The sequence below is a fragment of the Podarcis filfolensis genome, assembly GCF_964270895.1.
Source record: "Podarcis filfolensis genome assembly, chromosome: 4".
NCBI lineage: Eukaryota > Metazoa > Chordata > Lepidosauria > Squamata > Lacertidae > Podarcis > Podarcis filfolensis.
This window is the reverse complement of record NC_139607.1, coordinates 92,790,247-92,934,425: the sequence shown is the minus strand read 5'-3', so window position 1 is coordinate 92,934,425 and position 144,179 is coordinate 92,790,247. Positions and strand designations below refer to the sequence as shown.

Here is a 144,179-nt window from a genome sequence, read left to right as displayed (position 1 = left end):
TTATGGGAAAAAAAAACCAGGATTTATTAACCAGTGAAGTGAAGAAATTGTGGAAGAGGAAAAGGAGGGGGGAAGAAGAGGAACAGTAGGATTTATTGACCCATTGACCTCATGTTCAATAGTAATGATTTAAACCTAACCAAGCATTATATCCAGCTCTTCCACCTCTATTACGTATGAATATATAAGAGAACAGATGTTGTGTTTATCACTGATGAGTGCAGCATCAGGTGATGGTGGGGGAATATATGAATGAGTTGCGGCAGATCAAACAAACACCAGAAGCTAGATATGAACCTGTTCCCCCCATTCTGTCTTCTCTGTACTCTTCCATGGATTCACCATGGACTGTGCTTTCATAGAATCATAGAGCTAGTAGGGACCATGAGGGTCATCTAGTCCAACCCCCCTGCAATGCAGGAATCTTTTGCCCAATGTGGGGCTCAGTCCCATGACCCTTGTGCTCTACTGACTGAGATATCCAGCCTTAACTGGGTAGCTTTGTTCCTCCTGAATTCCTACCAATGGCCTTCACTGGATGTCCTGCATGAACGCAGGAGGCACCAAGATTCAGGACCACGGCTAGCGCTCTTGCAGTATCCAAAATGTCTCAGCAAGGTTCTAGCAGGGGTCAGCAAACTTTTTCAGCAGGGGGCCGGTCCACTGTCCCTCAGACCTTGTAGGGGGCCGGACTATATTTTTTTGGGGGGAAGGAACAAATTTCTATGCCCCACAAACAACCCAGAGATGCATTTTAAATAAAAACACATTTTCTCCTCATGTAAAAACACCAGACAGGCCCCACAAATAACACAGAGATGCATTTTAAATAAAAGGACACATTCTACTCATGGAAAAACATGCTGATTCCCAGACTGTCCACGAGCCGGATTTAGAAGGCAATTGGGCTGGATCCGGCCCCCGGGCCTTAGTTTGCCTACCCATGGTTTAAGGAGCTGGCTGCATGTTGCAATGGCTTGGGTCTCTCCCACAAACGCGAGAGGACTCCGACAGTCAATTACAGTATTTCAGATTTATTGTTCAAACAAACAAACAAACCGATTACCTTCCCGCCACAGCGGTACCTATTTATCTACTTGCACTGGCATGCTTTCAAACTGCCAGGTTGGCAGAAGATGGGACAGAGCAAAGGGAGCTCACTCCGTTGTGGGGATTTGAACCACCGACCTTCCAATCAGCAAGCCCAAGAGGCTCAGTGATCTAGACCACAGCACCACCTGCTTCTCTTTTTGTTTCATAGTAATTGCATAAGGTCCCTTCGGGGATCACTGCCTTGTTGTGGCGAAGGGGCTTGAATAACTCGAAGAAGCTATGAGCTATGCCGTGCAGGACCACCCAAGATGGACAGGTCATAGCCGAGAGTTTAGACTAAATGTGATCCATATGGAGAAGGAACTGGCAAACCACTCCAGTATTTGGCCAAGAAAACTCCATGGACATAAAAAAGGAGAAGCTTTGAGAAGAAAGTGAGTTTCCAAGGCATGCTCTGGTTCATGGGGTCACAGAGAGTCGAAGACAACTAAACAACAACAACAAATTACATAAGGAGCAAAAGTGATGCAAAATACACTTATCGAGTTCATATACATGTCAGCATGTAGGTGCCACTGTAATTCTTAAGGCAGCACAATACTACAGGGCAGCAATCTTGGATGCACTTACTTGGGAGTAAGCCCCATTGAAATTAGTTAGTTTGATCTCTGTGTAAACATATATTGCATCTGGATGCAACTAGTTTAATCAATACTGGAAATGTGGACCATACAAGAACTGGATATAATGTAAAGGAAAACCAGTGGCTCCACTCTTTTATATTTCTCTTCACATACAGTACAAAAGTGTCATTTCCATACAACCTTTACTGACCTTTAGGCTTTCCCAGGCATTGATTCTGAACTTTGAAACAAGACACTTTGGAAAGGTAGGAAAAAAATAAGAAAAGCATTTGTTTATTGGCTTCCATTTTCTATTTCTTTGGGCAGGGTGGCGTAGGGAGAGTTGTTCCAAAAAGTAAAGCAATTACTATCCCTCATTTGTGCATCCTGCCCTTCCTCAAGTTATCATATATTTGGATGATCCAATATTACTTTCACTGCAACCCTGTGAGGTAGGTTAGGCTAAGATTTAAAATGTCATTTTATTTTATATTTACTTTGGGCAATGGAAGAAACAACCGGACTTTGAACAAATTAGCGCCATAAAAATGCATCATAAAATGTTGGGCTCTGAATACCTGTACAGTGAGCAAGAATTCCTTGCAATATCCATTAAAAAAAAACAACCAACAGTAAGGTTACCAAGCCAGCTGCTCCTACCCCTGATTTTATGTTTGTTGTTCAATATGACCAGCTCCCTTGAAAGGTTCTTTCAAAGCCAGTTTTAAAATGCTTAATAGCACACTTCAGACAAACTCGACACCGTCCACAAAATATACAAAGGAACATCAGGCAGGCCATTCCTGAGGGAGGACGTGTAATTATCTGGAATGAAAGAAGGCAGATAGGAAGATATTGACAGAGGAGGGCTTATTGAGTTTCAGCAGCTGTAACTGGACACGGGTGATGAAATTGACTCTCAATAAAGTTTTCATTCAAGGCAAGATTTAATCTGGGATCAAAAAGTGAGAGGAGAGAGAGAGAAATCTAAATTGTCAGGTTCTACAGTTTCACTGTTGACCCAACAGAGCAGCCTTCACAAACAAGAAATGGAATGGAACACCTCAAGCAGAATACATGCAGGAGCCAGATTTTCACATCCTGAGCTGTAGTGTTGTTGGGACTCTGTAGGTAGCAGGTGGACTGGCAAACCCTACTAATGGGAGGTGGGGAAAATGGCTACTGTACTTTTCCGTGTATAAGATTATGGTTTTTTTCTTTAAAAATCATGCTAAAAAGTGGGGGTCATCTTATACATGGGTACTGCATAGGGTGGACATTTGATTGGTTGCTGCCGAGGCCGTCAGCGGCTATTGTGCGTGTTATTGGTTGCTGCATCAATGGGTGGTGTTGATTGGCTGATGTTCTGGCAGCTAGGTGGGCGATTGGCAGCTTCTGGGACAGACGGTAGGCGGATTCAGCAACGTGCCCAGGTGAGCGATTTTCGGCAATCCCCTCTTTGAAAAGCTCAAAAACTATGGGCAATACTCCACAAAAAAAGCTCACCAACTGTGTGCCATCTCCCCCCCTCCTGTTTTCTTAAATTTGAGTCTCCAAAATTAGCGGGTGTCTTATACATGGAGGTATCTTATAGATGGGAAAGTATGGTAATTATCCTTTGGGGGACTTCGAAATAGAAAGTCTCCCAGGTCAAAAGAATTCTCATCCTAGTTTGAGCTAAGCTTATACTCCTATGAATTCATGTTGGGATCAAAATGGGATTTGCCATCACTGCTATCCAGTTCTTCCCACAACTACTGAAAGCCAGTTAGGAAATTATGGCAAGGACTGCCTGCCCCTTCCTTCCGCTGCAGTTCACTGGGCAGGGAGGAAGAGAGGAGAGAAACAGAGAAGGGGTTGTTGGAGAGAGAGAGTGAGAGACCCATCCTGCTCACCCCTCTGGCTTCTTCCAACAAATTGCCCCAAGGGACTCCCCAACTGAATGACAGGTCCCCCTCCATCCTTGCAATAGGCTAATGTATAAATCAGACTGTTGTGTGTCTAAAGCAAGGAGTGGACAGTTAAGCATACCTAGGGAAGACTGTCCCATCATCTAAGAAGCACCATTTTATATAATCCATAAGCTTAACGGTGCCCTTCAGAATATGGCAGCCGCTTTCAATATGGGCAAAACCTGGAGGAAAATGGGATGATTTATGTCCCCCCTCCAGTGTCAGAAAGCTGCGAAGCAACTTTTAGTGGCAACAATAAAAATATCAAAGAGAAGATGGTCTGCTGTAAATTGAGAAGCTTGAAATTTATGAGAGCAATAGCTTCCTGGTAGGGGAGAAGGGAGAGGAGAAAAATCCCATCCATTTATTATATGTTCACATCTGGTTTTAAGGTTCAAGCAATGGGATTCACATGGGATGTTGCCTGATGCTTTTATGGCCATGGAGATATACTGCCTGTAGCTTCTCATGCTAAGAATGAGAGAAATAAAAGGACAGATTTCAGGTCCGCAAACTCCAGGAACGCCAAGCATGGAATGAGAATGCTGTCACATTGTGTTGAGGGAAGAGTGAGCCATCAGAAGAACACAGTAAGAACCTAATGGATCAAGCCTATCTAGTCTAGAATCCCTTCTTCTTCTTCTTTGGCAATCACTCGTAACCGAGTAAGATTGTCTTCCATGAATATGGTCTTTACAGTGTGTCCATAAGTGACGGTGGAGGCCAATTCTGGACCCACACGTCCTTCCACAGTGGGGACATTGGTTTCCGGGCGGGAGTTGATCACGGTGTGGATTTGCCAAATGTGCCTTCCTCTTAACTCATTCCTCCCTTTCGTCTTGAGTTTGAGCGTCTTCAAAGTCCATGACACCTTTGGTAAAGGCTGTTCTCCAACTGGAACGCTTGCAGGCCAGTGTTTCCCAGTTGTTGGTGTTTATACTACATTTTTTAAAGATTTGCCTTGAGAGCGTATGTGTTGGGGAATGGTGGCAGTCACCGGGAACATCACTTCCAAAATTCCCCATGAGGGAGCCCACCCCACCCATAGAAATCCATCTAATAGTCCCCATGCTTTTTGATCCCTGAATTTGAGGGGGTCTTGGCCATTCATTTCAAGAATGCTATACAAAGTCCATAACTGGACCAAACAACTTTTATATTTGATTATTATTATTATTTGATCCTGGCAGGTCAGAACACCTATTATTATCTGGATGGTAGACCAGACAGCTTCAGGTAAAAATTATTATTCGCCCCTCAGTGAAATCTAGTTTTAGGTCTAGATCTAGACTCTAATACATTACCTCCGTTAAGCCTTCAGGATGGAGCAGGCAGCAATCCATTTAAATAATAAAAATAATAATAATAATTCTGCCATTTCTCATATCCTGCAAGTTGCATTCTCTCTTTTGAATTCTCTATCAGCATTTTCAATCTAATTCCAAAAATCATTTGCATGCCTTTGTCATGGAAATGTGGCCCTTAACAAGGAGAAAGGAGCTTTGATATTTCCCCCCAAATAATAATAGTCGAAAGCTTACCTACATCATCAAGCTTGCTTATCAGAACTTCCATACCAGGGCTATAGAATGAGATTCTTCAGCAATCTGAATCATCCAGGAAATGGCTGGCAGAAAATCAGGAAGGGATAAGTGGCCTTTCCATTGTAATGACGATTAATAACAAGCTACCTCTAAGCTCAGTTAATGTGGATAAGCTTTTAAAGGATTAGGATCCAGCCTCACTGAAATCATTATCCTAATTAGCATAAGATTAGTTTGCACAAACTTTGCAGGAGCGGCTGAATAAAGCTAGCATAAATGCTTGGTCACAGAGACAATCTACCTCCCTACATAATGAAGTGTTGAATAATTGGCTGGGGAGCCAATTTTTCAATAGTTTCCCAAGGAAAGGGAAGTGCTAGTGTCCCTACTGAAAGGGATCAGTCATTGGACCCAATTAACCATTGTCAAAACTATTTGCTTTTTCCAATGTTGAGATGAGCCACCAAGGGGGAACCCCAGTAACAAGAAGAGCTAAGCCTACTAAGGGAGCTAAGGGCTAAGGGAGCTGGGCATGTTTAGCCTGGAGAAGAGGAGGTTAAGGGGTGATATGATAGCCATGTTCAAATATATTAAAGGTTGTCACATAGAGGAGGGAGAAAGGTTGTTTTCTGCTGCTCCAGAGAAGCGGACACGGAGCAATGGATCCAAACTACAAGAAAGAAGATTCCACCTAAACATTAGGAAGAACTTCCTAACACTAAGAGCTGTTCGACAGTGGAATTTGCTGCCAAGGAGTGTGGTGGAGTCTCCTTCTTTGGAGGTCTTTAAGCAGAGGCTTGACAACCATATGTCAGGAGTGCTCTGATGGTGTTTCCTGCTTGGCAGGGGGTTGGACTCGATGGCCCTTGTGGTCTCTTCCAACTCTATGATTCTATGATTCTATGATTCTACTGACAGACAAATCAATCTGGTCCACATCACTTTTGCATAGGACTCTCCAATCCAGTTTCTAAATCAATATGCCCTTCAAAACAACAACAAGCAAAAAACCAAAAAGCTTTGCACAAAAATTCACATTTAAATACAGAACAGTGGTACCTTGTGTTAAGAACTTAAGAACTGTGGGTCTGTTCTTAACCAGAAACTGTTCTTAACCTGAAGCACCACTTTAGTTAATGAGGCCTCCCGCTGCAACCGCTGCACGATTTCTGTTCTCACCCTGAAGCAAAGTTCTTAACCCGAGGTACTATTTCTGGGTTAGCGGAGTCTGTAACCTGAATCATCTGTAACCCGAGGTACCACTGTACTGGGATGGAAGAATATTCAGAATCCAGTTACTAGCTTTACAGATCTCAAGTGTGAGATTTAATAATAGGGTGGGTGGGTTTTAAAGGATCCATACACACTCTCTACACTGTAATTTACTTTTGGAAGGCTAACTTTGGTTTCATCTAGGACATGGTTGCCAACCTCCCCAACAAGAGATGTCTAGTGACTTCCAGAACAATCCAAATCCTAAAGCCAGTGGCAGAGCTTCATGCTCCGGCACCGGGGGTGTAGAGCAGGTGAGGGCATGGCTGGCATGTGTCCCAGGGGCGTGGCACGTGTATTGGGGGTGTGGCACACCACCCACAGGGGTGTGGTGTGCATCCTGGGGGCATGACGCGCCCAGGGGTGGTGTGCTCCCCCGCCCCCTCTTCCTCTGCCAGTGCCTAAATCTACCTAATAATAATAATAATAATAATAATAATAATAATAATAATATTTATACCCCGCCCATCTGGCTGGGTTTCCCCAGCCACTCTGGGCGGCTTCCAACAGAACACTAAAATACAATAACTGGAGAGGGTTTCTTTGATGCAGAGAGCCATCCATCCATCTTTGCCTAGCTGCACCAGGCTGTGCTAAAAGGGTGGCTCCATTTACTGAAAGTATCTCCACATATAGTAGACAGGGGGGAAAGCCACCCTAGGGGGCATTTGGGAGGTGGGGTTAGAGCAGCAAGGAGATGAAGCTAAGGCAGTTCAGGATCCTCTGAATTAGGGAAGCAGCCCTGTTTAGGGAAGCTTTTAATGTTTGATGCATTACTGTATTTTAATATTTTGTTGGAAGACGCCCTAAGTGGCTGGGGAAGCCCAGCCAGATGGGTGGGGTATAAATAAATTATTATTATTATTATTATTATTATTATTATTATTATTATTATTATTATTATTAGCTGGCTCAGCAAATTACACCAGGAGACCTGAGCAGGGTCCATTTGCTGCATTAGCCTTGGAGATGGTATAGCAAAACAGCCTGTTCCCGGATGGATGTGAATGATGTGGATGCAGATTTAGGAGTGGCTCTGCCACTTCTTTGAGCCCCACTGTTGTCAGGCTGGGCTCAGGATTGCACCCTGGGGTGCTACAATTACCTACATGGGTCACGTGGCCCTCAAGGTCTTGTTGGTCCCTAACTCCCATAAGCCTCAGCCAGCATGGCCTTGGGTCTGGGATGACAGGGGATGTAGCCCAGTAACCACAGGAAGGTCCCAGGTTCTCCACCCAATAAAGTAATTCACCCATGTAATTCAGGAACAAATGTGTACCAATATGGATCTGTGCCTCTGCAACTAATGCACTCTCTGCATCCAAATCACCTTGCACAGTAGTTCTCTGCCTGTCTGCCTCTTCGTTTTTTAATGGATTGCTGGGTTGTTGTTTTCTGTTAACCAAATCCCACAAAGGACCTTACAGAGATCAATAAAATAGTTTAAAGAACTTAAGAAGCCGAGCCATGCAAAAACAGTCTATTGGCAGATTAAAAACTGTTTAAAATTATGGGGAAAGAACAGCAGCAATGTATCTCCTGTTAAGGCACACTCTTGTTCGTTATAACAAGCGAATGGGGTAGTGGTTTCATAGAATAGCTTCAACAGAGCCCTAATAGTTGGAGGCCACTGCAAAGCAAGTCATGCTCTGCATTTCAGCCAGTCTTTCATCCCAGAAAGCGAAGACTAGGGTCCAAGCCCCACTTCCTGACTGAAGTGTATGGGGAGGCACGGAATCAGAGGAAGTTATTCTGAGTTCCCTTATACTGGGAAATGATATATAATGAAATGAAAAGGATGCTTAAAATAACCTTTGTAAAAACAAACAAACAAAAACAAACAATCCCAGAAGCTTTTCTTTTGGAAATTATAGGGCAGAACTACCTAAAATGTATAGAAACTTATTCATGTATGCTACTACAGCAGGTGGAATGTTACTTGCCCAAAAATGGAAAGAAGCAGAAGTCACAGCAAAAGAAGAATGGCTACAAAAACTTATGGAATATGCAGAAATGGAGAAACTTACCGGAAGAATAAGAAATCATTGGCAGGATTATTGTAATAACCGGCAGTTTTATAAGGGTATATATTTAAAGGAGATGAATAAATGAGCAAATTAAGTTAATTTCGATATGCAGAAGATATTAAAGACAAATTTAAGGAACCGCGGAAAGAGGGGGAAGGAAGTCAAGTTTTGAAATGTCGAAATGATTGTAAAATTAGTGAAATGTATAGAATTAGTGAAATGTAAAAACTTGAAAAGTATAAATAAATAAATAAATAAATTGATATAAAAAGAAGGAAAAAGGGAATTCTCTCTCTCTCTCTCCCTTTCTATATATATACTGTCAGATCATCAGACTATCTAATGCAGTATGGGCAATGACCGATTTATGTGCTTCCATTTATTTTATTTTATTTTTTATTTTCAAAAAAAAATTCTTTATTTAATTTTTATTGGGTTTTATAAACAGGAAAAAAGTTATACAAATAAGTATACCAAGTTTTCTCATGCCATTTGTATATCACAAAAAATAGCATAATAAATGTGAAAAAAGTATCTACAACATACGTTTCATTATTAGCGGTCAATGTATAAGTTCTTGGTTTATGAATTGATTTAAACAATTAGGAAGAAGAGGAAGAGAGGAAGAAGAAGAAGAAGAAGAAGAAGAAGAAGAAGAAGAAGAAGAAGAAGAAGAAGAATGGGGGAGGGGAGTGGAGGATGGGGTGGGGACACATGGCTGTGCATGCACACATCATGGTGACACAGAAGTGACTGGAAAGGGTTGGGCAGAATGGGGTGGAATGGGGGAGGAGTGAAACAGGGCAGACCGGTCTTATGTGTGCTCTGCTATTGCACACAATGACCCAGAACGCAATGACCGAACAATGGGGGTTGCCTGTAGTGGCAGCAGTTCTCCAGGGTGAGGAACATAGGAAGCATAGCTATCAACTTTTCCCTTTTTTTAAGGGAAATTCCCTTATTCTGAATAGGATTTCTCACAAGAAAAGGTAAAAGCTGACAGCTAAGATAGGAAGCTTCCTTAAGAAGAAGAGTTTGGATTTGATATCCTGCCTTTCACTCCCCTTAAGGAGTCTCATAGCGGCTAACAATCTCCTCTCCCTTCCTCCCCCACAACGAACACTCTGTGAGGTGAGTGGGGCTGAGAGACTTCAGAGAAGCGTGACTAGCCCAAGGTCACCCAGCAGCTGCATGTGGAGGAGCGGAGACGCGAACCCGGTTCACCAGATTACGAGTCCACCGCTCTTAACCACTACACCACGCTGGCTCCCTTAAACTGAGATGGGGTCACTTCTCCATCTAAGATCAATATTTTCCACATTGCCTGGCAGCATCTCTCCAGGGTTTCAAACACAGGTCTCTCCCACTCCTACTTTGACATTGAACCCAGGACCTTTTGCATGAAAGCAGGTGCTCTACCAGAGAGCTACAACCCTTCTCCCAGAGAGCTTCATGGCCAAGGGGGGATTTGAACCCTGGTCTCCCAGGTCCTAGTCTGACACTCAAATGACTACACCACACTGGCTCCACCACAGAGATCACTGTTCATGAAGAATAGCTAAGCCTAGAATACAGTGGTACCTCAGGTTAAGTACTTAATTCGTTCCGGAGGTCCGTACTTAACCTGAAACCGTTCTTAACCTGAAGCACCACTTTAGCTAATGGGGCCTCCTGCTGCTGCTGTTTCGCCAGAGCACGATTTCTGTTCTCAACCTGAAGCAAAGTTCTTAACCTGAAGCACTATTTCTGGGTTAGCAGAGTGTGTAACCTGAAGCGTATGTAACCTGAGGTACCACTGTAGTTTGAAAGGGAAAACTCAGTGGATGAACAGATTTATCATTGCCAGAGATGCCAAAGTGAGTTTCAGCAATAAAACTGTGTGAATGTGGGTTAGTGGGAGAGAAATGAACACCCGAAGAGATGTTAACGTTAATATGGCCAGTATCTAGTTCGCTTGGGCTCCTCTCCTGATAACGCGGAGAATCTCTCCAATGATTTATTTTCCATCTTTTCACCAACTAAATGCCCATTTTTCTAAATGGGAGATTTAGAGCGCATTTAAACAGATAAACTCCATAAACCCCACAACGATTAGTTCAGGATTCAGCGAGTGGAAATGGATTGTTTAACAAGGTCTGGAGAAGGAGCCCGTCAGAACAGGAAACCGTTTCTATCACTTTCAACGCCAATCTCTCCCGCACTTAGGTGCAAATTGAAGCTGCTGCTTCACAAGACTCACTCATTATCTTTTGCTAATTTTACCCTCAAGTCTACCTGATAATTTATTAGGCTGCTAAAAACATTTTACAGCCAAGCAAAGTACTTTTTTTTATTGCATTGATTTAATCTTTATGCAAATGTGGATTTCCTGTTAAAATAGGCAAGGTTTCATTCACGGTTATGGGGCATCAGTTTTCTGTTCTTTGTTGAAACTGATTAACATGATGAATAATTTATGGGTTGTTTGCGACGGTTGTGTGAGTGGGTGGCATCTTGTACAACCATAAGGGCCCAGAAAGAGCCCTGGTGCATCACAGCAAGGTCCTCTAGTCTACCATCCTGTCTAGTGGTTGAATTATTGCAATGCACTCTATGTGGGGCTACCCTTGGGGACGCGGGTGGGGCTGTGGTCTAAACCACCGAGCGTCTTGGGCTTGCCGATCAGAAGGTTGGTAGTTCGAATCCCCACAACGGGTTGAGTGGGTGCCACTACCGAGAAGGTCCTCTGCCTGGTTCCCTGTAACCTCTTTTCTCACGGTGAGGGAACCACCAGAAGGCCCTCGGCGCTGGACCTCAGTGTCCAGGCTGAACGATGGGGGTGGAGATGCTCCTTCAGGTATACAGGGCCAAGGCCATTTAGGGCTTTAAAGGTCAGCACCAACACTTTGAATTCTGCTCAGAAACTTACTGGGAGCCAATGTAGGTCTTTCGGGACCAGTGTTATATGGTCTCGGCAGCCACTCCCAGTCACCAGTCTAGCTGCCGCATTCTGGATTAGTTGTAGTTTCCAGGTCACCTTCAAAGGTAGCCCCACATAGAGCGCATTGCAGTAGTCCAAGCAGGAGATATCTAGAGCATGCACCACTCTGGCAAGACAGTCTGTGGGCAGGTAGGGTCTCAGCCTGCATACCAGATGGAGCTGGTAGGCAGCTGCCCTGGACACAGAACTGACCTGTGCCTCCATGGACAGCTATGAGTCCAAAATGACTCCCAGGCTGCACAGCTGGTCCTTCAGGGGCACAGTTGCTCCATTCAGGACCACATTCAGGAGTCCCCCACACCCGTCCACCCCCTGTTCCCCCCAAAACAGTACTTGTGTCTTGTCAGGATTCAACCTACTTCCCCCAACAAAACCAGCAGTCCTTAAAATTCTTAACTTTGGTTGAATTATGTCCTTGGAGTTTATAGCGATCACATCTTCATAGTCCCGGGAAGCATGTACTTGACAAAACATGACAAGTTAATGTGGCAAGTGCAGAACAGCATATCTAATTGAAACTTCAGGGGGTGGGAATGGCTGGCATAATACAATTATCCTTTCTGGCCTTTCTCCAGGACACCTGGGTAAGCTCTTGCTGTTACAAGTAGCAGAGTGAGATTGTCCATGACCACATTGGCTCAGGAAGGACATCACCTTACATCCTTTCTGATTATGTTAACTCCATCTGACACAGTGGTCCTTCACCCTATGAGTGGGACACTGAGTTGCTACACTATTTTAGCGGGCTTATTTTATGGTACATTTTTATGGATTATTTTTTTTAAAGTTTTCATGAAACTGTCTTATTGTGCAATTTAATTATGTACATTTTCAAAAATATATATAATTGGTTTTACAATTCTAAACCTGCAATTGGACAAGTAAGCAGTATATAAATTGTATAACACTAATAATAATAGCGTCTACACCCAGAATAAAGAGAAGAGTCCCTTGTCATTGGGTTAATTGGGGCCGCAATTGTATTAAACTTCAGCATAGCAGAGATCTACATTGTATCTTATGACTAGTCTGCAATCTGGATGGGCAAATCTGTTAATTTCAGTCTCTCATTTTTCAAATCTTAAATTCAATTCATCATAGTTCTGCATCAGTTTGCAGAGGCAGTGTGGTGCAGTGGTTAGAGTGTCTTACAAGGGCATGGAAGACCAGGGTTTCAATTTCACTAAGTTCTGAAGTTTGCTGGGTGATCTTGGCTCAGCCACCAACTCTCAGCCTAACCTACATCACATTTTGAGGACATTATGGACAGAGAGGGAATCAGGTATACAACCTAGAGCTCCTCAGAGGAAGGATGGTATATATTGATACAACAATAAAATCAATAAAATTAAAATTAACATCAACATTGTCCTCATTGACAACAGCTCACTATCAATGGCAGAAGGTCAACTACACTGTTGTAAATTTGCAATAAATATTTGGCAGTTAGTTGAGAATTGAGATGCTATCTAGGGACTGGAATCAACATTCTCAGAAGACAATTTTGAGGGGGGCTATTGAGATCAAATTTATTTCACCTCCAGTGGAGATGCCATTTTCACAATCGGCACATGCCATAACTGTTGCTACCCGTCTCCAGGCCCAATTTGCTGTTGCTCATTACACTCACAATTGGCTTAATTGCACATCATGTTCTCCATTCAACAGCTCAGCCAGCAGCATTATACAGCATTGTTGAGCACTGTATGCATAAATTGGCCTTAACTGTGCAATAGCTCGTTCATTCACTTGCCACCGACTCTCCCCCTCACTGCTGATCTGAAAACGCTATTTGCAAACCTGCTCTTTCTCTGACACCTTTATTTGCAAAAATGAATTGTGTGAGCTTTCCTTTGAAATCTTCTCCTTTGATACCTGGGTGGAAGCCTACAGATATTTGTGGAATCCCCAGGCCTCTGTTGCTTGGTGAATACAAGGTGGAAGGTGCGTATTCTACGCATTCTGAATAGGAATCTGTGGCCAGATATTACTGGACTCCAATTCCCATCATCCCTGACCATTGACCATGCTGGCTGATGGGAGTTGTAGTCCAGCAACATCTAGAGGGCCACAGGTCCCCTGCCCGTGTTGAAAAGAGGATTGCCAGACCTCCAGGTCTGAGATGAAGTATCTAGGTTTGCCTGGCCCCTTCCAATGAGGGAGACAGGCACATCACACTAGGGAGGGCATTCCACACATGAGGAACTGACACCAAGAAAGGTCCTGTTACACGTCAGCACCAACCAAGCAGCGTCCAGTGGCGCCACCACCAACAAGGCCTCCCCGGCTGCTCAAAATAGTTGATATTGGGAGATGTGCTCTTTTAGGTACTTGGGTCCCAAGCCATTTAGGACTTGGGGGGGTCCGACTTTCCCTTTCCCCAATTAACCTCCATCTTCAGGACCTGCCCCATGAAATCACTGGGGAATGACTCCATGACATCATCAGGGGCTTTCCTCCCAGTGACATCACCAGGGGCTACCTCTAGGTCTCAATTTTGGACCCTGAAAACTTGAGTCTGGGATGCTCCTGACCTGGGAATCTTAGCTGCAACAACTGTTCCTGTTCACCCAATCACTTGATGGCTGAACAATACTGCAACCTTGAAATTGTAGGCCATGATGTGATGTGACTGTTTTGACTGTGCTTGTTTTATTTCTAATTATATTGTTTTGCTATATTCCTGTTTGCTGTCCTAAGCTCCTTTGGGTGGAAGGGCGAGATAGAAAATTGATACACCATAATAATTAAGATTCAGCTGCCAGTCCAGTCAGCATCAGCCCATGGAATGCTGAGGGGGCGCCATTTTGTCCTTCACCTCATGCTGCAAAACATCTTGGGTTGGCCCTGAGCTTCCCAGAAGCATCTTGGCTGGTCTCTGTTGGATGTTGGCTATCAGACTAGATGGACCTTTGGTCTGATCCAGCAGGGTTCTCCTCCTGCTCTCCTCTTTTAGAAAGGGAAAGATGAGCAGTAGTTCTCAAGATATTCCCTTTGAATTAAACTCACTGACCTATGAAGTGTTTACTGTTTTACTGTAAGCAAACAGCCATCTGGTCTGAGTTAATGATGAACAAGGGAGTTCGAGCAAAGCAATATTTCATGCAAAGGTATTTTATAGCAGGCATATCATAAACATTACACAGTTGGGAAAACAGTTGATGCTTCAACCATTGAGTGGAACAACAGCGAAACGAAAGCGTCCCATTACTGGGAGGTACCACTGGCATGCATTTCTCAACATACTCGGTGGAGTCCAGGTTGTCTATTCTTCGGGGTGCCAAAAGAGGAAAATCTGGGCAGGATCCAAGGAACTGCAGATGGAGCATCTGCTTGTGGAAGAGAACTTCTCCCCTATCCTCTTGGACCTCCCCTCCCATTACAAGCTCTCCAAAAAACTACTCTTAACTGGGATACTTTTACTCTTCAAGTCTCGGTGAGCCGTGGCACAGTTTCAGCAGAGTTGAAACAAGAAATCCCAACGACTGGACGTCAATCTATCTTTGTAAACCACGTGATTGTTTTTATGTATTTTAAACATTTTTATATTGTTTTGCTGTTTTATTGTTCGCCCTTCTGGGCTCCTTCGGGAGGAAGAGCAGGATAGTGATGGAATAAATACTGCTGATAACAGGATTACTGGTGAACTCTGAAAGAAATTAAGACCGCAGCCACTTTAAAGGAGGCTATCCTTTATGCTCTCATTAGATAGTAAAATTCATATTAAACTGCTGTTTTAGGGGTTGTTTGTAAAAGTCTGGAATGGATTGATCCATTTTGCATTACTCTCTATGGGAAAGCGCGCTCTGGTTTGGGAATGCTTTGGTTTTGGAACGGACTTCTGGAATGGACTATGTTTGAGAACCAAGGTACCACTGTACTAGTTGCCGGGAATCACAAGTGGGAAAACGCTGCTGAGCTCAGGTCCTGCTTATGGGCTTCCACTGGGCATCAAGAGGACCATGGTGAGAACAGGATGGCTCTTCTTGTGTTCTCCTGAGCTATGTTCTTACATAGCTGGCAGTCTAGATTGAGCCTGGCGCTATTCTAAAATCAAATCACCTATTCCAAAATTTATTCTAAAATCAAAATAAAGTCAGGCCTATTCTAAAAATCAAATGGGACCTTTGTTATCTACATTTGCTCTCTCTATGCATTCTGCGGTTTTCGTGTTGGTTCCATTTTACATTTCCAATTTTGAGTCTCCTGGCAACTCTCTAAAACAGCTCTTCCGTATCATATTGCATTTTTGTTGGCTTTAAACCCACCGACGGGAAGAGAGGTGGGTACATTCTAAAGGAGTCACTCATCTACCTAATGACATTCTAATTTTGCCCAAATTGGAGTGCAATATAAAATTTGGAAGTGAGAGTCATTTGGGCAAGCCTCACAAATTCATCATTCTTCTTCTTCTCTGCTTGTTTAATGGCAACAGCTTGTGTGCAAGGGAAGGAGAGAACTAATGACTTAGCAATGGCATGCAGACCACAGCGAAAATAGAAAGTTGGATGAAATCTTAAAGGGACCCCTGACCATTAGGTCCAGTCGTGACCAACTCTGGGGTTGCGGCGCTCATCTCGCTTTACTGGCCGAGGGAGCCAGCGTACAGCTTCCGGGTCATGTGGCCAGCATGACTAAGCCACTTCTGGCGAACCAGAGCAGCACATGGAAACACCATTTACCTTCCCGCCGGAGCGGTACCTATTTATCTACTTGCACTTTGATGTGCTTTCGAACTGCTAGGCTGGCAGGAGCAAGGACCGAGCAATGGGAGCTCACCCTGTCACGGGGATTCGAACCGCCAACCTTCTGATCAGCAAGTCCTAGGCTCTGTGGTTTAACCCACAGCGCCCCCCGCATCCCTAGCCACATCTTAGCCAGGGTTAAAATCAACAGGTACCTGCCAATATTAATGCAAGGAGCTTCATCATCTGCCATTCTTTCACCTGGATATGGGCCTCAGATGTGCATATTAGATGCGCTGGTGGACTCAACTGCTCTCGCAGACAGGAGATGTTGGGGTATTTTTATATCTTGTGTGTGAGTTTTACAGAGACATGTGGTTCCTTGCTTTGGGGAACAGGATGCTTAATTAGAAGGAGTAGGAACCATCTGACGAGATGGGTCATTGGTTTGATCCAGTAGGACTATCCTTATGTTCTCAAGACTGGATCAAGCCTAAATAAAGGGAACCCACATTGTTCAGCAGAGCTGATGACATATGTAACTGTTATGAGGTTTGAATTTAGATGGAGGAAAAAGGGGGACAGGAGGAACATGTTGGTCTTCCATCATATCTTCCCTCATGCCTCTTTCAACACCAAACACTCCGCTGTTTCAACCCCAAGTGCTTTTGCCTGGTTGGAATGTGTCCTTGAATTCTGCTAATGCCTTTTGCTTGTCTGAATGGAGGATAGATAACACCGGTCCTGAAAGATCATCATTGGCTCCCAGTATGTTTCCGAGCACAATTCAAAGTGTTGGTGCTGGCCTTTAAAGCCCTAAATGGCCTCGGCCCAGTAGACCTGAAGGAGCAACTCCACCCCGATCGTTCAGCCTGGACACAGAGGTCCAGCTCTGAGGGCCTTCTGGCGGTTCCCTCATTGCGAAAAGCGAGGTTACAGAGAACCAGGCAAAGGGCCTTCTTGGTACTGGCGCCCGCCCTGTGGAACGCCCTCCCATCAGATGTCAAGGAAATAAACAATTACAGTGGTACCTCAGGTTACATACACTTCAGGTTACATACACTTCAGGTTACAGACTCTGCTAACCCAGAAATAGTGCTTCAGGTTAAGAACTTTGCTTCAGGATAAGAACAGAAATTGTGCTCCGGCGGCGCGGAAGTTAGCAGTCTACAAAATGATGAAATTTACCTTGGTTGTTCAGCCCTGTTTTACCTCTGGCACCACCCACCACTTGACATGTGGCCTTCAGGAGGGAAGGTGTCCCTCAGATTCCCCACCTCTGATCTACCTGCTCCTCATCCTCCGCCACCACCACCTGCTCCTCAAATCAACTCTTTTCCTAAACTGAAATGTAAAGATTTTCACATTGTGCTCGGGGAGCGTTCCTTGATTGTAGCTAATTGTGAGCATTTTCTTTGGCTTTTTAAAAGGAAAAGGAAAATACTCATCTGCACAGTGGTGGAGGAAAATCCTCTGAACACACATTCAAAAAGCAAGCGAGAAATGCTGAACGTGAAATAAATCCCACACGGTTGGGTTTTATAGCAGTTGACCTAATAGACTGTTTAGACTCTGCAAAATGCTTGTACTTTTTCATGTAAATCTACGGTAACATGGATTATTGGCCAAAGGGACTCGGTGAAATCCTCTGGGTATTGCTAAGATCTATCATGTCCTTGAGTATTTAGGAACTCTTTCCCACACAGATCAATGCATAATTGCCTGCAAGCGCTTCAGCCGAGCTATTGCTATATATTGTGTTATCGTGTGTGTCATTTTGCCCCATAGGCTACTACATTATCACATTTCTTGTGCATTTTTGAAGCAAGAGGATTAGCTTGCTGAATTTTGCTTGGCTAAAGAATATATGTAGTTTTGATTTATTTCTTGGCAATTGTTTGCAGGGCACAAGGGTTTTTTTTTGGGGGGGGAGACCCTTTTTTGCAGATGTGGGAGGCATCTCAGCTTCAGGTTAGTTAGCGAGGTGAATCCTCATGAGATTTGCACTTCTGCAATACTTCCAACTTCTGCATAAAACCATTCTGCGTTCTCACAAGTAGCTCAAATATCTTGATGCCAAACTAACTATATTTGAGGTGTTGTTTCTTAGCAATAATAAAACCCCAAATGGCTTTATCTGCTGCTACCACCACCACCACTAATAATAATTTATTATTTATACCCCTCCAATCTGGCTGAGTTTTCCCAGCCACTCTGGGCGACTCCCAATCGAGTGTTAAAAACAATACAGCATCAAATATTAAAAACTTCCCTAAACAGGGCTGCCTTCAGATGTCTTTTAAAGATAAGATACGTAGCTGCTTATTTCCTTGACATCTGATGGGAGGGCGTTTCACAGGGTGGGCGCCACTACCGAGAAGGCCCTCTGTCTGGTTCCCTGTAACCTCATTTCTCACAATGAGGGAACAGCCAGAAGGCCCTTGAAGCTGGATCTCAGGGTCCGGGCTGAACGATGGGGGTGGAGACGCTCCTTCAGGTATACTGGACCGAGGCCGTTTAGGGCTTTAAAGGCCAGCACCAACACTTTGAATTGTGCTCGGAAATGTACTGGGAGCCAATGAAGATCTTTCAGGACCGGTGTTATGTGGTCCCGGTGGCCACTCCCGGTCACCAGTCTAGCTGCCGCATTCTGGATAAATTACAGTTTCTGAGTCACCTTCAAAGGTAGCCCCACAAAGAGCGCATTGCAGTAGTCCAAGAGGGAGATAACTAGAGCATGCACCACTCTGGCAAGACAGTCCGCAAACATGTCTATCAATTACAGTAATCAGAAATCCTACTGTGTGTTCCACCACCAAAAGAGGTGAAGATAGCAATAGCCTCAGACAGAGTCTTCTCAGTAACAGCACCCTATTTGTGGAGCTCCAGAATATAAGAAGAGCTATATTCTGCAGATGTTTTTTTCTTCAGCAACTACTATCAACCTCAGCCAGAAAGGGCAGTGGTTAGGGATTATGGGAATCCAAAATATCTGGAGGGCAGCACAGTGAGCCTGGGGTAGAGAAAGAGAGACTTGAGAAAACCAATGTGAAGCCTGGCTTACACATGCAGAAATGGAAACTGAAATAGTTCCCATGTGCTCAAATGGACTATGTTCTTTAACTTTGGGTCCCCAGATGTTGTTGGACTACAACTCCCATCATCCCCAGCCAACTTAGTCAATGGTTGGAGATGATTAGGAACAACATCTGGGGACCCAAGGTTGAAGAACACTGGGCCATTCATTCAATGGAACTGTTCATTCAATGGAACTGTTGGCTAAAGTCTGGTGGACATTGAAGCTATGGGGTCACATCACAGTGGCCATTCTCTCCCCATAGAAATCTCCTAGTTGCTCAAAATTGAACTGTACCAGTACTAGACAGGGTATGCTGTAATATAAGGCCTAATGGAAGGGGCAGAAGGCGCCAAAGGCAAGGGTTTGTTTAATGTTTTGATGCCTAGGACAGCCTTTCCTAACCTAGTATCATCCAGATGTTTAGGACCCAGCCAGCATGGCCAAGGATCAGGGATTATGAAAGTTGTAGTCCAACAACATCTGGAATACGCCAGATTGGATAAGACTTGAGTTTCTCACTATTTAATTGTATATTAAAATTGAAAACAACTGAATTCCATATTTTATAGTATTTGACGATTGGCATGAGAGTGGATAGCATTTTACAGATAACACATGGTGATATATTAGTATCTAAAACTGACAGCTTATTGGATTCTTGTTGTCAAGACTGCCAAACTGAAAAGCATTTGAATTCTGAATTTTGGGGGCAGACGTTCTCACATTTTCAACCTTCAAAATGGGTATTCCAGATTTTTCAATGAAGATATGAAAACTGAATTGTTCTGTTTCACTGAATTGTTAATGTTTCATTTCATCTCTGCTCCTATCTCTGCCCAGCTGTGGAGACAATTTGGAAAGTACAGACCTGGAGGAAAAAACATGACTCCAAAAAACCATATTGCACTGTGACCGCAAACTTGTAATGCCATGCATGATTTGTAGATTACAATAGTCTACACAAGAGTATTCTTAGGAGGATGCAAGGAGATAACAGTTAGTAGAGAATGTGCAAATATGGGACAAATATGAGACAGTAATAAGAATAAAAAACCATGATTCCATGTGATTGTGTACTAGAAATGGCCTGCACAATTTGTAGTAAACAATAGCCTATACATTATGAATATTTTTGGGGAGCATTCAAGAAGTCAATAGTCTTTAGATATAGACTGACAGGAATGCGCCTGTCATATCAAAAGCCAGGTGGTTTAGCTAGCTTCAAGGGTCAAGAAAAAGAAGAAGTCGTGCTGGTTTCATTTAGAAGATGAAGTCATACCATGCAATGAGAATTCGATTCAGCAGGTTGGAGTATTGCTCTCCAAAACCTCCTTGGCAATCAGCTTTTATTCACAGACTTTTAACCTGCAATGATTCGGGTCAGCTTCTCCTTTACAACATAAGAGACTCCCCTACTTGTTCTTTAGACACCGCTCGGCTATTAACTAAGTGTTTCCAGCATCTCTCCACTGACCTTCAGTTCATCCTAAAAGCCTGAACTAGCAGGAGATGCTGTTGCGGCTGTTTCAGAGGAGAAGGCTCTCTTTCGATGGCAGATCTTGTGATGCTGCATTATGGGATGGGTCATAAGCGCTCCTCCTTGGTATTTTTAAGGTCTCTGGTTTGTTCTTTGGCATTTAAAGCCACAAGGTATCTAAAACAGAAGGGCTAATAAGAATGTCTAGATGGACAGAAGAGAGAATACTGAACTAAATTATTCTGGATCCAAATAGGGGTTTTTTCCTGGCATCCTTATGCAGTTTTTAGAATCCAACCTGGAAAAGTACAGTGGTACCTCAGGTTAAATACTTAATTCGTTCCGGAGGTCCGTACTTAACCTGAAACTGTTCTTAACCTGAAGCACCACTTTAGCTAATGGGGCCTCCTGCTGCCACCGCGCCGCTGGAGTACGATTTCTGTTCTCATCCTGAAGCAAAGTTCTTAACCTGAAGCACTATTTCTGGGTTAGCGGAGTCTGTAACCTGAAGCGTATGTAACCTGAAGCGTATGTAACCTGAGGTACCACTGTATCTGTAAGGAACACTGGGAAAATTACAGTTCCCATTGCTCCTGGTACCTGCCTTGCCAAGGGACAGGGACAGGGAGATCTTAATCTCTTCCAACCATAGAGGCAGAGCAGAGCCATTGTGACTAATAATAATAATAATAATAATTTTTATTTATACCCCGCCCTCCCTGGCCAAAACCAGGCTCAGAGCGACTGACATCAAATATATAACATATTAACATAAAATCAGGCAATCAATTAAAATACATCCTAAAATCAAATCAGAATCAAAGTGAAATCCAATCAGATGGCAACCCACAGATTAGGGTTGGGGACCTTAAATGCTCACCGGCCTAACTGTTTGTACTGATCTTATTTGAGCCTGTGAGAAAAGTTGGGGGGCCACTTTCAGACAAGTTCTTATAAGGAGAGAAGGGGAGCCAGACTGGACCCCGACCAAAGGCCTGGCGGAACAGCTTTGTCTTGCAGGCCCTGCAGAAGGATGTCAGATCCCGCAGGACCCTGGTCTCTTGTGGCAGAGCATTCACCAGGTCGGGGCCATGGCCAAAAAGGCCTTGGCTCTGGTCAAGGCCAGTCTAATCTCCTTGAGGCCCGGGCTCTCCAAGATGTTATTATTTGCGGACCGTAGCCATTGATAGCCCTCTTCTCCAAGAATTTGTCCCACCCTATTTTAAAACCCTCTAGGTTGTCTACCACCATCTCCTGTGGAATGAAATTCAAAACATTGTGTGAATAAGTAGTTTCTTTCTTCTGTCCTGAATCTTCCAACATTCAGCTTCAGATCTTTATTTTCTTTCTCTGGCTATAATGCCCTATCTCTGGAAAGAGTTATTTAGTACCACTGCAACTTGTACTGGCAGATCTTTTTTTGTATAACAGTGCAAAACCTTTCCTTAACAGCATACCATCTTTTCTTTTAAAAAAACACACCAGAAGTCCCTCTTTTGTCAATTTCCCTCCATTTTTTAATTGGCTTGGAAGTTAATTGCAGGCAGGATGAGATCTTCAGGTTTATCACAGTTTAATTTAGAATTGCACATGCAGCTGTTGCAAGTGGCAAAGGGAAGCTGAGATCCTCATGGCCCAGAAAAAGGAGAGAAAACCCAACTTGATTGAGAAGCAGCATCACCAAAAGTAACAATAATGCACAGTGAGGAGGAAAAGCCATATGTCAGAGTTGCAGAGACTCCAGGATATGTGAGCGAACATAGTGAAAGGATGACTTCATTGGCAAGGAATTACTTAGCAGAGTCGACAACAAATCCAAGAAACAAAAAATTATCCCCTAAGAGAGCCAACATAGTTAGAAGAAGAAGAAGAAGAAGAAGAAGAAGAAGAAGAAGAGGAGGAGGAGGAGGAGGAGGAGGAGGAGGAGGAGGAGTTTGGATTTGATATCCCGCTTTATCACTACCCGAAGGAGTCTCAAAGCGGCTAACAATCTCCTTTCCATTCCTCCCCCATAACAAACACTCTGTGAGGTGAGTGGGGCTGATAGACTTCAAAGTAGTGTGACTAGCCCAAGGTCACCCAGCAGCTGCATGTGGAGGAGGGGAGACACGACCCAGTTCACCAGACTACGAGTCCACTGCTCTTAACCACCACACCACACTGGCTCCAGAGTGCTGGACTAGGACCTCCTCCTCCTCCTCCTCCTTCTTCTTCTTCTCCTTCTCCTTCTCCTTCTCCTTCTCCTTCTTCTTCTTCTTCTTCTTCTTCTTCTTCTTCTCTATGCCGTCCATCAGAATCGGTTGCCCCAGCCACTCTGGGCGACTCCCAACAGAATGTTAAAAACACAATGAAACATCGAACATTAAAAATTTTCCCTAAACAGGGTGACCTGAGGCCAGTCTTAGTTTCTCGGCCTACATTTAAAGACTATTTACAGAAACATTGTAAAATTAATGAATGTTAGAAGGATGTTGGAATTAAGTTACGTGGTTTTAGCAGAAATGTTATAAAGGATTAAGTAAAAATAGATTGTTAATTGGTGAGAATGTAAAGTTACATTATATTAAGATAAATTATTAGGATAAAAACAAAGATGGTAAGGATTTGCTGAAATAGCTAATTGAACTAGAATACAAAAAAGGGAGGTGTGAGGAGGTCAAGGAAACAAGCAAATGAAAGATAAGTTATGGAAGGATTGATTTGTTTTTGGTTTTTTTAAAAAAATGTTTCTATTCTTCTGGTTTTTTTTGTTCTTTTTTCCCTTCATTTTTGTAATCTTTCAAAACCTCAATAAATATTATTCTAAAAAAAAAAGAAAGAAAGTTTCTCGGCCTACATCGTGGGGTTGTTGTGAGGATCAAATGGGGAGGAACAGAACCATGAATGTCACCTTGAACTGGGCACAAGAGTTTCTAAGGTGGGGGGTGGCAGTCTTGGTCACTGTTTGGATGCCAAGTGCCATTTTGAATCAGGGTGGTGCACCGAAACATGACTTCGGCATAACTTCACCTGTTTTTTGTCGCAGATTTGATTGCCATTCAAGGTTTGACCTCCACCAAATGTGGCATGAGAGTTCCCAAGGTGGGGGTCTTCATTGATGTTTGGATACTAGGCACCATATTATTGAATCTAGATGGAGGACTGAAATGTGACTTGGGCATGATTTCTCCCATTTTTTATTTATTTTTTGGCACAATAGGCCCAAACTCACAAATTACACTATCCATTTTTTTTAAAATAAGCCAATACGTTTTGATTTCTTAAAAATCCTGGGCAGCACCGGGAACACCCTGCTACGGAATTATATCCTAAACCTCTCGCTATGTGAAAACGGTTTTGGATGGCACCAATGGATTCAGTGTACACTTTACAATATGTGTGTTAATTAAATGTTTCCAGCTGACTGAATGGTTTTGTTATAATCTCTACAGACATTTCAGCTCTGCCTTCTTAATTGCCGTGTCTCGGGTCAAGTAGATAATAATGCATTTTCTCTAGTGGAAGCAAAGTAAAAGGAAAAGCTGGGGGAGAAAAATGCACCCCTTGATTCTCACTGCTGAGCACAGTGCATGTAGAAGCAGAGAAACCCCTGCAATATGATGTCAATATAATGAGCTAATTGTTCCATTCAGGGCTATTTGCCTCAAATTAAATACACTCTTAAATTATTTTAATTTCTGCCTCTTCTAATTAGCACAATTTGGTATCTGTTTCATTCGAGCACAGTGGTTGCAGAGACTCACTGCTTTCACCTTCAAGTGTGTTTGTTGCAGATGAGATCTTAAGGGACTTCTTGCAATTACAATGGAATTGATTTGATGGCATAATTCTTTGCCAAAGAACACCCCCTCCCCACCCAAAATTGACTGAGTTTTCAAAGTATTTCTGGCTCTCAGAAATATTCCAGAAAATGACTTTCCTCCATCTTTCATGGGTAAACTAATGGAAGCCTATAGTACGCTCACCTTCCCACACCTAACCACCGTAAGGACCAATTTAACCTATTTACACATCGTGAATGAATAGGTCAAAAATTCCTACTTGGCCCCCAAGCAACCAAATGAATCACACTGTGAATCAGGGAGGGAGGGTGGCTGCCGCCACAAAGAAGAGAGAGTAAGGAGCAGACAGTTGTTGTTGTTTAGTCGTTTAGTCGTGTCCGACTCTTCGTGACCCCCTGGACCAGAGCACGCCAGGCATTCCTGTCTTCCACTGCCTCCCACAGTTTGGTCAAACTCATGCTGGTAGCTTCGAGAACACTATCCAACCATCTCGTCCTCTGTCGTCCCCTTCTCCTTGTGCCCTCCATCTTTCCCAACATCAGGGTCTTTTCCAGGGAGTCTTCTCTTCTCATGAGGTAGCCAAAGTATTGGAGCCTCAGCTTCATGATCTGTATTTTGAGTGAGCACTCAGGGCTGATTTCCTTCAGAATGGATAAGTTTGATCTTCTTGCAGTCCATGGGACTCTCAAGAGTCTCCTCCAGCACCATAATTCAAAAGCACAAATTCTTCAGCGATCAGCCTTCTTTATGGTCCAGCTCTCACTTCCATACATCACTACTGGGAAAACCATAGCTTTAACTATACGGACCTTTGTTGGCAAGGTGATGTCTCTGCTTTTTAAGATGCTGTCTACAGACTGCCCCTTAAATAGGATGCTAGAACCGGTCGGCCCCCATGCTATCACAACACAGCGTCAGAGGGCGCTGACTCTTTCAGCCAGGCAGGCCATAAATATGTTTCCCCACTCAATGCTGGATGGATCAGGGTGGTAGAATGGGGCATCTCAAAGTCCCATTATTTGTGATCAGTTCCTTTTCAAGCAGGGGTGGAGGAAAGAGTTCATATTTTGAGGCCCCCCCCAAAAAAAGCCCAGTTTTAAGTCTCACACCATCTTTAATCTTGACCGGGGTTTAAGACGGGGATTTCAACTTAACAGAGATGGATCCATTTTGAGGGTTTTCTCCACACCAACATTCAGCAGCTGCGGAATGGGAAATCCCACTGTGATCCTCTGTTTGCAGCAGCCATCTGCTTCAGGCTCCCCTTCCACCCACACAAAAACAGAAGTTGGCACAAAAGAAGCCGCGGAGAAAATCTGATATGGTGGAAAGTGGTTCAGAACCATAAGGCTGTTTATGAAATGTTCCAGTAAGGTAAACACGCAGATAGTTCATGTGATGGAACCATGCAAACAATTTCAAGCAGCTTGCAAATCTCGTTTAGCAAACAGCTATGATTGTCTCTGAGTACTGGTAGGAAAGAGCCAAGCGGTGAAGGCCAATCCATCGGAATGCAAGAGGTATTGCCCCATCAACCTCATTCTGCCCTCAGCAGGGGAAAGGAATTAGAGAGAATGAAGGTTTGGTCAGCTGCCAAATGTGGGTTTGAGAGCCAGTGTGGTGTAGTGGTTAAGAGCGGTAGTCTCGTAATCTGGGGAACCAGGTTCGCGTCTCCGCTCCTCCACATGCAGCTGCTGGATGACCTTGGGCCAGTCACACTTCTTTGAAATCTCTCAGCCCCACTCACCTCACAGAGTGTTTGTTGTGGGGGAGGAAGGGAAAGGAGAATGTTAGCCTCTTTGAGACTCCTTAAAGGGAGTGAAAGGCGGGATATCATATCCAAACTTTTCTTCTTCTTCTTCTTCTTCTTCTTCTTCTTCTTCTTCTTCTTCTTCTTCTTCTTCTTCTTCTTCTTCTTTTGCCATGTGTGTGAGATAGTTTAATACTTTTCCTTATCAATAGTTATGATGGCTATGCTGTGTCTCCACAGCCAGAGGAAACAGCAGGAGGGAAAAGCAGACTTGTGCTCAGGTCCTGCTTGTGGATTTCCCAGAAGAGGTATCTTATTGGTCACTGTGAGAAGAAGATGCTGGACTAGATGGGCCAATGGCTTGATCCGGATATGTTCTTAATCTGTGAAGCTGGGGTTTGGTGTTATGGGACAAAGGTGAGAGCACCTCTTCACCAGCAGAAAGTAATATATCAGTGGTACCTTGGGTTAAGAACTTAATTCGTTTTGGAGGTCCGTTCTTAACCTGAAACTGTTCTTAACCTGAGGTACCACTTTAGCTAATGAGGCCTCCCATTGCCGCCACGTGATTTCTGTTCTCATCCTGAAGCAAAGTTCTTAACCCGAGGTACTATTTCTGGGTTAGCGGAGTTTGTAACCTGAAGCATCTGTAACCTGACGTGTCTGTAACCCGAGGTACCACTGTAGAAGGAAAAGGGGGAAGGAAGGGGGTGTCAACAGATTGCCCTGTGCATGGAGATGAGTTGCTTTCAATGTCCAAAAGATTTCTAAGTAGTCAGGTGAAAAGAATCATCTCCTGTGCTTGAGATGGACTCGGAAATAAACATAGAAACAAAGGCTGTAGATCCCATCTTCCTCATAGTGAATGGGTGTTTAAAAAATATTTCCCAATATACCCCCCCCAAAAAACTGTGAACAACAATAGCTGGGTTAAGTAACACAATCTCCACCCCACCAAAATAATTTTAAAAAATGCATTGAGCATGAGTAGTTGGTGGGATAGAATTATTATCTTCTTCTCTAACATATGAAAAGAAAGAAGACCAGGCTTCAGCAAAAGTACCATATTTTTTGCTCTATAAGACTCACTTTTTCCCTCCTAAAAAGTAAGGGAAAATGTGTGTGGGTCTTATGGAGCGAATGCAGGCTGCGCAGCTATCCCAGAAGCCAAAACAGCAAGAGGGATCGCTGCTTTCGCTGCGCAGCGATTCCTCTTGCTGTTCTGGTTTCTGAGATTCAGAATATTTTTTTTTCTTGTTTTCCTCCTCCAAAACTAGGTGAGTCTTGTGGTCTGGTGCGTCTTATAGAGCGAAAAATACGGTATCTCTCTGTGTAACACCTACTGCTACGCTTCTAAGGCAGATTAAAAAAGTTTTAAGATGGTGCCAGAAAGAGTTTATCTTTTTTTAAAAAAAAGTTAGCAAAGTGGCTTGTGGGGGGGGGGGAATTTTTCTGTGGTTCAGGTGAAATGGGGGGGGGAGAGATTAACATATCTTTTGGGCTCTGCTGGGAAGAGCCTCTGGCTATTGAAACTTCTTGATTTGTAACTGTGGGGGAGAGACATGTTGGTGGCCATATCTTGGTTGAAGGAGTCTGATGCTCTTTTGTTTTCTTAAATCTACAAATGGAACACGAGGGATGGCAGAGATTTATAGTGAAAGAAGACAATGAATTTACCAGGTGTTCTTGCAACCTGGAACATCTGAGCCTGGCTTTCTGTAACAGTGTCTTGCCTGAGACCTCTCCAGACAGGTTTGAAACTTCCTTCCGAGGTGCAAGCTGTTATAGCAAGAGCTGAACATATTTTAGGAGTGCTTCATAACAACCCCCAGAAGGCTGATATATTACAACCCAGCAAGAACTTTGATTAGGTTGATTTTGTAAGTCGGTCTGAAAACAGTTAGTGCTTAGAAGAAGGGGGAGGATTTTTCAGTTGATAGGACAGTGATAAGTAGGATGAGTAGGTTTTAAAGTCTAGATGTGTTTAAGGGGGACAACAATTTTGATGTCTGTTGGTAGAAACAAGTCAGAACTCCAATCAATGACTTTTATAATTGTATCTTTAGACTAGTTAACAGTCTCGGGCTATGAAGTTTTCCCCATGCAAACTTCAGGTAATGTAATGTAATACAGACACTGCTCCTTGATGTCTGCAAGTTTAATCAAGGAGAATTGGGCCAAAAGTTATTTACCCAGAGATTATTCTTAAGATGCAAAAAAAATTTTTTCCTTCCAGTAGCACCTTAAAGACCAACTAAGTTAGTTCTTGGTATGAGCTTTCGTGTGCATGCACACTTCTTCAGATACGAAGATTCTTCTGCAAGTTAAGATGCATCTTAAGATGCAGTTTCAGTACCGTGGACAGTTCAGTCTGATATGAATCCAAATGTACTATTTGCATCCTCTACATGAAGATCAAAGTTGCTTGTCATGTGTGCAGTCAGGGGTGCTCCTAAAGTGCACATGTGAAGTCAGACATTATTTATACAGCATTTTGCGGAACCAGGAAAATAGCAGGAGCATCGGGATATATAACAGTGTGCTCCAGATTTGGCTGAATTCTGAACCAAATTGGGCGGAGTACAAAATATTTCTGCATGTATGTCTTGGCCTACATTTCCTTAATCATTTAGTCAGAAAACCATCAGCCAACAATTACTCCCATCTTACAAGTTGAGGCTTGGTATTTGGAGGTGCAACAATCACACCCATGCCCCACTGTGCAGGGCTCACCTAGATGATTTAGAAGACTGATGCTCTGCAGGACCTCTATGTATCCTGCCTTGCAGAAACCAAAGGTTATGTGAAGGCCCTTTAACCAGCCAGTCAGCTCCTCTAGGGGGGTGTAGCCTAACACACTACAGGTCTAGTCAGTCAATATTGAACTTCAACTGGGCTCTAGCTTACAGAGAAAGCTGCTCCTGTAGCAACAAGGTTCCTCGGACCAGTCCCAAGTCCTGAATGTTCCCTGCTTGACATGGACACTGCAGGTGATATGAAAGACATCTGTCCCTTAGAAAGCTGTTACCAGACAGAGTAGACAATACTGAACATGTGCAAAAAAACTAGGAAGCTACCTTATATCAGATAAATCTAGGTGTTTAAGAAGAACCGTGCTTGGAAGACGTTTAGTAGGGCCAATTCTGGGGTGATTTCTAATACTTGCTTAGTTATTTTACATATTCTCATATGGCTGTTGTCCAGAATAGTTGGATTTTGGGGCACTCCCACCACATGTGGAGGTATGTGCCTGTGGAAGTGCACCCTCTCCAGCATTTTGGTGAGGTTCCTGGGAGTATTAGCGCTAGCTTTCTTGGTGTTAGGTACCACCTGTAGGTGAGTTTCAGAGTGAGTTCTTTTCTTTTCATTGATATGGATTTAAAGGGGGGTTTAGACCACATTAAGGGATGTGGGTGGTGCTGTGGGTTAAACCACAGAGCCTAGGACTTGCTGATTAAAAGGTCTGCGGTTTGAATCCCCGCGACGGGGTGAGCTCCTGTTGCTCAGTCCCTACTCCTGCCAACCTAGCCGTTCGAAAGCGCGTCAAAGTGCAAGTAGATAAATAGGTACCACTCCGGCGGGAAGGTAAACGGAGTTTCCGTGCACTGCTCTGGTTCACCAGAAGCGGCTTAGTCATGCTGGCCACATGACCCGGAAGCTGTACGCCGGCTCCCTTGGCCAATAAAGCGAGATGAGCGCCACAACCCCAGAGTCGGCCACGACTGGACTTAATGGTCAGGGGTCCATTTACCTTTACCTTAGACCACATTCTGGTCCATTGAGTGGGGTTAATAGAAACATCACCACCAGACCGCACCCCCACTCATCTTTTTCCCCCTCCACCTCTTTCCCCCTCATCTTCCTAATGTCTCAACAAATCAAACTGATCTGTAAAAAATGTTACTTGGGGGGAAAAGAGAGAGAGATAGACATTGCACATACTTTTGTAAACCAAGAAAATCTTTAATAAAAATACAGAAGAAGAAGAAGAATGTTGCTAGATCAGACCAAAGGCCCATCTTGTCCAGAGCATTTCTTACTGTGGCCAACCAGATCTCTCCAATAAGTCCATGAGCAAGGCTTGAAAAAAATAACCATCTCCTATAGCTGTTCCTTAGGGAAGGCTTTTCAGGGGAAGATTTCCTCTGCACATGGACCTTCTAAATCTCAGCTGGAAGGCCTGGCCTCTATACAACTGCCTCCATGTCCTGCTTCTGCACAGTTAGGTCCTTTAACCTCAACAGGTTGCATACCACCCAATATGGCTCTGAATACCAGTTGCTGGGAGGGCATCACTGCACACAGGTGATGGAGGCTTTCCACAATGGTTAGCCATTGTGACAACATAGTGATAGATCAGATGTGCCTTTGACCTTATCCGGCGAAATGCTTCCTTTGCTCTTCTGAGATTGCCTTCCGTATCAAAAGGAGGTTTCTGTAAAAAGATTACAAACCTAAGACTTCTTAGAAAAGCAAAAGTAGTTGCAGTTCTTTGGATCCCAGCCAATATTTTGGAGACTCACAAATCATTCTTGAAAGCACCTGTAGGATTCCCCGCCTTTCCTGAGGAAGAGAAAAGTAAAAAGTACCTTTGTTTCCTATTGTGTAGTCTACAAAGGACTGTCAGTTAACAGATTGTTCTTTCCCCTCTTTTGTTCCTACCTGATTATTCAGAAAGACCAGCATGATAAGGAGTTGCCCACTTTGTCATTCTCTTTTATTCCCTGCAGCAAGATTTGGGTAGCTACCATTTCTCTCCCCCTCCCCAGTTCTCCTTTCATTTTACAGCTTATCATTCAACAATCGTACCCCACCCTCCTCTCTCTCTCTCTCTCTCCCTTGCTCTATTTTCCCTTCTTTCGGATGTAGTAACTTGATTTGGCTAAAAGCAGGTTTAAAATGTCATTATTTCCCTCTGTCTACATTGGCTGACATGCACTTTGCTGGAGCATGCAAAGGGGGGCATCAACGGGGTGTCAATCAGAATTTCCTTCCTAAGTCATGGCACCCGTATTTCATGCTCAGCAGAAAGTTGCAGCAGTGCAGGTCTTCATTAAGGAGTTTCAGATCAGCTTTTATGTCAGAGGAGAGAAAGAGCCCTCCACCTCTTCTCTCATAGCCCCTCCAGCTGCTAAACACATGGATTTTTCTGCCTGGAGGTGGGAGAGAGGAATCGCCTGGCCATAGCAATTGTTTTGGCTTGGGATTGGCTGAGCAGTGCAAAGAGCCAATTGGACAGAGAATGGATAGAGATATCTCCAGGAATCTCTATGTTGGAAAAACTAAGGAGTGTGTGGGAAACAGAGCGGTAGACTCGTAATCTGGTGAACTGGGTTCGCTTCCCCACTCCTCCACATGTAGCTGCTGGGTGACCTTGGGCTAGTCACACTTCTTTGAAGTCTCTCAGCCCTACTCACCTCACAGAGTGTTTGTTGTGGGGGAGGAAGGGAAAGGAGAATGTTAGCCGCTTGGAGACTCCTTTGGGTAGTGACAAAGCGGGATATCAAATCCAAACTCTTCTTCTTCTTTGTATTTTTATTTTTATTTTTTAGACACACACATATTTCTTAAACTGGTATGACAGTGCATCAGTTACTCTAATGGACCAGCCTCCAGTGCCTTCTTATGAGTCAAATGGTTGTTTGAACTTATTTTTGCAAACTGCTGACCCAGTTATTGCTGTCACTATCACATCCCTGGCCCTGGATGATGACTCAGACTCTGATCGTCAAGATGTGGGGTCAAAGTTCATGTAGTTCCAGAGCACCCAAACTTCTTTCTAGATGAAAGCAGAGGGGCTTCAGTGCAACCATCAGTTGAGGGGAAACCCATTATGGTGGTTCACACAGTCCATGGGCATTCCAAGCCCTGTGAGCTGCCTCACCCATTGATCAAAATCTCATATACACCTCTTTGTTTCAGCTGAATGTTGAGCGCAAGTTTCTTTTGATTCTATATTAAAGGAGAACTCTTTTCAGGCAGTGAAATGGAAGTTGACAAAAAAGAGCTTGGGATCCTTGTCAACGGTTGAATTGGTCATGTGATAGCTTTACTGTGCATCAAAGTCTTGCTGAACTCAGGTTCAACATTCTGTTGTGGCCAGCTGGATGTTGTCGCAAGCCCTTCTCATAGTTACCTGGTACATGGTGGTATTAACAAGGTTCCTAATGCACATTAGCAACAAAAGGTTCCTTTGCTCTTTAATATCTAGCACTACTGGAAATCTGGCCCTTTTCCTTTTGCTCTCTTAAATATAGAATCTCCCACCCATCTGCCATTGGACAATTGAATTGGTTGCTGCAGACAAATGTTCAAGCCACAACAGCAGGTGGACACACTATAAACGTTCAAAACCAGGCTTTGCAGTTTTCCAAATGCGCTTCAAAGATGTTCCATTGAAACTGTGCCTTCCTATTATTATTTTGACAGACAGAAGAGGGGAACAGAAGATTGAAAGGATTGTAGGAAGCTGCCGCTTTTTTAGAAAGCAGCTTTAATAAAAGGAGTTTATTTCTCTGGAGTTTCTTATTTTCTGGGTTTGGTGGGCATTTAAGAATGCTTCTTTATTGCTCTCACCTTCCCTATTCGGAGAGATTGGGGCATCAATTGAGGCGAGACAGTCATGGATCACTATAGGTCGGGTTGGATAGCTCCTAGTGATCAGGGGCTGTCAGAGAGTAGAGCATCAGGTGGGGAAACCCTTGAGAAGGCTGAGACCTAACTCAACAATGGCTATATCTTTCCAGGCAAAGGTAGGGTGCTGCCTGATATTCCTTCCTGCCTGACACCCTGACACCCAGGATTGCTGCCTCCAGTCAACAGCTGTTAAGCAGAGGCATCAATTCTGCAGAATTTAGGATGCTCACATGCAGCTTGTGAAGTGCACCCAAAATAATTGAAGCCCATCCCCATTCTCCATCCCCCACCCCCTCCTGGACATGTGTTTAATCAGGGTCCGTCTGTCCCCCCCGGCCACCATAATTAAAGTTTAGCCCTGACCCCTAACTAATTTGGGACTGGATCTGAGATGGGGCAGGGAGGTCCCTGAGTTGGACAAGGGCAGGTTGTGCTGATTGGGGACCCCCCCCCCCAGACTGGAGCCATGCCGAAAAGCAGGGTGGGGATCTTTGTGCAGCTCTGATTTTTGCGCACCTAAACTGCATCGCAAACTCTAGAGAAGTGTGTGATCCAGCTAGGAGCTGCATTTTGATCTTCAAGCAAATTCAGGAATGGCACATTGGGTAATCCACAGCAAAATGGACTGAACAATTTTCTCCTCCATCCCTATTTATCAAAATAGGCCTTCAGCTGATCTAGAGGGTAGGGACTATTCCTGTTTAATGGGGTCAGGGTATGTTAGATATGCTTCTTAGGAAAATATTTCCATGTCTGCCACGCGTGGAGATAAATCGGTGTTCAATAGCACAAATCTCCATGTCTTAGCTGTGCGGATTCCTTGAAGCCAGTTGAAATAGATTGGGGGCGGAGAACACAGGTTTCCAAAGTGTGTGTCTTCAGTCAAACATCCAGTTCATAGACCTACCCGGGACATTGATTGCAAGAGAGGAGAGCCCTCTTCAGGCCAACCCTTTAAAAGCAGCCAACAAGCACCCTTCACATCAATGATCTCAAATCTCACAGTAACTGAAATTTGAACCCAATTTGCAGGTTCCACTTCAGGCAAATCTCAGCCTGATATACAAAGCTAACTTGCTGCAAGTCTCTTTGCACATGAGCAGAGGCCTCCATGGATAGAGCTTTCCATGCATGTGTGGCGAGACTTAGTCACTTTTCCAAAATCAGTAGAAACCCTTCAAGACTCATGTAAGTTGGGGTTCCTTGTTGTTTGGGGCTTTATCCTTAACCCAACCCAGATCATTAGACCAGGCCTTGTCCCGTGTGATATTTTTCAGGTACATCCTGCATTTGGGGGTCTCTTGAGGGCAACAGTGAATTCTCACATGAATTCAGATATGGATGGACCCTCTTGAACTAACACGCAGAGCAGAATGTTATCAACTCGTTTTCACACTTGCAGAATGTTGTGACACAGTTCTCAGATAGGAAAAGCAAACCGAAGTACATTTAAACATGCATGTATGGAGAGGAAATGCATTTTGAAAGGTTCGTTTGATGAGAAAATGCTTTAGAATGCATATTTCAATGACATTAAATTGTGAATTTTCACACAGTTTGAAACCCCAATGCTCTCAAAGAATAATCATGAGACCAAAGTTTGGGGAAATTGTTATATTTGTTACAAATTATGTTCCTGTGTTTCCAGTTTTGATAATTTGGGCTAGAGAGGAGCTATAAGGTTGATCAGTCCATATCTGGCAAGAGAGAATCAGCCTTTGCCATCACCAGGGCTTACATTCCATCCCTACTTACCTGTTCCATTCTGACAAACAAGCCCATTATGACTCTAGAAAGACAGATTATGCCAAATGCATACTTTTCACCAACAGCTTTACTCCACACAAATGATAACTTCCCAGTAGTTCTGACTAGTCATGTTACTTAGGATGCCTGCCAAGGCAACTGTGTCTTTGTTTGGGTACCATCTGCCACTTCCATCTAATGTCCCAGAAATGAACTTGCTTAGCATCTTCTGTTGAATCGTTCCGAATACTTTAAGGTTTCATAAGAATTATACATTTTTTTGTTCAACTTTGAGACATTGCCAAGTAAATTGTTGTATCCCATCCTGACAAAGTATAGACCATTTGAAAATCATTTTATCAACAACACCCTTAGCTCACCTAGCACAGTCAGAGGTTTGTATTTATGGGCTCTCCCAACACATGAATCGGGCTGCCCTGACTGGTTACATCTGCTGGCATCCATACATGAAGCATGGGCATCTGTAAGGATGGAGCCTTTCCACAAACAACTGTACCTGTAAAAGATTCCATGCAGCATGCAGCCCTAAATTATCAGTGTTCCAGATCACAGGGAAATTTTTGCAGGGATAGTGTGACATCAGGATGGCAGCAGCTAGTGGAGAGAACATGTTGGGAGAACACAGAATTAAGCCTTTGAATAAGGTCTCTTGTAATATACAAAAGTTATAGTGCATTTTCCTGAAATGGGGCAGCCGAGTTCATTCACTCAGGACTGCTTTGTTAAGTAAGTAAGAACGCTGGAGAGAGAGAGAGAGAGTTTACAACAAAAATGAGGCTAACCTGTTGGCCAGAGGGCAGTTGTCTTTCGACAAGGGCCAACATTGATGCCGAAATCCAGCATCTCCTGAGCTCTGCGAGTGCAGCTTTCTCCCGATTGAAGTGCAGAGTGTTTGAGGACTGGGACATTCACAGGGAAACCAAAATGCCTGTTTACAAAGCTATTGTACTATCAACCTTATTGTATGCTTGTGAAACATGGACCACTTATGAACGCCATCTCCAACTCTTCGAAAGATTCCATCAATGGTGTCTCCGAAAAAAATTACACATCACTTGGGAAGACAGGCAAACTATTTCCAGTGTACTGGAAGAAGCAAAGATCACCAGTGTCAAAATAATGACACTTTAACATCAACTTTCTTGGACTGGTCATGTTGTGCGGATGCCTGATGATTGTCTTCCAAAGCAACTACTCTATTCCGAACTTAATAATGGAAAGCGTAATGCTGGTGGTCAACAAAAGAGGTTTAAAGACTGTCTCAAGGCAAATTTTAAATTATGTAGTATAAACACCAACAATTGGGAAACACTGGCCTGTGAGCGCTCCGACTGGAGAACAGCCTTTACCAAAGGTGTCATGGGCTTTGAAGACATTTGAACTCAGGATGAAAAGGAGAAATGTGCTAAGAGGTACACTTGGCACGCTTGGCAAATCCACACCGGGATCAACTCTCACCCAGAAACCAATGTCCCCATTGTGGAAGGATGTGTGGATCCAGAATTGGCCTCCACATTCACTTACAGACTCATTGTTAAAACCCTGCTTATGGAAGACAATCTTACTCAACTATGAGTGATCACCAAAGAAAGTAGAAGACAGACAGAACACCTCCCAGGCAATAATGTAGGACAGAGTGCAGCAGAAATAAGACCATAAAAACCAGAATAAATTAGTGTCCAAACTCCAATGGTTCATTGAGGTACTGCATGAAACTTTGGGGAGAGCTTAATGATAGAAATGTTGAGAAATATCAAACTGCAGTTAAAGGCATTAGAGCAATTCACAGGGGAGGCTTTTCATGGTCAGCTGGCAATCCTAGCTTAAAGAGTATAAGCATGCAGCAAATGATGGCGTAATAGAAATTGACTGTTTAAGCGAAGCAAAATGTTAAGACTCATAGCCCAGTTTCTTATACTGGGAATCTCTCTAATTTTTGTAATTCTCATACCAAATGCCCACAACACACTATGAAATATTGAGGAATCCCCTTTTTTCTCAAATCAAAAAGCTCAAAAGTTGCCCTTGCAGGAAAAGCATTTCTGCTATTCTTCTGAAAATTGACAGGATTCAACCCCTCAGAAGGAGAACCTAACCTGCAAATTTAATCCAATTCTGCCCCCAAAATAAAACAGTTAAGGACTTTTCTTTTCTCTCTTGGGGGGGTCACTTTAGAAGTAACCAGCACATAATCCCCAAACAAATGCTTTATACATTCTGGAAGAGCTAGTATGTCTGTGAATTTTATTCACTCTTATAAAAAGAGAGAGGTTATCACCTTTTTTTCTTTGTTGTTTCCAAATAGATGAAGGGGGAGGGCTAAGTAGACTTGGACAGCCAACAAAGTGCCTAGGAACTGAAGCAGGCTGTTTTCCAATGTGCTAAACTGAAGTTCAAACAAAATCTCATAGTCAAGGCACACCGCTAGCATGTACACACCAGGAAGTCAATGGTTCAAAGACAGGTACACAGGAAAGCTGAAGAGAATTGGTGGTTGTGGGATAGGTTGAACCATACCAAAGTGATCACACAGCCACTTTGCCATGCACGCATATCTACACAACTCACTCTCAAAAGACGTGTGTGTGTGTGTGTGTGTGTACGTATGTGTGTAAACTAGGTGTATAACCTTTCAATTGCGGGTGTGTGGATATTTCCACTGTCCCCACCCTGGCACTGCATCATTGATTTTTTTTATAGAACCTGGATATCCCTAGTACTATTCTTAACACTCTAACCACTATGCCACACTAGCTTACAAATCCCTTGTTGAAAATAACCAACCAGAGTTGATGACATTGATATATTTGTTTGGAGAGTTCAAATCTCTTTTGGAATATATAAGTTTGCTCTTAGCAATAAAGTTCCCAGCTGCTACATTTTGAAACTGCTCCTGTAATCAAAGCCAATCCACAACACACACACACACACACACACACACACACACACACACACCCATGGATTCAAGGGTGCAAAATGAGAAGTTAACCTTTCATGACCAAGCATCTTGTTTTCGGACAATGTCCAAGAGCCATGGGGACATGAATGCCCTTTGAATTCTCACCACTTGCCTTGGCTTATCAGTTGGAATGCGGAGGATAATGGGAGAGCAATCAAAGCTTCTGCTAAAGCAGACAAACTATTCTAATCTCTACATTGTCATGGAATTACTGGGGTGATATGGAAGAGAGGGTATATATATATATAAAATATATCCCAAAACAACTCAGAACAAAGAAAAATTAAAGCTAAAGAACAGCAGGCAGGAGAGCCCTAAACTTAATCCAGTGTGTTGCTATATAAAGACTTGCCATCTGGAACCTAATTTTCAACTTTACTGCTGGTATGTATCATGCTGTTCCTTTTTTTATAAGAAAAAAGCCATATATATATATCACTCATTAGCGTGATGGGTACCCAAAATGCCACTGCTACTGATTATTTTTAATCTTCAGCTATTTTGGAAAAAATCTGATGCAGTCTATAAATAGGGGCTGTCTAGAAACGGTGCACCTGTTTGGATTTTGCAATGCTTTTCTTTCCTCCCAACCTCTCAATTTTTCTGACAAGATGTGTCCATGTAGCACTACTACCATTAATGTAATACTCAGCCTAACATCTGTTGCAGGTAATTTGGTAGGAAACATTATTAAAGAGAGGATTATTAAGTGTACCGAAGAACAAGCCTTCCTGGGGAAGGATTAGCATGGCTTCTGCAACGGGAAGCCCTGCTTCAGCAGCCTTTTAGACTTCCCTGAATGTGCCAATAAACACGTCAATAAATGTGGTCTGACATACATTATGGGAGAAATTCAACGTTGCTCTAAGTTACAAGTCTGTTAGTGGTGCACTTGTTGAGCTAGCAGAATAGCTTGTGCAAGAGAAGGGCAGGATGCCAGCATGGTTCTTGTGCCCGGTTGTGCAACAGATTGCAGTAGCCCCAGCGCTTCCTGTTGCACAACCAGTTACACAACAAGCATCTGCTAATATAGTTGTTTCATGGGATTTCATATCGTGCAAATGTTATTCTTACACTTATGCTAGTGCAACAGTCCTTATGCTAGCAGTCAGAGAAAGCTAAATCTGAGCCTGTAGTTTGTACCCAAAGTACTACTAGGTAATGCATCCGATCAGAAGAAAGATTTCTGCTTGCACAATGGGACTTGCTGCCTCTCCTCCCCCATGTACCCCTTAAATCCATTCTAGAGTTTCTCTGAACACTCAGGAACTGATTTAGGAAGGGCAGGGGGCACATGTGGGGGCAGAAGAATAGGGAAGTTCCATTGCATAATACTAATACTAATACTAATACTAATTTATACCCCATCCACCTGGCTGGGCTTCCCCAGCCACTCTGGGCTGCTCCCAACAGAATATTAAAACCACAATAAAACACCAAACATTAAAAACTTCCCTAAACAGGGCTGCCTTTAGATGTCTTCTAAAAAGGAGAAATCCTTGCACTAATGGGATGTATTAGTTGGATACCACTCAGTATTCTTGGGCTTTGAAAAAGCTTTTGACAAAGTAAAAGGACAGGTCCCCAGCTGAGATAGCAATGTCAAGAAAGAGGATGGAGAAGGGACTATAGCTCTGTGGAAGAGCATCTGTTTTGCATGTACAAGGTTCCAGGTTCAATCCCCATCATCTTGAGTTAAACTGGGACAGACTCCAATCTTAAATCCTAGAGTCACTGCCAGTCAGTATGGACAGTAATGAGCTATCCTAAGCTGCATCAACAGAAGTATACTGTCTAGATCAAGTGAAGTAATAGTTTCACCCTATTCAGCCTTGGTCAGACCACACCGGGAATACTGTGTGTGCAGAGGAACGCGACAAAAATGATCAAGGCTCTGGAAACCAAGTCTTATGAGGAATGGTTGAAGGAGCTGGGTATGTTTAGCCTGGAAAAGAGGAAACTGTAGGCCTACAAGGACAGTTCTTGTTTGGGAGTCAGTAAATCACCCAAAGATCTGTACTGGGACCTGTCGGATCATTCCAAATAATCTGGAATTACTGGTGAGCAGTGAAGTGGTCAAGCTTGCAGATGATGCCAAATCACTCAGAGTAGTGAAAACCCAACTAGACTGCAAAGATCATCCAGAAGATGTCTCCAAACTCTGCTTATGGGCAAAATAAAATGGCAAATGGGTGTCAGTGTAAATGATGTAACCAAGCCCTTAACTCCATATGTATACTAATGAGATCTGAACTGTTGGAGACTAACCAGGAAAGACAGTGTGGAGTCATGGTGGATAGTTCCATGACAACATCAACCCAGTATGGAATGGGAATAAAGTAGCTTGTAATATGATGCCTTAATCAATTGACTCAGATTTAGATCTGGCCTTTCTGCACTAAGTGCTAAATATGAATAGGAACAATAGGTGATAAAATACAAATAGAATTATTGTATAAACTATATATACATATTTAAAAGCCCAGGCGAAGGCAAAGCAGCATTCATGCAAGGAGAGAGTTGTGTCCTGGTTCTTACAATATCCGTTCATCTATACAAACTGAAGAAAGGGGTTGCATAAGCACTATCCCTTTCCCCAAAGATATCAGCAATGTCCCAGGATGCCATCATTGACCAGCCTACTTTGTACACTAAGACAATTATATCAGTTGCCATCCAGATGTTGTTGCACGCCAACTCACATCAGCTCGGTCAGCAGTTTTGTATGATGGAAGTTGTAGACCAGCAATAGGGATCAGTTAAGGTAATCAATTAACAGTATACCCCCAACAAATGATTGTTACAGAGGAAACTTTCCCAAGTCAACTGCCTCCTTCCTATGGGGAGGGGAAAAACAACACCTTACATAATAAACAGTGTTGGTGGTTAAGTCCAGGAAAGGCTGCAGTGTGCATCAGCAATTTTGGGAATTCTGAAGCAAAACCAATATTCCTTCAACAAAAGTGTAGCTTTATATAATATAAAGCCAATATAAAGTAGCCTCACTGGTGTTGGAGACACTATTTCAGCATAAACCATTTGGAAAGATTAGGTGATATTTCCCCACTCAGGACACTGTAAAAGTTCCCTTTGACTTGCTAACCAGGATTACTTCAACTTGCCGGTAGCATTTCAAAGAATCGTAGCGCGAATCAACAAGTGTCTCGAGTTATTTGCAAAAAGTTGAAGCGACAGAGAAATCCACACTGCAAACTCATGCACTTTTGGAAAATTTAGCACGCCTAATCCAACAAACTTCAGTGTACTCAAGAACACTGAGGTTAATATCTTAAGTGCACTCCACTGTGGACTGAATTCTCACTACCAGCAAGACATATCTAAAGACACCGTATATAATCAGCAAAGTCACATGACCAATATTTTTTCTGGGATCACATACCATATCAAGCTAGAGTCAGAAAACCTCAAGCCCAGTCGCTCTTTCTCCATGACATGACATTTTTCTAGTTTGTATTCTGTGGGAGAGCATTCAGACATACTTTGCTGCCCCACCACCATCTAAAGTGGTACAATCAGGTGCTACTTTGGCACTTAATAGTTCTGGTTGTATAACACAAGCCTAACTTTGGGGGAGGGCAGAAGTCGTCCTACTGAATTCAGTGGAGTTTTCTTAAACATTGCAAGAGCATGATTCCTTGAGTACTCACTTTAATGGGACCACAGCAGCATAAGCCAACAATTACTTCACACTGATTGGATACTCTGCCCTGTGTCCAGTAGCATCCCTGAAACCACCTGTGTTTTGGAAAGAGCCACATCAAAGCAACTTCACTGCCTTTGATAGCACATTGCTCGAGTTGCCTCCCCCCCCCCCCCCGCCATAGCCTTCAAGGGGGCCACATGAATGCTAAGCCTTTGATGACTTCTTATTGGTTGCATTTTACAGAAAGTCCACCCTCTCAAAGCTTTGCCTGAAAACTTTTTCGCATCCTGACTTGTGATTCTTAAAAGCAGGCACCACCTAAGATTAACTGCTCTCACCACTCCCCCTCCCTGTTAGAAACAGCAAAGCATGTTGCAAGCTCTTAACAAGATCAAAGTTAATTGAAAAGTCTGCTGATGACAGCCAGATCTTGCTGCAAGGTGTAACAACCCCAGTGCATGGGAAGGGTTTGAAACAAAAAACAAATGAACCAGCTGATAAAACCCTTGTACACAGCTACATCTAAGCAGTCAATTGGAAAATGCTTTGCTTTCAAAGTATGATTTTCAACCCAGTGGTTAGCTTGCCCTGGTGCACAGACCGAACCATCAGTTTGTGCTGAATGTCAACACACCGGTCGCTCAGTCCAGTCGTTTAGCATCAGGGTCTGTGGCTACTCAGGGGGAGACCCTTGGCAATTCCTTCCTACCGCGGTGACTTGCTAAATCCAACAGCTTGCGACAGGGAGTTGTGCACAGCGAGATCGCTCCCCACTACTGAGAAGCAGGCAGCCACAGGCATTTGACAAGAGAATTACAGGCAAAGAGGATGGCAAACATACCTTGAGCCGTGGACTTCCCCCACCTATCAAGGCAGCCAATGTTCTATGCCGGCGTATGCCCTTGATGTGCCTGGAATGCTGCTGCAAGTGCGCTCGGCATCAGTGGCACTTTTTCTGCTATTGACAGGAGGCGCGGAGAGGTCCTTTTGAAACTTGCCTCCAGGGTGCTTGCCGTCTCCTTCCTCCCAGCAGGATCAGACAGTGGCTTCTCGCCCTCAAGCCAGGGAGGCTGGAGTCCTTTTCCCAACTGCAGTTGCTAATGCTCCACTCTCTGGGAAAGCGGCGAAGTATGTGTGTGCCGGCAGTAGCAGCGCACGCTCATCAGCCAGCCACGAGCAGAGAGATGTGAGATGCATGCCGAAAAAGCCACAGCAAGGAGAAGCAGGCTCCTGGAGCGCAGCCTCTCTTTTTAATCCCGCTGCTAATTACACCCTATTGACCTTCCCGCGATAGATCACCAAGGACTTGATCAGTCAAGAAAGAGAGAGAGGTTTCGTACAAGCAGATTCCACCTCCTTTATTGTTACAGACACCTGTCAGAGAGGGGAAAGTTTCAGGGTTGGGTTCTCTTCCCCCCCACCCCCCTTGCTGGGGTTGTGGCATTTCTTATTCATCAAGCCTTTCCTTCTTGGAGTGAATCCCCACAGTGCTCACCGCTGATCTAGCTCAGTTGGTCTGAACAATGGCAGGGAGGAAACAGCCTCTTAGCTTTATAGAAGAAGATTCCTTGAAATCTACCAGGGCAATAACTGAGAGGCACTACAACACATTGTTTGTCCTGGCTGGGAAATCTCGAGGGAAGCTGACTCGCTTGCCTGCAGTGAAACAGCAACTAAATCTTCAACCATGACTGGAAAGGAAATGATCTGGGCTACACTTTTCTCTCTCTGCTTTTTCTCTTCTCTTTCCCCTGACAATGTTGATCAAATCCAGAACTGTTCTGGGCATTTTCCAACCCTCTCTCTGTTCCTGAAACTTGAGACGGAAGTGCAACAGATAGCATTCTGCTCACTAATTTATGGCATTCACTGCCACAAGAGACACAATGATGGTCATCATGGCCACCAAGCTGGAAGACTTCAAAGAGGGATTAGACACTTTCATGGCACAGAAGGGTACCAATAGTTACCCTCGTGCCTAAGGGACCACCTCTCCTGGTATATCCCACAGAGGAACTTAAGATCTTCAAACAAAAACATCTGGGAGGTCCCAGGCCACAGAGAGGTTAGGCTGGCCTCAACCAGAGCCAGGGCTTTTTCGGCTGTGGCTCCGAACTGGTGGAACGCTCTGCCACAGGAGACTAGGGCCCTGCAGGACTTGACATCTTTCCACAGGGCCTGCAAGACAGAGCTGTTCCGCCAAGCCTTTGGCCAGGGCACAGCCTGACTCCCTCCATTGGCAATCTTCACTGAACTCTAGCCCATTGGTTGTCATCAATTTGATTTGAATTAATTTTAGAATGAAATGATTTTAGAATGTTGTATTATTTTATTGTTGTTAGCCACCCTGAGCCTGGCTTCGGCTGGGGAGGGCGGGATATAAATAAAAAATTTTTATTTTTATTATTATTATTATTATTATTATTATTATTATTATTATTAATTATTATTATTATAGCTATGTTCACCAATGAAAACATTGGATAACAGTTGCTGGGAATCACAAGTGGGGAGAGAGCTGTTGCACATGACTTGTGTCTGGGGTTTTCCCATGAGTAGGCCACTGTGAGAACAGGAAGCTGCGTTGGATGGGCATTTGACTTGATCCAGTAGGGTTCTTAAAAGGCCAGGGTCCTGGAATTTAATTTATACCAGGGCTATCCAACCCAGAGGCTTCATATTGAAGGGAAGTCCACAACCTCCCAATCCACAACCTCCCATTCCACTGTTGAACATCTCTTACAGTCAGAAAGTTCTTCCTGATGTTTCTTACAAAGAAATTTGTCCAACTAGTTCAGAATTCTCCTGTCTTAGATTATAACCCTCATGGGGTATAGGACCCCAAGAATTGGAAGGGACTTAAGGAATCAAACAGACTGACCCTCCTACATACACACAAACACACACACACACACACACACACACACACACACACACACACACCAAAGAAACCCCCCACGGTATCAGGAAATAGGCCCTGTCCCCATCACAAGGCATCAGGAACAACCACCCATTTCCCAGGTGGTGCCAGCCCTGTGGAACGCCCTCCCAACAGATGTCAAAGAGAAGAACAACTACCAGACTTTTAGAAGACATCTGAAGGCAGCCCTGTTTAGGGAAGCTTTTAATGTTTGATGTATGACAGTATTTAATATATATTTTTGGAAGCCGCCCAGATGGGCGGGGTATAAATAAATTATTATTATTATTATTATTATTATTATTATTATTATTATTATTATTTAAAAAACCCAGCTGCCCCAAGGAACTCATTGGGCTAAAGAGAACCTAAGAGAGACAGAATCACCTTGCTTTGAGTGGTGGTGGAGGGCAGAGCTGCAATGCTAGGTTCCCATCAGGTGTGTCGCTGCTGCTAACATGGAAGGGAGAAGCCACAGGGAGACTGATACAATGTGGGGGCACCTGCAGAACAAATATGGTACCCCCATTGTTGTGCTCATGCTGCACCAACCTCCCTAACACCTCTCTCCTCCTCCTCTCCTTCACGATAAGTCGCCGTGACACAGGTGTTGGGATGCGTCCGGGGAGACGGTGGGCAATTGGCAGTCCCCCAGCTGGCTCCAGCCCACCGGCCAGCAGCCGAGCAAACTCCGGTTCTCAGAACAGCATCAAGACTGCGACTCAAGCCTCAGAAGCCTTCAGAAGCTTAGCACGCAAGCCAGCAGAGATAAGAACTCTTTGCAACAGAAGTAGTGGACAGAGGCATATGTACGCATATTTACAAGCATTTATTCAGCAGCAGGACAAAGGAAAAACATGTCTGTTTCCCTTCGTGTCCAAGCAAACAGCATAGGCAAAAGCTATATACAACAGAAGTTCCCAGCAGACTGTGCTGGAAGTAAACAGACATGTGACATACAGCAACTCCACATGCCAGTACTAAAGGTGGAATGGAACTATATCCTAACAACAGCTGCTAGGAAGCTAGCATTGCAGCTATGACTCACTGGACTAGCCTCTCATGCAGGCAGCCATTGCTCCATTCCATCCAGTGTTCCTCTCACCAGACGATGAGATGAAAGAGATGATCAGCAGCCCCTTCTATAGCTGTCGGGCCCTCTGGAGTCAAAGGGAGCATCCTTGGAGTGGGGCGTGGCTACCTTTTCACCCCTGCTGCCAGACTCTTGTGGCGAGTTTCCCCTGTTGTTAGTCCTTACCATCTGGTATGGATAAGGGGGGAGGTCCAAATTCCATAAGAGTCATTTGGTATACCTACCCTCCATAGAATGGCCACTACTGGTTTCTGTGTCTTCTCCACCATCCCCCTAGTACAGAGCGTGATGGATTGTCTCATTGAACTGGTTATGGGATTAGAAGGATATTATTAAATAACACAGAATGGTGGGTTTTAATGATCCCATTAATATTTTAGGCCATGTCAGTACTCCCCCCCCCCACACACACACACACAGTGTCATACCGACAGTTCTTGGAATGAAGTTTCACTCTCCAGAGAATCTCCGTCCATGCACTTTCAACAGTGCCATCCTAATCATTGTCCTCATTATCCCCATCTGTGGCTTGAGCTGATTATGCTTGGATGTCAGACTGGGGACTGCTTGAAATGCTCAGCGGAATCATGCGACAGAATCCTAAGGTGGTAGAGTGGACCGTACCATTTCGTTCTGCAGGCCGGGGGGTGCCACTTTGAATATTTCACCATGCAAAAGCTCCCTGGAAGCAAAGCAAGCAGGCATACAGAATGCAGCAGGGGGAAAGGTCAGCTTCCACAACCTGCTGTGCTGGTCTCTTTTATTGTTTTTTAACAAACAAGCAAAAAGAGAGCCGTTAAAAATATCTTTCCCCATGTGCATTATGAAGTGGTACAAATCTATGGTATTTTTCTAGGGAGGAAAGGTGCCGGAACTCACCATGAACTCACCCTTGTTTTCTTCTAACATCAGTGGTGCCCACTTAGCAGGTGCCGGAACTGAGTTCCGGCTGGAAAAAAAAAACCCATTTCCGGCTGGAAAAAAACCCATTTGGAACACTCTGTACTGTTCTGGTTGCCCCACTTCAAAAATGATATGGTAAACTGGAAAAGGTTCAGAGGAAATCAGCTGAAATCAAGGGCATGGAGTTATTCCTCTATGAGGAGCAGAATTTGGGACTTCGTAGTTTGAGAAACTACGGGACGCGGGTGGCGCTGTGGTCTAAACCACAGAGCCTAGGGCTTGCCGATCAGAAGATCAGCAGTTCGAATCCCCGCGACGGGGTGAGCTCCCATTGCTCAGTCCCTGCTCCTGCCAACCTAGCAGTTCGAAAGCACGTCAAAGTGCAAGTAGATAAATAGGTACCGCTCTGGCGGGAAGGTAAACGGTGTTTCCGTGCACTGCTCTGGTTCGCCAGAAGCGGCTTAGTCATTCTGGCTACATGACCTGGAAGCTGTCTATGGACAAATGCCAGCTCCCTCGGCCTATAGAGTGAGATGAGCGCCACAACCCCAGAGTTGTCTGCGACTGGACTTATCTGTCAGGGGACCCTTTACTATTTGAGAAAAGGAGAGTAAGAGGTGATGTGATCGACAGTTATAAAATCATCATGGAATGGAGAAAGTGGATAGAGGACAAATCTTTTCCAGGAACGCTGGAACTTATGGAAATCCAATGAAACAGAATGCTGGAAGATTCGGGACAGATATAAGAACGTCTTCATGCAGCACACAGTTAAACTATGGGTCTTGCTCCCATGGGAGGCAATGATGGATACCAATGTGGATGGCTTCAAAAGAGGACCAGGCAAATTCAAGGATGGTACAGCTATCAATGCCTACTAGCCATAATGTCTATGAGTTATCTCCATGGTTGAAGGCAGTAATGCTTCTGAAAACCAGTTGCTAGAAGCCTCAGGAGAGGACAATGCTATTGTGCTCTGCTTAACAGTTTCCCGCAAGCATCTGGTTGGCCACTTTGTCTCAATGGCTTTATCCAGCAGGCTTTTTCTTAAGTTCTTGTGTACAATTCATACAACCACTTCAGGAGTCTACCTTTTCATTTCCACCTCATTCTACCCAATGTGTAGATCAGGCCTTAGGAAATGACTGTTGTTGTGTTTTCTCGGGCCAGAGAGAACTTTCCAGGCACAGAAGAACCTACCATGAACACCAACATTTGGATGTTCAGGTTGTCAGTGTTGCCCCTCCATTCAGACACCTGCATTCTATGTGTAGACAATAGGTGGAGAGACTACATAGCATGACCCCACTGCCTGCTCTCATGCGGTTGTCAGCCATGAGTAGGACACTTGAATATGGCTGAAGAGCTGCCTAGATGAACCTCTGGAATCTTCCCAATATTATCCTTGGATCGCCTTTGTCCAATAATTGATTGGACCCTGGTTTACTTATAAAATGTGACAAAATCATGGTTCAAGTTGCTTTGGCTGATGGCCACACTGATAAACAGTAGGAAGCAAGCATTAAGGGAATAGCTTCTGAGCAGGAGAAGGAATTCCTTACCCTAGAGATCTAAACTGTTGTTTGATAAAGCCTTTATACTCCTTGCTGGATATGAGGCATACTATGTACCATATTATAAAACAGTATTGTTCTCCTAAAAAGACATCACACAGGGCTGTTCCAGAATTCCCCTCCTCATCCAAAGTTTACCCTGGATTTGTGTGGTTCTGAATTGCCTGGCATGTTTTTACGAAGTGAAACCAACGTAGAAGAACTTCTCCATCATTCTGCTTTTTGATTCATATTCTCAGTTATTCCTTAATCCTGACTCCTGATTTGTTTTGTGATTCTGAATTACTCTTTGGTTTTGATTGCTGGCTGCTCCTATGACTCTTCATCTCCATGTCTCACCTTAGACTGCTGTCCATGGGAAAAAAATTAATTAATTATCCACAGTGTTTACAATCTAGGGTGCACTTTCAAGTACAGTCGTACCTTGGTCGTCGAACGGAATGCATTCCAGAAGTCCGTTCGACTTCCAAAAATGTTCAACAGCCAAGGCATGGCTTCCGATTGGCTGCAGGAGCTTCCTACACCCAATCAGAAGCCATGGAAGCTGTGCCAGATGTTCAGGTTCCAAAGAATGTTCACAAACTGGAACACTCACTTCCAGGTTTGCGGCGTTCGGAAGCCAAAACGTTTGACTCTCAAAGCATTTGGGATCTAAGGTACAACTGTATATGGAAAGAATTGGAGAAACCCAACAGACTTGGTGAATGCTGTTGGACCACAACTCCCATCATCCCCAGCCAGTGTAGCCAGTGATCCAGGATGATGGGATTTGTAGTCCAACAATATCATTAGACCCAAGGTTGAAGAAGGTTGCTTCTAAAACACACCCCAGAACCTTCTCCAAGAGAAGAGATCTTTGGCAGATGAGTCCTAAACTGAAAACTTACAACTGCACTAAGAAGAGATTATGATAAGTGAGGTGAATCTTTCATTCAGCTGCCGAGTTTCCCTTAGCATTCCACACTTGACTTTCTAAAGATACTGTTGACTTTACTTTCTCTTTAACTTTCAAAGCAAGGGTACCTGAATGTCATTCAAGACAGGTTGTGTGTTTAACCTAGTAGACGGCATTTTTCCTCTTTCCCAGGGAACATTAATAATTTACCTTCCAAGATATTAGAATGGCATTAAATTCCCCTCATATTTTTACAAGATTTGTATATGACAGCTACGCCTTCCGAGTCTCTTTCATGAACAAGGCTCTTTTGAAAATGTGTGTTTCTCCTACCGGCTCTGAATAACGAGGAGGCCTAATCTGGAGTAAAGCCCCAATTTGCATTTGTGACAGTTGTTGCCAGCTGGTGAAGAATGGTGGATTAGGAGCCACACCTAAAAGAAAACTTTAAAAAAAATGTTGGAGAAAGTGTAAGTGACTTGTGAGCTGACTGGCTGATGACTTTGTGCTCCTCTGTTGGGATGCTGACCCCAACAATTGATGCCCATGGGCATCTGCAAGGGCCCAAACACTCATCTAGGGTCCATAGAATCATAGAATTGTAGAGCTGGAAGGGACCCCAAGGGTCATCTAGTCCAACCCCCTGTAATGCAGGAATTCTGCCCACAGCCATCTCTGGGTGGGCTTAAACCACCAACCTTCTGGTTAACAGCCAGATGCATCGGGCCCCTGTGCCACGTTCATCAATACTGATGCTTCTTTTCATCTTAATAATAATAATAATTTATTATTTATACCCCACCCACCCATCTGGCTGGGCTTCCCTAGCCACTCTGGGTGGCTTCCAACAAAATATTAAAATACCGTAATACATCAAACATTAAAAGCTTCCCTAAACAGGGCTGCCTTCAGATGTCTTCTAAAAGTCTGGTAGTTGTTGTTCTCTTTGACACTACCGAGAAGGCCCTCTGCCTGGTTCCCTGTAACTTGGCTTCTCGCAGTGAGGGAACCGCCAGAAGGCCCTCGGTGCTGGACCTCAGTGTCCGGGTAGAATGATGGGGGTGGAGACGCTCCTTCAGGTCTACTGGACTGAGGCCGTTTAGGGCTTTAAAGGTCAGCACCAACACTTTGAATTGTGCTCAGAAACATACTGTGAGCCAGTGTAGGTCTTTCAAGACTGGTGTTATATGGTCTCGGCGGCTGCTCCCAGTCACCAGTCTAGCTGCCACATTCTGGATTAGTTGTAGTTATCTTCAGCTAATCTACGTGGGGAAGATTAACTAACTATCTAAACTAACTATCTACACGGGATTACCTTCAAAGGTAGCCCCACATAGAGCGCATTGCAGTAGTCCAAGGTGCTCCCTTGGTTGGTCATGGGCTCATTTGGCAGTGGTGGCTGGGTGCGAGGAGCCAGTCTCACCCTTGAGTTTTCTACACTGCTCCAGATTACCAGACATAGAGTCACTCCAGGGCACTGTGGGAAATTCAAATGGTGGGTGGCTTTCCAGACTATGGAGTCAAAATAAGCTTGCGAATGGGAACTGGGCACCTTACAGGGTCCCCCTGAGAAGATATACAGAGGTACCTTCGTTCTCAAACTTAATCTGTTCTGGAAGTCCATTCCAAAACCAAAGCGTTCCAAAACCAAGGCGCGCTTTCCCATAGAAAGTAATGCAAAATGGATTAATCCATTCCAGACTTTTAAAAACAACCCCTAAAACAGCAATTTAACAATTTACCTCTATTGTTAATGGTTCTCTTGGCTTTGCAGCTTTTATCCATTTCCGCAGTCACACAATCAATCAGTCAGTAGCTGAACTGGGTTCCACACAGTCACAAAAAACAGAACAGAAAGCCACAAAAACAAAAATGCAAAATAAATAGCAAAATAAATAAATAAACAGACAGACTTCAGTGTAGCACTCTGAATGGAAGCGTTGCACACAAAACAGAAGTGTGGCACTCAAATCGGAAGCATAACGCTAAAAATGGCGCATGTTTAGCTTCCAAAAAAAGTTTGCAAACCAGAACACTTACTTCTGGGTTTGCAGCATTTGGGTTCCAAGTTGTTCGAGAACTAAGCTGTTCAAAAACCAAGGTACCACTGTATAGAACCCTAAAAAATTTAGGCCCAAATATCAGGTGGCACTGTGGTCTAAACCACAGAGCCTAGGGCTTGCCGATCAGAAGGTCAGCGGTTTGAATCCCTGTGACGGGGTGAGCTCCCATTGCTCGGTCCCTTCTCCTGCCAACCTAGCAGTTCCAAAGCATGCCAAAGTGCAAGTAGATAAAAAGGTACCGCTCTGGTGGGAAGGTAAACGGTGTTTCTGTGTGCTGCTCTGGTTTCGCCAGAAGCGGCTTAGTCATGCTGGCCACATGACCCGGAAGCTGTACACTGGCTCCCTCGGCCAGTAAAGCGAGACGAGCGCCGCAACCCCAGAGTCATCCGCAACTGGACCTATGGTCAGGGGTCCCTTTATCTTTTCATCTGAAGGAGCACATACTCCCATTCTGAAGATCAACAGGAAAGGCCGTTGGAGTGGTGGCCTTTAAGTTGTAGAGCTCCCTTCCTTCTCAGGTGTGTTATCTCCCTTTCACCAACAAGTTCAGAGGCAACTCTTGGGGAATAGATGAGTGATGCACATATTTTGCTGCTGCCTTGATCAGTATTGTCTACCCTGACCTGCAGCGGCCCTCCAGGGTTTCGGGCAGGAGTCTCTCCCAGCTGTACCAAGCAATTGAACATGGGACCTTCTTCAATCAAAGGTCCTTCCCTAAAGCTAACTCTGTCTACTGCAAGAATCCCTCTAAATCACATGCTCTAAGCTAGTGGACTTTTTCTTTTTCTCTTTTTGCAAGCTTACTGGTCTCTACTGATGATCAGGACTGCTGGTTTCCATGGCTTCCCCTCCAAACAGACTCCTTGACCATCAGCCTGTGAGCACCAAGATCACTGTTAGTATAGAAGCTTAATTGGGTCTATTTGGGAAACAGTCATTGTTTGCTTCATCTATCACAGGCAACCGCAGCACCTTCCTTTATATCACAAAAAAGTGAATTGCTGGCTGGGTGCTCGGGAGAAGCGGAGTAGCTTTATTAATACCCTTGATCTTTTCATCCTTTCAGCCTTGTGTGTAATAAACCCAAAGAAGATCTCATTAACTGGAAACTTTTTTTTTCCAGGGGAACGTCAGGGAATATAACGGAATAAAGATCCCTTCTAGGCACCATCAACATCATTATGAGCAAATGTGGCATCTGTTGTAAGATTTAACAAGGCCGTTTTGGAGCACTAATGGGCATTCCAGAAGGATGAGATGATGTTTCTTCCACCACCTGAGAATGGGTCAGTGTTATCATTACTCCTGGACAAAACCCAACCAGTCCCAGGCACTGGAGAGAGTGTAGACTACAGGTGTCAGGAAAATATCTTTTATTTTTAAGTAGGTCTGGAACAAAGGCTTCCTTATGGAGACGCCTTAGAAACTTATCTTTAGTGGTTAAGCCAGGCTGAATCCTTCAATGAACTCAAATGAAAAGTGTGAGTCTATTCTCTAAATCATCTGAAAGCTGTATATATTGAAGGGTTTGTGTGAGAAGGAGAAGCCTTATGCATGTCCTGGAAACATAATCTGTCTGTCTTCTTATACGAGCTGGAAACCTCAAACAAAAAATATACTTTATATGAAGCTCAAAATCCCTTTTTTTTCCAGCCTCCTTGCTTTCTAAGGTCCCTAGCTTACAATATTTCTGGTATTCTGGATCCTGCCCTTTCCCAGCATCAGCAAAAAATATACAATCTAAATATGTCCTTGCAGAACAGAAGAGTGGTATGAATGGAAAGAGAAGAAGAAGAGGAGGAGGAGGAGGAGGAGGAGGAGGAGTTTGGGTTTGATATCCTGCTTTATCACTACTTTATCACTACCCGAAGGAATCTCAAAGCAGCTAACAATCTCCTTTCCCTTCCTCCCCCACAACAAACACTCTGTGAGGTGAGTGAGGCTGAGAGACTTCAGAGAAGTGTGACTAGCCCAAGGTCACCCAGCAGCTGCATGTGGAGGAGCAGGGAAGCGAACCCAGTTCACCAGATTACAAGTTCACCGCTCTTAACCACTACACCACACTGGCTGGGGTTTCTGTGTTAATTGTGCACAGTAGCAAGCCTTGGAGAAAGAAGGGGAAGGAAAAAAGGTAAAGGTCAAGGAACCCTGGATGGTTAAGTTCAGTCAAAGGCGACTATGGGATGCAGCGCTCATCTCGCTTCAGGCTGAGGGAGCCAACGTTTGTCCAAAGACAGCTTTCCAGGTCATGTGGTCAGCATGAATAAACTGCTTCTGGCACAACGGGACACCGTGATGAGTGCCAGAGCACACAGAAATGCTGTTTACCTTCCTGCCACAGCAGTACCTAATTATCTACTTGCACTGGCATGCTTTCGAGCTGCTAGGTTGGCAAGGTTGATCGGCAAGCCCAAGAGGCTCAGTGGTTTAGACCACAGCGCCACCCACTCCCGCAGGAGAAGCAACCTCAGCACAAGGAGATAGGAGAAGCCCAAAGGACGGTCCTGTGTTAAACAAGCCTCCCAAGGTCTGAGAACAAAGGACACCCCCCCCACACACACACCAGTTCTGCTCGGTAAACAAGAGTGGCTTGGTGTTCTTAGAAACCTAAAGGGTGAGGGTGAGAGGAGATTAAAAACACCCCCTAAAACAGCAATTTAGCATGGATTTTACTGTCTAACGAGTCCATAGGTCCATAAAATGAAGGCAATAATCAATGTCAAGGTAAAGGTAAAGGGACCCCTGACCATTAGGTCCAGTCGTGGCCGACTCTGGGGTTGCGGCGCTCATCTCGCTTTATTGGCCAAGGGAGCCGGCGTACAGCTTCCAGGTCATGTGGCCAGCATGACTAAGCCGCTTCTGGCGAACCAGAGCAGCACACGGAAATGCCGTTTACCTTCCCGCCGGAGCGGTACCTATTTATCTACTTGCACTTTGAGGTGCTTTCGAACTGCTAGGTTGGCAGGAGCAGGGACCAAGCAATGGGAGCTCACGCTGTTGCGGGGATTCAAACCACCGACCTTCTGATCGTCAAGCCCTAGGCTCTGTGGTTTAACCCAAAGCGCCACCCGCATCCCAATAATCAATGTACTATGCTATAAAATAAATAAGACAGTATTGTAGATGAAAAAAATTAACATTTCTTCCCCTTATGTGCACTAAGGGAGGGTGGGCTTTCCTGGCTACAAGCTGGGGTTGGGGCAAGGGTCAGTAAAGAGCTGATTCACTTCGGCCAGGGTCACTTTTTTTTTCTTGCCAGGCCAGGTTCTTCTCTGGACTTCCTCAGGTGAGTTCCTCAGCAGGGTTTGGGGCTGCAGTGCACCCTGCTGTGTTTCTTGCAGGCGGCACCTCTTCCACAGCTTCGGGGGTGGGATGGGGAGCCCTCTCCCCAGCAGCGGAGGCCCCAGCGCTGCCCCGCAGCTGGCTGGGCAAGCTCCAGGCTGCTGGCAAGGCCTCTGTTCATATCTAGAGGAAAGTTCATAAGTCAAAGCACCTACTGAAGGTCGTAACTGGAATCGTACGTAAGTAGAGCCGTACGTAAGTTGAGGTTCCACTGCACTGTCCTCCTGCTCCTAGGAAGATTCAGGATCTGGATCAGGAGCAGGGGGCGGGGGTGGCTCCCACTATTCCTCCTCAGTGCAGCCCTCCACAGCATGGTACCTGACAATGGGGTGGAAGAGGCCAAGCACAGAGGTGAGTGTGATGTGCCTTCAGTGGCTGGCTCCACCTGAGCCTGAGAGAGGAGGACCCGCTGGCCATTGAAGCTGCACCACACTGGGCTCCATGCTTGGTCTCTTGTACCTACAGTGGTACCTCAGGTTACATACGCTTCAGGTTACATACGCTTCAGGTTACAGACTCCGCTAACCCAGAAATAGTGCTTCAGGTTAAGAACTTTGCTTCAGGATGAGAACAGAAATTGGGCTCCGGCAGCGCGGCGGCAGCAGGAGGCCCCATTAGCTAAAGTGGTGCTTCAGGTTAAGAACAGTTTCAGGGTAAGTACGGACCTCTGGAACAAATTAAGTACTTAACCTAAGGTACCACCGTATTTCAAATCCCAAGAGATCCTCTTAACAATGACCAATGCCCGGTCGTTTCTAATAATAATAATAATTATTATTATTATTTATATCCTGCCCTCCCCAGCCGAAGCTGGGCTCAGGGCGGCTAACAACAATAAAATAGTACATTCTAAAATCATTTCATTATAAAATTAATTCAACTCAAATTGATGGCAACCATTAGGCTAAAGTTCTGTGAAGATTGCCAAAGGAGGGAGTCAGGCTGTGCCCTGACCAAAGGCCTGGTGGAACAGCTCTGTCTTGCAGGCCCTGCGGAAAGATGTCAAGTCCCGCAGGGCCCTAGTCTCTTGTGACAAAGCGTTCCACCAGATTGGAGCCACAGCCGAAAAAGCCCTGGCTCTAGTTGAGGCCAGCCTAACCTCTCTGTGGCCTGGGACCTTCAAGATGTTCTAAGGGGAGAATTGTAGGCTCAGTGGAACAGCATCTGCTTTGCATGAAAAATGCAAATGTTCCATTCCACACCATATTCAGAAATGACTTGGACATCTGAAAGCCTGGAGAGCCACTGCTAGTCAGTGTTGACTGGACTGAGCTACAAGGTCTCATTTGGGATTAGGCAGCTTCCTATGAAATATGTTGTCACCAAACTACCCTCATATGGTCAGCAGACCTTAGGGGATAAGCAAGGTCCAACAGTCCTTGGGCACTGGGAGGTTCAGTCCTTTGGACAGCTCAGTGATAGATCATCTGTTTCAATTCCCAGTATCTCCAGGTGGCTGGAAAAGACTCCTGCCTGGAATTCTGGAGGACCACCGCCAGTCATTTTAGACTATATTTAGCTAGATGACCCAAAGATCCAACTCAATACAAGGCAACTCCCTGTGTTCCAACCTAAGCAGTCAACCATTTTCTCATGCAGATGTCCCCAAAGAGATTGAGCTTTTATGGGTAGCAGCCACTGGGTTTCTCTGCAAGTTGCTCCCATGGAGACAGCTTTCTTTCAACAGAGCTTGTACCCAATAAGCTGTGTTAGTATCACAGCTCCAAAGTGCTGTATCAAAGATTGATAAAGACGCCTCCTGCTAGCCCAACGCAATGATTGCCGAACCCTATATCCCCTGAGTAAATAATTTAATTCATGTTTATTGAACTCAAATGCCAAGGCATGTGAATTAGTTTAAACTGCTTTAAGGTGGGTGGAGAATTAAAATAAAATCAATGGCAGGAGCGTTAGGCTTTACTGTTCCTCGAGGTGTGTGCGCACATACAAACACACAAAAGCACTGGAAGTTTTGGAAATTAAATGCTCCATCATTACCTAAATAGGCAGAGGTAACTGTCTGGGTGATTAATATCGGAATCGGCTTGCTCCGTGGAGAGGCCATTCCATGCGGCAAAGTGCCCCTTTTTATCAGATCTTTCCCAGACTCCGCAAGAGTCTCTGGGAAACCAACCAAGCAATAAATACATCAGAGAGCAGCAGTAAACAAAATCATAAAACACCTGATGTGACAAGTAAGACACCCACGAATACATAAATATGTATGAACCAATGGACACTTCCGGAACACCCCGGTAGATTTTGACTGGAGGCCTACTGTTTCGACTGTCCAATCAAATCATTGTGTATCCATAGGCTCAGGTGCATGGAATTGATGTGGCTTTAAAAAGGAGATAATAGAGAACTGGACATGTTGTATATTTCTGGTAGCTTTGTTTGGTTTTAGATTGCCCTCAGTACCCTGGAGAGAAGAGGAGAGAGGGATATATATATATATATATATATATATATATATATATATATAATCTGCCTCAAATATTCTTGTTATCAGAATGAGATTGTTTTAAGAAGGCTTTAAGTGACCTGCAACAAATAATATATTAAAAATTAAATGCAAAACACACGCATGAGGCTATTTTAATTACATTTATGAGATAAATGCCCACCGTTAAGGTTGGGAATCTGGCATAGCATCTCCCACCTACGCACCCAAAAATCCCTGTCCATGAAGGATAGGCTATGCAGAGTGAACAATGATGAAAGTTTGTCCTTTCCCCCATTTCCCCCCCAAAAGCATTGAAGTGTGTTTTTAACCTCTTAACGTCTAAGGGTCATGGGTTTCAGGTCCACGCCAGGCAAAAGATTCCTGCACTGCAGGGGGTTGGACTAGATGACCTCCATGATCCCCTCCAATGCTACAATTCTATGATTCTATGAAAACAGTGACCTTATGCTTATAAGACATTCTTGGACATTGTTGCCTTGGGAACTCAACTTGCTGTTTGCCCTGGCCCGATCCCAGATTTGCCCATTCTCAAGAGGCTTGCTTGTTTTAATTAGAGGCGGTGAATAGTGTTCAGCTAAGTTTTTTTCAGGGACTCGGGTGGTGCTGTGGCTTAAACCACAGAGCCTAGGGCTTGCCAATCAGAAGGTTGGCGGTTCAAATCCCCGCAAAGGGGTGAGCTCCCATTATTCAGTCCCTGCTCCTGCCAACCTAGCAGTTTCAAAGCACATCAAAGTGCAAGTAGATAAATAGGTACCACTGTGGCGGGAAGGTAAACGGTGTTTCTTTGCACTGCTCTGGTTCGCCAGAAGTGGCTTAGTCAGGCTGGCCACATGACCCAGAAGCTGTACGCCGGCTTCCTCAGCCTATAGAGCAAGATGAGAGCCACAACCCCAGAGTCGTCCGCAACTGGACCTAATTGTCAAGGGTCCCTTTACCTTTACTAAGTTTTGTAGACCTATTGGAATTCATGAACCCGACTAGGTTAGAACAGTTCTTCCTGATGAAGAATCAGAATCAGAACCAGAATTCCTGATCAGAATCTCATTTCCAGTAATTGGAATTGATTGGTTTGGTTCTACAGGCTTGCTCCATCTTTGGCTCCATATTTGAAGATGGCTATCCTATCTCTTCTCAGTCTCCCCTTTTGCAACTCCCTCAATCGTTCCTCATAAGTCTTGGTTTCCAGACCCTTGATCACCTTGGTTGCCATCCTCTGCACACGTTCCAGCTGGTCAATATCCACCTTCAGTTGTGGTGCCCAGAACTGGACACATTACACCAATGTCCAGCAGAATACAGTGCTACTATTATCTCCCTTGATCTGGACACTGTACTTACGTTGATGTAGCCTAAAACTGTATTAGTTTCATTAGCTGCTGCATCACAGCATATTCGTCTGCTATTATGTTCAGTACTCAACTGAGAATTGGGTGGCTGAGTCTTTTGTTGTTGTTTAGTCGTTCAGTCATGTCCAACTCTTCGTTACTCCATGGACCAGAGCATGCCAGGCACTCCTGTCTTCCACTGCCTCCCACAGTTTGGTCAAACTCATGTTAGTCGCTTCAAGAACACTGTCCAACCATCTCGTCCACTGTTGTCCCCTTCTCCTTGTGCCCTCAATCTTTCCCAACATCAGGGTAGGAGCCACCTTTTAAATTTCCCACAGTGCCTCCAATGCAACAGGGAGTATTGTGGGAAATTAAAATGGTGGACCCTGGGCATAGCTGCCTGATGCTGATTGGAGCCCTGCCACACTCCTTATGCCTCCTGTTTTGCAGAATGTGCCACGGTCAGACTTTTCTACAAATCCAAAGACACCCTGGTGAGCGTGCACCAAATTTCAGCTTCCTGTCTTGTGAGGAGTTTCTCCAACAATGTTGATATCTCCATGAGTCTTGTTAAGCATTATAGGACAAGACTTGCCCAAAGAGCAGAAGACGTTATTTACGTATGCGACAACAGTGGCTAGGATATTAAAGGTACCCCTGCCCGTACGGGCCAGTCATGTCTGACTCTAGGGTTGTGCGCCCATCTCACTTAGGAGGCCGGGGGCCAGCGCTGGGTCACTTCCGGGTCACGTGGCCAGCGTGACAAAGCTGCTCTGGCGAGCCAGCACCAGCGCAGCACACGGAAACGCCATTTACCTTCCCGCTATAAAGCGGTACCTATTTATCAGGACTTCCGGATCAGCGCCATCAACGAATGGCGGAGTTCCTCCGACCGGAGGAACGGGCTCCGTGGAAATTGGGTCTTCCCGCCGCAGCGAAGGCGGAGGCCCGTTAGAAATCCCAGGCGGAGAAGCCTGGGAACGTGGGGTTCGGCAGAGCACCAAGAGCGCCTCCCCTACTCACGAGGAAACCCCTTTTCGGGGCTCCGGAGTGAAGTTGGGTGAGCAGCGCGGTGCTGCGAACCGATCGCTATTTCCATGGAGGGAAGCCGCGCAGCCATCGCCGGAGAGCGCTGACTTTTTCCTGATGACATTTGGACTCTAAATCAAGTACCCGTGAGTAAAAACGGAGAATTGGATTAAGAAATTTTCAAAATTTATGAATTAGGCACGAAGCGGGAAGGTTTAAACAGGAAGTCTGCCTTCCGCTTTTTGTATATAGACTGAAGCAAAGACCTTGCAACCTAATAGCCTGGAAAACTGCTTTAAAATTGGAAATTTCCTGCATCCACAACTAATAAAACCCCCTTGGAAGCAGGAGAAAAGGGGGGGGGGATTTGACTGTTCAATCCTGCAGGAGGAGAGTAAAGGAATTAAAGTTTCCATCGTCCCAAACCTGGGGACGGGGTGTCGGGACAGAAATTGTTTGAGACGTCCATTGATTGAAAGCGGAGTACTTTTGACAGATAGCTAAAGAGAAACAAATTAACTTCAACGCTACTTTCTGCATTTTTGCATTTTAAAGAAACAAAGTATCTGAAAATCGAAAGGATTTGAAATCGAAAGTAATCTTCTTTGTTGGATACATTTTAAAAATGGATACAAATAGAAATTGTGTCCCCCTAGAGGGAGCCTGTCAGTTTGTTGTCGCAGTTTATTTGTAGACTCTACAGCTGCGAGATTTGGATCGTGGGACCAGCCGTTTGACCTTGACAGAAATGTGTTGGAAGGAAGATTTGGTGTCTGCCCTTAGCATGACAAATGTTCTGCTGGAGCAGCTGCATGAGAAAATGAACTTGATGCATGAAAAATTGGACTTGATGAGTGCTGTGGCCAGTGAATATGATTTAACAGAGAATAAGGATAAAGAAGTTATACAGCGATCAATTCAGGAATCTGGCTTAACAAGGCAAGTCCAAGGGCAGATGAAGAAGGAAGAGGTAGTGATTATTCCTCAAACAACACAAATGGAGAGATCCAAAGTCCTGCAGGAACAAAAGCCACTGCGTTGGAAGATGGAACTTGGAGAGTGCTGGGAAGTGTTTGAAATCAAGGAAGCTTTTAACTCTAGTGGGACCATGAAACAGGTGAATAACTATCTTTTGGATAAAGTTTCTTTGGATTACAAAGATGACGATGGGGAGTGGGACTGGGGGGAAGGGGCCAGTCTGACGAAGGAAAATGGAAATTACTACCGGATGGAACCCTCCGGAGACCCACTCCCCAAGAAACTAACAATAGACAATGAAGTGCGTAAGCACAAACAAGAACAAGAAAATTTGCAGAAGGGGCCTAGAAGAGATTTAAGGGCCTTGGACATTAGAACACCAGATTGATGGACTGGATGTAATGGACAGAAAGGACTGACACAATCCGAAACCAGGAAGAAGGGACTGTTGGATAAAAATTAGAGATATAAAGGGAAATTCTTTTGTTAATTTTGGAATTAGTGCAACATTAATGAAATATCAGGGAATATGCTGGAAAGGAACTAAATTGGCTTTAGCAGAAATGATTTAACGAGATATGTATGAATATGATGTAAACTTTGAAATTTTAAGATTTTTAAGATAAGATAAGGTTAAAGAGATTAAGGTAAATTGAATAACAGATTATATTAAAAGATGGAAAGGTTATGTCGAATCAACAAATAAGATAGATTGTGAAGATTAATTTTTTAAATTAAAATTGAGAAACATGGGAAGAATTTGCTGGAATAACAATTTAAACTAGAATACAAAAAGGGAGGTGTGAGGAGGTTCAAGAAATAAGCAAATGAAAAGCTGTAATTTGAGATTTGTATTTTTTTTTCTTTTTTGGCTTTTTCTTTTTGTCTTACTTTTTGCTGTATTTTTCTGTTTCTTTTTTGTTTATTTTTTCGTGTTTATGTATTGATGAAATTGTGAATAAATATCATTTTTAAAAAAAAATAAACGGTACCTATTTATCTACTTGCACTTAGGGGTGCTTTCGAACTGCTAGGTAGGCAGGAGCTGGGACCAAAAGACGGGAGCTCACCCCGCTGCGGGGATTCGAACCGCCGACCATGCAATCGGCAAGTCCTAGGCACTGAGGTTTTACCCACAGCGCCACCCGCGTCCCGGCTAGGATATTACTAGCCCCAAAATGGAAAGATGACAAGATACCAACTAAAGAAGAATGGCAAGAAAAACTGATGGAGTGTGCTGAAATGGCAAAGTTCACGGGGAAACTCAGAGATAAGGACAATAGAGACTCTTTAAAAAGTCTGGGAACCATTTATGTTGTTTTTTGAGAAACATTGTAAAGAAGTGGACTCACTAGCAGGGTTTGAGTAAATACAATTGACAAAATAAATATAGAAATTAAGATGTAAAAACTGGAAAATAACAAAGTATAAGAGGGAACTTGATAATAAGTATGGTATAAAAATGTTAAGACTATAACAACAGTTAAGTTAAAGACTGCAATATTAAGGTAGAATAAAACAAGAAGGGGAAGCAAATATCCAAAGAACCAGAAGAGGAAGTTGAAGGAAGTCATTGGAGGGTGGGGAATAAAATTCTTTGTTTCTATGTTGATTGTGATGATTATAAAACTGTACAACTTAATAAAAAATTATTTTTTAAAAAAGTATGGCTCCATGAGTCAGCCAGCCAATCACATGCCGTACTTGAAACATAAACACAAACCCAGACTGGGATTCGCTGGAAGATAAACCAAAGCAATAAAGTGAGACCTCGAGATTAAGGCGAGACCTTAAGAATATTTCCCCTGCACTCAGTAGGACTCTTGACCTAAGGATGCTTCATTTTGCAGAGCACTGCTTTCTGTGTCACTATGGGGTTGCGTAATAACTGTTTTTACCCCTATTGATCACTTAAAGCGGCAGGAGTCCCTCCCAGGGATTGTCGAACATGGTACTCTTAACATTTCAAAAAGCACTTCAAGGAGAATCACAAAGACAAACAAAGCCGTGCGGGGAGATTTGAAATGAATGAAATAAAACAAAAAGCTACTTCAGTAATTGGAGGGGGGGGGGCGTGCCTGTTTCTGAGACATGACGAGGGAAACAGGAAGACATCTCAGTTCTTTCAAGGAAAACGCCAGCATCGCAGAAACCAATGAGCAAGCAGGGGTGAGGATAAGTGTTATGTACTAAGCTTGGATCCTAGAACAATAGGCAGGTAGGATCCTAGAATGCAACAACTGATTGGCTTGCAGGAAAAGACCAATCAGGCTCCAGGAGGGAAGCAGAATCAGCCAATCAGATGGGACTCATTGTGCAAATAATGTATATAAAGGACTGAGGTTTAGAGGGAAATTCAATCACACTTTTACAAGCTGCAATAAAGGGCATGAAATCACTGCAGGATGCTGAGTATATTTCAATACGCTACTTATTTCATAACAGGGGTGATGATGTCATCTCCTGGAGTTCCATTTACCAATCATTTACATGCCGAATAGATAAGTTCTTTTCTTTTTCTCAGAGAGAAACACAACAAATAAGTGAAGCAGAGAAGAGGCAGGTTACTGTCTTGCTTTTACTATCTGTATTTTAATATATTTGCTTTTTATATATTATTTTAAACCTATTAGAGTTTAACTATTATTTAATGATTACCTTGTGTATATTTTGTTTTGTATTGTTTTATTGGGTTTCTTTGTTTGTTTAAGGTGTTATTTTGTTGTTAGGGGGAGGGGTCAGGGCTGCCGGGGAGTGGGCCCCAGCCCACAAAATGGCTGGGGCATGTCCCACAGGAGGGGATGCACTGGGGCAACCGATCTCAGTGATCACGGGTAGGAGGAGGAGTTACGCTAAGACTAGACCATGTCATTACAGAGGGGGCAGGTTTAGTCGTTGTCTGAGGACTATTCCTGCCTCCGGGTCTGGTCTTGACCGGATGGATACTAGAATCAGCAAGGGATACCCACATGACCTGAAGGTGCTGCTGTGCAATGCCAGGTCAATGATTCATAAGACCACTGCCATCCATGACTTGATCATGGATGGAGGACTTGACCTGGCATGTGTAACAGAGACTTGGTTGGATGAAGCAGATGGGCCTGTCCTTGCCGCTGCTTGTCCACCAGGTTTCTCTTACGCACAGCAACCCAGGTCATGTGGGCGGGGAGGGGGGGTTGCAGTGATTTTTAGGAAGTCATTAGTTTGCACCAGGCGTCCTATTGGGAAGACCCAGTTTTCCGAGTGCATATTCTGGAAGTTGGGCAATAGGGGCAGTACAGGATTCCTTTTGGTGTACCGACCTCCCCGCTGCACCAAGGATTCCCTGCCTGAGCTGCTTCAGGTCGTGGCGGATGTTCTCCTGGAGACACCTAGCTTGGTCGTCCTAGGGGATTTTAACATCCATGCCGACACGACCTTACAAGGGGCCGCTCGGGACTTCGTGGAAAGCATGGCCTCCATGGGGCTGTCCCTGAATAAGTCTGGCCCAACCCATAGCCGCGGACATGCCTTGGACCTGGTGTTTACCTCTATGGATGTTGGTGATCTGACACTAAGTAAAAGCGAAACGAAAGAAGTGCCATGGTCAGATCACTTCCTGGTGCAACTGGACTTCTCTGCGACCCATCCCCTCTGCAGGGAGGTGGGACCAATTCGGATGGTCCGCCCCCGCCACTTAATGGATCCAAATGGTTTCCAGAGAGTGGTAGGGGATGCTTTATCCCATGTTGATGGCCTTTCAGCTGATTCCCTGGTGGCCCGCTGGAATGTGGAGCTAACCAGGGCTATTGACTGTTTGGCTCCGAAGCGCCCTCTCCGATTGCATGGAGCCCGGACAGCCCCGTGGTTTTCCACGGATCTGAGGGCAATGAAACAATCGTTGAGACGGCTAGAGCGCCGGTGGCGGATAACTCATTCCGAATCTGACCGGACACAGGTTAGAGCTCAACATCAAGCCTACCAAGTGGCGATAGCGACGGCGAAGAAGAATTTCTTCGCCGCCTCTATTGCATCTGCAGAAAACAGCAGCAGGAGACTTTTTCAGGTGGTTCACAATTTAGCGGAACCACCTGCAACATCGGGGCCCAGTACGGGCCACATGTTCTCCTGCAATGATTTTGCAAAGTTTTTTGCAGATAAAATCGCTCAGATTCGGGAAGAAGTAGACTCCACCGTGGGAGCAGGGCCGGGGCGGGAGAGTGCTAGAGTTCTGTCTAGTCAAGTTGAGTGGGATCAATTCCAATCTGTTACCTCCGAGGATGTGGACAGGCTGCTTGGACGAGTGAAACCAACCATCTGTCTCCTGGATCCTTGCCCATCCTGGCTTATAAAAGCTAGCCGGGAAGGACTGGGCGATGGGCTTCGTGGGGTGGTGAATGCTTCCCTCCATGAGGGAGCCTTCCCAGACCCGCTGAAAGAGGTGGTTATTAAACCGCTTCTTAAAAAACCATCTTTAGATGCGGCCACGATGGCCAACTATCGCCCAGTCTCAAATCTTCCATTCTTGGGCAAGGTGATTGAGCGAGCGGTTGCCGAACAACTCCAGGCACGCCTGGAAGAAGCGGACCATTTGGATCCCTTCCAGTCGGGATTCAGGCCTCATCATGGGACTGAAACTGCCTTGGTCGCACTGGTTGATGATCTCCGGCGGGCTAGGGACAAAGGTGAGAGCTGTTTCCTAGTTCTGCTGGATCTCTCAGCGGCGTTTGATACCATTGACCATAACATCCTTCTGGACCGTCTTCAGGGGCTGGGAGCTGGAGGCACTGTCATACAGTGGTTCCGCTCCTTCCTCCTGGGCCGTGTTCAGAAAGTGGTGGTGGGGGGTGAGTGTTCAGACCCCTGGGCTCTCACTTGTGGGGTGCCTCAGGGTTCTGTCCTCTCCCCCATGCTTTTCAACATTTACATGCAGCCGCTGGGAGAGATCATCAGGAGGTTTGGGCTGGGTGTTCATCAGTATGCGGATGATACCCAGCTCTACCTCTCTTTTAAATCAGAACCAGTGAGGGCGGTGAAGGTCCTGTGTGAGTGTCTGGAAGCGGTTGGAGGATGGATGGCGGCTAACGGATTGAGGTTGAATCCTGACAAGACAGAAGTACTGTTTTTGGGGGACAGGAGGCGGGCAGGTGTGGAGGATTCCCTGGTCCTGAATGGGGTAACTGTGCCCCTGAAGGACCAGGTGCGCAGCCTGGGAGTCATTTTGGACTCACAGCTGTCCATGGAGGCACAGGTCAAATCTGTGTCCAGGGCAGCTGTTTACCAGCTCCATCTGGTACGTAGGCTGAGACCCTATCTGCCTGCGGACTGTCTCGCCAGAGTGGTGCATGCTCTGGTTATCTCCCGCTTGGACTACTGCAATGCACTCTACGTGGGGCTACCTTTGAAGGTGACTCGAAAACTACAACTAATCCAGAATGCGGCAGCTAGACTGGTGACTGGGGGCGGCCGCCGAGACCATATAACACCGGTCTTGAAAGACCTACATTGGCTCCCAGTACGTTTCCGAGCACAATTCAAAGTGTTGGTGCTGACCTTTAAAGCCCTAAACGGCCTCGGTCCAGTATACCTGAAGGAGCGTCTCCACCCCCATCATTCTGCCCGGACGCTGAGGTCCAGCGCCGAGGGCCTTCTGGAGGTTCCCTCATTGCGAGAAGCAAAGCTACAGGGAACCAGGCAGAGGGCCTTCTCGGTAGTGGCGCCCGCCCTGTGGAACGCCCTTCCAGCAGATGTCAAAGCGATAAACAACTACCTGACATTCAGAAGACATCTTAAGGCAGCCCTGTTCAGGGAAGTTTTTAACGTGTGATATTTTATTGTATTTTTGGTTTTTATGGAAGCCGCCCAGAGTGGCTGGGGAGGCCCAGCCAGATGGGCGGGGTATAAATAATAAATTATTATTATTATTATTATTATTATTATTATTATTATTATTAGCTTTTTGTATTTTATCTGTGTTGTTTTAGTTTTTGAGTCCCGGTCTGGGCGAAAGGCAGGTTACAAATAAATTTAACTGCAGCAACAACAACAAGAACAATTGCATTAGCATGCAGGCCACTTTTGTTGCAAAATCTTCCAAAATCCCTTCATTATGGCCAACCAAAATGTCAGATAAATAGCCATTTTACCCAGGAAAAAAATACAATTTTTACACATTTGATCACAGTATAGACATTTTGCTATTCATTTTAACCAAAGTAAGCAAGTGCATTTTGGAACATTCCAAGTCAAACAAGCGGCTACCTTTCTCAGTGCTGTCTGCATTGGCAAGCAGTGTGGCTTTCCAGAATTTTTGGCAGGGTTCTATCCTAACCCTAAATGGAGATATTGCGGATTGAACCTATGGCTCTTCCTCACAGTTATTCTCACAGGTGGACAGTGGCGTAGTGTGGGGGGTGCAGGGGGGGCCGGCCACACCGGGCACAACATCTGGGGGTTAGGGTTAGGGGGCGCAAATCCACGGGTTAGGGGGTGCAAATTACTTGCCTTGCCCTGGGTGGTTACAACCCACGCTACGCCACTGCAGGTGGAGAGTTTCTCTGAATGGCCTTATACATCTCTAATGCAGTCTTCCACCAAGTGAACATTGCCTATGCTCCACCACAGAACGGAATTCAAAATAAGAAAGGAATAAATAAAATCATGATACATTACTCTCCCTATTTGATCACAGCAAGCTTCATTTGAGCCCATTAGCCCAATTACTTCCTTTCCGTTACACTTGTTGGTTTCTGTTTGCTGCGCTTTAGTGTGTAAAAATAGAACCAGTGCGAACAGGTTTTCTCTTCATGTACCAATTTGGCTCCAACATGGATTAAGCCAGCAGCTGTTTAGATAACCTTTGGCTCAAAAGCCATTGGCTGAAACTGTCCTGTCTTAACAGGCCCAACAGTGCTTCTCGCTCTGTATACGTGATGCTAGAACGAGGTAATCATTTATGCCAGGCTTCCTCAACCTTGGCCCTCCAGATGTTTTGAGACTCCAATTCCCATCATCCCTGACCACTGGTCCTGCTAGCTAGGGATCATGGGAGTTGTAGACCAAAAACATCTAGAGGGCCGGGGTTGAGGAAGCCTGATTTATGCGATTGGAAGTAAATTTTATAATTGTGGAAGTCCTCTTCCCACCTAGCATTACCAAAGGAAATATCCTTGTTTAAGAATACTGACAAGTATGTGTGTTTATACAAATATAAATTTCTAACAGATGGAATAAGTTAATTAGGTATGTGTCAGATGCTGTTGCGGTTGCTCGAGAGTAACCAGGCAGGACTCCAACCTGTCTTTTACAGGCTTTATTTTGGTGCAAACTATTTACAGTGAAAAGCGTCATAAGTTCATGTCTGGCTCAATCGCTAGCAGAATCCGGGAGTGGTCTGTTTTTGTACCTCCCCCAACATAAAAGTTTCATCACCCCCAGCCTTTCCCGCCCCTCCCTGCGCCTCAAACTACTGTGCATGATGGGCGATGGCAGGAGTGTACTTCCCTTCTCTCCGGCTTGCTCAGGCGCGGTGTTGAGGCTCTTACTAGCATCCTCTGGCTCTTGCACCTCTTCTCCACTGGAGGTGGGGCTTTCCTCCTCGCCAGAAAAGGAACTGCTTCGCAAGATTTTCGGAGGCTCCTTGTAACACAACTGCCCCTCTATCTCTCGCCTCTGATCCAATGGCAGTTCCCTGACAGTATGTATTCATGTCTAATGAATTGTATTCTTTTTCTCCCCATTTCATTATTTAGGCACCCTTTCTTGAAAAAAAGCAATGCTGAAACAGTTCTAAGATGTCCGAACCACATGACAATATACAGTGGTATCTTGGGTTAAGTACTTAATTCATTCTGAAGGTCCATTCTTAACCTGAAACTGTTCTTAACCTGAAGCACCACTTTTGCTAATGGGGCCTCCTGCTGCTGCCGCACCGCCGGAGTATGATTTCTGTTCTCATCCTGAAGCAAAGTTCTTAACCTGAGGTACTATTTCTGGGTTAGCGGAGTCTGTAACCTGAAGCGTATGTAACCTGAAGCGTATGTAACCCGAGACACCACTGTAGAAGTTGGGATGTGTGCAGAGGAGGGTGGACAAGAGGATAAAATGCCTTATGAGGAATGGTTGAGAGAGTTGGGGATGTTCAGCATGGAGAAGAGAAGACTGAGAGGTGATAAGATAGCCATCTTCAAATATCTGTTGGACTGTCACATGGAAGATGGAGCAAGCTTGTATTCTGCTGCCCCAGAGGGTAGGACCCAGTGCTGTTTTTCTGGGGGGACGCAGGGGGACGCATACCCCTAAACATTTTGTGAATCTAAGTTTGGCCTCATTGAGGGGCAGTATTTCAATATGAGTAGGAAAATGAGAGTACAGTGGTTGTTGTTGTTTAGTCGTTTAGTCGTGTCCGACTCTTTGTGACCCCATGGACCAGAGCATGCCAGGCACTCCTGTCTTCCACTGCCTCCCACAGTAAAAGGCACATCCTCAGCATTTGCAAGTTCACAGCTTAGGGGGCTACCACAGAGAAGGCCATCTCCCAACCCCACTGAGCCTCTGAGGTTAGAGGAACAGTCAAGAGGACCCCCCTCTGCTGATTGCTGTTGTTGTTTAGTCATTTCGTCGTGTCTGACTCTTCGTGACCCCATGGACCAGAGCACGCCAGGCACTCCTGTCTTCCACTGCCTCCCACAGTTTGGTCAAACTCATGTTTGTAGCATCAAGAACACTTTCCAACCATCTCATCCTCTGTCGTCCCCTTCTCCTTGTGCCCTCCATCTTTCCCAACATCAGGGTCTTTTGCAGGGAGTCTTCTCTTCTCATGAGGTGGCCAAAGTATTGGAGCCTCAGCTTCACGATCTGTATTTTGAGTGAGCACTCAGGGCTGATTTCCTTCAGAATGGATCGGTTTGATCTTCTTGCAGTCCATGGGACTCTCAAGAGTCTCCTCCAGCACCATAATTCAAAACAAGAATTCTTCAGCAATCAGCCTTCTTTATGGTCCAGCTCTCACTTCCATACATCACTACTGGGAAAACCATAGCTTTAACTATATGGACCTTTGTTGGCAAAGTGATGTCTCTGCTTTTTAAGATGCTGTCTAGGTTTGTCATTACTTTTCTCCCAAGAAGTACAGTGGTACCTCAGGTTAATTGCTGCCAGAGTTGTCTCACTTCTATGGGAGAGACCCAACCATTACAGTAAGGCTCTTACAGGGTTGTGAGTTTGAGCCCCACGTTAGGCAAAAGAATCCTGCATTGCAGGGCACTGAACTAGATGACCCTCATGGTCCCTTTCAACTCTACAGTTCTATGATTCTCACCCATGTACTAAGTTCCCAGGTGTCAGTGGTTGTGGCCACAGCCGAACACATGAGCTATTCTGGAGAAAGGGACTTCTGTCCTCTTCTCAAGGAGAGTCACATGGCAGGGCATAGCTGAGTGACACTATCCACCAGGGAATAAGGATGCTAAAAAATAAAAAGCCTGCAGTAAATTTTAACCTAGCCCCCCCCAAAAAAAAACCTCTCCAGGTTTGTTTTTTGGATGCTTTTTACACTACACTATAAGTTTAGCAATCGCTTTCTTGCACTCATGTTGCATTTGGGAAACAGATGGAGTTCTGAGCATAAGAGGGGCCATAAAATTTGTTGATCACCAGGACAAAACACATTTGTTACAACATGTCAAAGGAATACAGAGCTTGGAAAGTCAGCGCTCACATCATTTCCTAAACATAGATACTTGATTTATTTCAATGAGGAAATGGAACAGTGCAAGGTGTAATTCTGGCAGAGCTTTTCTGAGCGAGAAAACTGGCCAGCAAAGCCCAGCTTACACAGGGTACTGTTCAGAAATGCCACCTGCACATACACTGGCAGCCCAAAGTGGCTCAATCCATTCATCTTCATCATTCTCATCAAGTTTGTCTTTTAAGGAGAATCAATACATCTTTCAAACCAAGTTCCTTGTTCTCTCCGCACTGTGACAGCACCTTTTATGAATAGGATATTTTAAAAGTTTGAACTCTTTCTGTTTTAGTTTATTTATTTATTTCGACGCTGCAGGATTGCTATCAAAGACAAGAGCGCAGCATCTTAGCTATTCTTTTCCGTGAGAAATTGATTGCTTATGAAGTCCTCCTTTTGGGTCTTCACATGAATATTTTCATTCTGAGCAGAATTAGAGCAACCCGGAGCATTTTAATGTATGAAAATGGTATTCCGGATTCATATATATTCCACTGTTCCTGTTTTCAGCCACAGACAATGTTTGTCCCCAGCATCCCACTGGCAAATAGATTTCCTTTGATCATTGTAGCATTAGTGATTTGAGTGATAAATATTACATCAACCAATACTTCTTCCTTTTGTCTGCTCAGTTTGAGGCTTTCAGGCAGATGCCTCCTTTGAGCCCAAACAAATTTATCTTACTATTAGTTTGGTTTGGCTTTATGCGGTGATATTTGCATTGCTAAATACACCTAGAGAAAAACGCCAAGGCCCTCTTCTCGCTGAAACTGTAAATCCATGTCAGGGCTGCAAATGGGGTTCACCAGTGGCGTAGCATGGGGGTGCAGGGGGGCCGGCCGCACCGGGCGCAACATCTGGGGGGCGCGCTCGCCGCCTCCGGAGTCGCCGAAGAGCCTCGGGCGCAGGCTGTAGTAGAGCCCCATGTCTCGCGGAACCGACGAGCTGTGCGCGCGTCGGGGCTGAAGGCGTCCGGCAGGCAGCGGCTCTCAGCGCTCGCCACGGCCCCCGCGCGTCAGGGCTGCAGAGGGCGCGCCAGGCAGCCCCTCCTCACAGCCCCTCCGCCGCTTCTGCTGCAGCTGCTGGGCCATGTTGCATTTTTCTTGCCTCTCTGCCCTCCTCCTCCGGGCAAGCGACGTCGTTTGGGCGGCAGCGCCAGCGGCAACTCGCCTCAGATCACCTGACACGGACCCGCCACCGCTGCCGTGGCTACCTTACTGTAAATACCCCAGCCCAGGCAGCAGCAAGAAGAAGCTGGCAGCGGCGGCAGGTTAGGGGTTAGGGGGCGCAAATTACTTGCCTTGCCCCGGGTTAGGGGGCACAAATTACTTGCCTTGCCCCGGGTTAGGGGGCGCAAATTACTTGCCTTGCCCCGGGTGCTGACAACCCACGCTACGCCGCTGGGGTTCACATTTGTGTGCAAAATTCCCCACAAATATGCACACACAATAATACACACAGAAAGAGAAAACCAGATGAGTCCTAGCTTGGCCCTTTGCCTTGCATGCCACTTTTCAATATGCAGGGATTCTGAGAGAAAGAGAGAGCTCGTCCACACTTCTCCTTGTCTTATGCCTAGAAAGCATGGGTCCAAACGGTTTTCCCACTTGCCCCCAGTCTTTTTCCCAGGGAAAACCTGCCTCTTAGCTTTTAATCAGAACAAACAGCAATACAGTGGTACCTCGGGTTAAGTACTTAATTCGTTCCGGAGGTCCATTCTTAACCTGAAACTGTTCTTAGCCTGAAGCACCACTTTAGCTAATGGGGCCTCCTGCTGCTGCTGTGCCACTGTTGCACGATTTCTGTTCTCATCCTGAAGCAAAGTTCTTAACCCAAGGTACTATTTCTGGGTTAGCGGAGTCTGTAACCTGAAGCGTCTGTAACCCAAGGTACCACTGTACAAGGAAAACTTAACTGCCGTTTATGCTAGAGAGCAGCCCCCCCCCGAGGGGGGGGAGCAAGGGGCAGTGGCAGAACAAGCCAATAGGGTGCCTGGGGCGGTGAGCGTGCCCTGGGCCCAGGGGCAGGGCCAGCCACCTGCGGGGCGGGGCCAACCGGGGCAGAAGACTCTGCAGGGCCTCTGAGCATAGCTGTCAACGTTTCCCTTTTTTAAAGGGAAATTCCCTTATTCCGAATAGGATTCCTCACAAGAAAAGAGAAAAGTTGACAGCTATGCCTCTGAGGAGTCTGCCTACCTCCTCCCACTCAGCCGCCCTACAGCTGAGGGGAAGGTGGTGGGCGGACTGTTTGAGGCAGTGCAGAACCTACGGGCGCCCAAGCCACTGTATCACCCCCAGGAGAAACGCGTGGCTTGGGCGTGCTGCAGGTCCCATGGCGTGCAGCATTTTGTCACCTCCCCCTTAGTGGTGACATCCGGGGTGGCCCGCCCCTGCTGCACCCCCCTTTCTCTGCCCCTGGCAAGGGTGTGTGTGTGTGTGTGTGTGTGAAAGAGAGAGAGAGAGAGAGAGAGAGAATTATAGTTTGTTAAGGGTGCTGGGAGTTCTTCCCTTCACACAGCTACAATTCCCAGAGTCCCCCCGGGAAGCGAGATTGATTGTTAAACCCCTCTGCAAATTGTAGCTCTGTGGGGGCAATAGTGCGGGGGGGGGGGTCCCAGCACTCTTAACAAGTTACATTTCCCAGGACTCTTTGGAGAAAGTCACGACGGTTTAAAGTGGCATGGTAGTTCTTTAAAGGTATAGTGCAGATGGGACCATTTCAAAGATGCTGTCCTTTGTGCTGCTATCCCGCAGCAAATGGTGAGAGACAGCCAAGTAACATTTCAGCATATGAAGGAAAGAAAGAAACCAAAGGAAGTTGGTGGCTGTATCGGGGGGGGGGGGGGGCGGGGAGCAAAAAAAAACAAAACACAATAAGCAGGGCCGGATTTAGGTGTGATGAGGCCCCAGGCTACTGAAGGTAATGGGGCCCTTTATATGTCCAGCTGCCCTTTCTTAACAACAATTTGTCGCTGTTTTTTTGTGTTGAATATATGCTATGTGGTAATTTATGGACCTAATAGGTATCTAAAGCCATTTGCACATGTTGCCATGCAACCCGTCCATGCAGAATGTAGGCACCTTATATATAGAAATGAGTAAACCAGTGATATTTTAGGGAGCAGATGAGCAGGCGGGGCCCATGACTTACATCATAGGAGCCCACACAACACAAAACACTGTATGTAGGTTTTATTTTATTTGTTTTTATCTTATATTTTGGAAATGTACATCCAGGTTTTTTCCCCTTTAATTTTTTGGGGGGGCCCCAAGAGAGTGGGAGCCTAAGCTATAGCTTGTTTAGCTTATATGTACCGTATTTTTCGCTCCATAGGGCGCACCGGCCCATAGGACGCACCTAGTTTTTTTGGGGGGGAATAAAGGGGAAAAAAATTATTCCCCCTCCAGGCACGCGGCTGGGGCGGGGGATGCTCGAGCTTCCCCCGACCCCAGCCCCCAGAACAGGCTGCCATCTGCAAGCCTAGGGAGCCCGGCGGGAAGTCGTGCCGGTCTCCCCAGGCTTACGGATATCTGTCCCCCGAGCTTGTGGGGCTGGCAGCCTCCAAACCAGGTCAGGGAACAGCGGGATGGCAGCGCTCTGCCTCCCCGCTGTCCCCCGAGCTTGTGGGGCTGCCCGATATCTGCACGAAGCCTGGGGCGCGCTGTGCAGCACGCCCCAGGCTTCAGGATGCAGGCTGCTATCCGCAAGCCTTGGGATCCTGACGGGAACTCCCACAGAGATCCCAAGGCTTGCCGATAGCTTCCTGAAGCCTGGAGAGCGAGAGGGGTCAGTGCGCACCGACCCCTCTCGCTCTCCAGGCTTCAGCGAAAGCCTGCATTCGCCCCATAGGACGCACACACATTTCCCCTTCATTTTTGGAGTGGAAAAAGTGTGTCCTATAGGGCAAAAAATACGGTAAGTCCAGCACTGATGGTAACATCCAACCGGTGTTTGGTGTGGCACGCCACACTGGTGTGTCAGGAGAGGGTGGCAAGTGTGGCAGGAAGATTCAAGGACAATCAGTATTATATTTTCAGAATGATTTGTGCTCTTATGTAGCTGCATTGCTTTATACTTTCTGGATGTCCCCTGATCATGTTCTAAAGTAGCTGTATCCCATGTTATGAATCAAGGACTGCGAGCAAATTTTTAATCTGAAAAGTGTGACCCAGAGATAAATGTTTTGAGAACCACTGCTCCAAACCAATATAGGCTGAGATCCCTTTGCATTCTAAGAGGCCCTTCAAATGCTAGACACAAACTCGATATTTGTGAACACTAGATACACATGCTAATGATACAATTAGGGATGTTTCTCTCCCCCCCTCCCCTCCCCCCAAAAAAGCAGGGGGAAAGCATTCCAATAGTGTGATAATTCTTATCAATTGCCGCCTGACAGAATTTGTCCGAAAGCTTTCCAGGAGTCATTATATTCTTCTCGTATTCACTCCCCCAACACCCTGCATGCCATCTCTTCTGTTTTTCTGCCCGCTGCAATTATTTCTGAATTAATTATGGACCATTTGTTCCTCTTTTTCCTTTCCCATCGCTCATGGCTATCAGTTGGTTATTTACATTGGATTTTACTTCTGTAATGCTTTTAACTGTTAGATGTGGACTCACTTTAACGGCACGACGGATGGAGCACAGCTCTCTGCAGGATCCAGGATGTTTTTTGCGGGCCCTCTGCCTGGTTCCCTGTAACCTCACTTCTTGCAGTGAGTGAACCACCAGAAGGCCCTTGGAGCTGGACCTCAATGTCTGGGCTGAACAATGTGGATGGAGATGCTCCTTTGAGTATACAGGACCGAAGCCGTTTAGGGCTTTAAAAGTCAGCACCAACACATTGAGTTGTGCTCGGAAACATACTGGGAGCCAGTGAAGATCCTTTAGGACAAGTGTTATATGGTCCCTGCGGCCACTCCCAGTCACCAGTTTTGCTGCCGCATTCTGGATTAGTTGTAGTTTCCGAGTCACCTTCAAAGGTAGCCCCACGTAGAGCACATTGCAGTAGTCCAAGTGGGAGATAACTAGGGCATGTACCACTCTGGTGAGACAGTCTGTGAACAAGTAGTCTCAGCTGGTGTACCAGTTGAAGCTGGTAGACAGCTGTCCTGGAAACAGACTTGACCTGCACCTCCATGGACAGCTGTGAATCCAAAATGACTCCCAGGGGCACAATTACCCTATTCAGGACCAGGGAATCCCCACTTTCCCACCTTCTGTCCCCCAGAAACAGTACTTCTGTCTTGTTGGGGTTTAACGTTAACCAGTTGACTGCCACGGAAGGTGCAAAATGTAGCTTGGCAACATCTGAAGGGGGCTCACTACCCGTGAGCTTGTGAAATCCTTTTCAAAGCTACTGCTATTCAAACTCTGACAGCATCTCTAAGCTCTAGCCAAAACAGCTTTGCCCCTATTATCTTCTATTCCTTGTTAGAATACAAAGGCATGTCTTGTTAACAGCGGTACGACCGTTATATAACTCTGCACATCAGGGTCTACTTAACTTTGAAAAGGATCTTGTGAATAATAATATAGGCATTATAAATATCACAGTGGCAGATCTTGATTGACAGGATGAGACAGCTCTACCCATTAAGACGAGCCACAAAAGCTAGCGGGGACTTCAGAGGTAATCAGACTGCAAAGCAGAACTTCTGGCCTTTTTCCATTATAGAGATGATAAAATCCAGCTACTGTTGTTCCCCCGCCCCTCCTTTTTAATATTTCAGTCTTGAAACACTTTAATTTAATTAAATGCTCTCTCTGAAAAAGGAACTGATTTGCCATCTGTATTAAATGGTCTCTTACCCAAAGGAGCAGATGATTAGCTTCGTTCCATTTTCGGTGTCAAGGAGATCCAGAACTGGGCAGCAGAAGGGGCAGGGGAGATGATGAAGGACGACGAAACACATCCTGCAGCTGTAAAGCAATGCCACATCCCACCTCCAGGCAAACCTGGAGGGAAAACAGTGGTGCACTCTGTTTTAGAGCAGGTAAGAGAAGGTAAATGGGATGCGGGTGGCGCTGTGGGTTAAACCACAGAGCCTAGGACTTGCCGATCAGAAGGTCGGTGGTTCGAATCCCCGTGACGGGGTGAGCTCCCATTGCTCGGTCCCTGCTCCTGCCAACCTAGCAGTTCGAAAGCACATCAAAGTGCAAGTAGATAAATAGGTACCACTCCGGCAGGAAGGTAAACAGCGTTTCCGTGCGCTGCTCTGGTTCGCCAGAAGCGGCTTAGTCATGCTGGGCACATGACCTGGAAGCTGTACGTCGGCTCCCTCGGGCAATAAAGTGAGATGAGTGCCACAACCCCAGAGTCAGCCACGACTGGACCTAACGGTCAGGGGTTCCTTTACCTTTTACCTTTAAGAACACTTTAAAATAGAGATAGATGATTCCAGTGAAATCTTCTCTATTAGGGCAATCAGGGCACTACCCGACCAACTTCATGCCACAATCACACCATACACTTAAAGCGCTATGATGACACTTGAAGCAGTCAGGTTCCCCCCCCCCAAAAAAAAGAATTCTGGGAACAGCTGTGTGTTAAGGGGTGCTGAGACTTGTCATGAGGCCCCTATTATCTTCGCAGAGCTCCAATTCTCAGAGTTCCCTATGAAGGAGAATTGAATGTCAAACCATTCTGATTATTGCAGCTCTGTGAGGGGGAATAGGGGCCTCCTAACAACTCTCCAGAAATATTTTGGGGAAGCCATGACTGTTTAAAGCGCCATCATATTGCTATAAATGTATGGTGTTGATGTCATTAATGAGCCAGCTCCCAGGCAAGGGTTGCAGCCAACTGAAGAAAGCAGCCAGGAACAGAGAGGGTTAACTGCCATGCAGGATGGGCATTGACTAGTGCCAATGCCCCCAGCCCTTAGAATGCCGGCTGATAAGGAAATGGCGGGGAGCAAGCTAGAACGCAGTCAAAGCTCACCAGAAGCACAAACAGGCAGGAAAGAGTTAAGAGACAGCATCTCAGAGAATGGGGAAGAGGAGGGAGCTGACCCACTCAGTCCGAGGTCTTGACAAATGGGAGGGCTGAAAGACAGGAAGCAAAACAAAAGGCGTATGAAGCGAAAGTTCAGTTGCTTCTGGTCACACTGGAAGCAGTCTTCAGATGGGTCATCTTGACTGGTGCTGCCGGAGGCTTTGTTACACCCATCCGGAGCTATCTGTTGTTTTTGCAATAAATCCTCCTTTTTAATTAACGATGCTTGCAGTATTATCAAGCTGGAAACTTGGATGCATTACAGTAGATATGGTCTCAGTCTTTCCTCAGTCAGCTCCCACCTTCCTGCCTTCTTACTTAAAACCAGCCCAAGCCATGAGGCTAGCTGTCAGTTTCCTCCTCTTAGGTCTCAGTGTTGCCCTTGTAGAACTCTGTTTGGGCTCCTTGCCTTCTGCCCTTCCAGTCCCAATGGGCACCAGCCACAACTGCATGTTTCCAGCATGCTTTGGAAACCACACTGTGCGGTTGGGGAAGCTACCCTGGAGATTGTGGCTGAGGAACGGGACATGTGTCAGGCCTGGTCTATGGGCAGTAGTTTGACCAGAGTGAGGGGACAGCTCAGGCCAGAAAGCAACCAAGGGCTACTGAAGACTGTTTTAAAACTAGAGATATCTGTCCCCCTACACCTAGATCCTAAAAGTATTCTAGATGCTGTCCATGGTACCAAGTAGGGTTTCCAAACAGCCTTCAAAGGAAGCCCCACATACAGCCCATTCCACAATCCAAGTGGGATGTTATGAGAGCATGGATAACTGGCCAACTGGTGTGTGCAACCCTCTGATGGCAAGACATCCTTCATGCTACAGGGACCATTTCGACCTTCAAAGTTAAAAATGGATCAGGTAGTCTCCCCAGGCTGGGATGGCCCTGACCTGTTAGGGAAGGGCCATCTCATCCAGAAGAAGACTCAGTTAAGATACAATATTTAAGGTGCAAATTGATAAATAGGACTGCAAGGCTATGAATCTCAAACCTTCCTCATTTTCTGTCCTTACCTGGTATCCCTGGCAAAGGAGGAGTTAAGTACCCAAGACTCCACAGACCTACAAACTGTGGATTTCGATGTTATGAGCAAATCACATTAAGTTCTTTTTTTATTAGTACAAGCCAGAGCAATTCTAAACGAATGGTTGACGTTAACACGTTCTTCTTTACCTTGATCTCTCCTAGGATATTCTTGTAAACAAAGCATTTTATAGGAATGAGGTTTTACCTATAAAACCTTTGCTAAATAAGTTTCTTCTGACTGCCTTGTTAAAAACTCCCTTGGTCAAGGTAAATTAAGGTTTGCCAGACAAAATAAGGGAAGAATAGACTATTTCAAAGAAGGGAATTTTTTTTTTAAGGTCCCTAAAGTGAAAGCAAACTTTCCATCCACCATTTTGAAACTGAACAGCTCTTTTCTTGGCACTGTCATCAGTTGTCAAACCATCAGTTCCAACGAATGATATTTGACAGCAGTTTATTTATATTACTTACTAGTTATCTGCATGACTATATTTTATGCTAGGTATTTGTATACAAGTGCCCAAAGGAACAAAGAAAAAATTAAAACGTAAAAACAATTTGACACACAGACATATACAGTACAGTCAAACCTCTATTTTCGAACGTCTCAGCTGCCAAACGTTTCAGAAGCCGAATGCCAAAAACCCAGAAGTGAATGCTTCGGTTTTCAAATGCACCTTGGAAGTCAAACGACTTCCGAGGTACATTTTTCATTTTTTCCCCTGTAAGGATACCAAGGGGTTGCTCGAGAGCAAGCAGGCAAATGCCTCCCTGCTCGGATGTGAAGCCTTGCTTTTGATGCCAAAATAAACTTATCTGTCCGGAGCGCCACTCTCCCGTGGCTGGCTCATTCACTGGCAGAATCTGAGAGTGGGCGGTCCTTAAACCTTCCCCAGCAAAGTAGTTTCTTGACACCCAGTCTGCGCCTCCCCTCTCGGCGCAAAAGCTTACTGCGCAAGGAGGGTGTGGGTGACGGAGGACCTCTCTCCTCCCCGCTTTGCCCAGGCAAGGTGTCCTGGCACCGCCTCGCCTCCTCCGAGCCCTGAAGCCTCTCTCCCCTGGAGGCATGGTTACTCTCCTCTGCTGAGGAGGAGCTGCTTCCCACGATCTTTGGGGGCTCTCTGTAATCCATCCTGCTTTCCCCCTCTCACCCCTGAGCCGATGGCAGTTCCCTGACACCCCCCATTGACTTTGCAGCCAGCCCTTTGATCCTCGGTTTTTGAACATTTCAGAAGTTGAACGGACTTCCAGAATGATTATGTTCGAAAACCAAGGTTCCACTGTAATTGCATTTGATAAATGGGGGGCAGGGTGAAATTTTAATATTTATTAAAATTATTATTTACAATTTTGATAGCCCACCAAATCACCAAAGATTTCTGAGATGTCTTACAAGATGCAGCCACAACTACAAGAAGAGAAAAAACAGATTTTTATTTTTTTTAAAGAAGGGTTGGAAGGGATCCCAAAACATCTCTAGTCCAAGCCCCTGCAATGCAGGATCAAATCAGTTTATTTAGATGAAATGCCCATGTAAGCCAGAAGTATTTTATCTTATAATCAAAACTTATCAGAGCAGGATTATAGTAGTAACCAGGAGAAGGATGACCAGAGATGGCGGGGTGCCCACAAACAGTGGCGTAGCGTGGGGGTGCAGGGGGGGCTGGCCGCACCGGGCGCAACATCTGGGGGTTAGGGTTAGGGGGCGCAAATCCACGGGTTAGGGGGCGCAAATCCATGGGTTAGGGGGCGCAAATTACTTGCCTTGCCCCGGGTGCTGACAACCCACGCTACGCTCCTGCGCACAAAGGAGGCAAATGGGAAGGTGGAGGTATTTGGGTTAGTATCTGAGTTTGTCATTCCATGGCAGACTTTGTGAAATGAAACTTCCTCCTCTTCTCTCTCCTGCAAGCTACCCATGTTCAACCTCAAAATTTGAGGAGGGGAAGGAGAAGTCCCACTGTGTGACTAAATCTCCATACATGCAGCCTTGGGATACAACTCTCAGATCTTAAACTGGACAGGTTTATATGAAAGAAAGTGGTCCTTCAGGTATCCCAGCACCAGGCAATTTAGAGCTTTGGGGGACAAAACAAAATTGTGTTTTGAATTTAAATTGTGCCCAGAAAAAAAATTAAAAAGTGGATAGCCAGGGAAGTTATCATTCCTCTGATTTTTATCAGCCACCTTGCAGGTATAATCTGAGCTGATTGAAACTTTCCAAGCAATCTCCCTAGGCAGTCCCATGCATCACCAAAATGTAACCATTGTATAATCTTAGGGATACTTTGGGATGCAGCGACTCTGAGAAGAGCACAATGCCAAATCTGATAGGATCTGGTTGTCCGGCTCTGTAGCACAATCTGTCAAATTAATTTATTCTGATTCTTTCTCTCTTTTTTTGGCATTTTATTGAAATCCTTACATTCTGTATGAAGATATGCTTTCAGCAGTGATATGCAATACTGTATCTTTGGAATGAACACCCTGCTGGGTGTGATTTAGGCACTAGTCCATCCAATTTGCAACACCTGATGAAAGATCCTATCTGATGCCTTGCAGGAGACAAGAGCTAAGATATACAAAGCAGGAACCGGGGAGAGATTTGGTTCAACATGCCAGTGATTATTGGAAACTCGGATTTTTCTCCCTGAAGCCACATCACATGAAACGAGAGAGAGAGAGAAGGAAACGGAGAGCAATTATTTCCAAAAACCTGAAACGTCTTTTCCTAATGTTTGCCGAACTGTGTTTAGGTACTGCTTTAACTCATAGGAGAGATAGCCATAAGAAACATTTGCTGTAAGTGGATCTGACTCGGGGAGCAATCTTAAACTGGCATAAAAGAAAGCAAGTGCGAAGTTACACTGAATCCAAACTCTGTTGAGCAGCATGGCTGCTATTGCTGCTCAGCCTAAGATGGGGGAGGGAGGCTATGCCAGGTTCCCAGATCATGTGACTCAGCTGAATGGGCTTAGGATCCAGCCTAAGTCCCCCCTCTCTGGTCCCAACCCCCCTGTATCCTCTTTTTGGGACTGGTTGGTTCCTGGCTGAATGGTTAAATGAGAGAGCAGGAGAACTATGCATGCCACATCGAGGTCCTTGGGGAGAAAGGGGTTGTATAAGTGCAGTGAATAAATAAATACAATTTAAATACGCATTTTGCGAGAATGGGGGTGGAAATAGAGGATTAATAGGAGCTGATTAATAGATCCCCTCGGGGGATCCCTTCCAACTCTACTATTCTATGATTCTATATGGAAACAGAATGGAAAGGAATTTTGAGTATAATATGACATGGCTGGAGGAGACTCTTGAGAGTCCCATGGACTGCAAGAAGATCAAACCTATCCGTTCTTAAGGAAATCAGCCCTGAGTGCTCACTGGAAGGACAGATCCTGAAGCTGAGGCTCCCATACTTTGGCCACCTCATGAGAAGAGAAGACTCCCTGGAAAAGACCCTGATGTTGGGAAAGAAGAAGAGCACATGGAGAAGGGGACGACAGAGGACAAGATGGTTGGACAGTGTTCTTGAAGCTACTAACATGAGTCTCACCAAACTGTGGGAGGCAGTGGAAGACAGGAGTGCCTGGCGTGCTCTGGTCCAGGGGGTCACAAAGAGTCGGATGCGACTAAATGACTAAACAACAACATGACATGGAGTACAGTGGTACCTTGAGTTACAGACGCTTCAGGTTACAGACGCTTCAGGTTACAGACTCCTCTAACCCAGAAATAGTACCTCGGGTTAAGAACTTTGCTTCAGCATGAGAACAGAAATCGTGCTCCGGTGGCACAGCGGGAGGCCCCATTAGCTAAAGTGGTACCTCATGTTAAGAACAGTTCCAGGTTAAGAATGGACCTCCAGAAAAAAATCTTAAGTTCTTAACCTGAGGTACCACTGTACAAACAGATGCCTTCCCATGATATGTCGGCTGGATGTTGTATTTACGTGACTTCCCCACCCCACACCCCTTTGCCAGAGACACTCGTTTTCCTCCTTTCAAATTCGGCTGACCTTCCAGAGATTGCAAGAACAGTGTTTTACCAGGACGCACGAACCCCAGAAAGAGATTGTTTGTCCTCTCTGTTTAGTTCAGTCAAGCAGTATCAAGCAACCTCCCAATGCTGGCCTGTCATTAATCACCACAAAAAGGGTATGAGGACAAGAAAAGAAAAGAAGAAAAGAATTGCAATCAGATAGAAGGTTCTGGAAATTGAAGGAGAGAAAGAGAGAGGGGGAAAGAGCCCGTGCCTGATAGAGGAAGAAGTAAACCAAGCTTGGCAGGCTGTTTGGATCTGGAGAGTCCCCTTTGTCTCGCGCGATGCTTTTAGCCTCCCTCAAAGTGATCGATATAAAAATCAAATGCATGATCTTTGTTTACATCCCAGGCGCAGCGGTGTGAAAATCTTTGCTTGGCTAAGGAGCCTGGCGTCATGTGATGGATGCCCTGTTTAAATGACGACTTTGAAAGCTTTCGCAAAACGCTCTGACAGAGGACTCGCTGGAGAATAAATGACTTCCCCTTAAATTACAAGTGCCTGGGTTTTAGCAGACATGCAGTGTGAATGTCGCCCTATAAATTCAATATATTCCACCGCTGCTGGGGGCGAAGGAGCCATTCTCAGTAGAGGGGAAAGACATCTGAAATTGTCTCCTGACCCAAGGTGATTGTCAGTGACAAGGATACAGAGGGGAAAGAAGGGCAGAACTTTTTCTTTTCTTTCTTTTCACCCTCCCATCTTACACAACTTGTTTGTGACAAACAACCCAAATTGTGCTTCAAGCTTCATTTTGCCATGCCGGCTCTCGGCGCAGAGGGAATACATTAAAAATCCATTCAATGCATTCAAGTGTGTACGGTGTGTTATGCTTAAGAATAACTCCATTGCATTCCAATGTCGCTGTTTGCCATGTGAAGTCTTTCGAGGAAGTTTAAGCCTTAAGGTGATGCAACTGAAGTCACTGGGATGTCTGTACTCCTTGAAGAAGCCCACTTCCTGTCCTACTAGCTGTATATCTCTCTTTCTTTCTCTCTTTCTTGTTTCCTCTTAAAGTCACCTATGCTCCAGGCTGTGTTATAGATGTAATAATGGTTGCTGTTTTGCTCCTTGGTGCATCTGCCTGAACATGCACCTCAAGGACAGCATTTCTGATAATTTCTAGTTGCTGAGTACTTCTGCCCTCTGAACCCATATATAAACAAGAATTCTTGCCGACACGTATATATGAAGCCAATGGTTATGTTCTTCCACTACTGTCAAAAGCAGTATGCCTCTGAATACCAGTTGCTGGGAAGAATCATAGAATTGTAGAGTTGGAAGGGACCCCAATGCAGGAATCTCACTAAAGTCTTCATGGCAGATGGCTATTTGACCTCTGCTTAAAAACCTCCAAGGAAGGAGAGTCCACAACCTCTTGAGGGAGACCGTTCCACTGTCTAACAGCTCTTACCCTCAGAAAGCTCTTCCTGATGTTTAGCCAGAATCTCCTTTCTTCTAACTTGAAGTCGTTGGTTGAGGTCTTACCCTTCGGAACAAGAGAAAATAAGATCTTTTGGAGTGTTCATGCTATGGGCCCCTCCATCACATACTCAGGTTGCATATATGTGTAAATAAAACCAATGGCAATGAAACTTGTCCAACTAGTTCAGCAAACTCCTCTGGTCAGTTCCAACCTTTCTACCCTTCAGAGCAGGAGAAAGCAAACTTGTTCCATCTTCCATGTGACAGCCCTTCAGATATTTGAAGATGGCTATCATATCTCCTCTTTATTGTTGTTTAGTCGTTTAGGCGTGTCCAACTCTTCATGATCCCACGGACCAGAGCACGCCAGGCACTCCTGTCTTCCACTGCCTCCCGCAGTTTGGTCAAACTCATGTTAGTAGCTTGGAGAACGCTGTCCAACCATCTTGTCCTCTGTCGTCCTCTGTCGTCCCCTTCTCCTTGTGCCCTCAATTTTTCCCAACACCAGGGTCTTTTCCAGGGAGCCTCAGCTTCAGGGTCTGTCCTTCCAGTGAGCACTCAGGGCTGGTTTCCTACAGAATGGATAGGTTTGATCTTCTTGCAGTCCATGGGACTCTCAAGTCTCCTCCAGCACCATAATTCAAAAGCATCAATTCTTCAGCGGTCAGCCTTCTTTATGGTCCATCTCTCACTTCCATACATCACTACTGGGAAAACCATAGCTTTAACTATATGGACCTTTGTCGGCAAGGTGATGTCTCTGCTTTTTAAGATGCTATCTAGGATCTCCTCTTAGTCTCCCCTTATACAGGCTAAACATATCCAGCTCCCTCAACTGATCCTCATAAGACTTGGTTTCCAGACCTTTGGTCATCTTGGTTGCCTTCCTCTGCACAGAGTGCAGTATTGTTGCACTAAGGTTTTGTTTGTAGGCTTCTCATGAGCATCAGTTTGGCTGCTGTAAGAACATGATGCTGGAAAAAAGGGGGCATTGATCTGATCCAGCAGAGTTAGAGAATCATAGAGTCATAGAATTGTAGAGGTGGATGGGACCCTGAAGATCATCCAATCCAAACCCCTGCAATGCAGAAATATGCAGCTGTCCCATATTCTTCTTATGTTCTTTGATTTGAGTCAAATCATCATCATCATTATCACGAAACCTTTTATTGGCACCACATACAATCTTCCATAGCAAATCAATACAGAATTACCGCCTTCCCGGTGACACAAAACATTTGTCAAATGAAAGAGGCAGAGCAGTCTAACATTACATCTCTAGGTCTCCAGGGAGATCAGACATCTGCAATGTGTTTTGACGACAAAAAACCAGATAAAGATATTTAGCCACTAACTTGGTGAGCTCCTGATTATTCCACAATAAGAGAAAATGTATGACCTCTAACTCTGGTTTCCATTTGGGGATGCAGAGTTGATCTTTTTCTTTTTCTTAATGACCTCGCTTCTTTACTAAAACAGGTGGCTGTCCACAGCCCAAAGCTCAACACATCAAGCATGATATGATTTTGCTTTCACGGACAATAATTGGCCTAAAACGTTTGAGTCAAATCATTGGACACAAGGGTTACCCAAAGTATGGAATCCAAGCATGTCTCTCCAAAACTCTATAATTCTATGATAGCCGGCTGAAAGTACCAGAGCTTTTCTCTCTTTCAGCAAGCCACAAAGGGGGGGGGGGGCAATTTACTTTATATGATCTCTTCAAAATGCAGTTGAGCAAACTAGCTGGTGAAAGACGATGGCCTCAAGGATCTATAAGACATTTGTCAGTTCTTTATCAGCACCACCGGAACTGTGACGCAGTGACACATAGATTTTATTTATCCAGCTGCTGGTTCATTTGAGACCAACGCCTCACGCAATTCCAACTCACTCTACTAATGTTATTCCGGCATAAAGAAAATGCTGCAAATAAAAACGCAAACCTATTTCACAAACCCCATCTTTCCCTTCCAGATAGATTAGTCACCACATTTTATAGATTCAGAAGCACAGCTGAAGCATAACCATATAGAAAGATTACATTAAAAATCCATTGAAGACATTCAAGTGTGTATGACATATACATCTTAAAACATCACCCAAAATCCATTCCAGCTGGAAAAGGTACAGGGAGGGAAAATGTAAGTGAAATAATCCTCTGTATGTCTACTCAGATGCAAGTAAGGTTCAGAGCCACTTCAGGCATCCTTTCTATTCTGTATGCTTGGTTTTTTGTGTTCCTGTTGCTACAGGGAAAGGTTAAAGATGATCCTGCTTTCAATATTACTTACAGCCGCAAACGTTTCAGGACAGAGATTTTGGTGCCTGTCCTGTAGCTTCCTGCAGAAATTCCACAACTTTCATAGCACAAATGTTCCAGACTTTTTTGACTTGGTTTTGTTGTGATACAACACAAGATGCCAGATGGCATTGATGTGGTAGCATTGGGGAAGAATCATGGAACAGCTAGTGACATAGAATGACGTCCAGAATATAAATCCATGACTAATGCACTATTATTGCGTCAATGACATGTTGCAGAATACACCTATTGGGGGGGGGACATCCCACTACAGTCTGAATCATAGAATTGTAGAGTAGGGAGAGACCCTGAGGGTCATCTAGTCCAACCCCCTGCAATGCAGGAATCCCAACTAAAGCATCCATGGCAGATGGCCATCCAACCATTACTTAAAAACCTCCCAGGAAGGAAAAGGAAAAGAGGCTGCCATGTTTAAAACAGGCACTTAACATGGGTGCTGGACAACACAATCATTATTATTGGTGTGTTATAAGACACATCTCTTCCTGTATTCCCACAGCAGACATTTTGAATGTACTGATTGTTGTAGCATTTATGTTTTTTACCAGCAACAAAATATTATAATTAGGTGAATGGGGATTTGTGGCCGCTTAACCCTCACCCAGAGGAACTAATGAAGTTATAGCTTAGTGCAGGGGTTGGCAAACTAAGACTTGGGGGTCGGATGCAGCCCCCCAGGCTTGTAAATCCGGCCTGCGGACCCTGCCACCCACTCAGTCAGTCCCCGCTCGCTGTGGACGCCTCACCACGCCAGGACTGACTTCCACAACTCTGGCACGGCTTCTGGGCATGTGGCAATGCTGGCGCAGCTTTGGATTGGCTGCATGAAGTTCCTGCAGCCAATCCGAAGCCTTGCTGCCCACACGCTGAGGTAAACCCAGCATGGCCATGGACAGAGAGGCCAGCGGGCGGGCGGCACGTCTGGGCCATGCCATGGGCATCGTGACGGGCACTTCGCAGGAATTCCGCCGGAGCTTGGCACGCCTGCTGGCCCCACAACTGGTGCACAGCTTGGCACTGCTGCTGGTGGCGCACTCGGCGGCCACGCTGGAGCAGCTGGAGGGCAAGCTGACCACTACCTGCCCAGCGCTCTGCGTGCGTGGCCTGCCGGCTGACCTGGCCTCGAATGGGCCGCAACGTGTGGTGCATGCCTCCTGGGAGCTCCGTGGAGACGGGCCAAAGGAGTGGTTGCTGCTCATCAACAACACCGGGGAGCAGGTGGCACTGAGATGTGCTCCTGAGCATGTGCAGAGTGCATTCCTCCTCCAGGTCGAGAGGTAGCTGTGGGACCGGCTTGCAGAGTATTTATATTTTTCAAAATATAGTCCAGCCCCCCACAAGATCTGAGGGACAGTGGATGAAAAAGTTTGCTGACCCCTGGCTTAGTGGTTACTTTTGGGAAGCACAACACTGCTTCAAACAAACAAAGCTTATGATCAAGCTTTAAACCCTTCATTGGACAGAGAAACTCTTTCGAGGATACCTATTATCTTACACTACCTGTAAAGCACTTCCATCCCCATCTAGAAGCCTAACCTTCTTCACAGGTAGGTAAAACTGCTTCTGACCCATCTCTAACTGAGACAATTCACTCTCTGACCCCATTGACAGATTAATCCTGCCTAAGTCGGCTCAGATAGCCAGAGGTCCCCTTCTACCCATCCAGTTCTTCTAATCCCAGGTCCCTGCCTAACCCATGGGCAATCCCTGTCTGACCTCTTCTCGGACATTCCCTATCTGTCAGCATCTAACTTCAATTCTACTCTTTCTCTCCAGATTGGCTGATCAACTCACCAACTCCCATTGGTTGCTGGGTCACCAGGAGGCAAGTGCAGAGCCTGTTTGCACCTCTCTCACTGGTCTCTTTGTCTTCCACCCTACCAGTCCCACAGAGTCTGGTTCCGATAGGAGCTAGAGTCTGATATCTGGAAGCTTTCATATAAATGTCAAGCCTCGGAACAAATCAAGTGCATTTTGTGGAGCTCGATAAGAACGGGAACCTTCCTTCCAAAATGTTAGTGTCGTGTTCACTGCTCGTAGAGCTCAGATCTCCCTCGCTCACGTTAATACCAGGCTGGATTTATTGTAAGAGTGTTTAAAACGGCTACGCTGTCAGGTGCTTTACGAAGTGTGAAATTGTGTCAACGGAGCAGGGAGAGTGTGTCTCAAAGTTAAAGGTGATCAAATAAGGAAACGATAGACAAGCAACACCTTCGGTGGTTGATGAACATGCAAACTAGCGAGGGTGGTGGTGTTTCTCAGCAAACAAGAAGCTCAGCTAGAGCTGAACGGAAGGCGAATGGATGGTTAAAATTAATTGAGCTGGAGCAAGCCTAAGGACTAGGCAGGCTGCTATGTAATGGCTGGTTGCCAGTGTATGTCAGAGGCTTGCCATCTTTCAGCTTTGCTCCCATTGCTGGGAAAGTGGCCAATCTGATAAGAAGGAAAGATCCAAGAGGAATGATCATGTGATGCCTGTTTCAACCCTGCAGTGAATCAAATGATGGCTGCAGTCTGTACGTGATTTGAGATATTTCAACAGAATTGCATTAAATGTAGGGAAGGGAAGGGAAAGGAAGGGAAGCAACCCGATCCATTTAATGGGGAACCTGTGCCATTCACACTTCATCCTTCTCAGCCCTCACTTGAAATTTGCTCTTATCCTAATTTTGCAGTACTAAATTGCGAATTTTGCAGTGCTAAATTGCAGTCAATGAATGTGTACAAAAAGACATATGCTGTGATATAGTGAATATATATACTAGATACTAGTGAAAATAACATAAAATTGCATTGTATGTGTATAAGTGGCAAGCTTGTGTGCGAATGTGTAGATTAGGGGAAATTTGCATGAAAATGCTGGTGAATTTTCAGAATAAATTCTTTTTAAAAAGAGCCCAATGTGATGTGGAAATGTAGAGGGCTGAACTTAAAATGGGAAAAATGACAGACTGACCGAACGAGCTATGTAACTGAACGAGCTATGCAACTGGGTAATAAACTTTCCTATTGCAATGTTGAGGTTGAAAGCCAAGCTAAATGAGACATGGGGTTCCATGTCTCTCCTTCGGTTTATTTATTCTTGAAAATATATCCTTGGAGGTTGCCATTCATCATGGGATAGGGAAGGATGAAGATTTTGTTTGGCCTGCATTTTGCAGCAGACAATGTCGGGATCTCCGCTCGGCCAAGCTGATAAAGCTCATCTTCCGGAATCGCCTCCCGACGTGATTAACGACCTGAGCCTTTGATGAGGCCTCAGGCACATTCCTACCCAGCAGAGAATCAAAGCAGCACACGGAAGTGATGAAATTTATGGCTACATGGCTAAAGAGGTTTATTTCTCGCTACGCAGACAGAAAAGAAACATCCTCTCTCTATGAAAGCAGAGAGCAACTGAACAACAAAGGAACAGAAAACCAGTACGTCACATCCGTCTCCCATCTCCCGTGAGACTTCCAACAGCCTGGACTGTCTCTGGAATGTGTGGAATGTAAACAGAGTCTTGTGACTCCAAAGCACTGCTCAGTGGCAAACAGAAACTAACAGACCAACCTGCTCCAACATTCCCAAGTTTGCTCGCAGATCAGGACTCTCCTGTCTGAAATCCTGAAGTAGACAATACTGAGCTAGATGGACCAGTGGCCTGATTTGGTAAACAGCGGCTTCCTATGTTCCAAAAAAAGAGAATTAGAAAACAGAAAAGGGTTGAAAAATGCAGAAGAGCTTGGGGTGAACCAATGGAGGAAAAAGACTGAATAATATTATAATTTTAGAATATCTAACTGTGAAGACACACAGAATGAAAGGGTTTAAGGTCAGTGAGAAAGAGGAGGATTGGATTGAGAAGATATTGAATTCTTTGGGTAGGTTCGAACAATTTGGGGCAATTAAAATGTTAAAAGTTAAATAAACCTTGTGGATGCAGGAGTGTTAACGTATATAAAATTGTACATATGGTTGATATGAATATGTTATTATGTATACCCAATGTATCAGTCACCTGGGGGGTTTCACTGTTTGTGTTTTGGTTGTTGGTAAAAAAATAAAAATTTTAAACATTAAAAAAAGAAAAAAGAAAAGGGACTGAGGTCATCATAACCATGAAGCAATGTACAATTGTCAGTGCAAACCCTCAACCAGCTTTCTGTGTTAAAATTGAATTTTACCACCACCCAAAAAAGCATTATTTTTGGTGTGTGTTTGTGTGTGTGTGTATGAAAGCATGACTAAGATGAAGAGGAAAGCTACTGAGAGAGCTATTTTAAAAGCTGTTTCACATTTGTCTTCATACAAATATGTCAGGGAGAAAGAACAATAGTTATACCAGGGGCTTAGGGGCTGAAAGTGCCCCTCCAAACTCCTGGCTCCGGTCCTTTGGGCTCTACAAAGACCACACACCTTTCCCAGCCACACCTCTTAATGTCCCTGCTTCATACCTTGGCTCTGCTCACAACAACCATGTCAGGATTACAAGCCTGGTAGATGAAGGGAATGCAGTGGATGTAGCCTACCTTGATTTCAGCAAGGCATTTGACAAGGTGCCCCATGATATTCTTGTAAAAAAGCTGGTAAAATGCGGTCTTGACTATGCTACCACTCAGTGGATTTGTAACTGGCTGACTGACTGAACCCAAAGGGTGCTCATCAATGGTTCCTCTTCATCCTGGAGAAGAGTGACTAGTGGGGTGCCACAGGGTTCTGTCTTGGGCCCAGTCTTATTCAACATCTTTATCAATGACTTGGATGATGGACTCAAGGGCATCCTGATCAAATTTGCAGATGACACCAAACTGGGAGGGGTGGCTAACACCCCAGAGGACAGGATCACACTTCAAAACGACCTTGACAGATTAGAGAACTGGGCCAAAACAAACAAGATGAATTTTAACAGGGAGAAATGTAAAGTATTGCACTTGGGCAAAAAAAAATGAGAGGCACAAATACAAGATGGGTGACACCTGGCTTGAGAGCAGTACATGTGAAAAGGATCTAGGAGTCTTGGTTGACCACAAACTTGACATGAGCCAACAGTGTGACGTGGCAGCTAAAAAAGCCAATGCAATTCTGGGCTGCATCAATAGGAGTATAGCATCTAGATCAAGGGAAGTAATTGTGGAGTTTGGAACTGACAGGGTCAGTACTCCGGTGTGTCCTGTGTCTGAGAAGAGAAGGAGGGGGAGCAGAAGGAGGGGCTTGTCGCAGAGAAGTGACGCACAAAGTCTTTCTGTTTCCTCACTCAGTTTCACTTCTCGGTGAGCAGCAGAAGCTGCGTGTGTGCTCCTGGAGCACGGAAGAGAATGTCTGAAGTTTCGGACGGTTTTATTGCTTTGTAAATAAACGCTTCTAGAGATAAGAACTGAGCTGTCTTTGGACTTGATTTATCCCTCATCTCACACGGACGGGACCGCTGCAGCTCTGCTCCCCTGCCGCGTCAACTTCCAGCAGAGCGACGCAGGGAAGTGTGACTGGACGCAGGGGTTTGATTTATGCAAGAGGTTATGGACGTGTCGCGTTTCCTGATAAGTGTGAGAAGGGAGGAAATTACCAGCGTCGGTTTGCTGTAAATCTCCTGCCAGGAAAGGGCAGAAGGGAGATGCCGGAGAGCAGAGCCAAGAGCCAGAAGGAACGGCTGCTTCGGAGGTCCGGCATGCTGGCAAACTTGTGAGTACGCTGAAGCCCCCGGGGAGGGAGGAAGAATGGCTGCTGCACAGGCACAGCAGAGCCAAGAGAGCTACCCCGGTGAGAGGCTGAAAGGGGCCAACTGGGAGGCCTGGTCAAGAGGAGCAAGGGGGTGGTTTGTGGCCACAGGGCTCTGGAGTTTAGCCCAGAAGGAGCCAGCCCCACCCATGCATGCTGATGCTCTGCTGAGTGAGAGAGAGCAGAGAAAGCTTTGCCTGCTGAAAGCAAGTGTGGACGCTTTGCTGTTGCCCCACCTGGAGGGCGTTAAATCGGCTGAGGCCGCTTGGCAGGTGCTGAGGAGCCTGTGCGAAGGCTCAGCAGGAGCCAGGGGCCGGGAGGAAGCCGAGGGCCAAGGGAGCAAGCCCCAGGCCGGAGTGGGAGCCACATCAGAGGGGGCTAGAAAATGCCCAAAGAGAGCACCAAGCCCAGAGGGGGCTGTTCCGGGAAGCTGCTTCTCTGCTTCGACGCCTCTGTGTGCTGGAGAGCAGCTGAGAGCTGTGGAAGAGAGCGCAGGCTGCACCCCAAAAGGCAGTGGGGGGGCAGGCCAGGCAGGCCATTCCAAGAGCTCTGAGAAAGCGAAAGGCTTCGAAAGTTGTTTGTGCTTTGAGGCAACGTCCAACAGCGCTGGGAAGCATCCGCTAGAGGCCCAGGCTGCCAAGGACACCGGCTGGTGTGGAATGTCAACAAAGCAGGTTCCCAGGGCAGGTTCCCAGCAACGACGTGGGAAAGCTGCAGGCGGGGAGAAAAACAAAGACAAGGCGTCTTATCACCTCACAGCTGCGCTAGCGTCTCTGAGAAAAGACAAGAGCCTTAGCCCGGGAGAGGCTGTCGCCATGGCAACCGATGGGAGTGCTAGCAACGCCTTGGCATCTGTGGAAAACAACCAGAGACACTCTTTATCTCTCGTCATCGATTCAGGCGCGTCGCATTGTTTAGTGACATCGTCTGGGCATTTGAGGAACTGCAAGACAGTTAAAACTGGACGTTATGTTACTTTGGCTGATGGGTCTCAAAGACCATTGACTGAAACTGGTCTTCTTTATTGCTCTTTCATAGACCATTGGATAGAAGCTTTTGTGGTACCAGAGCTTGCCCACTGTCTTCTAAGTGTGCCAGCCCTTATGGCTGCTGGTTTTGATGTTTTGTTTTCTAACAATGTGTGTTCCTTTTTCAGGAATGGGAAGAAGATCCACAGTGTCCAGAGAAGAGGCACGCTCTTTCTGATCGAGATGCCCATTGAAGATGGGGCTGGTGGGAAAATGGGGCTGGTGGAAAATGGGGCTAGTGGAGAGTCCATTGAAGATGCCCAAGGGCAGTGTGCCAATGTCCCACCACACCATGATTGCTTACACCTATGGCATCGCAGGTTTGGACATGCAGGGTGGTCATATGTGAGGAAGGCCACAGACAACACCATTGGGTGCAGGTTCAAGGCATGTGACAAATACCTAGATTGTCAAGCCTGTAAGCAATCAAAGGTTGTAACATGCTCATATCCCAGGTCTGAGAGGAAAACCAGTAAACCCTTTGAACTTGTTCATTCAGATTTGTCGGGACCCATGCCGACACCTTCGTTAGCTGGTTCTAAGTGGGTTTTGGTTCTGGTTGATGATTTTACAAAACATGCTTGGCTATTTGCACTGCAACAGAAGTCAGAGGCAGCTGCACTGATCAGGGATTGGATCACAGCGGTAGAACTACGGTTCTCTACCAAAGTAGTGTCCTTTCAGTCCGATCGTGGGGGGGAGTTTACAGGTTCTGCGCTGCAATCGTTCTTCAGGCAGAAGGGTATCAGTCATCGACTGACGGCCCCCCACTCTCCGCAACAAAATGGGGTTGCAGAGAGGAAGTTTCGCACGCTGCAGGAGTCAGCGAATGCTATGCTGGCAGACTCAGGTCTGCCACAGCGCTTTTGGGCCGAAAGTTTCCGAACGGCTTGTTTCCTGCAGAACAGAGTGTTCAATTCCAGTGTAGGGGACACACCGTACTTTCTGCTTCATCGGAAAAAGCCGAAGGTCCATTTTCTGCGCACTTTTGGATCTACAGCTTGGGTTCTGATTCCAAAGGCCATGCGCAGAAAAGGTGAGCCAAGATCCAGGAAGATGATCTTTGTAGGCTATGAGCCGGGTTCAAAGGCGTGGCGCTTCGCATACCCTGCTGGCAACCAGTCCAAGCTGCTTATTAGCGGCAGTGCTGAGTTTTGCGAGCAGAGTGGGTGGAAGCGGCTTCACGGAAATCCGGATGTTCTGGTAGAATCAGAAGAGGAAGAGGGTGAGGCTGAACCTGTTGCTGATGAGCACAGTCCACAGCCACAGAGTCCAGAGCCGGGATCTCCAAGGGAGATGCTCCGTGTCTCTCCAAAAGGGAGTCCCAGGACCCCTCCGCAGGTCTCTGTCAAGTCTGAGCAAAGAAGGGAACCATCCTCGCCAGCAGAACCAGCTGTTCGCCCTAAACGGCGCAGCAGGTCAGAGGGGGATGATTCTGACATAGAAGAAAGGAGGGTTGATCCAGGTGATTCAGGCGCAGTTCCAGAATTCACGCTGAGGAGGTCAGCAAGATCAACCAAAGGGAAGCCACCTGAAAGGTATGAAGCCACGAGTGTCTGGGTTGGTGTGGCTAGATGTGAACCTGAATCCTTTGAGGATGTTCAGAAGTTGCCTCGGGAAGAAGCCAGCAAATGGCATGAGGCGATGCAAAAGGAGATGAACTCAATGGAGTCTCTTGGAGTGTTCTCACTCACACAGCTGCCGGCTAACCAGCAAGCTGTAGGCTGCAGATGGGTTTACCGTCTTAAACCCACAGAAGCAGGAGAGCCACAGTACAAAGCGAGATTAGTGGCGCGTGGATTTACGCAGAAACGCGGGGTCCACTTCACAGAGGTCTATTCGCCAACTTCTAGGGCGGAGACTTTGAGAATGCTTTTGGCAATAGCAGCACAGAGAGGTTGGAAGGTGAACCATTTTGATGTAGATGTCGCCTACCTGAACTCAGATCTCCAGGAGGAGTTGTACATGCGTCCTCCTCCAGGGTTCGAAGTCAGTGAACCAGGCGTCGTGTGGCGGTTGCACAAATCCATCTATGGGTTACGCCAATCTGCCAGGAATTGGAATATGTGCCTACATGAAGCCTTAGAAAAGCTAGGTTTTAAGAGATCTCTTGCAGACAGTTGTCTTTACATTAGAGATTCAGGCTTGCAACAGCAAGTGGCACAGGTGTTTGTTGATGACATCTTGTTGATAACAAGGACAAGTGAACAGGTGGAGAAGTTTGCTAAGGAGCTTGGTAAGCGGTTCAAGCTGAAGCAACTTGGAGATGTCAAGTCCTACCTAGGCGTAGAGATCGCAAGAGCAAGTGATGGAAGCTTTTTGCTTCGCCAGAAAGGTAAGATTGAGCAGTTGCTTGAGAAGTTCAGGATGTCTGATTGTGCAGGTGCCAGATCACCCATGGAGACAGGGTACGTGAAGGAGTGTCAGCAAGTAGAACGCGTGGTGTTCGAAAACACTGAACTCTTTCAGTCAGCTCTGGGTAGTTTGTTGTATCTGTCACAGTGGAGCAGACCAGACATAGCGTTTGCTGTCAATCTGCTCAGCAGAGAGGCTTCAAGTCCTAGTGTGCAGGCCTGGAATGGTGTTAAGCGGGTGCTACGTTACCTGCAAGATACCAAAGACTTTTGCCTCAAGATGTCAGCTGAGGGTGATGTCAAGCTGACCGCCTGGGTGGATTCGGATTGGGCTAACCTTGAGGACCGCAAGTCAGTGTCAGGCCTAGTGGTGAAGTTTGGGGACTCAGTGATTGGGTGGAGGTCCCGGAAGCAAAGTCTCATAGCGCTTTCATCTACTGAAGCTGAGTTCAGTGCGCTATCAGAGGTTTGCAGAGAACTGGAGTTCTATGTGTGTTTGGTCGAGGAAATCTGTGAAGAGGATTGTCAGCCTGTTGTGGTGCATGAGGACAATCAACCATGCCTTAAATTAGCTGAAACAGGGCAATTCAAAGCGAGGACCAAACATTTAGATATACGCTTCCGAAATGTGTGTCAGAGCGTTCATGAGGGGCTAGTCGCTCTGAAATACTGTCCCTCAACAAAGAACCTCGCTGATGGTTTCACAAAACCATTAACCTTCCAGAAGCACGAGGAGTTCTGTGAGGGTCTGTGTATGGGGAAAGCACTGATGGCTACTATCTCCAGACGCAGGACAAGAGGGGGTGTGGAGTTTGGAACTGACAGGGTCAGTACTCTGGTGTGTCCTGTGTCTGAGAAGAAAAGGAGGGGGAGCAGAAGGAGGGGCTTGTCGCAGAGAAGTGACGCACAAAGTCTTTCTGTTTCCTCACTCAGTTTCACTTCTCGGTGAGCAGCAGAAGCTGCGTGTGTGCTCCTGGAGCACGGAAGAGAATGTCTGAAGTTTCGGACGGTTTTATTGCTTTGTAAATAAACGCTTCTAGAGATAAGAACTGAGCTGTCTTTGGACTTGATTTATCCCTCATCTCACACGGACGGGACCGCTGCAGCTCTGCTCCCCTGCCGCGTCAACTTCCAGCAGAGCGACGCAGGGAAGTGTGACTGGACGCAGGGGTTTGATTTATGCAAGAGTAATAGTGCCACTGTATTCTGCTCTGGTCAGACCTCACCTGGAGTACTGTGTCCAGTTCTGGGCACCACAGTTAAAGAAGGACACTTACAAACTGGAACGTGTCCAGAGGAGGGCAACCAAAATGGTCAAAGGCCTGGAAACGATGCCTTATGAGGAATGGCTAAGGGAGCTGGGCATGTTTAGCCTGGAGAAGAGGAGGTTAAGGGGTGATATGATAGCCATGTTCAAATATATAAAAGGATGTCACATAGAGGAGGGAGAAAGGTTGTTTTCTGCTGCTCCAGAGAAGCGGACACGGAGCAATGGATCCAAACTACAAGAAAGAAGATTCCACCTAAACATTAGGAGGAACTTCCTGACAGTAAGAGCTGTTCGACAGTGGAATTTGCTGCCAAGGAGTGTGGTGGAGTCTCCTTCTTTGGAGGTCTTTAAGCAGAGGCTTGACAACCATATGTCAGGAGTGCTCTGATGGTGTTTCCTGCTTGGCAGGGGGTTGGACTCGATGGCCCTTGTGGTCTCTTCCAACTCTATGATTCTATGATTCTATTCTAGGTAGGTTAGGCTGAGAGTGAGGAACTAGCCCAAGGTCACCCAGTGAGCTTCATGTCTGAGTGAGGATTCAAGCCATGGTCTCCCTGTGTGTGTGATGGCCTGGGAGTCGGGCTCGGACTCGGAACCAGAGGAGTCTCAGTCCGCACCAGATCCTTTGCCTCAGGTGGCATCTGAACCATCTGGGGCCTGATCCTGAAGAGCCCCGGTCTGCACAGGTTCCCCTGCAACAAACACCAGCTGGGCCGAGTCAGGGGCCTGAGCCTGCCCTGGCTCCAGATGCAGGGATTACCTTGTTGCCTTCAGCTGGGCCATCACTTACAGCTGCTCCACTACCGGTTGGGCCAAGGGAGGCTGAGGCGGCCCCTGGGTCTAGTAACCCACCGACGTCTCCTGAGGTCTGAGAGAAGGAGAGACCTGAGTACTTGCAGGAGGAGTGCTCACCTTCGGGCAAAACAGAGAGTTGAGTCGCCGGGGGATCAGGACCGGCCGTTACCCCAACAAAGATAAAAGGCTGTCAGACCCCGCCCGAGGTTGTGGGAGAAACATTGCTGTATGTTAGATCCTGCCTGAGACCCTGTGCCTGACCTAGCCTGGTTACCTGCCTCGTGTCCTGCCTTGGCCCTGTCAGACTGACTCCTCGTGGAACCCTTGGATTCGGGACCGGACCTGGACCGTGTTGCTCGGGTTACCCTCGGGTCCAGCACAGTGTGTCCCATAGACATCTGGTTGAGCACTGTGAGAATAGGATGGTGGCTTAGATGGTCCTTTGCTCTGATCCATCAGATTCTCCTTATGTACTTACAGATCCAGCCCAGCACATTGAAATGAGTTGAGGTTTGGGGGCTATTTTCAAGGGCAATTGCATGCGAAGTCCTGCTTACATTAAAAGAGGAGGCATGAGGCTATCATCTGGTGGTGACATGGAAACATCATTAACTAGGAAGCGGGTGGCCATGGAGTCAATGTGGCTTTCCAGTAGAGTACATCAAGAGCCAAAATTCACTCACAGGAATGTACAGTCGTACCTTGGTTCTCAAACGGAATCCATTCCGGAAGTCCGTTTGACTTCCAAAAACGTTTGAAAATCAAGGCGCGAATTCTGATTGGGAAGAAGACTATTGGGTTCCAAAGAATGTTCACAAATCGGAAAACTCACTTCAGGGTTTGCGGTGTTCGGGAGCCAAAACGTTCGAGTCGCAAGGCGTTTGCGAACCAAGGTATGCCTGTATAGGGAAACGGTTTTCAAAGTTCTTTCCCCCTTTCTAAACATAGCCATTATTCCCCGAGAGAAAGAAATTGATGAGCATACTCTGGGCTCAACCCCCACATCTCTGGATTAAGATTTACACAATTTAGTAATCAATAGCCGGGAAGAGGGGAAAACACATCATTTGAAACGTCAGGAAGAAGACCTTTACTAGGAAAAATGTATTTCATCTAGCACTAATCCATGAATTATTTGGAAGTATTTATCGCTTTTAAATGGCCATTGTATAAAAATGGTTTGATAAACACCATCATCATCATTATTTTACAGTTTCCTCCATATTATTTTTGGTTATTTATTTATTTACCACATTTTTTTAAATGCTCCTCTATACTGGATTTTATGTTATCCCCCCCTCCCCCCATTTTTTGTTCCTCAAGCTATTTTCTCTTTTATAGCAAATAAAGATATGCTTGGATGAATTGCACATAAAATTGTTTGTTGCTCTTTAAATCTTCAGAACCTTGAAGTGGGGGGGGGGAGGGGAGGCAGAATGGACAGCCAAGCCCTTTACCATAATTCTCATTCAAATAACATGAACATGAAGTCGACTAAATTTTACTCAGAGTAGACCCAGCTTAGTCATGTTCATTAATTTCAGTGGGTATGCTCTGAGTATAACCTAGCCGAATACCACCCTAAGAGAACTTTAGGATTATGTGGTAAAAAACTATTTCTTAAATAGATGGACAAAATACAACTTTTTTAAAAAAATGTTCATGACCTGTTGGGATCATCCATCACAATATTTTATAAATAAATAAATAGGAACATAAGGAGAGTCCTAATCCTCCCCAGCTACTGGCAAGTTGTGGAAAAAGGCCCAATAATTTTAATGCCAATTTTAATAATTTGTGAACCGCTTTGGGGATATTTTTTATGTAGAAAGAGTGGGGTGTTGAAGTAAGGGTAGTGAAATCGCAGCTAAGGAGCTCAAATCATATGCATGACCGGAACCTTTCTTTGAAAACATCATATTTACAGTCGCATGCTTCTGAAAGCATGAGTTTTGTCTCTTCTTCTAAATTCCAAACAACTGTATTTTCCTCTCTTTCCAAAGCTCAGCATTCAGCCTTCTGTATCTCAGTTAGGCCATGCCTTGCAGCTCCTATGAGAAATTTCTACTTTTACCTTCTCCTAGAGCTCTGCTCTCTTTCTTCCAAACAGAGAAACAGCACTCTATTCAACTTAGCAATGTTCACAGTGGATTCTAAAACAGTCACCTTGCCTCACATAAAATGGAGTCGCTCCTTTGCTAGATACCTCCCATGTGACCAACGTTAGCCAATCCCATGAGAACTGCTAGAGAACTCTCTAGAATTCAGTTACCAACCAATCAGATTTAAACACACAGTAAAGCATACAAGCATTTACAATTTCAGTGGGTTAAATTACTACAGTGGTACCTCAGGTTACATACGCTTCAGGTTACAGACTCCGCTAACCCAGAAATATTACCTCAGGTTAAGAACTTTGCTTCAGGATAAGAACAGAAATCGTGCTCCGGCGGTGCGGCGGCAGCAGGAGGCCCCATTAGCTAAAGTGGTGCTTCAGGTTAAGAACAGTTTCAGGTTAAGAACGGACCTCCGGAACAAATTAAGTACTTAACCTGAGGTACCACTGTACACTTAACACGGGAGAGAGAAAGAGAACCAGCAAAAAGACCATAAGAAGAGGTTGGCTGCTGGATCAGGCCAATGGCCTTTTTGGCCAGCATCCTGCTCTCACAGTGGCCACTCAGAGGCCCATGGGAAACCTGAGTATAACAAAACTCTCCCCGCCTGTGAATCCCAACAACTGGTATTCAAATGCATAAATAATTATAAAAAATATAAATACAGTGGTACCTTGGGTTAGAAACGCTTCAGGTTACAGACGCTTCAGGTTACAGACTCTGCTAACCCAGAAATATTACCTCGGGTTAAGAACTTTGCTTCAGGATGAGAACAGAAATCGCGTGCCAGCAGCGCTGCGGCAGCAGGAGGCCCCATTAGCTAAAGTGGTACCTTAGGTTAAGAACAGACCTCCGGAACGAATTAAGTTCTTAACCCAAGGTACCACTGTAATAACTATGCCTCAATCTGTGCCACAATTTGCCCCATTGCTGTGTGCAAATTTGACCCTACTGCCTGATCCCATTGACTTACAGGCTGCGTGTCGAGGCCACAATTAATAATAATTTATTATAATAATTTATTTTTATACCCCGCCCATCTGGCTGGGTTTCCCCAGCCACTCTGGGTGCCTCCCAACAGAATATTAAAAACACAATAAAATATCAAACATTAAAAAACGTCCCTGAACAGGACTGCCTTCAGATGTCTTCTAAAAGTCAGATAGTTGTTTATTTCCTTGACATCTGATGGGAGGGCGTTCCACAGGGCAGGCGCCACTACCCAGAAGGCTCTCTGCCTGGTTCCCTGTAACCTCACTTTTTGCAGGGAGGGAACCACCAGAAGGCCCTCGGAGCTGGACCTCAGTGTCCAGGCTGAATGATGGGGTGGAGACGCTCCTTCAGGTATACTGGGCCGGGGCTGTTTAGGGCTTTAAAGGTCAGCACCAACACTTTGAATTGTGCTCGGAAATGTACTGGGAGCCAATGTAGGTCTTTCAAGACCGGTGTTATATGGTCTCGGCGGCCGCTCCCAGTCACCAGTCTAGCTGCCGCATTCTGGATTAATTGTAGTTTCCAGGTCACCTTCAAAGGTAGCCCCACGTAGAGCAAATGTCTTCTAATCCATTTGCCCTAAAACCACCTCGAGAAACTTGCTATGTAACCGTAGAAGAGAAAACGTTTGCTTTAATTCTGCTTATTTGGAGTAACAAAATCTGGCACCAGAAGCAATTGTGCATGTCTGTCCCGTAATGATTCCCACCTCTGAGGATCCATTTCCCCCTTCCACATAGAGAAACACACACGCACACACATTGTTTTGTCAGGAGGATCATTAAGGTGTTAAATAGAAAGGAAACAGCTTGATGGAGCCCGGCTCCAGACAGTCTGATAAGTGAAGAATCATTGTTGCAAAAGTGTTACCACATTAGGCTGTTGATTAAACACTAGGTAACTTGGCACGAGAACTCCAACCAGGAACGGGAGGAGAGGTGGGTGGCGGAAGACAGAGAGAATGATTAAAACAGAAGAGCTTTGCGGTGGGTGGGTCTCTTTTTCCTTAAGCTCCCCCAAGAAAGGCGTTTAATATTTCTACTGTCAACCAAAATTTAGAAAAGGGGAAATGAGAAAACGAGAAACTGGCTTTGCGCTCTACATATATCGTGTTTTTTGCTCTATAAGACACACAAGACACACTTAGTTTTTGGAGGAGGAAAACAATAAAAAATATATTCTGAATCTCAGAAGCCAGAACAGCAAGAGGGATCGCTGCGCAGTGAAAGCAGCAATCCCTCTTGCTGTTCTGGCTTCTGGGATAGCTGCGCAGCCTGCATTCACCCCATAAGACGCACACACATTTCCCCTTACTTTTTAGGAGGGAAAAAGTGAGTCTTATAGAGCAAAAAATACGGTATATAAGTCTGTTCTTCACAAATGGTTGAAGAGGCATCTACAGAGCTGGTATTTTAGAAATCTCTTTGCTTACAAGGGCAGGCAAACGTCTCTTCAAACACACAAGCGTGCAAATAAGTCCCAACCTATTTTCACAATAATCAGAGCAGCATATTAAAATTGAAAATACGTGACTATAAAAAAAACAACCCCCAAACTTTTCAAATGCCAAAAGGAAAGCTGGCGCTAGGCTTTGAATAATGAATGGGGGGGTGTTATTTTTTTAAAAAGAAAATTATTATTATTATTTACTTTTTTCTGTTTTATCTACTTTTAATTTAGTTGGAAGATTCAGAACATTCAAAAGTGAGATCGCATCACCACCATCAGATCTCCCCGGCGTAAAAACAGGAGATGTCACATAGAACCAATCAGATTTAGCAACACGATTATGTCACTGAGGGCGACCAATGAAACTAATTGAAACTGATGTAGGATTAATTACTTCTGCAGAGTTTCAGACTTGGCTGTTTAAAAAAGAAGGAAATAATGTTGTATCTATTCCGCTCAAAAAGAAAAGTGTTAAAACACTCTGGGAATGGTCACTCCATGAAGGGAATAGTGGTCTCCTAACAACTCTCTTATGTCTAGTAGTCCATGAGAGCCAGTGTGGTGTAGTGGTTAAGAGCGGTAGTCACGTAATCTGGGGAACCGGGTTCGTGTCTCCGCTCCTCCACATGCAGCTGCTGGGTGACCTTGGGCCAGCCACACTTCTTTGAAGTCTCTCAGCCCCACTCACCTCACAGAGTGTTTGTTGTGGGGGAGGAAGGGAAAGGAGAATGTTAGCTGCTTTGAGACTCCTGAAGGGGAGTGAAAGGCGGGATATCAAATCCAAACTCTTCTTCTTCTTCTTCTTCTTCTTCTTCCATGGTAGTCTTTTTCTCCAACAATTGGTCATAACTACTTTTTAAGCCATCCAGGTCGATTGGTCCTTACCACATCTTATTCTAGAGCAATAGTCAGGAACTATACCTTATCATGGGGGACGCAGGTGGCACTGTGGGTTAAACCACAGAGCCTAGGACTTGCCAATCAGAAGGTCGGCGGTTCAAATCCCCGCGACGGGGTGAGCTCCTGTTGCTTGGTCCCTGCTCCTGCCAACCTAGCAGTTCGAAAGCACGTCAAAGTGCAAGTAGATAAATAGGTACCGCTCTGGCGGGAAGGGAAAAACAGCTTTTCCGTGCGCTGCTCTGGTTCGCCAGAAGCGGCTTAGTCATGCTGGCCACATGACCCGGAAGCTGTACACCAGCTGCCTCGGCCAATAAAGCGAGATGAGCACTGCAACCCAAGTCAGTCACAACTGGACCTAATGGTCAGGGGTCCCTTTACCTTTACATTTATACCTTATCATAGGGTTCTCATCAGGAGGACAATCCTACTGGATCCATAGATCTTTTATTATTATTATTATTATTATTATTATTATTATTATTATTATTACTACTACTACTACTACTACTATTATTTTCTAGCCCACCCATCTGGCTTGGTCTCCCCAGCCACTCTGGGCAGCTTTCAACAGAACATTAAAAACAGAATAAAACTTCAAACATTAAAAACTTCCCTAAACAGGGCTGCCTTCAGATGTCTTCATAAAAGTCAGATAGTTGTTTATTTCCTTGACATCTGATGGGAGGGTGTTCCCTTTCCTTCCCTTTGGGAAAGAAAAAGCAACTTGGAACAGTAATTTCCACCAAACGTCCTACTTGGAATATATTCTAAAATCACATTAGGAATGTATTTCATAACTCACACCCAGTTTGGTCCCAAAGCGTAGTATTTTGGAGGGCGGGAGGAATGGCTTCAAAATGGGGAGCCTTTTTGAGAAATAGCATTGTCCCTTCCAGCAATAAGGCATCAAAACCAACCGGCACCTTGGCCTTGAACGTTTTTTTTTACAGAAGTTCAAAAGCTAGTCTTTTCAAATTATAGCATGCTCTCATTAGAGCCAAAAGGCCCCTGGGAAATTTTAAAGTTTGGCTTCAGCCTGCGTGTATTTTAAGCAGCTTTTCTGCCGCCCAGCCACCATATCACTTCAGCAGGTAATATCGGCCGAAAGTTTGATGGTAAGCACAGACATGATGAAAAGGCTTCCAAGCGTGGCACTTTGCAGCATCAATAAACACTTCAATAAAATGAACAGAGCTTGAGGGAGCAGCATTATTTGAGGCCGACAGGAGCAAAACGAGACAATATTAGGCCACCGACCATAGCAAGTATCTTATGGCTATCTGAAGTTAGGACCAGAGTTAACCATACAACGAGGCAAGGAGATCCACCAACAGGACATGACATCTACTGGGCAGGGGCTGAGAATTCAGGGCCCAGCATGGCCCACTGCCCACATCTGCGTATGGATCCTCCATTGATGTTCTGATCAGACCTTGTGGTTGGATAGCTGTGAGCAGCCATTTAAAATCCCGCTGAAAACCCTGGAGCACTGCTAAGTTGGGGGTAGAGTGATCAATAATGTGCCCTCATTTACAGTCCTATGTTTGAAGGAGCCCTCTTTACAAAGGAAGATTATATGGGATCATGAGAAGCTACCTTATACTGCAACCATTGGTCCATTTAGATCAGTACTGCGCACACTGATTGGCAGTGCCTCTCCACGATTTCAAACAGGACCCTTTACCTTCCCTACCTGTAGATAACAGGTATTGCACCTGGACTGATCTGCATCCAGAGCAGTTGCTCTGCTACTGACCTGTGGCTCATCCCTTCTCTTTGGAAAGCTATGCAGTCCAAGCCCATTTTAAAGACAAAGACCTTATGAGTCGTACCTGCATTATTATGGAAGTTTTCTTATAACTGTATGTATGTATCATCTCATGCCATACAGTCTCAAGACAATTTACACAGGACATAAAAAAAATTGTCGTTTAGTCATGTCCAACTCTTCATGACCCCATGGACCAGAGCACGCCAGGCACTCCTGTCTTCCACTGCCTCCCACAGTTTGATCAAACTCATGCTGGTAGCTTCGAGAACACTGTCCAACCATCTCGTCCTCTGTCGTCCCCTTCTCCTCGTGCCCTCCATCTTTCCCAACATCAGGGTCTTTTCCAGGGAGTCTTCTCTTCTCATGAGGTGGCCAAAGTATTGGAGTCTCAGCTTCAGGATCTGTCCTTCCAGTGAGCACTCAGGGCTGATTTCCTTCAGAATGGATAGGTTTGATCTTCTTGCAGTCCATGGGACTCTCACGAGTCTTCTCCAGCACCAGAATTCAAAAGCATCAATTCTTCAGCGATCAGCCTTCTTTATGGTCCAGCTCTCACTTCCATACATCACTATTGGGTAAACCATAGCTTTAACTATACGAACCTTTGTTGGCAAGGTGCTGTCTCTGCTTTTTAAGATGCTGTCTAGGTTTGCCATCACTTTTCTCCCAAGAAGCAGGCGTCTTTTAATTTCGTGACTGCTGTCACCATCTGCAGTGATCATGGAGGCCAAGAAAGTAAAATCTCTCACTGCCTCCATTATTCCCCTTCTATTTGCCAGGAGGTGATGGGACCAGTGGCCAAATTAACAACAAAAAAGAACAAAGAGAGGAGATAGGATAGGCATCTTCAAAAATCTCAAGGGCTGTCACATGGAAGAGGGAACAAGCTTATTTTCTCCAGCTCTGGAGGGTAGGACTTCAAGTTGCAAGAAAGGAGATTCCAACTAAACATCAGGAAAAAACTTTCTGACGGTAAGAGCTGTTCGACAGTGGAAAAGCCTCCTTCAGGTGGTGGTGGACTCTCCTTCCTTGGAGGTTTTTAAGCAGAGGTTGGATGGCCATCTGTCATGGATGCTTTAGCTGAGATTCCTGCATTTCAGGGGGTTGTACTTAATAACCCTTGTGGTCCTTTCCATCCCTTCTATGATTTGATGAAATCCAGCAAACCACAGAAGATAATAACACCCAACGCCTGTGAGCAGAAGTTGCTGCTGATCTGACACCAAGCGTGTACCAATGTCAGCAACAAGAATGCGTTCCTCAGGAAAAGATGACTTTGCCTATCAACTGCGCACAGCAGATTGAGAAGGGCACAGAGGCCACCTGGTCACTCTCTTCTCCAATATGAGGAGATCTATTGTATTCCCATTTCAATGTCCTGAAACTTCTGAAGCCCTGGAGAGCCAGTACCAGTCAGTGTTGATGACTTCCCATAGTCCTATGTCACTGTTGCTAAAACATATGTGTTCCAATGTAAATGTACTGGGCAGAAAGGAAGTTAGTTATTGTTCCTAGTTTTCCAGATGTGAACATGAGGCGTTGAGAAAATAAGTGGCTTGCTAAGGGCCAAATGGGGGTAGAAGTTAAACCCAGCTGTCAAAAAAAAAGTCTTCAATGTCCTCCACCCAATGTCACTCTCAACCTTACTGCAGTTATCTTCATCACTGCCCAATTCATTGTTGAAATTCAGCTTTGGTGCTATGGATTACTGCCCTCTGGGGAAGTGATTAATTAATTTTTGAAAGGATGTAAAACAAACAAACAAACAAACAAACAAACAAACAAGAATTGACCTTCTTGCATTCCCAGGAAAAAAAACCCCATACTCTACATCAGTGCTTAATTAAACGGTGGATTGAAATGCATTCAATGAGAACATTTCAGCTTGAAAAGGCACATAGTCACGCGTGTGAGGAGTTTAGGCTTCAGTCTTGAATAAAACTGAAAATTCCAGAGGCACATAGCAGAAATCTCCCGCTTTTGAATGAAAGAAATGGCAGCTTTGCCGTTACCTTGCCAGCCATAAAGATACAAATGCACATTCTTTATTTGTTTTTCTTTTCATTGCTTAACCTATATCATTTTAGTAGCTTTTAATTCACTAGTAGGCAGTGATCTAAATCCAAGATGGTGCTGCCACCTGCTGTTCGTCACAAATCCAAGAGTTCTCTGGAGCATTGTCCGATCCTGTCACCTACCTTCTTCCTTCCCAGACAAAGGCTTTGCGGGGATATGGCTGCTGCCCATTGGGGCCAGTAGGCCAGAAGTGAAGGAGCCCACCAGTAGGTGGAGCCAGAGCCAATGCCAGGCAGAGCCAACCAATTCTAGTTTCAACCCAACTTCTTCCCTGCTACGTTTTACAGGGGCAATGTCAGGACTAAGGAAGAGGAAGCCAGAAGCCCAGGGCAAGTCCATGGGCTGGTTGTGAGGAAGGAAGAAGGCAGGTGGGATCTGGCAGACGGCAGGCTGAGGTTGGTGGGGCAGTGCCCCATTGACCCTAATGTCCCAACCTACACTGTGTGTGTGTGTGTGTGTGTGTGTGTGTGTTCTATTGGCTGAATGAGGATAGGTAAGAGTCCTAACCCTGGTTAGCACATGACCCCAGATTCCAGCAGTGAGCAGGACGCTGGATTGGAGGCTACATTGTTGCTGGCTGAGGAGTTGGACCAGGTGATCAGGAGACTCCTAGAACCAGAGGCTGGCAGGTAGGAACCCACTGAATCATATCCCAAAGCATGAGAGCCCATAGAATTATTATTATTTGTAGTATATATTTGTTTATTAAGGGATGCGGGTGGCGCTGTGGTCCAAACCACTGAGCCTAGGGCTTGCCGATCGGAAGGTTGTGGTTCGAATCCCCGCGACGGGGTGAGCTCCCATTGTTTGGTCCCAGCTCCTGCCAACCATGCAGTTTGAAAGCACATCAAAGTGCAAGTAGATAAATAGGTACCACTCCGGCGGGAAGGTAAACGGCGTTTCTGTGCGTTGCTCTGGTTTCTCCAGAAGCGGCTTAGTCCTGCTGGCCACATGACCCAGAAAAACTGTCTGCGGACAAACGCCGGCTCCCTCGGCCTGTAAAGCGAGATGAGCACCGCAACCCCAGAGTCGTTCACAACTGGACTTAACTGTCAGGGGTCCTTTACCTTTACCTTTTTATTTGTTTATACCCCATTTTTTTGCCTGATGGGACTCAAGGCAGCTTGCATACAGAAATGAGAACTGCTAAAATGTAGAAAAAATAATTTAAAAGAACAATTAAACATTGTTAGAAGTAAGACTACATATATACATAGATATAATCTATTACAACCATACAAATAATTACAAGAAAAACACTTGTCATTATATTAAAAGCAGTGGGCTCAGGAGGGCGGGGTGTCCTGGGGAGAGTCCTGAGGGCCAGATAGGTTGGCTCCCAAGTCTGAGGTTCCCTACCCATGACCTGGGGCATCATGGGAAATCAAAATGGCACCTCTTAGACTTAGTCAACTCAGGACTGATTGAAGCACTGGGGGAAAATGTGAAGGATAGTGGGGCAAGCTTCAAGGACGGGCCTTTCCAGGGTGCAGGAACCTCAGAAACTGTCCAACGGTACTTGCTGTTTGTTGATGCTGTTCTGTCACCCCCTCCTATTCTTCCATATACAGTCGTACCTTGGAAATCAAAGAGAATCCGTTCTGGAAGTCTATTTGACTTCCAAAATGTTCAGAAACCAAAGCACAGCTTCTGATTGGCTGCAGGAAGCTCCTGCAGCCAATCAGAAGCCGTGCCGGACGTTCAGCTTCCGGAAATCATTCAAAAACTGGAACACTCACTTCCAGGTTTCCATCGTTCGGGAGCCGATTTGTTTGGGAGCCAAGGCGTTCGAGATCCAAGGTACGACTGTACGTAGTATTTCTAGTATATTCCCCATGTCCTAACATCACAGAGCCATTCCCCAGAGAATCACAGTGACATTGAGGAGTGCACAAATATTGGGGATTCCCCCATGATGCAATTTTATCTCTGGAACAGTTCTGATATTCTATTCAAACTCGGGCCTGGAAAATCTTTCAATGTACTTTTCAAGCTTATTCTGACTAGAAAGTCTGCCCTCTGTTTCATTAGCTCCTTGGTGGAATGTCATGGATGTAACAGAGCAGAACTTTTCCTCCCAAAATTGCTCATGCTGCGATGTTCTGATATAGCATCCCTGCCACTTGTACACTGATGGGAGTGATCTGGTTATGTCCTATTTTCTTTACTGAACAATCAGCGTTAGGTTCATCAGAGAAAGCAATACTACCTCTAACGTTAGTCTGGGTTTCTAATGGCATGGGGAATTAAAAGTCCATTGATCTTGGCAGAGAGCAGTACATGTGAAATATGTGGAGGCTTAAAGTCAAAACACCTGGATAAATTTAGCGACCTGAAGGCAGAACAACTTGTAAATGTTCCATGTAATGAATCTAAAAGGAACCTTTGTAGTTACCTGAGCCAATGGGGGGAAAAGTGCCCCTGGAGACAAACGGAGAATGGGGTTTCTCTCTTCTGTCAAAGCATTCATTCATCTAGCAGACAATTGTCTAGTCCAGGCTTTCCCAGTCTGCTACCTACCAGATAGGGACATAGGTGGCGCTGTGGTCTAAACTACGGAGCCTCTTGGGCTTGCCAATCGGAAGGTCAGGGGTTTGAATCTGTGCAACAGGGTGAGCTCCTGTTGCTCTGACCCAGCTTCTGCCAACCTAGCAGTTCAAAAGCACACCAGTCCAAGTATATAAATAGGTACCGCTGCGGCGGGAAGGTAAATGGTGCACTCTGGCTTCCATTGTGCCAGAAGCGGTTTAGTCATGCTGGCCACATGACCCAGAAAGCTGTCTGCGGACAAATGTTGCCTCCTTTGGCCTGAAAAGCACCCCATAGTCACCTTTGACTGGACTTAACCGTCCAGGGGTCCCTTTACCTTTACCTTTACCTATTGCAAAGTATCTCAGTGTGCCTGGGGCTGATGTAAGTAAGACGGAGCACTCTCAAGGGATACTGCAACTGCCCCATCTCCCATGGGTCACTGACTTCAAGTCCACCCATGCGCTGTTTATCAGACATTTAGTGTCAAACTCCACATTTGATGTAACACGTAGTTTGGCCTAGGACATAATGGAAGGAGCTTCAGACTAAACAGATTTTACAGTCTCCTATGTGAGAAATAAGGGATACGGGTAGGGCTGTGGTTTAAACCACTGTGCTGCTTGGACTTGCCGTTCAGAAGACTTGCCAATCAGTTCGAGGCCCCGCGATGGGGTGAGCTCCCATTGTTTAGTCCAGGCTCCTGCCAACCTAGCAGTTTGAAAGCACAAAGTGCAAGCAGATAAATAGGTACCACTCTGGCGGGAAGGTAAACGACGTTTCCGAGTGCTGCTCTGCTTCGCCAGAAGCGGCTTAGTCATGCTGGCCACATGACCCAGAAGCTGTACGCCGGCTCCCTCGGCCAATAAAGTGAGATGAGTGCCGCAACCCCAGAGTCGGTCATGACTGGACCTAATGGTCAGGGGTCCCTTTATGTGAGAGATAACAGAATGAATTAAAGTAGAGAAACAACAGCAAATACTAGCAATATTGATTAACTGATTCCTGTTTATATAGAATGAGAAGGATATATAGCACAGCACACAATGGCACCCTCACCACTGTTTGTATGTGTGTATGTGCGCACTTTCAGCCTCCTGTCGGTAATTTAAACATTTGGTGGTGCGCATGACCCTCGCATCATCTAGTCCTTTGTTGAAAGCCTGTTAGCTGTAACAGCGCAAATGAGAACAATCGCACCACTTCTTCTGCTAAGACGGAAAACCTGCTATACCTTCAAAGCACATTCAAAGTACATTTCACCCTCAAAGAATTCTGGGCACCATCATTTGTTAAGGGTTTTGGGAACTGTAACTCCGCGAGGGGTAAACTACAATGCCCAGAATTTTTTTTGAAATGAACTTGAAATCTGCTTTAAAGGTAGGTTGTGGACCCTGTTAGCATCTAGACAAATCGGTGCTGTTTCTTTGCTTCAAATTAAATTGCATAAAGCATTATATTATAGAACAAGAAGCTTTCACTAATGGGGGGTGTGTGTGTGTGTGTGTGTGTGTGTGTGTGTGTGTGTGTGAACCTAGTGTCAGTGACAGTAATAGCATCTTTCCAGATCTTTAAAAAATTGCCGTGCATTATCCAAAGTGGTTTAAATTTAGAGATAATTCCTGACCCCGCCTCTGGTGCATGAAGTTGGTACTTCCAGGAGACTGGGAAAGAGACATACAATCATTGCCCTCCCTGACATTTGCCTTTTGCTGCAGTCAGCCTCCTCTGGAGTAAGGATATTGATCCAGCCGTATGCCATCTATGCCTCCCCTCTGAACTGTGTTTAAGCCAGGCTACTCAGAGTGCAAGCAAGACCAGTGGCAGAAACATGGCAGGGGACTGGATTAGATAGCCCTTGGTGGTCCCTTCCAACTTTACACATTGGTTGATGACTTTACACCTAAGAAAGACAAAAGAATTCAACAAGCATTCTGGGAAATGTTCTTTGAACTTCCTCCAAGCCAAGAATGGGTGGTTCTCTCTGGGTTCTTTCTTTTCCTTTCTTATGTAGACTAAAAGTCCCTTAGGACAGCTGATAAAAAGAAACCGAAGTGTTTCATCTATAGACTTCGAAGGAACTACAAATAGCCTGCTCACAGAGTCATAATTCATGCAGGACAATGGGTAGAGATGGCATTTCATGTAATGAATCAGGCATTTCCTTTCGGAAGAGTCCTTTATATTTGACAGATTTGTAGAGTTTGCACCAACTGACTCAGTCAACTCTGGATTTTAAACAATGGCGATTTGATCTAATGCTTTATTGCATACTCCAGCGAGGTGACACATGCACACTTATTGTCCTCTGCAAAGATCAGTGCCACATACGGATAATTAGGCTGAAGTCCTATACACTAAATTCCCTGAGGGTTTGCTTCTAAAGAGACATGCATGTGAAAGCACCGCTAGTCTTCCAAAACAGACAAGTCTAAAAGCAGAATGAAAGAAAAGCACCATGTACACAACAGTGAACATCTGATCTGGATTTTGTAGAATTGTAGAATTGCAGAGTTGGAAGGGACCCCAAGGGTTATCAACCTCTTGCAATGCAGGAATCTTAGCTAAACCATCCCTGACAGATGACCACCCAACCTCTGCTTAAAAACCACCAAGGAAGAAGTGTCCACCACCTTTCCTGAGGCAGTCTTTTCCACTGTCAAAGAAAGTTCTTCCTGAATTCTCCCATGAATACTGTCTAAAGCAGGCTTCCTCAACCTAAGCCCTCCAGATGTTTTGAGACTACAATTCCCACCATCCCTGACCACTGGTCCTGCTAGCTAGGGATCATGGGAGTTGTAGGCCAAAAACATCTGGAGAGCCAAGGTTGAGGAAGACTGGTCTAAATTGTAACTCCTACAATTTAGGTGCTCTGCAGGGCCATGCCACCCCATAATGCCTCCAACAATATCTGGAGGGCCACATGCTGGCTTTTGTTGTTGTTTAGTCGTTTAGTCATGTCCGACTCTTCGTGATCCCATGGAGCAGAGCACGCCAGGCACTCCTGTCTCCCACTGCCTCCCACAGTTTGGTCAAATTCATGCTGGTAGCTTCGAGAACACTGTCCAACCATCTCGTCCTCTGTCGTCCCCTTCTCCTTGTGCCCTCCATCTTTCCCAACATCAGGGTCTTTTCCAGGGATTCTTCTCTTCTCATGAGGTGGCCAAAGTATTGGAGCCTCAGCTTCAGGATCTGTCCTTCCAGTGAGCACTCAGGGCTGATTTCCTTCAGAATGGACATGTTGGCTACTCCTGGTCTAATGGGAGGGACAGCCAATAGGAAGGTGTCACCTGACCAACTCTGTCCTATCAATGGCATTGCAATCATTCAGCAGGTCTCTCCCATTATTGGCCTGGTCAAGATTCCTTTCCACCTTCCACCTGCATTGAAACACCGAATGCGACAATGCCATTTTGTGCTTTTCGCTTAACGCCTCCCTCCCCAGGGCTCCGATTCCAAAGCGCTAGAACAATGAGCGCAATTCCTCCCCTAAGCAAATCGTGGCATGTTTTATTTATCTGTTTGTTTGCCTGTGCAGAATATTGAAGGCAAGAGGAAGACTGACCTCTCCTTTCCTTGGCTGACGCTACTCCAACAGAGAGTCAGCAGCACGTTCATAAACACGAAAAAGATGGGTAAGCAAATAGAATACATTTTAAGGGCTCTGATTAAATTCTCCCTGGTAGCGTTCCATGCACCCAGGAGCAGATTAGGCTAGCTTATGTCAATGAAAGAAAGACAAGGACAAGATATGGCAATGGGGTAAAGTGCAAATGTTGTACGTGGAGGAGAAGAAAAAAACTTGGATAAGCTTTTCTTTACCCCCTGTTTCTTGCAATTAGTTATGGGAAGGGTTGTAGCTTAGTGGCTGAGTATCTGCTTTGCATGCAGAAGGTCCCAGGTTCAATTCCCAATGACACCACCAGGTAAGGCTGGGAGATACTCCTGCCTGAAATCCTGGAACGCCACTGCCAGCCAGTGCAGACAATACTGAGCTAGCTGGATCATTGGTCTGACATGGTACATAGCACCTTCCTATGTTTTTAAATTAAGGGACGTGGGTGGCGCTGTGGGTTAAACCACAGAGCCTAGGACTTGCCGATCAGAAGGTCAGCGGTTCGAATCCCCACGACGGGGTGAGCTCCCGTTGTTCGGTCCCTGCTCCTTCCAACCTAGCAGTTTGAAAACATGTCAAAATGCAAGTAGATAAATAGGTACCACTCTGACGGGAAGGTAAACAGCGTTTCCGTGCGCTGCTCTGGTTCGCAAGAAGCGGCTTAGTCATGCTGGCCACATGACCCAGAAGCTGTACACCGGCTCCCTTGGCCAATAAAGCGAGATGAGCGCCGCAACCCCAGAGTCGATCACGACTGGACCTAATGGTCAGGGGTCCCTTTACCTTTACCTATGTTCTTAAATTAAGTAGCTAGCTCAGTTGGCAGAGCACGAGACTCTTAATATCAGGGTTGTGGGTTCGAGTCCCGTGTTGGGCAAAAGATTCCTGCATAGCAGGGGATTGGACTAGATGACCCTCATGTTCCCTTCCAACTTTATGATTCTATTCTAGGATGATGGTGGTGGTGGTGGTGATATAATATTACTGGATTTAAAGACGTTAAAGCAAAGATTAGGGGATAATACACACAGTGACTTGCAATCTCGATCACACGAAGTCTGTAGTCCGCTAGCAGTAGGAGTACAATATGGGCATGTCTTTAAGTTAACACCTTACATTAAGAACCTGACAGCACCAAATTGTCAAAGGTTATTCTCCAAAGCCAGACTAAACGTCTTTCCTTCTGCAGTGTTGGATGGCAGGTTGAGAGGAATTCCCTACCAAGACAGACTTTGCTCGTGTGCTCAAGACATTGATTCTATAAAACATATTTTGCTGCACTGTGCGAAATATGAGCAAGCCAGGGCTGAACTGATATTACCCTTGCTGCTACCTTTCCCGGGAAAATCAGAGGCTCACTATGTCAGGTTCCTATTGGAAGACTGGACAAATGCTAGAACATTAGTAGTGGCAAAGTTTTTATCAGTGGTTGCAAGAACCAATGATCCCTATCTTTAAGTCTGAACTAAATGCTTGTTTAACCTGGAGGTAGGCTGTCTGAATTGTGCATTGCTTTGTAATGATTTGTTGGGTCTCTGGACCGTAATAAAATTAATATATATATATATTACTTACCGGTATATGCCGCCCATCTGACTGGGCCTTCCCAGCCACTCTGGGCAGCTTCCAACAGAATATTAAAAACATGATAAAACATCAGACATTATAAACTTCCCCAGACAGGGCTGCCTTCAGATGTCTTCTAAAAGTCAGATAGTTGTTTATATCCTTGACATCTGGTGGGAGGGTGTTCCACAGGGAGGGCGCCACTACCAAGAAGGCCCTCTGCCTGGTTCCCTGTAACTTCGTTTCTCGCAGTGAGGGAACTGCCAGAAGGCCCTCGGAGCTGGACCTCAGTGTCCGGGCAGAATGATGGGGTTGGAGACGCTCCTTCAGGGATAGTGGGCCGGGGCTGTTTAGGGCTTTAAAGGTCTCTACATGTCTCTCTACAACCACAGCAGGCACTGTAACCTTCCAACAGTTTGACTTTACCCCAAAGGCACACTCCTCCATTGTCTCCCAAGAAGAACTATTACTATTAATTCATCAATCACCTTCTAAACCGCCATCTCAAGGCAATCGACATGGGAAACAGTTGCAGACACTTAAAAACATAAAACCAACAAATATATTTAAAACAACAAATGCATTTAAAACAAAACAAAAACTTGTTTTGTGGTAATGACCCATTTATTCAGCTGGGAAAGCCTGTCGTAACAAAAATCCATTCAATTGTTCCCAGAAAGTGTGGGCAGTGGGCACCTGTTGTATATCAACAGAACAGGGGCAACTAAGAGCCCTGCTCTGAGTTGCTGCAAACTGGGCTGCTGAGGTTTTTGGAACTGGCAGGAGAGACTCTCCCTAAGACCATAGAGATCCACTGGTGGTTTCTCAGACCTGGTCCCAGCCTGTTAAGGGCTGTTTAGTACCATCATATTGAATTTGGCCTGATAGCAATTTTTCCCCCCATTTTTTTTAAAGTTTTTATTTCATTTTAATACACCACATACAAAAAGAAAATATGAAGATACACAAATATCCATCACCTCCTAACAACTAAGAAAGAAAGAAGAAAATGAAAATAAAAAACAACAACACCACCAAGACATTGAATATTACTCACAATACATTTAACATAAAAATGACCTTTTCCTATATAAAGCTGACTTCCTGTCTCCTCCTTACTTCTGTTTCTCATCCATTGTTCACTGCCATTATATAGCATATTTTGGCTTTAATGTTATTTATTCTATCCTAGGTTTTCCATCAGATTTAAAACTCCTACTGAAGTTATTCAAATGCTGCTACAGACTTCAAACTGTCATTGCTATTTTTCAAATAAATTTTAAAGACTTCCCATTTTGTTGTAAATACTTACTTTGATTTTATTTTTTATTCTTTCTGATAGCTGGTCTAATTCTGCATATTCGGTCATTTTTTGAATCCACTCTGATCTAGAACTTGGCCTGATAGCAAATCGGTGAGCAGTACAAATCCCATAAGTGAGGTGCTATATGCTGGTGGTAGTTTGTTCCCGCATCCAAAGGAACCTAACCACATTCTGCAGAAGTTGCAGCCTTCAGATGAACCCCAAGGGTGGCCCTACATAGGTAAAGGTAAAGGGACCCCTGACCATTAGGTCCAGTCGTGGCCGACTCTGGGGTTGTGGTGCTCATCTCGCTTTATTGGCCAAGGGAGCCAGCGTACAGCTTCCGGGTCATGTGGCCAGCATGACTAAGCTGCTTCTGGAGAACCAGAGCAGTGCACAGAAACACCGTTTACCTTCCCGCCAGAGTGGTACCTATTTATCTACTTGCACTTTGATGTGCTTTCGAACTGCTAGGTTGGCAGGAGCAGGGACCGAGCAATGGGAGCTCACCCTGTCGCGGGGATTCGAAGCGCCGACCTTCTGATCGGCAAGTCCTAGGTTCTGTGGTTTAACCCACAGCGCCACCCGCATCCCTTGGCCCTACATAGAGGCATGTACAAATCCAATTTGCTAAACAGAAGCTCTTTGCACCGTTCCTCTGTTTGGAACAAAAGAGAGGGCGTGTCCAATCCTTGCATCCAATAAAATGTGGGCATGTTCAAGGGGGCGTGTTCAATGAGGGAGAGCCCGAGCCAGTGCAAACAGGAGATGAGCAGGACGGACAGTTTCACCTGTGTTGCATATTTTTGAGGGGATGTATTCTGTGACCTTTTCATGGATGTCATAGGGGATACTGCCAGGCACCCAGATAAATGAATTATTCTCCGCTTAATTTATGCATCAGTGGCAGGTCCATTAGAAACAGGTGCATCCCTATCAATTTTGCAATCATAATTCCTCCTGCTTTTCATCTCATTCTTACCTCAGCAAGAAATTTTTGCTTCATAGAACCCCTGCTTCCATCTAGACTTTCCAGTAATCTCACTTTGTTCTTCTTTCCGTGGGTATCAATAAAATCTCCATCTGTGGGTGTGTGGAGGGTTGTTTTTTTAATTTTTAAATTAATACTGATGTGCAGATTGAGAATAAAAACCTTCCCAGGCTGACTTCAAAATAAGTCTTGGGAATTTCATTAAATCTTTTTAATGGGCCCTGTCAGACGAACCCTCTGTTCTCGATGAAATTGCTATATTACTTCTCTGTCATGATTGTGCTTTTTGGGGTTGTTTTAAAGGGGACAGAGGAAAAATATCTCTGAAGTAAAAGGAAAACAATTTAAAAAGTTGTGACAACATCTTTTTTAAGCAATATGTTTTTAAAGCAATTTTCTGCCTCATCATAACTGTTGCAATGTTTTCAAAGCACATCAAAGTGTAGCTTAAAAAATAAAAGGCATAAGTGCATTTGAACTAACACACAGTTCCTTGTTTCCAACAAACTTTGGATGCAGAATCAACGCGTTGCCCAGAGATAAGCAACAGTGATCTGAAACACAAGACTGCCGTGGTACCTTGGTTGTCGAACAGCTTGGCTCCTGAACAAATCAGCTCCCAGACGCTGCAAACCCAGAAGTAAGTGTTCCAGTTTCTGAGTGTTTTTTGGAAGTTGAATGTCTGCCATGGCTTCCATAGCTTCTGATTGAGTGCAGAAGCTCCTTCAGCCAACTGGAAGTCGCACCTTGGTTTCCGAACGGTTCCTAGAGTGGAACGGACTCCTGGAACAGATTAAGTTCGACAACCAAGGTACCGGTGTATCTTCTTCTTTGGCGATCCCTCGTAGCTGAATAAGATTGTCTTCCAGAAACACGGTTTTAACAATGAGTCCGTAAGTGACTGTGGAGGCCAAATCTGGACCTACACATCCTTCCACAGTGGGGACATTGGTTCCCGGATGGGAGTTGATCACGGTGTAGATTTGCCAAGCATGCCTTCCTCTTAGCACGTTTCTCCCTTGCATCCTGAGTTCAAGTGTCTTCAAAGCCAATGACACCTTTGGTAAAGGCTGTTCTCCAACTGGAACACTCGCAGGCCATTGTTTCCCAGTTGTCAGTGTTTATATGACATTTTTTTAGATTTGCCTTGAGACAGTCTTTAAACCTCTTTTGTTGACCACCAGCATTACACTTTCCATTTTTAAGTTCAGAATAGAGTAGTTGCTTTGGAAGACAATCATCAGGCATCCGCACAACATGTCCAGTCCAACGAAGTTGATGTTGAAGAATCATTGCTTCAACACTGGTGATCTTTGCTTCTTCCAGTACACTGATGCTAGTTCACCTATCTTCCCAAGTGATGTGTAAAAAATTTTTGGAGACACTGTTGATGGAATCTTTCGACGAGTTGGAGATGGCATTTATAAGTGGTCCATATTTCACGATCATATAGTAAGGTTGGTAGTACAATAGCTTTGTAAACAAGCATTTTTGTTTCCCTGCAAATGTCCCGGTCCTCAAACACTCTGCTCTTTATTCTGGAGAAAGCTGCACTTGCAGAGCTCAGGCGATGCTGGATATCACCATCAATGTTGGCCCTTGTGGAAAGATAACTGCCTAGGGAGGAGAAGTGATCGACATTTTCCAACGTTACACCATTGAGTTGGATTTGTGGCGCTGCAGAGGGGTTATTTTGTACTTGTTGGTGCGGCACTTTGGTTTTTTGGATGTTGAGTGATAGGCCAAGCTTTTCATAAGCTTCTGCAAAGATATTTAGGATGGTTTGGAGGTCCCTGTTGGATTGGATCTAGCAAGCACAGCAGTGGGAAACCTCTGGCCCCAGGTCTGTGGGCCCACTCAAGCCCACTAGGCATTGGCATAGCTAGGGGGTGTGCAATGGGTGGATCGCCTTGGGCGGCACTTACTTTGGGGGGCAGCACAATGGAGCCCAAGGTGGCTTGCAAACCCAGGTGCCCTGAGAGCCCAGCACTCCACTCACAAAGGCAGTGCAGGGCTGGGCTCACAGTGTGCCTGAGCTGCTGTGCCCCCAACCAGCCGCCCACTGGTGGCTGAAAAGGATGCGACAAGTAGGCGCTGCCCCCACGAGCGGTACTGGGCCTGCTGCACACCCAAGTCACAGTGTCCCTCCCAGCCACCCTCCAGGTGGAGGGGGCCCAGGAGGGAAGCGGCAGCTCGGGCACCCTGCGGGCCCAGCACTGCCCAAAAAAGTAGCATGGGTCCAGTGCACACAGCATGTCTCCCTCAGCTGGAGGTCACCTGGGAGGGATGCAGTCATTCTCGCAGCACACTCTGCCCCCACAATATGGCATAGTGTGCAAGCGCGTGCATGCCCAGACATGCCGGCTCTGAGGTAAAGGTAAAAGCTAAAGGACCCCTGGACTGTTAAGTCCAGTCAAAGGTGACTATGGGGTTGCGACGCTCATCTCGCTTTCAGGCCAAGGGAGCTGGCTTTTGTCCGCAAACAGCTTTCTGGGTCATGTGGCCATCATGACCAAACCGCTTCTGGCACAATGGGACACCGTGAGGGAAGCCAGAGCACATGGAAATGCCATTTACCTTCCCGCCGCAGCGGTACCTATTTATTTACTTGCACTGGCCTGCTTTTGAACTGCTAGGTTGGCAGGAGCTGGGACTGAGCAATGGGAGCTCATCCCGTCACGGGGATTCAAACTGCCGACCTTCTGATCAGCAAGCCCAGAGAGGCTCAGTGGTTTAGACCACAGTCCCACTCATGTCCCTTGGCTCTGAGGTGCAGTCAGAGGGCAGGGCTGCCCTGGGCAAGAATAAGGAGGCATGGAGTAGAGTGCGAGGAGTCTTGAGATATATACACACACACACACACACACACACACACACGCACACCCTGCAGTCTAAAATGCAAGACTTTAAGGAGAGCCCTGCTAAAAGGAGAGCTCTGCTAGATCGGATCTACCTAGCACACCAGTAGGAAACCTCTGGCCCCAGGTTTCTGGGCCTTATCAAGTCCACCAGGCCTGCCCATTAAGCTCATTACTCATTAAGGTCATTACTGCCATGCTACCATACCCTCCCAGTGTTCTGATTTTCCAGGGACACAACACATGCCCTCCCACACCTAGGGGGTGATGATATGTGGTGCCACCACGTCAATATCATGTCTCCCCTCCTTTTGGGGGCAGACTCAGTGCCTCCCTCCCCCACCTAGGCATGGTGGGCACGAGGGTAAGGGTCATTTTGCCAGATTTGGGTAAACATTTGCTGGATATTTGAGAATACTTGCCTATCAAAAATTTCCTGAACAGAAATTTTAAGAATAATTTTGTGGTGGGTTTGGGGTTTTTTTTTTAGTGCGGGGGGTTTCAGCTATAATGACAACTCAGCGCATGGCAGCTGCAGGAGAAGACCAAGCCATGCCAACTTTCAGCTGTAGCAAGCTGTTAGCTCAAAGGATCACATGTCCTCTGAATTGTAAATGACAGAAATCATGCATTGAAAATGTAGTTACCCGGACGGGGGGTGGGGGAGAGAGAGGAATGTGACTACAGAATCCTCTCATGATTTATTGATATTGTTCCTCGCCATCTCTGCATATAATCTGGAAATAAATTCTTGTTGCCACTCGCTCAAAGAGGGAAATATTTATTCCAACAGGTTCGGGGAGCAGATTGAATTAATCATGATCTGCCAGTCTGCACTCCAGGTAATGCTAACCTTAGCACCATTTCCTCAGCTGTTCTCAAGGTAGCTGCAGCATACAAATGCAGCTGATAGAAGTAAATGCATTTCTGCTTCCACAATGGTGGAAAAATAACTCTGCTCACACCCACTCAGAGTATGGTTTGGTCATCCCGCACTCTGGCCTTTGCCAATCTAATGCAGTCCAGGCTGGATTAACCATTAAGCAAAATAAACATGTGCTCAGGGCATCAAGGGAAGCTGGGCACCACAGAAATTTCCCACTGCTGGATTTTGAACATTAATGGTCACAAATTGCTCAGCTGAGCATTCATTTTCTCAGATGAAATATATTAAAAAATCCCAACAGAACAACCATCAACAAGGAAGGTTGGTGAGAAAAAAGATAAAATTTTGGAAAAAATAAAAGAAGGTGAGAAGAAACTGAGAGCGAAACCAAAGTCACAAGAGATTCCGAGAGATATAAAGTTATATCAAGTGCAATATATGAAGATGATGAATCAGGAAATCGAATGGAAAATTAAACAAATGAGACAAAGGACACTTGAATCGGCTAATAAATGTGGAAAATTGTTAGCCTGGCAAATGAAAAAAAGACAAAAGCTCAATACTATTACCAATTTGGAAGTGGAAGGAAAGAACATTCAGAATCCAGTGGAAATTAGAAAATGCTTCCAGAGGTATTTTAAACAGTTATATACACAAGGGCCACAGAAAGAGTTTGATTTAGACCAATTCTTAAAAACAAATGGACTACAAAAAAACTCTCAAGAAAACAAGTTAATGTTGAACCATAAAATTACAGAACAGGAGGTAGAAGGTGCCATTCAGAATATGCAGTTGGGCAAATCTCCAGGGCCAGATGGCCTAACCTCAAAATATTATAGATCTTTGAAGGAGTGGATAATGCAACCACTAAAGGAGGTTTGTAATGAAATTTTTTTTGGAGGGGAAAGCGCCAGAGTCGTGGAAGGAAGCTTATATTACGCTTATACCAAAAACTGAGTCTGAAAAGACACAACTTAAGAACTACCACCCCATATCCCTGCTCAATGTGGATTATAAAATATTTGCTGATATTTTGGCTAAAAGATTGAAGAAAGTATTAGTGGAAGAGATACACAAGGACCAAGCCGGCTTTCTCCCAGGTAGACACTTGTCTGACAACACGAGAAATATAATTAACATTTTGGAGAAGTTGCAAGTGAACATTAATACTAAAGCAGTTTTAATCTTTGTAGATGCGGAGAAAGCCTTTGATAATATTTCTTGGAGTTTTATGAAGAAAAATCTTCAGGGGATGTGGGTTGGTCAAGGGTTTGAAAATGGTATAAGTGCAATCTATTCAGAACAAAAGGCTAAACTAATTGTTAATAATGTGGTGACAGAGGAATTTAAGATAGAGAAAGGTACACGGCAAGGCTGCCCAATTTCCCCATTGCTTTTTATTTCGGTCCTGGAGGTTTTGCTAAATATGATTAGAAGGGACCGTTTGATTAAAGGTATACAGGTCGGAGCCAAACAATACAAACTGAAAGCTTTTGCAGATGACTTAGTATTGACGTTACAGGAGCCAGAATCTAGTACTAAAAGAGTATTAGAACTGATTCAAGAATTTGGTCATGTGGCAGGATTCAAGTTGAACAAGTTAAAAACCAAAGTTCTTGAGAAAAATTTAACACCGATTGAGAAAGAGAGGTTTCAGAAGGAAGAAGAGTTTGGATTTGATATCCCGCCTTTCACTCCCCTTCAGGAGTCTCAAAGCGGCTAACATTCTCCTTTCACTTCCTCCCCCACAACAAACACTCTGTGAGGTGAGTGGGGCTGAGAGACTTCAGAGAAGTGTGACTGGCCCAAGGTCACCCAGCAGCTGCATGTGGAGGAGCAGAGACTCGAACCCGGTTCCCCAGATTACAAGACTACTGCTCTTAACCACTACACCACAGGAGACAGGTTTAACACTGGTCAAGAAAGTAAAATACCTGGGGGTTAATATGACTGCTAAGAACTTAAACTTATTTAAAGACAATTATGAGAAATGTTGGTCAGAAGTGAAAAAGGACTTAGAAATATGGTCAAATTTGAAGCTTTCCTTGTTGGGTAGAATTGCTGTTATAAAGATGAATGTATTGCCAAGAATGTTATTTTTGTTTCAATCATTGCAAATTTTGGACAAAATGGACTGTTTCAAGAAGTGGCAGAGAGACATTTCTAGATTTGTCTGGCGGGGCAAGAAGCCCAGAATAAAATTTAAAATATTAACTGATGCAAAGGAAAGAGGTGGATTTGCCCTGCCAGACCTTAAACTTTATTATGAATCAGCAGCATTCTGCTGGTTGAAAGAATGGCTGCTTCTTGAGAACACAGACATTTTGGATCTAGAAGGTTTTAATAACGTTTTTGGGTGGCATGCATATTTGTGGTACGACAAGGTTAAAGCACATAAAGCATTTAAAAACCATATTGTCAGGAAAGCATTGTTTAATGTCTGGATAAGATATAAAGACTTACTTGAAAATAAAACCCCAAGGTGGTTAAAACAAACAAACAAACAAATTTCTTTCCAGTAGCACCTTAAAGACCAACTAAGTTAGTTCTTGGTATGAGCTTTCGTGTGCATGCACACTTCTTCAGATACACTGTATCTGAAGAAGTGTGCATGCACACGAAAGCTCATACCAAGAACTAACTTAGTTGGTCTTTAAGGTGCTACTGGAAAGAAATTTGTTTGTTTGTTTGTTTTGAGTATGGCAGACCAACACGGCTACCTTTCTGTAACTGGAACCCAAGGTGGTTGTCACCGATGGAAGCAAAGGCTCAGAAAAAGCTCAATATGGAGGCCAAATGGCCGAAATATTGGGAAATTCTGGAGCAAGAAGGAGACAAATTGAAATTGCAGAGTTTTGAGAAATTAAAAGACAAAGTGCGAGACTGGCTTCACTATTATCAAATAAGGGAGGCTTATAATTTGGACAAAAAAATTGGCTTCCAGGTGGAAAAATAACTTGCTGTTGAAATGGAATACGCAGGATGAAACGGTTAAATCTGCTATGATTAAATGGGCACAAGATGTTGGACACAACATTATGTTTACTGACTGGGAACAGTTGTGGACCACAGGTATGAAATTTACGGCATGTAATGCCTTAAGAGAGACTATTATGAAAATGATATACAGGTGGTACATGACACCAGTCAAGCTTGCAAAAATATATCATTTGCCCGATAATAAATGTTGGAAATGTAAAGAAAATGAAGGTACATTCTTTCACCTTTGGTGGACGTGCCCAAAGATTAAGGCTTTCTGGGAGATGATCTATAATGAAACGAAAAAGGTATTTAAATATACCTTCCTGAAGAAACCAGAGGCCTTTCTCCTGGGCATAGTCGGCCAATTGGTGCCAAAGAAGGATAGAACTTTCTTTATGTATGCTACAACAGCAGCAAGAATACTTATTGCAAAGTATTGGAAGACAAATGATTTACCCACCCTGGAAGAGTGGCAGATGAAGGTGATGGACTATATGGAACTGGCGGAAATGACTGGCAGAATCCGAGACCAGGGAGAAGAGTCGGTGGAAGAAGATTGGAAGAAATTCAAAGACTATCTGCAGAAATATTGTAAAATTAATGAATGTTAAAATGATGTTGGATCGAAATTAAGTGGCATTAGCAACAAGGCCAATAAGAATATGTAAAAATGGACTGATAATGGATGAAAATATACAGTTATAATATGTTAAGATATAGAGTTAAGATAAATGAAAGAGGGTAAGGATTTGCTGAACTGACTATGTGAACGGGAATACAAAAAAGGGAGGTGTGAGGAGGTCAAGGAAACAAGCAAACAAGCTTAAAGATATGAAAAAATGGATTTGTTTTTAACTTTTTCTACTTATTTCTTTTTTGTATTTTGTATTTTCTTTTTTTATGTATTTTTGTATTTTTTGTATTTTTTTCTTTTTTTCTTGTCTTCTTTTCATTCTGTTAATTTTTGCTTTTTGTAAAATCCTAATAAACATCTTATTAAAAAAAAAAAACAAGGCAGGTTGGAGGAAGCCTTATCTCTACTAAGTATAGAAGCAGGTATGTTACGTTAAGATTAGTTTCAATGATCGGGTCAAAGACTTTGCAGTTGGAAAAAGGAGAAAATTTTTCAAATATAAATAAAGTGGAAGTATACAAAAGCAAATTTCATTTTCTGTAGGCTTTGTTTCATTTTGAAAAATAAAATTTATTTTACGGTATATTATTGTTTATATTTTGAGAGCCAGTGTGGTGTAATGGTTAAGAGTGGTGGACTCGTAATCTGGTGAACCGGGTTCGCTTCCCCGCTCCGCCACATGCAGCTGCTGGGTGACCTTGGGCCAGTCACACTTCTCTGAAGTCTCTCAGCCTCACTCACCTCACAGTGTTTGTTGTGGGTGAGGAAGAGAAAGGAGAATGTTAGCCGCTTTGAGACTCCTTCGGGTAGTGATAAAGCGGGATATCAAATCCAAACTCTTCTACTCTTCTTTGAATTACACTCGTACCTTGGGTCCCGAATGCCTTGCGAGTCAAACGTTTTGGCTCCCGAATGCCACAACCCCGGGAGTGTTCCGGTTTGCGAACGTTCTTTGGAACCCGAATGTCCAACGCGACTTCTGCGGCTTCCGATTGCCTTCAGGAGACACTGCTATTTGCTTTTGTCTGCTTTTTTTCTGGTTTGTAGGTTATTGTTGGGATGGGAAGAAATTAGATTCAGTTTGCATTTAAGGGCAAACCTATCTTATTTGCATTTTCTGGAACAATAAGTGAACTCAAGCACAGTGACCCTATGGAATTTGCAGTTCTCTGAATTTTGTAATGAAGTTCTGCAGTCAAGTAGTGTATCCCAAAAATGTATATACTAAGGTGAAATGCATTTATTGGTGAGAACAAAATACAAAAATGCATTATATTAGGGGAAATGGCCTTCTAAAATTGTGTGTATTAGACAAAATCGCATTAGGCTAAATTTACACTAAAAGGATGATGAAATTTCACGGGGAGTTAATAATAATAATAATAATGGCAAACTCATACGGGAATGTGGAGAACTGGACCTGGTATTGGAAAAACGAGAAACAGAGAAGCCAAAGTTGGCAGTCAACTCTAGTTAGTTTTATGGCTTTCCTTGCAACCCCTGCCTCCAAGTTTACGTTATGCTTTTTTGCTGTTAAAATTTTCTAAGGCTCTTGGAGGCTCCCTGATTAGCAAGCAACTAAAAAGTGAAAATAATAATAATAATAATAATAATAATAATAATAATAATAGGACACGTCAATCATGGTTTAACTCAAATTCAGTAAAGTCTGCATCCAACCCATTGCTGTTTCCCTCCTCCTCTATGAGATTTTGTTCCCATAATGCATGCTGACTTTGAAAGGGGAATAAAATTGACATCTTTTAAAAAAAAACCTCCAGACCCCTGAATAATAACATAAACTGGTGGTTTTGTTCTCACCCGTGTTGCAACAGCACCGTGCTCTGATGAAATCAAAAAAAAGATTATGCCAGAGATGGCCCTGTCTCTAAATGGAGCACCACTCTGATTTGGCATGGCCTGTTCTAATTTCCTAATTTCAGATAGCGGTCTATTTTAAAACATGTCCCACTTCGTTTCATTTCGTGTCAAACCGTCCTTTCTATAATTGGAAGAGAGCTTCACCGGAGAGCTAGTCTCTGCACAGCGGTGGCCATAAAGGAAGTTTCAGGCTGCTGACATGCAATTTTACATTTTTAACTTCAAATAAAATGTTATAAAAGTTTTGTGAAGTTCAGCATCCGCGTTCAGGATTTTTCTTTTCCCCCAATAAGGGGAGAAACCCCTTTTAAAGGTACGTGAGAAAGAGTTGAGAGTTCTACTTTGGACGCCATTCAAAACACACCAACAATACCTGAAAGTCTTGCTAAGAAAATAATAAGTAAAAAATAACTGTTATTTATATATGTTGTATAAGTCGTCGATGCAGCCAGGAAGAACGTTTTTAATGTAAAGCTGCAGGGAAAGGACAAATTCCAGTTTTGTGTTTGTGTTAAGGAAGAAAAACATTTTTAAAAAAATATCTTCCATTATCTAAAAACATAAGCAAAGCCCTGCAGGATCAGATGAGAGTCCTATCTAGTCCAGCCATATGCCTCTGATAAACCCACTAGCAGGACGCAACAGCCATTTCTCATTGCCGTTTCCTAGAAACTGGTATTCAGAGACATGCTTCCTCTGATCATGGAGTTAGTATACAATCATCATGATTAGCAACCACTGAGAGCCTTAGCCTCCATGAATTTCTCTAATCCTCTTTCCAATAGTAGAATATTGTAAATTTCTTGTGTGTTGGTTGTTGTACCATTCTCCCTCCATTAATAAGAAAACTGCATTCAAAACAATATTGTATACCATTGTACAGTGGTACCTCAGGTTAAGAACTTTGCTTCAGGATGAGAACAGAAATCGTGCTCCGGCGGCGCGGCAGCAGCGGGAGGCCCCATTGGCTAAAGTGGTGCTTCAGGTTAAGAACAGTTTCAGGTTAAGTACGGACCTCCGGAACGAATTAAGTACTTAACCTGACGTACCACTGTATTGTGCTGTTTTATGCATTGTGGCTTGCAGTTGATTTTATCAATCATAGTTTAGTAATTGTGATTGTTAAGAGTTAATTTCTATTAAATTATTATTTGTTTTGAGAGTGAATTTTATTCTGCATTATTATATTCTAATAAATTGTTGCACATTACTTTAGTTGGTATAAGCCGTTTCATGTTAAAGTTATGTTATATTATGACTTTTTGTACTGGGTCAGATTATTATATGGTGCATGTTGTTTCGTTGCATATTTGGTTGCTGTAACGCCGCAACCCCAGAGTCGGCCACGACTGGACCTAATGGTCAGGGGTCCCTTTACCTTTTAAACCACCTTTGTGTACTAATATTGAAAGGTGGTATACAAATTGAAATTGGAATTCAGATAAGTAGCGGCAGACAAACTTTCCTGAAATTTTGCTTACTCGTCCAAAGCAACCTTACTCAATAAAGATGTCGCCGCAGCACATTTGGGGTTATATTTTGGGACGCAGTCATAATTCACATGGAATAGTTGCAGTGAGTCTGACAGGTGTCCCGATTATGTCCCCTACATGCCCCATAATCCTTTGCAACACATGGGGATTCTGTGGCAGATGCCATGGCGTTCCTTAATAGGCCACCTGATGTGGAAAGTTTCTTGAAGACAGAAGATCCAATTGTACTGGCCCAATAAAACTGGTACCGTAGGATCAGAGGCAGTGAATAACTTTGGCGAAATAATATTCTTGAGGCATATCCCTTTCTCAGTTTTGATCCTTTTGCTATCTTGATGTTGTATTATTATTACAACTGGGTTTTCATGAATATAAATGTTATTACAGCTGAGTTTTCATATATCCAAGTAATACAGACTATTTATAAAAAGCCTGATACCAAAAGAAGAAGAAAAATCATATCATTCGCATTACTTTACAGCATTTGATGGCTTTATGGGGTAGCTAGGATGACAGGGGGAGGGTGGGAAGAAAGATAAGTTCCCACCGCTTTGGGATATCACCCTATATATATTATGGGGTAGAAGAAGTAAAAATGGGAATGCAAACAGCCTGGATTTTTCCTGTTACTAATCTCTCCCCACCCCCTGAAAAAAGCACCAAAGACTCAAAATGTCACAACCAAATGTCAAATCTAAAGGTGTGTCCATAGTAGAGATTAATTTGATGCTCTCACTAATTCTATTTCACCTCCACTCCAGTTGAAGGAAGCTGATACAAAATGACTTTCCTGTGAAAGTGAGAGGATGGAGATTAATGCCATTTTAAAAATATAATCTATTCCAGGGGCAGCCAATGTGACACACACACACCCCAAATTTTATTGGACTACAACTCCCATCATCCCTAACCATTGGTCATGCTGACTGGGGCTGAGGGGACTTGCAGTCCAACAACATCTGGAGGAATGCAGGGCCCCACCCTTGATCTATATTCCTTGACAAACATTCAGTTTAACTGAGAGATCTATACCTCACCTAGAGAGGGAGAACAGAATAGTGATAGATCTGGAAAATAAGTCCTCTGACAAACAGTTGAAAGAGTTGGGTGCATTGAGCCTCAAGAAGAGAAGATTAAGCAGGAGACATGATAGTGGTCTTCAAATACTTGAAAGGCTTCACTCAGAAGATGGAGCTAGCTTGTCTGTCCTGATCCAGAGGCCAGGACGAGACCTAATGTGTAGGAATAGCATGGATGCCAGCTGCTGGCAAGTTAGAATCACAGAATCTTAGAACTGGAAAGGGACCCAAGGGTTATTAAGTCCAACCTCCTGCAATGCAGGAATCTCAGCTAAAGCATCCATGACAAATGGTCACCTGAACTCTGCTTAAAATCCTCAAAGTAAGGAGAGTCCACCACCTCTCGTGGGAGTCTGTTCCATGGAAGAAGAAGAAGAAGAAGAAGAAGAAGAAGAAGAAGAAGAAGAGAGTTTGGATTTGATATCCCGCTTTATCACTACCCTAAGGAGTCTCAAAGTGGCTAACATTCTCCTTTCCCTTCCTCCCCAGCAACACTCTGTGAGGTGAGTGAGGCTGAGAGACTTCAGAGAAGTGTGACTGGCCCAAGGTCACCCAGCAGCTGCATGTGGAGGAGTGGAGACACAAACCCGGTTCACCAGATTACGAGACTACCGCTCTTAACCACTACGTCACACTGGCTCTTACTGAGCAGCTCTTACTGTCAGATTTTTTTCCCAAAAGTTTAGTCGGAATCTCCTTCCTCGTAACTTGAAGTCATTGGCTCAAATCCTACCCTCTGTTGGTTCGAGTCTTAGTAATTCCATTAGTGCAAGGATCTACAGTTGTACAATGGAACTTCCTTCTCTCCTCCCAGTGTGTGCCTTGATTTCCCCCGGGGGGGGGGGATCTGTTCAATGGGGTTGAGGGAGATTTAGCAGGTGCATGAGAGGTTTCATCCAACCAGGCGTCTACTCAGTCAACACCCTAGGGATCTCTTTCCTATCCCGGCAAACAGAAGGAGAACAGCACCTTTAAAAAAACTGTTAACTTCTTCTCCAAAAGTTTCTCAAAACCAGATGGAATAATAAAGGTAGACATTTCCCTCCGTTAAGCGCCAGCAGAACCGCCGTTAGTATGCTAATGGACAGATGTTTTCTTAAAGAAGGGCTAAAAGAGATAAAATGTGTCAGGAGGAGAGAAAGAATGGGGCTGGGATGTCCAGCATGGATATGGAGGAAGCTGAGAAATTCATCACGGAGCCTTCCACAGTCTTTTCATATAAGTATCGTTAGCGGGCTATATGCTGTGGTAATATAACTCCCCCATGATATGCAGCACAGGAGAACAGTGTACATTCAGACTCTGAAAGGTAGTTTTAAAGAAAACACTTGGGCTATCCATTGCACTAGCAGCAAGCGTTTAAAGACTGAAAACAAGGTTTTATACTTTAAGTCGTTGACATACAAGGGGAATCTCTGAAAGGTGGTGCTTTGTCCTGGATCGTCAATTGAAAAATCACTCCTTTTTGCAACAAACTTTGGGGTTTGTCCAAAAACAGCTCATCAATTCCACTGGTTTACAAAAAAAAAAAAGAAGAAGCTTAACAATTGGGTCTCAACAATTGGGGTGTCCTGGTTTTTACTTTTTGAAATATGGCAACCCTGCGGGAAAGGAATCCACGAATGATTTGGCAGGGGTTTGAATGAGGATGACTCACAACCTAAATTTGTTCTCCATTGGACTGCTGCAAATGTGCGTTGCTAAAAACATAGATGTTTCTCCTTGCTCTTCCCATAATATCTCATACATTAAACAAGGAAATGCTCTGTACCGGTTGAATCTCTGCCAAAGCGATCGGAAACGAACATATGCACGGTCTCTTTGCTTGCAAACACACAATTGTATATTCTTCCGATCCAGATCATATACAGGATGTCAAATCATGGCTTTTATTAATTTAGACTTGTTCTTTTTACTTTTTTAAACCTTTCTGGAGGGGAGGAAGGAGACAAATATTGGATCTGGCACATTCTTACCTTATTGATCTACTGTAGAAGAAGAATAAAATAGCTTACAATAGGAAGAACTGTCAAAATAAATACAGCTCAAAAGGGCAGTCTCTCTTAAGTGCGGTGGTGCTATTAGGGTTGGATAGCAAGGCAGAAGACCCAAAACAGCCCCCAGAGGGGGCAGCAAGCCATGGCATGATAGGAAATGCAGTGCTGCACAAGATATGGTTGCTTTTGCAACCTAGAAGAAGTATTCTAGTGCTCAGCATTCTGCAATCCAGCGCTTTTTCAAAGAGAAAGCATATAGTACGTACAACAACAGAGAAACAGCTGAACAGCCACAAACAACAACAAATTATGTGAACAAATAATAACTTCTCCAACACTCTGGTCATTTCATTATTATTTAATTTCCTTTATGAATTACTTCCTTTGAAGCAGCTCCATAATACAATAAAATTTATATGGAACAACTGCACACATGTTGTTGTTGTTCAGTCATTTAGTCGTGTCCGACTCTTCGTGACCCCATGGACCAGAGCACGCCAGGCACTCCTGTCTTCCACTGCCTCCCGCAGTTTGGTCAAACTCATGCTGGTAGCTTCGAGAACACCATCCAACCATCTCATTCTCTGTCGTCTCCTTCTCCTTGTGCCCTCCATCTTTCCCAACATCAGGGTCTTTTCCAGGGAGTCTTCTCTTCTCATGAGGTGGCTCAAGTATTGGAGCCTCAGCTTCAGGATCTATCCTTCCAGTGAGCACTCAGGGCTGATTTCCTTCAGAATGGATAGGTTTGATCTTCTTGCAGTCCATGGGACTCTCAAGAGTCTCCTCCAGCACCATTGATTCAAAAGCATCAATTCTTCGGCAGTCAGCCTTCTTTATGGTCCAGCTCTCACTTCCATACATCACTACTGGGGAAACCATAGCTTTAACAATACAGACCTTTGTAGGCAAGGTGATGTCATGAAAACAATTAAAGCAATTGCCAATGGGGGAAAATTCAAATAGAGTACACATCCCCACAGAGATAACTCACAGAGAGAAGGCTTGTTGAAAAAGATGGGCATCTTCCACACATACCAGAAAGACCATTGAGATGACAATGGTCTGGGCTGCATCAATAGGAGTATAGCATCTAGATCAAGGGAAGTAATAGTGCCACTGTATTCTGCTCTGGTCAGACCTCACCTGGAGTACTGTGTCCAGTTCTGGGCACCACAGTTCAAGAAGGACATTGACAAACTGGAACGTGTCCAGAAGAGGGCAACCAAAATGGTCAAAGGCCTGGAAACGATGCCTTATGAGGAACGGCTAAGGGAGCTGGGCATGTTTAGCCTGGAGAAGAGGAGGTTAAGGGGTGATATGATAGCCATGTTCAAATATATAAAAGGATGTCACATAGAGGAGGGAGAAAGGTTGTTTTCTGCTGCTCCAGAGAAGCGGACACGGAGCAATGGATCCAAACTACAAGAAAGAAGATTCCACCTAAACATTAGGAAGAACTTCCTGACAGTAAGAGCTGTTCGACAGTGGAATTTGCTGCCAAGGAGTGTGGTGGAGTCTCCTTCTTTGGAGGTCTTTAAGCAGAGGCTTGACAACCATATGTCAGGAGTGCTCTGATGGTGTTTCCTGCTTGGCAGGGGGTTGGACTCGATGGCCCTTGTGGTCTCTTCCAACTCTATGATTCTATGATTCTATGATTCTATGATTCTATGACACTTGTCTGGTACTTAATGGGAGGGAGTTTCAAAGTGTGGGTACTGCTCAGCTAAAGGTGTGGCTCCAACTTTGCATGGAACAAACCTCCTGATGGGAAGGATTCTGTCTCCTGCAGATTGCAGCCACTGGTGGGGTATATCATGCCCCTCTCCTAATCCTGAACATTTTCACTGGTGGAAATTCAGTGCAACACTCATTTTATGCAACATGAACCTCTGCAGCCTCTGCACCTCTAAAAAATACCATATTTTTCCGTGTATTGGACGAGCTTTTTTGACTCAAAGAATTGGAAGAAACAAGACTTACCAACTATCGAAGAATGGCAGATGAACATGTTGGGCTATAAGGAACTTGCCGAACTGACTGGGAGACTACAAGACCAGAGAAAAGAAACGGTGGAAGAAGATTGGAAGAAGTTTAAGGAATGTTTGAAAAAAATATGTTAATATTTAAATCTTAGAATAGCTTTGGAAGTGGATATAGGCTGTAGGGTTAGAAGTAGAAGATAGTGTATTTTAAAATAGTATTATTTGTAAGTGATAAAATGTGAAGATTTTAATGGTAAAAGTAAGTGTGATAAAAAAATGGTTAGAAATTATGATATATGTAAACTGCTAAAGATGAGGTACAGTGCTACCTCGGGTTAAGTACTTAATTCGTTCTGGAGGTCCGTTCTTAACCTGAAACTGTTCTTAACCTGAAGCACCACTTTAGCTAATGGGGCCGCGCCGCCGGAGCGCGATTTCTGTTCTTATCCTGAAGCAAAGTTCTTAACCAGAGGTAATATTTCTGGGTTAGCGGAGTCTGTAACCTGAAGCGTATGTAACCTGAAGCGTATGTAACCTGAGGTACCACTGTATAATGAAAATCAGATGGGGGGACTTGGGGAAGCCCACTTAACAATGTTTAGGAAAAAAAGGAGAAGGCAAGAATTTGTTTGTATTGTTTGTTTTTCTGTTTGTGTTGTTTATTTGTGTTATAAAATGGGGGGGAAATGTGGGGGGGAATCACGTCAAAAAACTGGGGTCGTCCAATACTCGGATAGTGGCATGGGGGGGGGGAGAAGCGCTGCACCGCCAGCCAGCTCTTTGGTGGGAGCACGGCTTCCCCCGATGTCGTTGCATGCAGCGGGCGCTCCCTGGGCCATTTCCTGCACACGCCTGCATTGGGGGAAGTTGTGCTCCCAGAGCGCAACTTCCCCTGATGCCGTTGCGTGCAGTGGGCGCTCTCTGGGTTGTTTCCCGTGCATGGCGGAATCAGAGCGCAATGGTTGGTGGGAGCGCAAATTTCCGCAATACAGATGTGCACAAGAATTGGTCTAGGAAGTGTTTGGTCCATCTCCCCTCATTTTCCTAAAATTGAGCATCCTATAGATGGGTGTTAGTACATAAGTTGAATAGGATCCAAAACGCAGCAGTCTGATAGGTCCTAGAACAATAGGATTCAGAATGCAGCAGTCTGATTGGTCGTAGAACAATGCAGCAGTCTGATTGGTCCGCAGGAGCCACCCAATCCAGCTCCAGGTGGAAGTGAATCCGCAACCTGATTGGCCTACAGGAGAATCCCAGAATTAGCCAATCACGTGCAGCCCATTGTGTGAATAATGTATAGAAAGCAGATATTGTGGGGAAACTTTCATTCCTCGCTACTATGAGCTGAATAAAGAGCATGAAATCCACACTCGACTCCGAGTATATTTCAATGGGAAAATACGGTAATTTCTAGTTTGCCATTTTCTCCCCTATCCATTCCCAAGTATTTATCAGGGGAGAGGGAGGATATTAAATAGGGATCTGGATCACTCAGAATGGGGAAGTCAGAGGAGCAGGATTCCATGGAACAGCCTTCAACTGACTCTCTGCAGCATTGGCTTCCCACGATTCCTGGAGATCGCATTTTCACTTTAGCCCTGTAACTCTCAGCTTCCTCGGTGTTCCGAAAATAGAGTGTGCTTGCCCTGTATTTCTCTCAAGCTCTGAAGCTCACCAGGTGATTCGGGATGAGCTTTAATTGTAGGCTTGCAGCCCTAGCACTATGAGGATATTTTGAAGGGAAGCGGTTAAAAAAAAAAAATCATGCTGTGCTAAGCTGCATATCTGCAGCTCTGCTTCCAATGATATTTCCCAAGATGATTTTTTTCCCCCATTTCAAAGCTCACTGGGGGAAAAGGAGATGGAGGAAAGGGAGACAGAGAGGGTGAGAATTGCTAAAGCAGGTGTGCTTCACTGATCTGAGTCCTCCTCTGGTGATCTGAAGGAAGAGGTCTAATGATACAGAGGTTTAAGAATTGTGAGCTGAGAAGTGGAGCCGGGGGAGCGAGAGTCCTGGTTCATGAGGTATAAAAATGTCACACAAAAAAGAGATGGTTTCTGGTAAGTTTAGAATGCGGACATTTGATCCCCAGCAGAGAGAATTGCCACAAAGAAGGGTTTCAATAGTTGTGAAGGGGGCAGGTATGGGTGTGTTTTTTTACTTACTTGTTGCAATATTATTCCAACCTGGGCCAACGCCTGAAGGAGGCATTGTTGGGCACCTGCCGAGACCCATCCAATTAAACAAAACACCTGCAAAATGCCGGTTATTCAGTTTAGTTTCATACTTTTCCACCACTAGGTGGAGGCATTTGAACTTTCTACACCAGCCATTTTAGGCTAGTGCTGTTTCAGTTTTGGCATGATGGGAGATACCATACAAGGGCCAGATAAAAAGGCCCAATTGACAAGCTAGGCCATGTGCAGAGGAGGGTGACCAAGATGCTCAAGGGTCTGGAAACCAAGCTTTATGAGGGACAGTTAAAGGAGTTGGAGATGTTTAGCCTGGAAAAGAGGAGACTGAGAGGAGATAGGATAGCCATCTTCAAATATCTAAATGGCTGTTACATGGAGGGTGGAGGAAGCTTTTTTTCTCCTGCTCCAGAGGCTTGGGCCAAAAGCAATGGATTCAAGTTACAAGAAAGGAGATTCCGACTAAACGTCAGGAATCAGGTTGGGTGACCATCTGTCAGGGATGCATTGGTTGAGATTCCTGCATTGTAGAGGGTTGGACTAGAGGACCCTCAAAGTTCCTTCCAACTCTACAATTCTATGATAATGACGGCAGGTGGTTTGACCCTTTGAAGGCCCCAAACGAGGACTTCAAAGCAGCTCACAGGCAGCAAGGCATTGCAAAAACAGAGGGAGAACACTTTTTAAGCAGTGGTTTCAATGCACACTGAATCTTCCTGAACTGAGCAGGACTTGACACTCCACTCATCATCTGAGAAGTGGGGAAATAAATCCTGCTGCTCTTCCTGCTACCTCAGTTCCCTGCAGGAACTGTTGCATTGTCTGCACATTAAAGGGAACACCCCCACACACCCAAACTGTGTAGGATTTACACTTCCACTCATTCACTACAAACACTAGAACTGATGCATGCAGCATCAAATTTGAACTGCACCCAGATAGATAGATAGATAGATAGATAGATAGATAGATAGATAGATAGGCTGTTTGGAGTGACATCAGGAAAAATGTCCTTGCAGGGTGAATTACAACCCCTGAGAAGCTACAATTGGCCTGCAGGGAGAAGGTTCCCCACCCCTAGCCTACTCAGACAGGCTGCTGCTCTCCATGGCCTCAAGCACAGAGGTCTTTCCCATCATCTAATCATTTTAACTGGAGATGATCCTAAGGATTAACTTTGGGACCTTCTGCATGCAAAGTGTGTGCTCTGCTACCAAGCTATGAGCTCTTCCCATAGGTAAGCCGTAACCCAGACAAACACCTAGATCAGGGGATCTGACGTGGTACTTTCCAGGTGCTGTTGGTCTTGAGCTTCCATCATCACTAGTTGGCATGTCCAGTGGTCAAGGAGGATGAGAGTTGTCACCCAGCAGCATCTGAAGAACATGTCGCATTGGCTACCCCATCATAGGTCAAAGAGTTAGAGATGGCATCTATAAGTGGTCCAAGCATATAGTAAGGTTGGTGGTACAATAGCTTTGTAAACAAGCATTTTGGTTTCCCTGCGAATGTCCCGGTCCTCAAACACTCTGCACTTTATTTAGGAGAAAGCCGCACTTGCAGAGCTCAGGCAATGCTGGATTTCGGCATCAATGTTGGCCCTTGTGGAAAGTTAACTGCCTAGGTAGGAGAAGTGATCAACATTTTCCAACATTACACCATTGAGTTGGATTTGTGGCGCTGCAGAGGGGTTATTTTGTACTTTTTGGTGCAGCATTTTGGTTTTTTGGATGTTGAGTGATAGGCCAAGCTTTTCATAAGCTTCTGCAAAGATCTTTAGGATGGTTTGGAAGTCATCCTCTGAGCGTCTACACACTATGTTGTCATCAGCATACTGAAGCTCTGTGACAGAAGTTACGGTAACCTTACTCTTTGCTTTCAGCCTGCTCAGATTGAAGAGCTTTCCATCTGTTTGATATATGATTCCATCGATGGTGTCTCCGAAATTTTTTACACATAACTTGGGAAGACAGGCAAACTAATATCAGTGTACTGGAAGAAGCAAAGATCACCAGTGTTGAAGCAATGGTTCTTCAACATTAACTTCATTGGACTGGTCATTTTTGTGTGGATGCCTGATGATCGTCTTCCAAAGCAACTACTCTATTCCGAACTTAAAAATGGAAAGCATAATGCCGGTGGTCAACAAAAGAGGTTTAAAGACTATCTCAAGGCAAATCTTTAAAAAATGTAGTATAAACACTGACAACTGGGAAACACTGGCCTGTGAGCGCTCCAGTTGGAGAACAGCCTTTACCAAAGGTGTCATGGGCTTTGAAGACACTCGAACTCAGGACACAAGGGAGAAACGTGCTAAGAGGAAGGCACGCCTGGCAAATCCTCACCGTGATCAACTCCCATCCGGAAACCAGTGTCCCCACTGTGGAAGGACGTGTGGATCCAGAATTGGCCTCCACAGTCACTTACGGACTCATTGTTAAAACCGTGTTTATGGAAGACAATCTTATTCGGCTATGAGTGATCGCCAAAGAAGAAAGAAGAAGATAGGTCAAATGACCAAGGTGAAAGCTGTAATTAATGATGCCCAGCAATACAAACCAGTCTTTCCAGAGGTTCACAAAACTTGACTTTAAATTCCCACTGAATGTCAGCATATTACTGCAAGGCGTCAAACTCTGGAAGACCAGAAGAAAAACCATGATGACCCTTGTTAGAAATAATATCCTTCAGAAAGAAGGAATTGGGAGAGGAATGAAAATCTACAGTGGTAATGAATGACACTGAGAACGACTCTAAGCCCTTTCTGGCCAGCATTATATTTTATTGGCCTAGACAGTCCCATTCATTTTGAAGTCATGGGCTATGAAGATTACTTTTGGCGGAGTTTATTACAGCAGGTAATGAGACTATAAATCTGCAAGCTGTTTGCTTAGCTTTCTAGACAGTGTGAAGTTGAGCATACCTAAAAAAAATAAATGCCACTATTTAGGTTATGTTGAAAAGGAAGTAAAAGCAAGGCTTTAAAAAAAAGTATCATATATCCCCTGGATATTTACATTAGTGCCTCAGCTTATCGTACAGTTACCTAGCATATAGTTAAATATGCTTAATGGGAAATTAAATCCCAAATAGCTCAACCACCCCATACACTTCATCTATTTAATACACTGGGTGGAATTAATACTCTCTCCTGCCTTGGAGAAATTTCTGGAACGACAATGGGATATCAGCTCCACCCAAGGTGGAATAATTGCCACACACAGGAAGAACAAGGATATAGTTTGAGTGCCTCACTTGTAGTTTTATAAATCATTTAATGTGTCAACACAAAAAGAAGTTATTAATATTGCAGTTGTATAGGGGATTGTTATTATGAACAGAATGTAAAGGAAATTAATAGGATTTTGGAATGAAGAATTAAAGAAAACAATCAAATCATCAATTCTAGCATGTGGGGGGCCACTTTATCTAAATTATATTATTCGGTATTTGAATTATTGGTATTAATAATTGTATTATAAATTTGGTATTGTTATAATGAGGCTATTATTGGACTGTAATTGAAAACTAATAAAAATTATTATTAAAGAAAATAAAACTCTCTCCTGTCTTACCTTTAGGTCTCCCACCACATCCCTCTGTGGTCTTCACCCAACCCCATCTGAACTTCAAGTGTAAGCTTTGTGGGGCAAAGGCCAATATTCTGCGTATGTTATCCTATAAAACACCTTCCCTCTAGTCAGTTCCCTCTTCCCACTTCCCTCTAGTCACTTCCATCCTCTCGTCTCCTAGCCACCTGATCTCTCAACCATTGAGCCTTTTGCGAAGTCACCTTACCTAATCTCTTAGCCTTGAGACTGAGAGGCTGCCCATCTTCCAGTGAGAGAGAGTCACTCTCTTCCCATTCTTCTTCTTGCTGTTCATCTCCCAGTTCTGCCCAGCTATCGTCTTCCGAACTGTGCCCCTCAGCAAACCATTGTTCCAAATCAACACGACTTCACTGCTCCTGTGGAGTTTCAGCATCCTGGCCATGAGTGGGGGGGGGGGGGAGGTAGGCTTCCACCATTTCCTCATCAGAGTTGTACTCCTCAGACTGGTCTCTGACACTTGCTGACTGATGGCACTATGCAAATTAATAAAAATAAATGTGGACATTTATTTATTTCTTTAGATAGGATACGATACAATACGATACGATAATCTTTATTGTCATTATCCCATACAGAACAACAAAATTGAAAAATCTACATAAGACATTCAAAAACCAACAAGCCTGCTATCCCAACCTGGTTAGCCCCCTAAAAATTCTGATACCCCATTTTTAAATACAATATACTCCCATAGAGACTCCTTACACTGTGTTTAAAACCAAAATCGCATTTGGATAGAAACTGTTTCTCAGGCGGCTAGTCCTAGTCTTTATAACCCTGTACCTTCTTCCAGAAGGCAGAAGCTGAAAGAGATCATTTCCGGGGTACGCACTATCCTGCGCTATCTCTGCAGCTTTCTTATGGCACCTGGAAGCATAGATTTGATCCAAGGTGGGAAGAGTGCATCCAATTATTCTCTCCACAGTCTTTACAACCCTGGACAGCATTGCTTTTTTCCCCCTGACCATGCAGCTCCCAAACCACACACACAGACCATAAGTTAATATTTATTTAGCATCCCACCTTTCAAGGTGGTGTGTACATTGCCCTGTCCCTCCATATTTGATTCTCACAACAACCCTGTGAGGTAGGGTAGACTGAGAGGCAGTGACTGGCCCAAGATCACCCAGTGAGCTTCATGGCCAAGTGGAGGATTTGAACCCTGCTCTCCCAAGTCCTAGTCCGACACTTTAACCACTACACCACCCTGGCTCTCAATATTCATCATTGGACTGCACCAGATTGTGACCTGGGAAATGTTTCAGCACTCCATGCCATCAGCATTGGGGACCATGTGCTTGAAGGGGTAGACAACTTTGTCTTACCTGGGTTCCACCATAACCAGCAATCTTTTCCAGCTGAGCTGGACAAGTGTATTGGCAAGGCAGCTATGGCAATGGCTCACCAGCATGGAGAACCAGCGTGGTGTAGTGGTTAAGAGCGGTGGATGGTAATCTGGCGAACCAGGTTCGCATCTCCGCTCCTCCCCATGCAGCTGCTGGGTGACCTTGGGCTAGTCACACTTCTTTGAAGTCTCTCAGCCCCACTCACCTCACAGAGTGTTTGCTGTGGGAGAGGAAGGGAAAGGAGAATGTTAGCCGCTTTGAGACTCCTTCATGTAGTGATAAAGCGGGATATCAAATCCAAACTCTTCTTCCTCCTCCTCCTCCTCCTCCTCCTCCTCCTCCTCCTCCTCCTCCTCCTCTTCTTCTTCTTCTTCTTCTTCTTCTTCTTCTTCTTCTTCTTCTCCAAAAGGGTACAGTGGTATCTCGGGTTACATACACTTCAGGTTACATACGCTTTAGGTTACAGACTCCGCTAAACCAGAAATAATACCTCAGGTTAAGAACTTCGCTTCAGGATGAGAACAGAAATTGTGCGGCGGTGGCGCACCAGCAGCGGGAGGCCCCATTAGCTAAAGTGGTACCTCAGGTTAAGAACAGTTTCAGGTTAAGAACGGACCTCCGAAACGAATTGAGTACATAACCAAAGGTACCACTGTATTGGAGAACGTGATGCTAATGTCCAATACCAGCCTTGGGCCACCCATTGTGGACTTTTGGTTTAACTGAACGTGCTGGTTTGGCACCTGGAAGCTGTAATGGGTGTCAGAGGTCACCCAAGCCAATACAACCAAGTAGCCATAAATGAGATGCTTTGACAAATTGTGCAGGTCAGAGTTAAACTGAGGCATTGCTCAACTGCTCAACGCAGATATGCAAACCACATATACTAAGTTGGGAGTGCAAAAAATAATAAGTAAAAAAAGCAACAACCAGAAAACCCACAACTGTGAAATCAATGACCCACATTATTTAGCTGTCAAAGTCAAACTGTGCAGAAATGGCAATCAATGTGAATGTTAATTGCCAAAATTAATTCTACCTAACTCTCCCACTTATGCACAAACACACAGGCATAGCTCTCAGTGAGAACTGGTGGGTAAAAGCGGATGTCCTGACTGCAGCATTTCAGAAATGATGGATGGGAAGTCACAAGACTATATGCACCTCCACACCAAGAACACATGGCCTTTGTCCTCAAACGCCTGTGATATCATGACATCAAACATATCATTGGCCAGAAGTACTTCGGTTGCCACAACCAGTCAGACTGAAGGGCAGTGATGGGAAATGAGGGTCCGGGGAGAAGAAGAAGAAGATAGCACTAAGAAGAAGCAGATAGAAGAGGGACTACTGGACATCTTCAAAGCAAAGCAAAATATATTGCAATGAACATCAAAAATGTAAAGCACTTACTTTTGTACTCATAAAAAAACACCAGGCAATAAATTTTGGCTCCACCTTGATTTAAAAGCACACAGTCAATGTCTATTGTACACCACTAACTTATCAATGACTATGACTCATCCACACAGCTGCAAATAAAATGTTTTAAATGTGCTGTAACAAGACACTAGATGGCAACAGTGAGCTATGCAAAATTCAATGTATTTTTCAAAACGTTTTTTAAAAAAGCATTTTCACCGCGTTTTTTATATATGTGTAGATTCCACCTATTTCACAGCACTGAATTATCTCATATATATATATATATATATATATATATATATATATATATATTCAATTTTACACTATACATTTTAATTCAAACAATCATAATCATCAACATTTAAGATTCCCTGAATCCTTATACTTCCCTCCATCCCTCCATGGTTTCCATTATCAAACTTTTTTTCTACTGCATCATATGGTTTCTTCAATTTTCTTAAAATAGTCCATTTGTACCTTAGTTTTTAGTTACTCAAATCCTGCCAAAGTTTTTAGTTGTTTACAGTGTTCTCTTAAGTAACTTATAATCCCCCCCCCCATTCCTTATTAAAATTTCTATCTTCCTGGATTCTGATTTTCCTGGTCATTTTCGCCATTTCAGCAAAGTCCATCATCTTCATCAACCATTCGTCTCTGGTTGGAGATTATCAAAGTTCTCTTGCACCCTGCTATATTATGCAGACTACTTATGGGCTTGGGGCTCAGGTTTATGCTATATTTTTGCTGGGACTGTCCTCATCCGTTGACTACCTCTGCATTTCATCCCACAGGGTCTACCACAGGAGGAGTGTCGACTTACACCCAATCTATCTGGGTCAAATGCAATCACAGCCTGGGGTCGAATTCTTTTTTTAAAGACCTTCATCTCATAATTCACAGAGAATCACAATGCACACCCCTTCCACTTAGCACAATGTTTGACCAGCTCTCACAAGACTCTCTGCTGCTCTCCTAACCCGTAATTTGTTTTCAATCATAACCTAACCTGTCATTGTCATAGGAGGCCCCCAAAGGGAGAAGAGCAAAGTTTGGAGGCTGGCAGTCAGTGCCTGTGGAGAGAGGCAGGATGTTCAGAGTTGTCTACCATCGTGTTGTCCTTACTGTTTCCATATTTATTAGGAGATACACACACACACACACACACACACACTGCAAACATTTGGGTTGACAGGTGATCTAGAGCCTGACCTGATCCTGAATTGGGTCCAACGTTCTCCAGCAATAGCTTGTGCATCTCACTTTTTTGGGGGGGGGGTGTTTTCATATTTATACCCACTGGTTCCAAAGTAATATTTAGAATTAACTGTTTTTAATATGGAATTTTAAATTGTTGTAACCTGCCCTGGGACCTGATTGTGAAGGGCTGGCAAGAAATTGAACTATTAATAATAATAATAACAAGAACAACAAAAACTGTGAAATTTTTGTGATTTTTAAATTACGCTCACTTGAGTGAGGGATGTTTATGTTGCATCAAGAGAAGAGTAAAAGGTTTAAGTGCAATCTTATAGGTGTCTGCTTGAAAGTAAGGCCTAGTGAGTTCAATGGGGCTTGCTCCTAGCTAAATAAAGGCTAAATAGGCTCCTAGCACCCTAAAATCCCATGGACTGCAAGAAGATCAAACCTATCCATTCTGAAAGAAATCAGCCCTGAGTGCTCACTGGAAGGACAGATCCTGAAGCTGAGGCTCCAATACTTTGGCCACCTCATGAGAAGAGAAGACTCCCTGGAAAAGACCCTGATGTTGGGAAAGATGGAGGGCACAAGGAGAAGGGGACGACAGAGGATGAGATGGTTGGATAGTGTTCTCGAAGCTACCAGCATGAGTTTGACCAAACTACGGGAGGCAGTGGAAGACAGGAGTGCCTGGCGTGCTCTGGTCCATGGGGTCACAAAGAGTCGGACACAACTAAACGACTAAACAACAACAAAGCACCCTAAAATACACGTTAGACCTCATAAAATGTTGTACCCTTATTGGAATCTTGACCATAACTATATATGTAGAGAAATAGCACAGATATAGACATTTTGCTCCATTTTTTATTTTATTTTATTTTATTGGTGGGGAAACGGGAGAACTCCAAAACATGTGGCAGGCCAATGCCTTTATTAGGACTCAATGAAATGTAAGAAAATGGCAAGCAGGTTTTTGAGTTTTGACCCTATAAAGCAGAATTGGCCAAACTTGGCCCTCCAGCTGTTTTGGTACTACAAATCCCATCATCCCTAGCTAACAGGACCAGTGGTCAGGGATGATGTGAATTGTAGTCCCAAAACAGCTGGAGGGCCAAGTTTAGCCATGCCTGCTATAAAGCATGTAAGTGATCTCAAAAGCTCCATATCATCCTAGCACAACAGCAGGTGCTGTGGCAATTAACATCATGCCAGTTTTCTATTCTTCACCTTTCTCTTTCACACATAACCATTTTGCTTAATTTCCAGCTGGACAATAATTATTGAGACTGATTCTGAGCAATGGGTAGATGATGATGATGATGATGATGATGATTATTATTATTATTATTATTTATACCCTCCCTGGCCAGAGCCAGGCTGAGGGTGGCTGACACCAGTAAAATTACAGTAAAAACATAATTGGGGGGGGAACAAATTTAAAATACAGGTTAAAATGCAATTAAATGCAGCCTCATTTTAAAAGTAGCCCATAGATCAAAACCATAAGGGGTTACTGCCTTATCAGCCTGCCCGTCAAGGTCAGGAAGAGGCCAAAGTCTGCAGCTGCCAGCTCTCCCCTGCCTGAGTAACATCTAAGCCTCTCTGTTCCTGGCTGCACTCTGCAGTTGGCTGCAAACCTTCACTTGCAGCTGGCTCATTCCTGACACTCTGACACACTTCTGGACTTCCTCTTGCCTCTGATCCCTGTTTGGACTTGTTGCTTCCTTCAGCCCATAGACCCATTAGCTAGATTGTTCCCTGCCTCTTCTCCCTCTGTTTTGACTTCTTGTCAGCTACTCGGACTACCTCTGGCCCATGCTGGGACTTCGGTTGATCATGTGCTGGCACCTTGGACTGCCTTAGCTCCAGCCCTTGCCTGTGGCACCTCAGTCGTAAGTGGTCCTCTGCTACTGGCGCTGCTGCCCTGCCCTTACCCGGTCCTAGCGTTCCTGCCCAGGACCCTTGCCATTCATACCCTGGATCATGACAGTGGGGGGCGGGACTTCAGGGGAAGAAGGATTATCCCCACTGACATATGCCTTTCATCAGCAGAGAGGAAGTGTTGAATCCACCACTAGCAACAAGAAATGGTATATCATATGCATCTCGTTTTTTTGGAGGGGGGGGAGAGATCTCTTATAGACTTTGATTTTATGGTTTGTAATTGCACTATGAATAATTTTTATACTTGAAATGGGTTGAGAGCCTCTTGGGGAGGGATAATCTTTAAAATGCTTCCATATAAATATCTAAAAATAAATTCTCCTATATAAATATAGAAGTAAATAAAATTAAGTGCAAGAAATCAATCAAGCATACCTTAATTTATTCATCTCGTGGAACTTCAGGACCTGATTGCTAATAGTGTTAGCTTTGGAAACAATTAATGAAATGCGCACAACACAAGTTAAATCAGATTATTTAGGAGCACCAAGTTAGAGTTTTGGTCTGTCCAGCTCAGTACTATCTACTGGGGTTGCCAACGTGGTGTTCATGGGATTCAATGTATCCTACTGTGCCTTCTGCAGCACCCACAAAAGGTCTCAGTACATCTCCAGTTTGTGGTTTTGCCATGCCCTACAGCAGCCATTTTGTGATATGCCATGACACCATGACAGTTCAGCAAAATTATAAATATGCTCACTGGTTCCAAAAGGTTGGTGGCCCCTAGTCATTGACTTTATTTTCTCTGTTCTAAATCTTCCAACATGAAGCTTCACTGGAGGTCCTTAAGTTCTAGCATTATCAGTAGCTAATGCCATAG

At 44.8% G+C, this 144,179-nt stretch overlaps 1 long non-coding RNA gene across 1 annotated transcript; it reads right to left on the bottom strand.

Moving 5' to 3' along the window:
• Positions 1-48,012: 48,012 nt before the first annotated feature.
• LOC310761001 lies at positions 48,013-98,701 on the bottom strand. The gene is made up of 5 exons (XR_014547169.1): positions 98,603-98,701; positions 88,943-89,052; positions 76,513-76,616; positions 75,381-75,527; positions 48,013-48,088 (listed from the first exon to the last, which is right to left on the bottom strand). It is a non-coding gene; the product is annotated as an uncharacterized lncRNA (long non-coding RNA).
• Positions 98,702-144,179: the final 45,478 nt, after the last annotated feature.